The sequence below is a fragment of the Callionymus lyra genome, chromosome 15 (assembly GCF_982586985.1).
Source record: "Callionymus lyra chromosome 15, fCalLyr1.hap1.1, whole genome shotgun sequence".
NCBI classification, from domain to species: Eukaryota; Metazoa; Chordata; class Actinopteri; order Syngnathiformes; family Callionymidae; genus Callionymus; species Callionymus lyra.
In genome coordinates, this window is record NC_141832.1 from 10,286,274 (window position 1) to 10,417,185 (window position 130,912).

The following is a 130,912-nucleotide window of genomic DNA, read 5'->3' on the forward strand; positions in this document are numbered from 1 at the left end:
AAGTACTTTCTGTACTCTCGTACTTTCATTCAATTACTTTTGTATCCAAGTACTTTCTGTACTCTCGTACTTTTATTCAATTACTTTTGTTTCTGCACTTGGAAACAAAAGTAGTTGAATGAAGTACCAGGTTCTTTCTGTACTTGGTACTTTCATTCAATTACTTTTGTATCCAAGTACTTTCTGTGCTCTTGTACTTTCACTCAATTACTTTTGTATCCAAGTACTTTCTGTACTCTCGTACTTTCACTCAATTACTTTTGTATCCAAGTACTTTCTGTACTCTCGTACTTTTGTTGGATTATTCTTTTCTTTTTTTTTTTTTCACTTTTTTCTACTATTACAGTTATTTTTATGTTGGATCCCAGTGGGAAACTAAACTTATTTTAATCAGGATGCAAGATGGTGGTTCTTTCTGTACTCAGTACTTTCACTCAATTACTTTTGTATCCAAGTACTTTCTGTACTCTCGTACTTTCACTCAATAACTTTTGAATCCAAGTACTTTCTGTACTCTTGTACATTCATTCAATTACTTTTGTATCCAAGTCCTTTCTGTACTTGGATACAAAAGTAATTGAGTGAAAGTACTAAGTACAGAAAGAACTTGGATACAAAAGTAATTTAATGAAAGTACCAAGTTCTTTCCGTACTCTCGTACTTTCACTCAATTACTTTTGTATCCAAGTTCTTTCTGTACTTAGTACTTCCACTCAATTACTTTTTTATCTGAGTACTTTCTGTACTCTTGTACGTTCATTCAATTACGTTTGTATCCAAGTACTTTCTGTACTCTTGTACGTTCATTCAATTACTTTTGTATCCAAGTACTTTGTACTTGGAAACAAATGTAATTGAATGAAAGTACCAGGTTCATTCTGTACTTGGTACTTTCATTCAATTACTTTTGTATCCAAGTACTTTCTGTGCTCTTGTACTTTCACTCAATTACTTTTGTATCCAAGTACTTTCTGTACTCTCGCACATTCACTCAATTACTTTTGTATCCAAGTACTTTCTGTACTCTCGTACTTTCACTCAATTACTTTTGTATCCAAGTACTTTGTGTACTTGGAAACAAAAGTAGTAGAATGAAAGTACCAGGTTCATTCTGTACTTGGTACTTTCATTCAATTACTTTTGTATCCAAGTACTTTCTGTGCTCTTGTACTTTCATTCAATTACTTTTTTATCCAAGTACTTTCTGTACTCTTGTACGTTCATTCAATTACTTTTGTATCCAAGTACTTTCTGTACTTGGAAACAAATGTAATTGAATGAAAGTACCAGGTTCATTCTGTACTTGGTACTTTCATTCAATTACTTTTGTATCCAAGTACTTTCTGTGCTCTTGTACTTTCACTCAATTACTTTTGTATCCAAGTACTTTCTGTGCTCTCGCACATTCACTCAATTACTTTTGTATCCAAGTACTCTCTGTACTCTCGTACTTTCACTCAATTACTTTTGTATCCAAGTACTTTGTGTACTTGGAAACAAAAGTAGTTGAATGAAAGTACCAGGTTCATTCTGTACTTGGTACTTTCATTCAATTACTTTTGTATCCAAGTACTTTCTGTACTCTCGTACTTTCATTCAATTACTTTTGTATCCAAGTACTTTCTGTACTCTCGCACATTCACTCAATTACGTTTGTATCCAAGTACTTTCTGTACTCTCGTACTTTCACTCAATTACTTTTGTATCCAAGTACTTTCTGTACTTGGAAACAAAAGTAGTTGAATGAAGTACCAGGTTCTTTCTGTACTTGGTACTTTCATTCAATTACTTTTGTATCCAAGTACTTTCTGTGCTCTTGTACTTTCACTCAATTACTTTTGTATCCAAGTACTTTCTGTACTCTCGTACTTTCATTCAATTACTTTTGTGTCCAAGTCCTTTCCGTACTTGGATACAAAAGTAATTGAGTGAAAGTACTAAGTACAGAAAGAACTTGGATACAAAAGTAATTGAATGAAAGTACCAAGTTCTTTCCGTACTCTCGTACTTCCACTCAATTACTTTTTTATCTGAGTACTTTCTGTACTCTTGTACGTTCATTCAATTACGTTTGTATCCAAGTACTTTCTGTACTTGGAAACAAATGTAATTGAATGAAAGTACCAGGTTCTTTCTGTACTTGGTACTTTCATTCAATTACTTTTGTATCCAAGTACTTTCTGTGCTCTTGTACTTTCACTCAATTACTTTTGTATCCAAGTACTTTCTGTACTCTCGTACTTTCATTCAATTACTTTTGTATCCAAGTACTTTCTGTACTCTCGAACTTTCATTCAATTACTTTTGTATCCAAGTACTTTCTGTACTCTCGCACATTCACTCAATTACTTTTGTATCCAAGTACTTTCTGTACTCTCGTACTTTCACTCAATTACTTTTGTATCCAAGTTCTTTCTGTACTTGGAAACAAAAGTAGTTGAATGAAGTACCAGGTTCTTTCTGTACTTGGTACTTTCATTCAATTACTTTTGTATCCAAGTACTTCCTGTATTTGGTACTTTCAATCAAATAATACGGTATTTAGGGATCATTAGGCACAAAGATATCACACAAAAAGAACACGTTCATTTCTGGCTTAAGGTTTTAAAAATATAAAAATATCTGACCTTAAATTGAACTTAATACAATTTAATAGAAGTTATTGGTTCAACAACAACGTAAATTAAGTAGAGAAATGTCTAGAATGTGATTTATTGTTATTAGATGAGCGTTAGGAATGTATTTCTTGTTTAATCTACTTACAATTTTGTATATATAGTTGATACAACATACTTTAATATTACTTCGGTGGTAACTACGCAAACAGGGACATGAATAAAAGAAACATGCTTACATTCACGTAGAAATGTTTCCTTATTCTCGCTCTTTTGACTAAAAAAAAAGTTCTTAACTGTTCATCTTTGTGTTGTTTAGCTTCAGTTAGCATCTCTTTCAAACGTGCTCAGCTGTTGTCAATCACAGGTAGCGCCGCGAGCTATTTATAGCCACGTGACGTCATCGCCGCTGCGCCACTCACAGACGCGGGATATGTCACGTGATTCCGATGGCGTCACGTATAAAATAAAATAAAAAATAGAATTTTAGCAGCATATCAGCGAGAGGTTTTGAAGTTCGTCTAATAAACGCTTCAAAGCTACACATTCGTAATAAATTATTATTTTATGAATTAATAAATTAATTTTATTAATATATTATTATTGGTTCTTTATCTTTATCTTTAGACTTATTGTATCATCTTGTTCTTTCTCTTTGTTCTTGTTCTTATTTAATTTTGATTATTTTTTATGAATAATTGCTGTATTTGCTGTGGATAATTTGGAAAAAAAAACAATTTCCAGAAGGAGACCTCCTGAGGGATCTATAAAGTTCTACCTAATCTAACCTGATTAAATAATAAATACAAATGCGCGATTTTGTCTCAATCCATAAATTTCCAATACCAGGTCACTTTTTAATTCACCTAACAAAGAAGTTAAAAACCTTTTCAACACAAAATGTTTGACTTTTTCCATCAACAGAATTATTAATATTATTATAATTATTAATTTTATTTTCTTTTTAGGAATTAGCATCGACACCTAGCATCTTTTTACTTTGTTTTGTATTATTATTTGAGTCGTGTAGCATTTCAAATGTTTATTTATTTAATTTGAACTTTTATGGTTTATTCATTTGTTTGTAATGACCCTCTCGGGCTGCATAAGATCTGCTCAAAGGGGCCACAAATGGCCTCTTCCTCAAAACCCTCTCCGGGTTCTTCCGAGGTGTTCCCGGGTCAACCGCGAGATCTCAGATCTCCAGAAAAACTAATTTAGAAAGTGTCAAGAATTTTGAGACGACAAAAAAAAAAAAAGAAAAAGAAGCCAAATCATGATTTCTAGCTTAAAAAAATTCTTTAATATTTACATTCTAGAAAAAGAAAGGACCAGGAAAGAGAAGATGAACCGCGGGTCGAAACAGGAAAAGAACATCAAGAAATGCCTCGTTGACTCGTCTCTCCGACTCTCAGTCTTTCAAACTAGAAAAATGCTTTTTTTTTAAACACTATACACAAGTTGTTTTTTTACAGTCTGTCGAGAATTTCATGAAAACTGCAATAATGATGTCATGAAATACATTTTTTTTGCAACTAAAGGTCGACTTTAGTTCGTAGTTGTTTTTTCTACTGCAGCTGCTGCAACAGTAACGATTACAGTTTCGCCAATACTTTCTAGTATTATTTTAGGACCCAAAACTATAAAACATCATGAAGAACCGTCACTGTGTAAAATACTGCGTGATCAAAAGATTTACAGGTTATAAATACATTTTTAGGTATATACAAACAACACAACTTCTAGGAAAAATAACATCATAAAGCTATAATATTATCATTGAAATGAGCCTCACAGGCCTAGTGCAGATCAGGACCTGTGGTCGCTGGGGGGTCAGGGGGTCAAATTTAAAAAAAAAAATGAATAAAGCCCACCTCGCAACACAGTCTCGTCTTCTACGAAACTGACGAAGCAGCCAATCAGAACGCTCCGATCTCAGAAGCGCTCCCACATGAAGACAAGGTAGGCGGGACTTTTGTTTTTAAATCGACATCTTTCATGCTTCATGTGCTCCGCACGATGGCGCCACCTTGTGGCCGAACCAAGGCAGATCAATGCATGCGTTCTTGTAAATCCTGCACCTCCTCCTCCACAAGTGCCTGGTAAAGAGGGGGTGAGGGGTGAGAACGAGGGGGGGGGGGGGGTGGGTCCACAATAGTGTCGTGTATCGGTTTCATGGCGACTTCAACAGTCTCTGGTCTAGCTGTTGGTGACGGTGGTCCCGCTGCCCAGCTTGATGATCATCTGCTGGCAGTCGTGCAGGGTCCTCTTGTCGCCCAGCTTCTCCAGGGTGCGGGCGGCGTCCGCCAGCATGCCCACCCTCTGGCCGGGCGCCGACAGGAAGGAGGCGGGCAGGTAGCGACACGCCAGCATCACCGCCTCCGCCTGCTCCCGCTGGCCGGGCCGCATCTCGCACTCTTCTGCGGGAACGAAAAAAAGTAAAGTTAGCGCTTTTTCTGGATGTCTCACTCCCTCTCGGTGAACTCAGCCACATACCTGTTTTGGCGCCGGGCGTGGCTCTGCGTCGGAGCGACCGGTCCAGCAGCAGATGCGTCCGGGTGGGGCTGGCCCCGGCCATGAGCCGCGCCGTCGCTTCGTGAAGGAACAACTACGAAAGAAAATAAACGTTAAAAAAAAATGGCCGACACTTTAGGGACCAACTCGACTCACTCGTCTCATGGCGGGTCTGAAGCTGTGAGCTAGTTTGCGGAGCGAGCTCAGGTCCTGCTGGAAGCCCTGGAGCTCCGTCGGCGACGCCTGGTGGATGCCGGCGGGAGCGCTCGTCCCCGTCGACCCCGGGGTCCCCGTGGTCCCCGTGGTCCCCGGAGGAGGAGGAGGGGGGACCCCCTGCTGCTGCAGCCGCCACACGTTGGTGCGCATCACCAGCAGCAGGTCACACACTAGCAGCTGCACGACCTTGAGCAGGACACACTCGAGGTCAGATGAAGGTCAAGAGATTCTAGGCAAAGGTCAACAATATATTTAACGGTTGAATCGAAGATGTGAAAGTCGTTTTATTGAAATTTAGTTTTTTAAACATTATTGGAATTAGGATATTAATAATATAAAATGTATAAGATATATATATATACATATATATATATTATTATTCAATTATTCATCATACTAAAGTAATCAAGTTATAATACTTGTGTACTTGGATACAAGTAAAAAAAAGATCTGGTAATAAAAGTAATGGAGTTAAAATAAAAATAGTACACAGTGTATACATACATACAGTAAAAAAGTACCTGGTAACAAAATTAGATTCAAATTTGAATAGAAAAAAATGTGTGTACTAAAAATACTAAAGGATAAAAAGGGTACAAAGTAAAAATACAAGTACAAAAAGTACTCGGACACAAAAGTAGATTGAGTAAAAAGTATAAAAGGTGTTTGGAGAAAAGGAATCTAGCAAAATTACTTGAGTACAACAAGTACTCGGATACAAAAGTTACAAAGAATAAAAATATGTGTACAAAAAGTACATCAAATAATAAAAAATACAATTTCAATATGAAAATGATTGAATACAACTTTAAAAAATAATTTTTCAATGCTTAAAAAAACATTAGAGAGTTATTTAAATTACAATATCTATCTGTATGTGTAAAAATAAATTATTTAATTTTGAAAATACTTTTAACTGAATAATATGAGAGACGTTCAACCTTTAATATACAGAACTAAATGATTTGATAATAACACATTTGATCTTGTAATAAATAAGTTATTGAATACAATCATTCAAAAAGGTTCAATGTTTATAAAAAACATTGCAAAAATAAATATATCAAATTTTCAAATGTCACGATGACTGTTGTACGTCTGCAGGCTGGTAGAGGCTCAGCTCTGTATTGCACTGAAGATACATTGCACTCGGCTCAGACGCACATGCAATGCAACTACAATGCACAACAGTTCTGTCCATGAACGCACAAGTCAGCGAAGAAGAGAAACATATGGTGGAGGAACTGAAGTCCACAGAGGAGCTGCTGCTGCTGGTGACAGTAACATGTGGTTCGTCCTTCAGTGAAGCATGTGTGAGTTAACATGTGTGTGAACACATCGTACGAGTAAAACACATCTGCCACAGACTTAAATAAATATTTATATAGAGTAAGATTTGACTTCAATATCGCGATATTTTTGTTACCATTTCAATATTCAACAACAAGTGTATCAATTTTGTTATAATTTTTGTTTCATCATAATTCTTTCATGGTATATATATATATTAATAAAATGTATGTAAACTAAAATAATTATTTTTTCTTTCTTTTATATTTACAACCTAGATGCTTATTTTTACACGGTTTGTTCATTTTTGTGTTTTAGTTAAACTTCCGACAGCAGTCATAACGTCCTACGCAGCTACAGAAATAATTAATTTGTCAATGACTGAGGATGAGAGGATACAGTCGACTCTCCAGCATTTTTTAAAGCTGATGTTTGGACATATTTTGGTTTGAAAACAGATGAAAGCAGTTATGACTTCGTCATGTGGTCTGTAAATTCTGCAACACCAGAGTCAAGTACTCGACAATACTACAATTATATTCTTGTTCCTACAGTATCACGATATATCGTATCGTTGACCCTGTAGTGTGATACATATGGCCAGATTCTTTATGCTTATTTTTTTTGTGTTGCAATCAAACTTTCCTCCACTAGATGGCAGCAGTCGTTATGTGCTCCTCGGTTAAAGGATCAATGAAATCGAGCGAGATCCTGCCGATGACTGAGGACGAGAGGATACAGTCGACTAGAAGCAGCTTTTAAAGCTGATGTTTGGACATATTTTAATATAAAAATATAAAAATATATCCTTGTTATTACAGTATCAATATATATTGTAGAGTAGTAGGTGTACCTTGTCTAGACTGGACCCGTGGCTGTGCGGTCCGAGGTTGAGGCTGTCTCGCAGGAGGATGCTGGCCTTCTCACTGAAGCTCAGGCTCAGCTGACAGTTCTCTGGCTTGGACAGAAGAGCTCGAACGGCCCTGAAGGTGTTCAGACAGGCCTTGGGCAGAAGACTCCTGGCACCAGAGGAAGAAGAAGAGACGGTCAACCGACACGTTTTCCCTCACGGGTTTCTTTGACTCACTCTGCATTCTGAAGGGTTCTGGGAAGGTGTTCCACGGTCGGGTACAGACGCTCGGCGGCGGTGTCGTCTCCCTGGAGCCAGTTGATGATCACCACGGCAACCGAGGACCACCACTTGGAGTGGGGGTCGCAGCCTGCAAAGTCGGCGAGGGAAATATTTATAACTTCTACCGACCACTTTCCAGATCGCCACGCATGACCGAGCAGAACATCTGTCGCCTGCTCCCTGACCCCTGACCTCTGACGTCACGCCAGAGGGAAAGTAAAGCGTTTTGACGGTTGATTCATGATGAAGGGAGGGAAAAAAAAGGGGGGGGGGTTCTCTATTTAAAATTGGCCAACACACGCTGGAATATCTCCGACAATCTGAGCCGCCCGGTAACAAGAAAAGTCTGGTATTAGAATCCCCCGCACAGCGGAGCCGCTTCCTCTCAAGGTGATCACTGATTTGACAGCGCGGAAGATAGATGAGGCAATCTGGCCGACGCCTCACTTCCACGTAGCCTCCCTTATGCTTTGACGAGTGGTCGCACCAGTTCAGCACGGGGAGGATGAAGAAGAAAAAAAGACGGCAATGGAAAATTAAACTGCTCAATCATGGCAGCGCGGGGGTGAACTTTAACCTTCCCAGTATTGCTTAGTCGGTACATTAGGTTATTAAGAGTTAAAAATAATAGCTCAGTTTAAAGAGAAGCATTAACTCATTAACAAAGGCTTTATGGTAAATGTATGGAAGTATTTATGAATGTAAAATTGAGACTTTATTCGTTTTTATTTATTTTATTGAATATTTAATAATTTCTATATTGAAATGTTACATTTATTTGTTTTTTAAATCATTTAATTCAATTAGAAAAATTCTATTTTTTAAATGTATTTATTTATACATTTTTATTTATTTATTCATTGTTTCACATAGTTTGATGTTCTAATTTGTAAAAAAAAAAAAAATCTAAATTAAATATTTTTGAATGTTTAGCCTTTTAAATTCAATATTAAAATGTTGGTATAATAGTAAGTAAGTAATTTTTATTTGTATAGCGCTTTTCCAGACCAGGGTCACAAAGCGCTTAAACAATCAAAACAATATTCAATAGATACATGATCCTCCTTACATCGTGTTATTGATTAAAAAGTTCATCAAGTAGCTCGGTACACTGTTAGTACTGCCTGGTGACACTAATATAACGTTTTTTTTATTGAATTTAAAAGACCATGTATCAACAAAAAAAAATAGAATTTGGATAATTTATTTTTGGATTATTAGAATTAGAATAAAAACAATTTGAATAAAAACTCCATGTGTAAAGAAAAAGTATATTAATTTTGAAAATATTTAAATTTATAAAATTCAGTTATTAAACACAACTACTTTAACCCTTGAATTTACAAATTAATGAATTCAATTATTCAAATAAACTATTAAATGCTTAAAAAAAAAAATCTTGCACGCTCTTTGCACTTTATTCTTGGGTTTATGAAACTTCTAATTTCCAGAGGGATTAATAAATTAAATCTAAATCCAACATTTGAAATGTTAAATTCATCCATTCAAAAATTCTTATGATATACTTGTATATAACTGTGGAATAATAATATAATAATTTATTTATAAAGTCTTACCAGTGACAGTTGCCATGTTGGAGCCGATGGCGAAGGACTGTGACGTCGCACCAGCAGCATCTGAGGCGCTGATGAGCAGCTGGAGATATTCTAGAGCATCAGCATACTCTCTACGAAACAAAATAAATGTGTTTTATAGTGAATTAATCATGTGACAAATATTTTATTTATTCACCCGTCGCCTTTACTGGGACTCTTCTCTCCTCGCGGCTGTGCCACGCAGTACAGAGCCTTCTCCAGCAGGTGCTCTCTGAACGCCTGGGTCACCTGAGCCAGAGGATCCACTGAACCGGGGACAAAAAACGGGTTCAATATTTGAGGAAATAAAAATGTAAGTTTGATCAAACCCCACCTGTATTGCCAGCTTGGCTGTAAATGCTTTCTTTGGGGGTGCTGCGTATGGCCCAGTCTCCGTCCACGAAGAAGCGGTGACCCAGAGGGTGACAGAGCCACTGCATGGCCGGAGGAACGCTGCCGCTGGACGACAGGCAGGCTTGACGGGCGCTGCTCAGGAACACTCGCTGGAGAGGGCGAGAGCCTCCGTTAGCATGTTAGCTTCGTTAAGAGACTTCATCGGAAGACTTACGGAGGTGAAGTGGAGGATTCTGGGTAAACTGGCTTTGACCCGGAGCGCGGCGGAGACGTAGATCTCGGCCAGAGAGGCGACGGGCAGGCAGGAGCCGGAGCACTCGGCCAGGTTGACGGCGCTGAGAGACATGTGGATCGCAGACAAGTGGCTGCCATTCAGCTTCCCTGCACAACATCAAACAAATATTAGTGAGTATAACTAAGTAAGTCATTTTTATTTGTATAGCGCTTTTCCAGACAAGGGTCACAAAGCGCTTAAACAATCAAAACAATATTCAATAAAATATATGCTTTAAAGGTCAAGATAAAACTGATAACACAACAGTTCCAGAAAATCAAGGAAAAGCCATATAAAGCCATAGAAAAGTATCAGAAAGTTAAGTGGTTGAATTTAACTTTATTAATGTTGATTAATTATTTTATTGATTAAGAGAATTCAATATATTTCATAACGAAAGGTTGAATTATTTTATTGAATAATTGAATTAAATTATTTGTATATTGAAAGGTTGAATTTGTATTCAATAAACAAATTTGAATTTTTTTTAATTAGTATTATTATCATTTTAAAATCAAATAAAAAAAAATCTAAATTCAGTATTTTTTACATCGTAGTCTTTTAAATTCAAAATAAAAATATTATAGGTATAATAGTGTCACCAGACAATACTGAAAGAGTACTGCGCTACTTTAAATTTTTTTAATTGTTTGTATAATTACCTACCTAAAATAACTAAAGTTTACCAATTCAAAAATATTGAAGTAAGAAAGTATATTTTAATTTAAAAATGCTTTGAGTATTTGGGTATGAAATATTATTTTACACTATTTTATTTAATTCAATTATCTTAAAAAATATATACAAATTTAAACGTTTAATGTTGAATTAAATGTATTTAACCTCTCGAAATATATAAATTATTAAATTCCATTATTGAATAGAAAACAAACCTTTGATATAGAAATAAGTGAATTAAATGATTTAAAAAATATATATTTGAATGCTACAAAAATTAAATAAATCAATTAATAAAAGGTGAAACTCTAAATTCAACCATTTAATATTCTACTCCCATATCCGGGTCACTCCTCCTTCAACGCACCCGTCATGTGGAGCTGATGGAGCCGGTGGTAAACCAGGGCGGCGTCCCGGCTGCTTTTGCAGGCGTCCTCCTGCAGGGGGCGGTCGGAGCGCAGCCCTCCCGCCCTGGCGGCCAGCCAGCGGCCGATCCAGACCCGCTGGAGGCAGAACCTGAGCAGGGACCAGAGAGCGGCGCAGGCCAGGTCCATCTGGGAGGTGGGCAACGGTCGGCCCAGGGCTTTGAGACAGGTCCACAAGTTCTGACTGGCCTGTGCAAAATCACCCTGTGAAGAGAAGCAGCCATCTTGTTTATTTTGATGTCCTTTGATAGCATCTTCGGTTTTATACACGACTCAAATTACACTTTACTTAAAGGATTACTCTTTTTAAATGGTATGAATTTCAGCAGGTTTTAAAGAAGATCAAGTATTACAAATAAAATTCATGTACTCGCCGTTTACTTAGAGGCAAGATGTAGAAAGGCATCATGGGAGTTCACTATTAAGTGGAGGCTGATTGGTCACCAGTATAGTGTATTTAAATTCAACGTCTATGTTGCCATGTCAAAAGTGATCGACAGCTGGGCGGCAAAGCATTAGGGTAGCTTTTCAAGTCACAGTTACCGAAAGGGTTGTTCATTTTAACGTAAAAACTGTCACTTATTTTCTTTTTTTGTGGATGATTTTTTTAGAACATCACCCCCACAACCAACCAGGGAGCACTGTATACTAAAGTCATTTTAAAGTACTTTTCTTACCCGGGCCAGGTCAAGGTCCGCCTGCTTCCGATGCCTCCAGAACAAGACAGAGGTACCAGAGTGTGGTCTGGTCACCGGTTCTCCATACACCAGCAATCGGATCAGAACTCCAGACACCAGGATCCCGTTCAGGAGCCAAACCAGAAGCGTCGGTAGCATCCAGTCCATCCAGCCCCACGAGTCGGCTGTAACGACACCAGACATTCTTATAGTCGTCCATATTATTCCAAAGGGTGTTTGTGAGCAGCGTCTGCTTCATACCTGCGATGTCCAAGCCCAGGACACTCCTGCCGGCCGGGTGGGCCGACGTGGGTTGGCTCGCCGAAGCGCTGGCGGAGGAGGACGAGCAGAAGAGCGCGGCGAGGGGGTTGAGCGACAGGAAGAGGAAGGTGAAGGTGCAGAGAGCCATGCGGGAACGATCCAGCATCCCTGAGCCGCCGGTCAACATCGGGACACAAGGCTGAGAGGAAGAGAAACAACGAATCAAAATATATATTGCAATACTGTAGTAACAACAATATATTGCAATATATTGTGATAGTGTAGTAACAACGATATATTGCGATACAGTAGTGACAATGATATATTGCGATAGTGTAGTAACAAAAATATATCACGATACTGTAGTAAAAAGGATATATTGCGATACTGTAGTAACAACAATACATTGCAATATATTGTGAAAGTGTAGTAACAACAATATATCACGATACTGTAGTAAAAACGATATATTGCGATACTGTAGTAACAACAATACATTGCAATATATTGCGATAGTGTAGTAACGACGATATATCGCGATACTGTAGTAACTACGATATTTTTGCGATATATTGCGATACTGTAGTAACAATGATATATTACGATACTGTAGTAACAATGTTTCATTACAATAAATTGCGATAGTGTAGTAACAACGATATATTGCGATACTGTAGTAATAACGATATATTGCGATACTGTAGTAACAACGATATATTGCAATACTGTAGTAACAATGTTTCATTACAATAAATTGCGATAGTGTAGTAACAACAATATATTGTGACAGTGTAGCAACAATGATATATTGCGACAGTGTAGTAGCAACAATATATTGCCACAAATTACGATACTGTAGTAACAACGATATATTGCAATATATTGTGATAGTGTAGTAACTTTACTGGCACCGGCCTGTGACGTATAATATATATTTTTTTAAAAAATCGATTCATTGCTATTGAATATTGATACAGTTTCGTGTATAAAAATATTGCAAATATATTGTTATATTGATTACGTTCTTACACCCATAATGTTGACACACGTAGTAAAAACAGCTCAAATAGAAAGTGTTTGTAGTTCGTGTGGTAACGGGATATTAGTCAGTGGAAACAAACGAGTAAACATCCTCATTGTTCAGAGCAACGGTCACACCCATTACTTTCAACCATTGTTCAAGAGTTAATCTTCAGCCCAACCAGTTTGGACGACGATCTGTTTCTTAAACAAACAATCTTAAGCAGCAACGAGAAAAGGTACCTTAGTGTCCTCCACCATTGGACTGTCGGGCTCAGAGTCGCTCCCGCTGTGCGAGAAGGAGGTCGGCGAGCCCACGTCGGAGGCCGGCGGGGTCGGGAGCTCCGTCTTCACGTCCGCCTGCGTCTCCACTTCCATGCCCACCAGATCTTTCAGAGTTTCTAGAAGGAGGTGCAAGAGTTCAGGCCAAGAGAACTGGTGCTACATGTGGAGCTTGTAACTTATATCTAGGGGTGTGTTGAGAAAATCTGGCCATTCAATGCGTATCATGATATAGTGGCAACCATGCTATGTATTGCAATATATTGTGATAGTGAAGGAACTATCTAAACTAATTTTACGTTTTTTAATTGCAGGAAGCAAAATGAACTCAAGCAAAATCGATAGACTGTAGATATAGATAAAGTTCCCCGTTTAAAATTGCATCCAATTTTATTTTCTCCGCCTTTTAATCCTCTTTTTATTGACTCCAACTTTTAAGTTTTAATGTTTTTAAATGTATTTAAATATGTTTTTATTTCATCTTTACAGTGACGCCAAGTGTATAGAAAAGCTCCCTTTGAATACATTTTTATTAGTAGTAGTATTAAAATACAGTGTTATAGTAAACAAATGTTGCAATAAAGTGTATCGATGTTGTTATTACTTTTATATATATATATTTATATTGCAATATTATTTTTCCAGATACTTTATCAATATTCCACAGCACTGAATCGATTTCATGGATTTTAAATAACATAAAATCATTACTGTTTTTTTTATTTAGAATTAACTTCTAATTCTATTTTTTAATTAACAATAAACAAGCAAATATTCAAAGCATTTGTTCATTTTTGTGTTGCAATTAAACCTTTGGACACTAGATGGCAGCAGTCATTATGTCCTCCGCAGCTAAACGAACAATAAAATACCCCAATAGATCCCAGGCAATGACTGAGGACGAGAGGATACAGTCGACTCCAGCAGGTTTTAAAGCTGATGTTTGGACATATTTTGGTTTCAAAACAAATTAAAGTAGTTACGACTTCGTCAAGAGTCATGTGGTCTGTAAATTCTGCAACACCAGAGTCCAGTACTCGACAATACTACAAATATATCCTTGCTACTACAGTATCACGATATATTGTATTGTTGCCCCTGTATCGTGATATGTATCGTATCACCAGATTCTTGTTAATATGTTGTTATGAGTGTAACAAGCAATAACTTACTGTTTTTCTGTGCAGCCATTTTGAGAGCGATGTTTTCTTGCTTGAGTTTCTGGTTGGATTGCTGCAGGTAGCGGATGCAGTCGATGGCTTTTCTCAAAACGGCGGATTTGTTGAGCTGCCGTGAAGAGAAGGAGGTTTTAAATCATCACACATCCAACGTAATTGATCGAGACGACGAGAGTCGAGGCTCGATGACGACGACATCATCATCTCCACAGGCTTCTCACCTTGGCGTCCGATCCCGCCACCAGGTCTTTCAGTTCCAGGATCTTATCGTTGATGGAGGAGCGGTAGCGCTTCTCGATGGCGTTGTGCGCCGTTCGTTTCTCGCCCTTGGGCGGGCAGGTTGGCTTCCCGCTGATGGCGATGCGGTTGATCGGAAGCTTCTCCGTGTCCATCATCACGGGGACCGTCGTCAAGATGGCGCCGCCGCCCATGAAAGCCTGGAGAACAGATGAGGAAACGATCAAAACCGTGTGTGTGTACAAAGACAAACATTCAGTGCCATCAGAAGATTGCACGGTTCAATTAGAACTTAATTCACACGTGTTGAAACGTTGCATTTTCTTATTTAAATATTGTTCCCTTAAAACTTTTTTTTTTAATAGTTAAAAATATTAAATTAGTTTTTATTTAATCATTTCATTAGATCGTGTGCATTTTAAAAAGGTTGTTTTAATTAATTCATCTTTTTTTTTAAATAGACTTTGCTACTTTAATTAAATTAAATCAAAAACCAATTGCATTTTCCTTTATTCTCAGCCTTTAAAATTCAATAAAAAAAAATGTTGGTTTAATAGAGCTACTTGATCAAACGTTCAACCAATCATACGACGCGCAGACGATCACATGACAACGTAGAAGCACTGGTCACTCAAGTCCTCATCAAATCCCAAAGCAACGAGAAGATTTTAAGCGGTTTTCAACTAATGGGTGCGAATTAAAAAGTCGGAGCGATTGACTCGGTGCTCGATTGGATTAGTCTGGTAAGCACTACTACGCCAACAACTTAATATTGAATTTAAAAGGCTACAAATTTAAGATACATTTAATTGAGACACTTATTTTTTGTAACTATCGGACTATCAAACTCTTTATGTAAAAACAATCGTTTATTTTATTTATTTATTTACGAATAATACAAATTATTGAATTAAATAAATAAATAAAACATATTTAACCTTTCAGTAAAGAAGTTATGTAATTATTTATTCAAATAAATCTTGTGATACTCAAAAAAAACATATAAGAGTTTCAACATTTTAAATGATAAAATGAAAACGGTTACACTTCCATATTCAAGCCTATTTCTGATTCTCCGTCTAAAAAAAAAGGTGTCGTGGAGCTTCACGAACCTGCAGCGAGGCGCTCTGTACCGGGGAGGTGGTGGCCAGCGACGACCCCCCGGTGCTGACGATACAGGAGTCATGCTTGAGCGTGGTCAGCAACAGAGACTCCGCCTTGATGAACTGGGGCTGCAGCAGCACCTGGAGGAGAAAAACGGGGCGATTAGATCGGTCGCGATGAATGGTCTTTAAGTTCTTTTAAACTCACGGGAACTTGCTGTACGTGAGATGCGATGGTCTGCGACGTCGGGCTGCAGGTCGTGAGTATCGGGGAAGTCGTGGTTAATCCATGAAGTGTCGTCTGGATGGCGACCGGCTGAGGAGGCGACGATGTCAAGGTGGTGGACGGTTGGCTGACAGTCACTGGAAGACACACAAAAAACACGTGCATATGAAATACTAGACCAAAGAATGTGTTTTTCCAGAGACTATAAACTGTGGAGACACCCAAGCATAAAGCGACGCCCATTCAGCAATCATTTAAGAGGGAAATGGAGCACTAGGTTATCCCTTATCTCACAAGAACGAAAAAAAAAGTAAATAAAACTAATCTTATCAGTTCCGACAAGATCGTACTTATCACGTCTGGAGTTTTTTTTCCCGCCTTATCAGACCATAAAGCTGGTAACTTTAAGTAGAAGCATGAGTTTATATTTAACCGCAAAGCTGAAAAATACACAAATCTTGTGTTTAATTTGAAGACGTCGACAGATTCTCGGGCTCTATTGGATTAGTCGTCCAGACAATTGCTTTAGTCTCGACGCGAGAAGAATGCGAAGACACACACACACACACACACGCACACGCACACGCACACACACCACACGATCCTGACATAGATTTTTTATAAAAAGTGTAACCTCTCGAACTGTGCATCTGATTATTTCGCTCCGGATTATGGAAAAAAAAAATGAGATATAATGGCTAAATTGTGTCTTTTTACAATTATTTCCCAAATAAATATTTTAAGGGATTAATAAAGTTTTATCGATCCATCTATTTTAGTAAGAAAAAAACATTTTTTAATTCAAGAAATGACACCTTGTGCTGCATGTTAGTAGATTTCTACTCTTCCAATTATTAAAGCTGATCATTCTTCGATTATAGTTTGAGGTTCTATGACATTAAAATGAAAGTATACAAAACTTAAAGTTGTGCATGACTCGAAAATTCAATTACATTTTATAGATTTGCTTTTAAATTGATCTTAAGGATGAAACGGTTTGAAATAAACAATAAATAAATCACTGATAAAACTTTTATTTCTTCTGCCATTCCAAAACAATGTTTCAACCTTTACTTTGGTAGCTTCTTAAGAAGTATTTTGCTTAAAAAAAATACATACTAGATTTGTGGTTAATCGATTAACATAAAATGAAAAGACAATCGTAAATGAAATCTCAAGAACGCACCTGTGAACGTGTTTTTGGCATTGAATGCGTTCTGGACCAGCTGAGGCTGAGTCTGGTTTTGAAGAGTAATCTGCGGCTGAGGTTGGGGAGAAATCTGCGACGTGAAGAGGGCGTGGGGCGTCGAGGTGAACAACGGGGGGGATTTTGGGGAGCCGTTCGGCGACGCCGCCTGTAGAGGAGAGGATTTCCCCGGGATGGACTTTGGCTGCTCGGCAAGGGGCGTCTGGAGACCCTGCGCCGGCGGAGGAGGGGAGGCCGGCTGAGGTCTCAACGTGGGGGTGGACACCTGGGACAGGGGAGCCTGCTGGAACGTGGGGGGCAGGAAGACCTTTGAAGAGTTGCGAGTTATGGGGGGCCCCAGGAGTGCGTCCAGGTGAGGGCTGGTGCTCGACGAGGAAGGAGGCGCCGGCGGGGTCGCGGGGGTCGCGCTGGTGGTGGTGACCCCGGGAGAAGATGCAGGAGGAGGCGTCAACGGCTGGGACAGAAGCGACAGATCCTGGCTGGGGACGGGTGCGGCGTACGGAGGGTTGTCGAATATTCCTCCGAACTCCATGTCCTGGTTGTTGATGAGCTGAAGCATGTCTGGAGAAGAAGAAGAAGACATTGTTGTGTTATCAGTTTCTTTAAAGTATATACTTTATTGAATATTATTTTGATTGTTCAAGTGCTTTGTGACCCTGGTCTGGAAAAGCGCTATATAAATAAAAATGACTTACTTGCATTCTATGATCAGTATAAATGTTTGGAACTTGTAAAGCTACTTATAAATGATGCATTTCAATATTTTTAAATAATAAATACAAATATTTAAAATCAATATGTTGTGCTAAATAATGATATCAAGTAGGTTTTCTTTTCTCAAAAATATTAATGCATCATTAAGAGTAATGATAATAATCTTCATATCGCACTATATACTTGTTTTTTAAATGTCGTTTTATTGTTTCTGATGGAAACTATTTAAGAAATAATAAAATAGAATCTATTTATTGTCAAAGAACAAGATTTTATTGTATTTTATTCAGTTTAGTGTCTCTTCACCAGCTTTCTGGAACTCCTGTGTTGTTTCTCAATGTTATCTTGACCTTTTAAGTATATTTTTTATTGTGTATTGTTTTGATTGTTTAAGCGCTTTGTGACCCTGGTCTGGAAAAGATCTCTATAAATACAAATTACTTACTTACAATAAAAAAAATAATCAGAATAAAAACAGAGTAAACTAAATGTATACAAAGTCAATAAAATAAATCATGTGAATTTAAATAAATGCAAAAGATAATAACGTAAAAAATGATGAATAAATATAAATAAATAACCATTAATTCAAAGGGAAAATTTGTTTTTAAAGCATCTATAAATAGCAAATAATGTGCATTTCTACCAAATTGACCTATATTTGCAATAACCTCTTCAAAAAAAACCTTAATTTAAAAGTGTTTTTTTTTTTCAAAATGTTGTTTAAATCATTATAAAATACTATTAAAAAGCAAATAACGTGTTTACAACAGACGTCTGGGTTTATAGACGCGTATTTTGGATGAGGTGATCGCTCTCAGCCAATCAGAGCGCGTCTCTCAGACTTGTTGCCAGCCCAAGACAAGTAGCACCAAGCGGAGGTTACCACCGGTCATTCCCCGAATAATTCAACCAATGACACAGACCGAGACAAAAAAATGAAAGTATATTCTTAAAGAAAATAAAATCATTTTAAAAGTGAAACAATACATGAAAAATCCACTGACGGCGCAACAAATATTTTTAACGCATGTTTTGAGAAGAAATAAAACGTTCTACAGATAATTACTATACTATATTGTGTTTGTTTATTATTGATTGTTTAGTGAGAAATAAAATTTAAATAACAATTTAACTATAAACCCGGTCACGTGAGGTGGTGAACCCAGAGCAGTGGAATGAACGACAGTAACCCTCGGAGTGGAGTAGGCTGGGGGGGCGGGGCTTCCTGTAGCACACTAGCCTTTTAAACAAGCTAACCCGCTCTTTATTTTTGCCTCTTTCCATCACATATACCGATTAAAAAAACCTAAATCAAACACGTACAAGTAGAAACCATGCATACTATTAAAACTATTAACTCGTAAAGATTAAATTAAATTTGGTGGGATTTGACAGCTGCTTTTTTTTTTTTTTGACAGTTAGCCCCTAAAATGCTAACTCGTGATTCAATACAATAATAGCGGTAAATATTTAAATGGTTTAAAACCACTTAAGGTTATAATGATGAATAAATCATTACACGTTTATTTATTCGGATTTATTTAACTTACTCGACTCTCAAAATGGAGCCACTACTGTTATGACAATAGAACAACTAAACCCATTGTTTTAATAATCTCCACTTTTAACTATTATTATTATTAAAACCCTGTAGGCATCCATTTTGAGTCAGTATTTTTAAGTATTATTTAACAGTTTACTGCAGATACTTGTGTGTATTTAGAAGCACAGACACGAGTAAGATTAGAAGCTTTACTCTGGGGACGATATTAAGTATAAAAGTATAATTTTTTAAAAGGATAAAAAGAGTTTTTTACCATCGATATCGTTGAGCAGGGCTGTGTCTATGTCGCTGGGGTCGTTGAGAGACAGCGCCGCGTCCAGCGTGTCCAGCGACGGGTCGTCAAACGACATGTTCATGTTGCCTTGTTTTTAATGCACAAAAATATATATATTATCCGGGAAAAAATGGGGTTCTTGGGCGTGAGGCTACATCTGCCGGTAAAATCCTGCTCACAAAGTCCTCGCCACCGCCTCCATGTTCGCTGTGAAAACTTGTCTTGAACCAAACACACACTGAAGCCCCTGTCAGCGCGAACATGCTTGATCGTAGAGATGACCGACGGTCGCCTCGGCCAATCGGAGCTTCGCGTTCGACACAAAAACGCCCCCTTTTTTGGTTGTTTTGGTGCTGAAGTCAAAAAACACATGTGAGACAATGTTATCATTTTAACCTAAAATAAAAGTCTTAAAACTATTGTTGCGTTTAAAAAAACAAAAAAATATATATATACATATTTACTACTACTCTACTATCATTTATCACGTGTAAATCGACTTCAAGAATGCTTATTTAAATAAATAAAAAACAAAACGCATGAAATAAAACAAAAAATCGACCACAAATACAATAAAATACACTTAAAAATGTGTCTTAATATTAAATCATTCAAGGGATTATTTTTGGGGCGTGAACCGGCGTGGACGTGTTTACCGTGGGCTTGCCGGCGACAGCCAATCAGCGACGAGTGGGCGTATACCATTAGAAGGTAAAGTTTGTCAGACTCGCAGAAGCGGCTCCTCCTGTAGAACCAGTAGAACCGACCAATGGGAAGGCCGCAAAGCGAGTGGGGTGATGTGACGTCAGCGAGGCGACTACGTCAGTTTCTCGGTGACAGGAAGTTGCAGCAGACGATTTTTTTACGTTTTAATAATAAATATAAATTAGCCTATGTCTATTTGGAAACTATTTTATTATTTAATGAACAAAACCCTCGGCACTATTAATTTTCAAGCGTATTCTAAAAAATACAATATTGAAATATAAACTAATTTCTACCCCCTAATAAAAAAAAATATTTCTGTTTTTTTTTATTAAATTCATTTTATTATTAAAAACGCCTTTTCTTCTAAGAAAAAAAGTACCACATACTTATTATATTTCAGTTTTTTTTAGTTAAATTAATTGTATTATTAAAAACGCCTTTTCTTATAAGAAAAAAAGTACCACATACTTATCATATTTCCGTTTTTTTATTATTATTAAATTATTTTTATTATTAAAAAACGACTTTTCTTATAAGAAAGAAGTATGACATATTTATTATATTTCAGTTTTTTTTTTTTATTAAATTAATTTTATTATTTAAAAACGCCTTTTCTTCTAAGAAAAAAAGTACCACATACTTACTATATTTCAGTTTTTTTATTAAATTATTTTATTATTTAAAAACGCCCTTTCTTATAAGAAAAAAGTACCACATACTTATCATATTTCTGTTTTTTTTAATTATTATTAAATTAATTTTATTATTAAAAAACGCCTTTTCTTATAAGAAAAAAGTATGACATACTTATTATATTTCAGTTTGTTTTTTTATTAAATGAATTGTATTATTTAAAAACGCCTTTTCGTCTAAGAAAAAAAGTACCACATACTTATTATATTTCAGTTGTTTTTTTATTAAATTATTTATTATTAAAAAACGCCCTTTCTTATAAGAAAAAAGTATGACATACTTATTATATTTCAGTTTGTTTTTTTATTAAATTAATTGTATTATTTAAAAACGCCTTTTCGTCTAAGAAAAAAAGTACCACATACTTATTATATTTCAGTTTTTTTTTATTAAATTAATTTAACTATTAAAAAACGCCTTTTCTTATAAGAAAAAAGTACCACATATTTATCATATTTCAGTTATTTTTTCATTCAATTAATTTTATTATTAAAAAACGCATTTTCTTATAACAAAAAAGTACCACATACTTATCATATTTCAGTTTTTTTTATTAAATTAATTGTATTATTAAAAACGCCTTTTCATCTAAGAAAAAAAGTACCATATCCTTATCATATTTCTGTTTTTTTTTATTAAATTAATTTAACTATTAAAAAACGCCTTTTCTTATAAGAAAAAAGTACCACATATTTATCATATTTCAGTTATTTTTTCATTCAATTAATTTTATTATTAAAAACGCCTTTTCATCTAAGAAAAAAGTACCATATCCTTATTATATTTCTGTTTTTTTTATTAAATGAATTTAACTATTAAAAAACGCCTTTTCTTATAAGAAAAAAGTACCAAATACTTGTGAGCAAATGTGAGCTGTTGACCTTTAACCCCCGTTGATCAGGTATAGTCTCAGGTGTGCAAATATTAATATCAATTTCCTTCTACCCGCTTCTCACCCTCCAGGAGGAGCCAACAAAAATCAACTTCCCGCCGCCCCCTCACTCCCGAACAATATCCGAAGACGGTAAAAATTGCATTAGAGTAATAGGGAGATAGAAGTCACACATGTTTAATGCTTTTATTTTATTGGGCAGTTTAAACAGCTACACAGAGACGCTCCACCATAATAATAATAAACCGACGCAACAAACGTCAAACTCACTCCAGTTAGACTCGTCGCACCAGAATTAAATAAACATTCAGTTACATTTCCACGGAGCCAAACATCTCGGAAGAATACAATTCGCAGGTTTTATTATTATAAAAGCACAGAAGACTATTCCAGGTCCAAACAACAATAACAACAACGACGACAACAAAAAAACAACACCTGCCCCGTCGAGGGTTCTTCTGCCGCACAATACAATCGATTGTAAGTTTATCTCAGTTTATCTGGCAACGTGTTCAAACTAAAGCTTGTTAAAGAGCCTTTTTTGTTAAGCTGCTCAAGAAAAAAAACAACATAATTCAGTTAACTTGACGTCAAAGACGTCACATTTGTAAAAGTCAAGAATGCTAGACTGTGGCTTTTTATTCACGGTTTCTTTCAAAGTCAAATATTAGATTCAAAAGCTGCTAATACTTTTTTATTTATCCCGGTTAATGCCCTGTGGTTATAAATTCTCTTTTAAGCCCCTAATAAAATGAAGCAAAAGAGTAAAGTTGTTTAAGAAAAAATATCTAACGGTTAAGTAATACAATGGTAATTCACTTTAACTTTTTTCTCATTAAAGATTATGTTTGTTTGTATATATTTCTACCGTTTGTTTCCACTTTTTTCCCTTTTTTCTAAAAACACACACAAAACTTTCTCTCAAGAAATAAAGGGTTTGTGTAAATCACACAAGTAGGTCCTGGTTTTTGTTTATGGCAAAAAGGCACAATCCTAGCAAAGGCGGATTTATTTCCAATTTGTTTTGTTTTTTTTCCAATTACACGCAAGCGCACGAGAATATTCAACTTTAAATAATGATTTTCATCCGGATCAGCCTGGACGGTCGTCTTTAAAAATAAGATTAATTCTCTTTATTTGGATATGGTGACCTAGAAAGATGCCAGAGATTATGGATCAACAACTAAACTTCTAACAAGAGTGAGACTAAAATAAAAACATTCGGAATAAAAACCAATACTTTCTTTTTGAAGACACGCTGGCATACATTAAATAAGTTCGGCCCTCGACCCAAAAGATTTCGGCCCCTCCTGCCTCTCAAGGAAAGTTTAATTCTAGTAAACCAGGTTAATAATACGTGGACTGAGTACTGCTGGTACTTTTCAAGATCAAAGGAAAACATGGAGCAACTATATTCACTAGATTAAACGCATAGATTAGCAGTTAGCAACAGAAATATGTGCTTCTTTCTATACGTTCACGAACTTTTCCTTTGGTGGAAGCGATACAGACGAAAAAAAAAGCTTCAAAATTCCTAATACATCCATGAGATCAAACACTGCTGTGTGCTTCAACCTCTACTGTTGTGCAAGGATTATTAACCACATGTTCCCCAGAGAGAGGGATTGAGACTCTCTTGGTTTGGGGGGTTACAAGGCAAAAAGGGCGTCTTCGGTCCGTTCGGATTTTTTGTGTCCGCCGGGGCGGGGGGCCGGGGCCGGACTGGTTACCGGGGGCGACGACGACGACGAAGGAGGCGGCGGGTCGGTGGCCTTCGCTCGCTCCTCTAGGAACTTGTCGAACTCTATAAGGCAACAGGATGATCAAAAATTGATCAATACTTTATGAGTTTATTTACCTTCGCTGGTCACGCCTTCCTCTGCAGCGTCGCCCTTCTAGAAAGAAGACATTTTTTATCAATTTTAGGGGTTATTTAAGGGGTCACACCAACCCTGAAAGGGGGAAAAAGTTCATCAACAGTCCACAAGGGAATATTTGAGGTGCGAGTATAACGGTTTGTCGCCGAGAGCCGTCAAAGGAAAAAGGAAGAAAAGAGGGATGAAATAAATTAAAATAAAAGTATAAATCAAGCTCACCACGTCAGCACAGAGCCACTCCTCTATGTCGTCCATGACAGACGACTGCGATACAGGGATCTACGGAGCGAAGCCACACGGGAAGGGATGGTAACGATAACGACAACATGGAGGGAGGAGGGGGACGTATAAAAATGTGACACACAGCGAAAAAAAAAACATTCAGGACAAGAAAGTAAATTCACATGGAGGGCGATGCAGAAGTACAAAAAAAAGCAAAGTATGCGGATTCTTTTTTTGGCTAAAAGATAATGTTTTGTGACAATATTTGGATGAAAAATCTGCTGAAAATATATTCAAAAGTATGTGTGACATGACATTGTTCATGTCCGTGTTAAAAATGCTTCCCTAATTTGTCCCGTGGACAACTGTGGTACGATCTGTTTCCATGTAACGCTAACATGTTAGCATCCTCACGCCAGGATGAATTGGCAATGAAAAGGAAGATTCCAATGATGGACAGAATATATGCGACAGTGAAAAGAGGGGTGGAAAACATAGAGGGCGCTGTATGGAGTCTGTCCTTGAGTTCACTTCACAGCCATGGCAGCAACATAACACTTCCTCTAGTGACTGGTTAGTGTTTGGTTAGAACGAGGGTGTTACATTTACTAGCTACTGCTCGACTGAACTGTGTGGCAGCCATTTTGAGAAGGTCGGTGTTTGTGTCGCTCGTTTATCTCGAAGGTGAACGAGTGACATGAACGAAGCAAAGCGGGCGGAAAGTAAAAGTTGTCGTCGTTTTTTTTAATTTGAGAAGAAGAACATTTTTGGGACCGTAATTACAGATGTAACAGACTGGGGACGAGAGGATACAATTGACATCGATACATATCTCGATGTTTTTCTTCACAATACTGTATTGATTTTTCTTTTTTACATTTTTACATTGACATTTTTATATCATAGTTTATATTTTACTAATGTTTGTGTAAAGGAAAATTATTATTATTATTATTATTAATTTTAATTCACAATTAACATGCATATATTCACAGCTTATGTTGATTTTGTGTTGCAATACACTGTAGAACAATACATTCAAACAAGATCCTGGTGATGACTGAGGACGAGAGGATACAATTGACTCCAGCAGCTTTTAAAAGCTGATGTTTGGACATATTATGGTTTCAAAACAAATGAAAACAGTAACGACTTCGTCAAGAGTCATGTAGTCTGTAAATACTACAACACCAGAGTCAAGTACTGGACAATACTACACATATATCCTCGTTCCTATAGTTAGTACGTAAGTAAAGTTTTTTTGTAAAGGGCCTTTCTAGACCAGGGTATATCATATCGTTGCCCGTGTACCACCAGATTCACACAGATGTATTGCATCACATTTTCTTGTAAGTCAGTAATATTTATTTGTATATCACTTTTGCAGACCAGGGTCACAAAGCGCTTAAACAATCAAAACAATACTCACTAAAGTATATATTTTAAAGATCAAGATAAAAACTGATAACACAACAGGAGTTCCAGAAAATCAAGGAAAAGCCTGAACAAATAAAAACGTCTTAAGATGTTTCTTAAAGGAGTCTTGTAAACTTTCCCTATAAAATATGGCGTCAACAAATATTTAGCTGTTTACCAAGTAATACGTTACGATAATACAAAAAAAAAGAATAATATAGTACCAACACATCAGTCAGTCTAAGCTCATATAAGTACATTAATGTTAAGTGAATTAATACCATGTGACAACGTGTTGCTTTATCAATAAAAAAAATATACATTTAATTAGCATATTAATACGTCACATGTGTCAAACTCACTCAAGTTATTTGATGTAACCCGTCAGATGGTAAACGTTGATATTGACACATCATCAATGTCAACAATTATACAGCGACTTCCAAAAATATATACTGCCAAAGACAGTTTGGTACATCAAAAATGTATTTGGCCAGCAACCAACAGATGTTGGACCCTGATTGAGTTTGACACCCCTGATAAAAGTACTGATAAGACTCCAGTGTTCGGGGCACAGATGCCATGATTGAAATCCATAATTGCAACATTTATTTGCAACACAAATAAATCGTCAGGACAAAGCTCAAGCAAATATTGCTCCGACACTGAAGTCCACTACGTTTATTAGATGTTTTAGGAAGTGGTTTTTGGGTATTTTCTGGGGCAGTGGGATTATGAGTGACCCCGGAAGGGAAGGTGATGGAGGGAGAGGCGGGAGGACACATCGAGGATGGAGTCCTCACCATTCCTTGGGTAATAAGCCAGCTGTCTATGGGCAGCTCCTGATCTGCCGGGATAGCTTCCCCGTCTACCCTCGGCTGAATCGACAACAGAACAACAGCTTACACAAGACGCACACACACACACACACACACAGCAAGTCGGGAGGCAGATCATGGACCAAAGAAAGAGAATAAAAGGAAGAAACAAATGAAACGATATTGAGAAAGAATCGTAATGAAATGTGTCGACATGGCGGTCGCTCTAAAAATACCTGCGACTGAAGTTCAGCGCGACTGACGGTGTGTTTGTTTAGCTACGGAGTCACTCGCGGTCACAACACACACATGTTTCGCTGACTGGCATCGGTCACTATGACATAATCCGGACTCACCCCTCCTCCCGCGTTCTGTTGTCGCACGTCCAGAGCGGACGCCAGACCACCCACGGCCTGAGGGTCCTCGTACTTCACACTGGAGGCAGATGACACGTTGAGATAAGAATTTGATGCTACAATGTTGGAGCACGATATGATAGTCATAGTCAAGTGTTTATTTTATCTAGTGATGGTCGGATGAAGCTTCATGAAGCAGTGTCATTATACTAGAGTCCACTAGATGGCGGTCTCTGCACTATTTTCCTTTGTTTTGAACAAGTGTTCTAATGAAACATCACATCATTTTTAAACTGATGGCGCCACCTACTGATCTCTGAACAACATGACACTGTCATCCATCCATCCATCCATCCACCCATCCACCCATCCATCCACCCACCCATCCATCCATCCATCCACCCACCCATCCACCCATCCACCCGTCCATCCATCCATCCATCCATCCATCCACCCATCCATCCATCCACCCGTCCATTCGTCCATCCATCCACCCATCCACCCGTCCATCCACCCACCCATCCACCCATCCACCTGTCCATCCATCCATCCACCCATACATCCATCCACCCGTCCATTCGTCCATCCATCCATCCATCCACCCATCCACCAGTCCATCCACCCATCCACCCACCCATCCACCCATCCACCTGTCCATCCATCCATCCATCCACCCGTCCATTCGTCCATCCATCCATCCATCCATCCATCTATCCACCCGTCCACCCATCCACCTGTCCATCCATCCATCCATCCATCCATCCACCCATCCATCCATCCACCCGTCCATTCGTCCATCCATCCATCCATCCACCCATCCATCCATCCATCCACCCGTCCATTCGTCCATCCATCCATCCATCCATCTATCCACCCATCCACCCATCCACCCATCCACCCATCCACCTGTCCATCCACCCATCCACCCGTCCATTCGTCCATCCATCCATCTATCCACCCATCCACCCGTCCACCCACCCACCCGTCCATCCATCCATCCATCCATCCATCCACCCGTCCGTCCGTCCGTCGGTCCATCCATCCATCCATCCATCCATCCATCCATCCATCCATCCACCCGTCCGTCCATCCATCCATCCATCCATCCATCCATCCATCCATCCATGTATGTTTCAATAAAATGGTACAGAGTATTGAATATTTTCCTGAGTATTGTACCAAGTACCAAGTTGAAGACTCACTTCTTCCTCTGTTCGGCTAGAGAGCTGCTTCTCGTCTGAGCGAACATGTCGAAGTCGTCCTGGTTGCCGCCTGGTGAAGGTGACGCTCCCCTCACGCCGTCTGGACCAACTTCTGGAAAACAGGGGGAGAGTAATAAGAGCGGCAAATATGGCCCCATTAAAAAAAAAAAACTTGCAAAAAATGCACTACAACTTGTAAATGTTGCCTGTAACCACCTTAAGCCATGAAGTAAATTTTGGTTGGACAGACAGTTAGCGTTGAATTTACACTTTTGAGGTTTCCCAAAGAAAATATCTCTTTATAAAATTGCTTAATGAGCCGTATTGAAATGAGATACGAATTAAAAAAATAAATGTTAGCAGATATTGAGAGTTGAAAGGAACAAAAATCTTATTATTCAATCACTTTTTTATTTTGGGATTTGAATTCCAATTAAGATCTTATTTTTAGATTCATTACCTCAATGCTTTTCAAAACTTTATAAACGCTTCTGTCATCTCTGGGTCAAGGTGACCCGAAGGCCCGAAAACAAATGTGTTTGCGATATCCCTTGTGTTGTCTCTGGGTCAAGGTGAACGACCTCCCTGGCTTCTATACATACATATGCAGTGGTGGTTCATCTTAACCCAGACACAACACAAGGGATACCACAAACTCATTTGTTTTCAGGACCTCTGGGTCCCCTTGACCATGAGATAACACAAGGGATACCACAAACACATATGTGTGCGGCCCTCTTGGTCCCCTTGGCCCTGAGATAACACAAGGGATACCACAAACATTTTGTTTTCTCACCGAGGGCGGCTAGCGCCGAGGTCAGCGAGGCCGTCGGGGGGACGTGCAGCGGGGAGGCGTTGGCTCCCACCGGAGTGCAAGGAGGCGTGGAGGTGATCCTGGGCGTCACCACCGCTGGAGAACCAGGCCCCAGGTCGATCAGGTTGTCGTCGGTGACCTCGGACAGCATCTGCAGATAAAGCACCGGTTCAACACAAGCTCACGCTGAACGTGGCGACAACGAGCTGTTGAAGCACGACAGGATCAAGTCAGTGGCTCGTGTTTCCAGAGAAATTTTGTATCTCCTCATACTTGCCTCCATCAGCTGGCCACGTCACAAAAGAAAAGAGCAGATACACAATAGAGATTAAAAGTGTGGATGTAGCCCTTAAAACTAAAACCAAATTGATTTTAAAAGTTGCATTTAAATGTGTATTTAGTGGATAAAAAACCATTAAAACGCTAAAAGAGAGACCTATCGGCTGCTCAGCCTGACAAAGTATAATCAATATAATCTCACCTCGTTGTTTTGTGCCGACCTGCCCGACCTGTAGCGCTCGTACCTGAACACACAGCAGCGCGGTTATAGTCGCCTTCCGTAGTTGGATCGTTCAAGACTTAAAAAAACACCTCTCGTATCTGAGGAAGATGTTGTTGAGGTCGTCGTTGACGTGCAGCAGCTCCTCCGTCACCTCCTCGTTGGATACGCAGGAGATCAGCTCCACCACTCGCTGCTGCATCGCGCGGCACGTCCTGTGCAGCTCCTGGAAAAAAACGCTTTTTAATTCATAGCGAAGCTTATGTAGAGATTGGTTTAACAACGTTGTGTCGGCGGCAGGAGCTTCTTGAGCCTTCATCCATTAAGTTAAGATAATCTTCAGGACAAGAAAGTAAATTCACATGGAGGGCGATGCAGAAGTAAAAAAAGCAAAGTAATGCTGATTCTTTTTTTTTTTAGCTAATAAATAATCCAATATTTGGATCAACTACCTCTAAAATTATCTGCTGAAAATATATTCAAAAGTACGTGTGACATGACATTGTTCATGTGTTAGGAAGGAAACTCAATTTCAAAGAAAGAACTTCACATAATATTTTTGACGGTGTAACAAAGCGGTCATTTATTCCTTCATCCCAACTGGTGTCAGGATATTTAACTCTCTACTTTAAATATCCTGATGCTAATCCGTAGTGTGTTTTTCTTCTTGTGTGTTTTTATTTTTTTATTTTATTTTATTTTATTTTATTTTATTTTATTTTATTTTATTTTATTTTATTTTATTTTATTTTATTTTATTTTATTTTATTTTTATTTTATTTTTATTTTATTTTACTTTATTTTATTCTGTTAATAGTGCTAATTTTCTAATACTGTAAATAATTTGTATATTTTTAAGATCGTTTTATTTTATTTTATTTTATTATCTCTTTTACTATTTCTTTTTTTTCCATGCACTTTATTTTCATTGTCCTGCTGCTGCTGTTGTAAAAGTGTTTCCCCTCTAGGGATGAATAAACGTTTTCTATTCTATTCTATTCTATTTACCAGCAACTAAAAAAAACGAGGTATGGTAGAACTAGTACATGCCATAAAGAAGAAGTAAAATGTTTCATATCCTCGTGGGAATTTTTGTTTTCCAAGAGCACCTGATCCATCCCAGAAGATTACACGAAAACATGAAGGGCTTCATTGGAAGTGGATTAAATTCTTGTCGCTGCTAAGCTTTTCCGGGCAGGTTTCATCTATTAACTGGAGAGTGGCTCCCCCTAGTGGCTGCAGCCCAGTCCAGCAAGTAGAACAAGAGTTCCGATTGTAGCTTAAATGTTAAAGGTTGACATTAAAAAATGTAAAAATCGCACAAAATTCATGCAGGTTTTGGTGAATTTGAGTCTCTGGGAGTGAACTGCGAGGGCGTGAGCGCGGAAAAAAGCTTGAGTTTGGACTCTCGCCTGCTCGTAAATCTGCTCGACTTTCTTGGCTGCAAGATGAGTTCTGTCCAGTAAAAGCCCAGTTCTTGGACGTGAACAGTTAATGGAGGACAACACGTCCGTGCTGTAGGATCTTAACTGCCAGAGATGAACTCTCCTTCTTGTTCTTCAGAGTTTAAGTGTCACCTGCAGCAGCTCCAGGTCCGAGGCGCTCTCCTGCCCGGGGACCAGCTCGGTCAGCATCTCCGACATGACCTTGACGTTTCCTCGGACGACCTCCAGCTCGCCGCGGAGCCGAGCGATCTGAAGAAAAAGGTCGGAGGTTATCTTTAAACTTTCCTCGATGTTCTTGGACAAAAGACAAGTAGAAAAGCTCGGAGAAATCTTCTTATCTCCCTCAGTCACGACCTCAGATGCTGAAGGCAGGAGATCAACGTCTTCTGACCTCAACCTTGTATCGCATCTCCTACAAATTTGATCCCATTTGAACCTTTCAAACTTTTATCAATTCGACGGGTTCTATTTTTCTTTTATCTCTTCAACTCTTTCTTCTTTTCCCTTTATTATATCATTTCTATCCATTCACTTGAATGGGAAAACTTTTCAATTCATGTTTCAACTCCTTCCACTTTGACCTTCAGGTACTTTGATCTACTCACACATAGAAACTTCATTCAACTTTAAAAACACCTTTGTCTACTTACTACTACTACTTCTACTACTACTACTACTACTAATTCCACTCTTGTACTTTCACTACTAATTCTACTACTAATCCTACTAACTATTTTACTAATTATACTTCTACTACTTCTACTAAATCTACTTCTACCACTTATTCTACTCCCACTACTACTTCTTCAACAACTCCTTTTACTTTTACTACTAATTCTACTACTTTTACTTCTTTTACTTATACTTATACTTCCACTACGACTTCTTCTACTTCTACTACTAATTATTCTAATCCTACTTCTACTACTTATTTTACTTCTTCTACTACTTCTACTACTACTTCTACTACTTGTTCTACTACCACTACTACTAGTCTTCTTCTACTTCTATTTCTATTTCTACTTCTACTACTACTTTTACTCCTACTACTACTTCTACTACTACTACTTCTTCTACTTCTACGTCTTCTACTTCTACTACTTCTTCTGCTAACACTACTTCTACTTCTACTACTACGTCATCTACTTCTACTACTACGTCATCTACTTCTACTACTTCTACTACTAATTCTACTACTTCTTCTACTACCACTGCTACTAGTCTTCTTCTACTTCTACTACTTCTATTTCTACTTCTACTACTACTTTTACTTCTTCTACTACTTCTACTACTTCTTCTACTACCATTACCACTACTTCTACTTCTACTTCAACTACTTATTCTACTTGTACTACAAATTCTACTTTTTTCCTTTTTCTTCCCTTTCTTATTTTTCATCTTCTTCATCAGTCTTTCTTCTTCATGCCATCATTCCAACTGTTTCCACAGGTTTTTACTTTGAAAACTAATTCAAAACTTTCAATCATGTCAATTAACACATTCAACAGATTCAGCATTTTCTTCTGGAAATCCAAATGTTCTCGTTCACTTACTTGTTCTGAAGACGCCGAGAATGTGGAGGGACCCTGTGACCTCTGTGGTGCCGAGACAGCAGCCGGGGGAGGTCTAGGGGCTCGAGGAGAAGCGGGGGCCAGGTACTTCAACATAGCCGGGTCCACCTCCGGAGTCCCCTGAGAGTGAACGTGACGAGTATTACTCCGACGTTTCCTGCGTGAACAACATGTATATCTACCCTCTGTGGCGTGTGGATCGGCGACAACGCGTCCAGATCCGCCATCGGGAACTCGATCCCTTTCCTCTTCAGCTCCTCGTAGATGTGGACCACCCCGGTGAGGTCGGGGCTGCTCCTGAAGGCGTCAGCCCAGGACTGACACAACCAAAGAAATGAGTCAAAGAGAACTGAAAATAAACATGTTTTTTTTTAAATACCTGGATGAGCGACAGGACTTTGTCCTGCACGATGGTCGGAGGATTCGTCTTCGGCGAGATGATCTTCACCATGATACCGTCGATGAAGTCTCTGCTCGCCACTTGGACGTGGAACCTGTGGCCACAGTTCTTCACACACGTCTCTAGCACCTGCAGGGATGGAGAAAATTCAATAAAAAAAAACTGAAAAACGACAGAAGCGTCCGACTGGTTTTTCTCACCGTGAGCGCCAGCATCACTTCTCTGTAGTTCTTGTTGCCGCCGAGTCGTTTCTTCAGCGCCCGCATCGCGTCTTTAGGCCTGGAGGGGAAGAAAAAAAGCAGCAGATGCAGAGATTAAAAGAAAGGAATCCATGTCTTATTATTTAGTAAATATGTATATCTTTGTCTGTCACTGTCAGGTGTGACTGGCGAAGAATAAAAGGCGTTTCTTTTTTGTATCTGAGAGTCAGGATCAAAGACAGTTTGAGGGGTTCAGGTCGGCTCCGTCAGATGAATCGAGATACGATCCTATGATCTGTTTTCGTATTTTAAGACGCGCACATACGGAAATAGAAGCAGGTGATGACAAGGGTTTGACGTTTAAAATACCTCAACTTGTGTACTACTGGTTTATTCAACGCTCTCTAATGATCTCGACACGACTGCCTGGTTTGCTGTACATATTTACCAGCACTGTATATATTATTTTCATCACAGTTATTTTACGGTTTATTTATATTCAAGTGTGTGTAAAATCAAATATATTTATTAATTTTATTTACCACTAACATTTTAAATATTCATAGCATTTGTTGTGTTGCGATTAAACTTCGAGTCGCTAGATGGCATCAGTCCCAAAAGGATCAATGAAATCCTGCAAGATCCTGACAAATGACTGAGGACGAGAGGATACAGTGACTCCAGTAGCTTTTAAAGCTGATGTTTGGACAGATTTTGGTTTTAAAACAAATGAAAGCAGTTACGACTTCGTCAAGAGTCATGTGGTCTGTAAATACTGCAACACCAGAGTCAAGTACTCGACAATACTACACATATATCCTTGTTCCTCCGGTATCACAATATATCGTATTGTTGCCGCTGTACTGTGATACACATGGAAAGATTTTTTATTCTTATTATTTTTGTGTGGAAATCTAACTTTCCTCCACTAGTTAGCAGAAGTCATTATTTCCTAGGCCGTTAAATTATCAATGAAATCCTGCCGCTGACTGAGGACGAGAGGATACAGTGGATTTCAGCTTCTTTTAAAGCTGATGTTTGGACATAGATTGACTCTCAGTTCTATTATTTCTAACAAAGCAGAGTGGAACAATCCCTTGAATGTACTCTTAATATGGTTACGAAGATTTATGCAAGTGTATTTAAAAATATAACGTATCATATCGTGAGCTGAATATATCGTATTGTGAGATAAGTGTATCTGCTAAGACCCTAAATGTGTCAAACTCACAGTTTGAGGGGACAAACATATTGTTGGATGAAATCAAAGTACGTTCAAGTTCATGTTAATACTGTGATCTACAAAGATGATTATGTTTAAGATTTTAAAAAAACAGATATAAAATATTAAAAAAATTATATTAGGACTTCCACTAAGATTAAAACTCATGTCAAAAGAACATTTAATGGGAGCTTTTAATCAAGATAGTTTAGGATGGATTGAGCCTCAGAGAAATTCAAGAAAATATCACAATCCTACTTATACTCGACTTTAAATATAATAATATTTTGACACCCTTTGCCTCCCACGGTCCAAAACATACAGAGGTTTGATTGATGAGTTTGTAATATGTTCATACTTTGCTTTAAAATAAAATCTTCATTTTTAAATATTGCTACTGATTGTGTTGTCATGAGAATTTCCAAAGAAACGCTGCTGCGATCCAGCTCTGTCGGGTCTTTTGTGTGCATGAGTCATGTAGGCACCAACAATGTTTGTGTAGGCATGAGAAATGTGGAATGCAACACAGAGATTAACAATGAGCTGTGGGAATAGACAACAATTGTAGAATGTGTGTTTGGGAAAAAAAAAAAAAATGATGATTTTAAAAAAAATGTCAGAAATCTAATCCACTGAGTGGGTTTATTTCATAGTGTCATTACCGTGATGACACTCGGGATTAAGTCGAGAGAATCTCTCCACGACCGCTGGAGAGTCAGATTTCGACATCCGCAACACGAGCAGCAGAGATGACTCATGAGAATTTTCTGGGGCTCAGTGCTATCATCATTTATTCATACGACTGTTTGTGTGTTTCGCTGACTCACATGCTACACCTTTGATTTTAAAAAAAAGAAAAGAGTTTTAAGTTAATTTTGAGGTGGTTTTATTTGATCGGCTGCTCACAGTTTTCGGCGTAAATGTTGCCACATCATCACAATAGAGCATCACGAAAAGAAAGTAGGGGTCACTCACCCTTCGTCCGTCTCGTTTATGATGTCACATATCTCCATGTTCAGAGTCCAGTCTTCGCTCTGGAGCCCCCCATCTGTGGCCCTTTCTGAAACATGACAAAAGTGCACCGTTAAATGTGATATAAGGGAACTAGGGTGTTTATTTTTGCATGATATCTATTTGGAAGTTTTAATGAATATGACCTTGAGCATCACTACTGTTTGTTTTTCCACTTTATGTTTGGAAAAGGGAGTCGGTGTCTTACTAATGAAGTGACACAGACGGCGTTCATGCGTCAATGGCTACTGTCTCGGCCAATGAGACGGTCGATCACATGATGATACAGTGGAGGTCTGTGCCGCGCACCGGCGACGGTCGGTGTCATTTCACAATTGTTCCATTTTACAAGAAAATAAACACATGCTCCAGTTTTCATCACTTTCCAGCAATGACTCAAAGTATGTGACGTATAAAAACAATTTCAATGAGATGCTTATAATAACAAAAACAATATTTATTTATAAAGCACCTTTCAGACCTTCCTTTAGGACTTTTGCCATCTAGTGGCCGTAAGTTTAATTTTAAATAATTGCCACACAAAAATGAACAAACGCTTTGAATGTTTGCTTGTTTATTGTTAATTAAAAAATATAATTTGTTTAAATATAAACCATAAAAACAATTTTAAACATGATTTGAAAGCGGAAAAAAAAAGTTAAAAGAAAGATTGAAATAAATAGATACAGTTTTGTTTAATATTGATATAGTATCGTGAAAACAATATCTCAATAAGTATGGATACTTTTCTCACACCCCTAGTACAGGTAGTTATGTTATACTTGTGTCTGATAATATTTTTAATTAAGTTAACATTACTGTGTCATTATAAGCCACTTTGTAAAATATTTGAATTACTGGTAATATCTCGAATATCAGTTTGAGTAGCATGTATTTTCCTCATTTGTCAGTATTCTTTTTATTTTGTTATTTTAACCATTATTTATCCACTCGAGTAATGAAAGGTACTAATCTTGAACTATTGTAAAAATTCTAAATATCGATACAGCACAATATTCTTTTTTTACAATACTGTATCGATATTTAACAGCACTGTATCGATTTGAAATGGTTTTCAAGTCATATTACATGTTTTTTTTCCAAGTTTTAATAAGGATGACACGGCAATAAAGTGTGTTTAAAATAAAATAACTTTTTTTTTTACAATTAACTTGCAAAAATCCACAGCGTTTGTTCATTTTTGTGTTGCAATGAAATTAAGAGCCACTGAAGTCATTTCGTCCCCCGCAGGATTAAGGAAATCTCAGTGATCAGGGTCTCCCGGCAATGACTGAGGACGAGAGGATACAGTCCACTCCAACAGCTTTTAAAGCTGATGTTTGGGATATATTTTGGTTTATAAAACTAATTAAAGCAGTTACGACTGAGGACGAGAGGATACAGTTACTCCATCAGCTTTCAAAGCTGATGTTTGGACATATTTTGGTTTCAAAACTAATTAAAGCAGTTACAACTGAGGACGAGAGGATACAGTGACTCCAGCAGCTTTCAAAGCTAATGTTTGGACATATTTTGGTTTGAAAACAAATGAAAGCAGTTACAACTGAGGATGAGAGGATACAGTTGACTCCAGCAGCTTTTAAAACAGATGTTTGGACATATTTTGGTTTCAAAACTAATTAAAGCAGTTACGACTGAGGACGAGAGGATACAGTCGACTCCAGCAGCTTTTAAAGCTGGTGTTTGGACATATTTTGGTTTCAAAACTAATTAAAGCAGTTACGACTGAGGACGAGAGGATACAGTCGACTCCAGCAGCTTTTAAAGCTGGTGTTTGGACATATTTTGGTTTGAAAACAAATGAAAGCAGTTACAACTGAGGACGAGAGGATACAGTGACTCCAGCAGCTTTCAAAGCTGATGTTTGGACATATTTTGGTTTGAAAACAAATGAAAGCAGTTACAACTGAGGACGAGAGGATACAGTGACTCCAGCAGCTTTCAAAGCTAATGTTTGGACATATTTTGGTTTGAAAACAAATGAAAGCAGTTACAACTGAGGATGAGAGGATACAGTCGACTCCAGCAGCTTTTAAAACAGATGTTTGGACATATTTTGGTTTCAAAACTAATTAAAGCAGTTACGACTGAGGACGAGAGGATACAGTCGACTCCAGCAGCTTTTAAAGCCAATGTTTGGACATATTTTGGTTTGAAAACAAATGAAAGCATTTACAACTGAGGACGAGAGGATGCAGTCGAATCCGGCAGCTTTTAAAACCTGATGTTTGGACATATATTTCGGTTTCAAAACTAATTAAAGCAGTTACGACTGAGGACGAGAGGATACAGTCCACTCCGGCAGCTTTTAAACCTGATGTTTGGACATATATTTCGGTTTCAAAATGAATTAAAGCAACTACGACTTCATCAAGAGGCACGTCTGAGAGTCAAGTACTTGGACAATACTACACATATGTTACTACATAGTATCACGATATAACCTTATCGTTGCCCCTGTAACGAGACACGTATCTTATCGCCAGATTCTTGCTGATACACACCCCTAGAAGTGATGAGACATTTCTACTGAGACGTGAAAATAAAATAAATGTTAGTTATAATCGTGGATGATGGAGACTAGAAAGAAGTGAAAACTAAATCTTCTTTCAAGGGTCAGCCTGGAGCAACTTGTCTCCACCTCCAGGTACCACCAGAACCAAAAGGCTGCTCCTGTATCCTACATCAGGCTACAATCCTAGATCCAGTTTCCCATCCTTAAAGGTTAAACGTCTTAGACATTCGAGCTAACATTAGCAGCTCATTCCAAGTGGATGACGATTCCTGGGGATGATGCCTCGTCAGGAGCCGCTATCCACACACACACTCCCGGTCCTTGAAGGAGAAACTCCCTGAAAAAAATCCCTCCTCCCCTCCTTAAAAAAAATCACCGAGTATTTCCTGGGTGTTTTTTTTCATCCGTCGCTCACCTACCTACACACTGGCCCACAGGAGTGCTGTACGGGTTGCCAAGTAAGAACTCCATTTTGACAACAATCCGCTCAGGGATGACAGAGGATGTGGCCCGAAGGCCGGTCATAAACCACGCCCCCTCCCGCCACAAGCCCCGCCCCGTCCAGCCACGCTATTGGACGTGACGTCACCCGTGTTTGGATTTTTTTTTTTTTTTTCAATCTGAATATGTATTTTCTTTTGAAAAAGTTTGTAATAAAATAGCGCTAAATAAAAATGCAAAACAAACGTACTTAATTATATTTAATGCGTTTCGATAATTTAAACGTCACTGTGTCTATCAAACAATAGCGAAACTTTCTTTTTTTAAACGCCGGACGTCTTATAGTATCGAGTTATTCATTCATTTTTGACTGTTAGTTCTACTTTAATTCAACTATTTTAACAAAAATTACGAATAAAGCAAACAGGGGATGCGTTCAATGTATTCCGGAAAATTTGAATCGGTGATATTTTTCACATACGCATCAACTCGCTGCTTTTAAACTTTATTAATATGTATTAAAATATGTATCTTTTAAAAAATGATTTACAAATATTGCACTTTCGGAAAATTTGGGGTCGTATTTCGACAGTATGCGAGTTTACCGTATTGTCTTTGAACGCAGCCTTGAGTATGTTGGTTGCTATGGTAACCAGCTCGACGTAAACGTAAAACTTTTTGAAGGAACATTTATGTATAGAAGTTGTGTCCATTTTTACTTTTATAAATGATTTAATTTGTAACTTAACGTGCTTTTATTCGTGACGTCCAACAGTTGCGTAAGACAAAAACGTGACGAGATGTTTGGTCATGAAGAGTCTGTTCTGATGGATGACAAGATACTGAGGATGGCAATACTGGAGCAGAACACCAAAGATAAAACCCGTCGTGTTCGAAAGACAGAGGATCTCAATTTTGATGAAGTACTTCAACTACACGTGGAGTATAAAGGTAAGAATAACATGATTAAACCTTAAGGGTAGAATAACTATTTGTTTTTTTATTGACAGATCTACTCAATATTGACAACTTATGGGGCTTCACGTCGCTGACTAAGCTTGAGTTGAACAACAACTGCATCAGTAAGATCGAAGGCCTGGACTTTCTAATAAACTTGGAATGGCTAAGTAAGATAAAGTCAATCATCTACTATACGTTTCACAGATGTTTTGTTCCTCTAAAGCGACCGATTTCATCATCTAGATCTGTCCTTCAACAAAATCCAGAAGATCGAAGGCCTGGAGGGTCTTAAGAAGCTCCAGTTCCTGAATTTGACGTCGAACAGAATCTCAGTCGTTGAAAACATGAGCTCCCTCCAGGATCTGAAGCTTTTCTCCATCACGCACAACTGCATCGATGAACTGGAGAGTGTACGTTGTGATCCTGACAAGCTCTTCCCGAGTTCAACACTTTTTTCCCAATCCACAGATCCTTCATCTCAGGAAGTTGAAGAACCTGCGGACGCTGAACGTCTTCGGTAATCCATCGCTGATGGATTGCGATTACGAGTTATTCGTCGCCGCTCACTTCCCGCACCTGATGTACCTGGATTATAGAGTTCTGGCCCAGGAAACTGTAAGAATTCAGTTCAAAACAGACTTGAAATTCTTAGAATTAATAAGTAAGTAAATAAGTAATTTTTATTTGTATAGCGGATTTCCAGACCAGGGTCACAAAGCGCTTAAACAATCAAAACAGTATTCAATAAAGTATATACTTTAAAGATCAAGATAAAACTGATAACACAGCAGAAGTTCCAGAAAATAAAGGAAAAGCCTGAACAAATGAAAACGTCTTAAGATGTTTCTTGATGGAGTCAGTAGATCATCAAACACAGAGGAAGATCGTTCCAAAGCTTAGGATCAACAGTCTGGAAGGATTTCTCTCCTCTGGTCCTGAACCGTGTTCAGGAACCATCAGTAGATTCTGATCCACAGACCTCAGAGCCCGAGCTGGGGTGTAAGGCTGGATCAGATCAGTGATGTAAGGAGGAGCCTGACCATGAATAGATCTGAAAGTAAGAACCAGAATTTTAAAGTTTATCCTGAAAGAAACTGGAAGCGAGTGAAGAGTTTTAAGGATCGGAGAAATGTGAGTTCTTCTACCAAAGCGGGTCAGAATTCTCGCTGCAGAGTTTTCTATCAACTGCAGGCGAGACACATCCTTCTTGTTAAGACATGAAAATAAACTGTTACAATAGTCCAGGCGAGAAGAAACAAACGCATGGATTACAAGCTCCAGATCGTGTTCGACAACATTTTCCTAAGTTTAGAGATTTTTTCTCAGTTGAAGGAAACAAACCTCTTTTGTTCAGTTTTCTGCAGTGTTGAACAAGAGACATGTCTTTATCAAATACAACACCCAGGTTTCTCAGGCTCAGTTTGACAGACTGACCTAAGTCACCCAAGTAATGTATTATTTATGCGCAGAAAGATGAGGCAGCCGTAAAATACCTCATTTCCATTGAGAAGATGAAATCTAAAGACAAAATGGTGGAGAACGAGAGGAGACAAGCGGCTGAACTTCAACTGCACACGGTAGGATTTCCTCTCAAAGTCGTCCCTCATATCACATCTTTGAATCCGATCTCGTGCAGGAAGCTTTCGTGGAGTTCCTAAACGGCTCCCATCTCGTCGAGGAAATGTTCCGAGAGGATCCAGAGGTCGATAAAATACACAACATTCCTGGAGTGACGGCCGTGGTCGAGAAATATCCTTCGTTTTTTTTTTTGATCCAGGAATTCAAAGCATTTATTCATTAACCAACGTTATGGTCCTGACCCTGGGTTCACCTTTGGAAAAGAGACGGCGGAGCTGTGCGGACAGATATTTACGCTGGGCTTGACGGAGCATCGGAGGAGAGAAGAGGAGGTGAAGCTGTTCTTCAGAAGGCAAACTGAAACTGAAAACCAGTACCGACAGAACGCTGCAGAAATATTGAGAGAGTTTGAGCAGCAGCAAGAGAAGGTAAAGACAGAGAAAACAATCCAAATGTGTCCATAAATCATCATGAAGTATTTAAAAAAAAAATTAAATAACCATGTTTTCATATTGAGTAGAAGGAAATTGAGTCTAACTGATGAGAAATTACATAAAATCACACATTTATTTATTAAAATAAGTCATTTCTTAAACATTTTTATCATATTTAATCAAGTATTTTGTATTTTACTATATATTTTGATTTGATTAAATGATTTTAGTCGGCTTAATATTAACACAAATTAAAACACTACCAACAAAAATCATAAATAAATCAAACCATTAGCAATAAGTAACTTTTAACATGCTTAAAAAATAATAATTTAAAGCAGATTTTAGGTATTTCCTTAGATTCTTCTCATTTTAATTTACACTTTAGGGTAAATTAACCATTTCTATACATTTTTTACTTAATATAATATTATATAAGTGGCTTATAGATGAAGCAAGACACAAACTAATAGGTAATACAAACAAGGCGCTTTAACGTCCACATAAAAAATTTAAAAGTAAGCTCTAAAAATTACAACAAATAACAAATATCACGCAAGGGACTGTAAGTAGATACTCTTTCAGGTATTTTTGTAATATTGCATTAGTGGGAAACATAAATATCTTCCTTCTATTTCAGACGACGGCAGAGACGCAGCAGGTTAATGTCGGTGAAAATCAGAATCTCGATAACCGCGGCGATGGAATCAGCGTCCTCCAGAAGGAACTGACGGCGCTGGAGTTTGATTTGTTGAACCAGTTGGAGGTCATTGATATCTAGGATCGAACGTTTAGCAGAAGTTCGCCGACGGTTTCTCACACGTGCGTTCGTTTCAGAGTAACACCAAGACGTTTGACAGCATCATGACGGAGACGGTCTGCAATTTCGGCGAAACAGTTCAAGGGATATATCCTTTTTTATGTCTTAGTTGAACACTTAAAGAAACTGAAATTATTGTTGTTTCCGCTACTATTGCAGCAGAGTACCAGATGTTGATGGTAAAATTTAAAAAAAAATCAAGCTCAGAGATTTATCAAGCTGAAGTTCAACATATTTCCAGTTTAAAGTCTTTGACCAAAGTCTACATTTGATCAGTGCCGGGATCTGGAAAACAACTACTTCAAGCAGGTCCAGGACGTTGCTCTGGCTGCTGTTGAGGCTTCTGTCCAAGAAGGTTTGGAGGACATTGGCCTGGAAGATTATAGAGAGGTTTGTTGTTGTTTTTTAAATAGACAATCATCTAAGGGTTAGAATGGCTGCCTTGGTGCTTGGTTCTGTATTACTTATTTTGAGTAGTATCTTATTTCATTGTTTTTTTCTGAACTGCCACCACAAATAATACTATATTGTGTTTAATAAAATAAATGTTTCTGATTCAGATTCACAAAGGGCCACGTTATTCACCATAACTAGTTTGAGGGTTCTTTAACCCAGACATAGGTCAGGGGAAAAAAGGGCTTTAATTTAACAGGAAAACGTGAAAATATATATAGAAAAAAGGGTAAATGAATGGAAAATATTCAGTTTTGTGTTCATTAAATCGTAAGAAATCTATGGACTAAATATGTCAAAATATTATTTTCATTAATTTATATTTTAATGGACACAAAATATGCCAAAAAAACGACATTCCTACATTATTTAACTACAAACATAAATTCTTCAGCTGGCCCCCGAGCCACACTTGGCTCAGATCTAATGTAAAGAGATTGTTCTCATTTTTACCATTTTTTTATCGGCCACAATCTTTCATTTTCCAGCCTCTCCTCGACAAGGAGATATTGACGGACGCGCTGGCCACAAGCCACGACAACCATCTGACCAAGATCAACGACAGGGAGTCCGAACTGTTGACGCGCCTGAATACCTGGAAAGCGAATCTTATCAAAAAGGTCGGCTTTTAAAAAAGATTGAACAATCGTAAAAAAAACAACAACTCTTCTTATTCTGATGATCTGCTTTCCAGGTACACGAAGACACGCAGATGTGGAACTCTACACGCATCTCAGATATTGAGAGATATGTGGACTATTTGAGGAAACAAACAGATGTGCTGTAATAAGTGATGCCTAAACATTTAAAAGAGATGTTTTACTATCATTGTAGGGCAACGTTTCATTAATATTTCTCTCCAGGAAGGTTCTGAATAAACGTTTGGATGATCTGACAAGGAAGCGCAAATCATAGCATTATTAATTCAAAGTATAAACCCTGGATCTCTTTCATACTGCCTTTGAAGCTTTGTTTCCACTTGTCTTTATTCTGGATTAAATAAAAGTGCAACACAAAAACAACTAGTACTGACTTTGAAGTTGTTTTTTTTGGCAACTCGCACTGAACCAGAAAGGTGTTCAGTCCACCAACAGTTATTCATTTGAGTCTTAATTCAAAAAAGCAGCAGGATGGACAAGTTTTTCCACAAAGCGGAACCCATCTTAATGGACGAAGATCTTCTGCGGACAGCAGTTGCAGAGCAAAGTACCAAAGAACAGCTCGGTCGAATCTCAAAGACTGACGATATGACTTTCGTCGAGGTCCTTCAGCTGCGACTGTCGTACAAAAGTGAGGCCCCCGAACTGTCCCTGTCCGACTTGAAATTGAATTATGGATTCTGGATCGACTTTCTCGACAGACCTCTTGAACATCGACAACTTGTGGGAGTTCACGTCGCTGACGAAGATTGAACTGAACAACAACTGCATCAAGAAGATAGAAGGCCTGGACCACCTGGTTAATCTCACCTGGCTGAGTAAGATGAGTTAATGTCGTCACAACTTCCTGTTTTAAAAATGGCAAATATGTCTTTCAGATTTATCCTACAACTGCATCGAGAAAATCGAGGGCCTCAGTTCTCTCCGGAAGCTTGACTTTCTTAGCTTGACGTCGAACAAAATCAAAGTGATCGACAACATGGAGTCGCTGGAAAGGCTGTGTCTGCTCTCCATCACGGACAACTGCATCGATACATTTGAAACCGTAAAGTAGATCCAGTCGCCACAAATCCGTGTACTACAAATCATAATGTCCTCCTCCTTCCACCCGCAGGTGCTTTACCTAAGAAAGCTGAAGAACCTCAGGGCTTTGAATATCAAAGGAAATCCATTTCCTGCGACAGAGAATTACAAGCTTTACATCGCGGCCCACTTTCCCAACTTGATGTATCTGGACTACACGACGCTCCCTGATAAGATTGTGAGGCGATTCAAAGTTCAAACAGTTGGTCAACATGATCCTAATTGATGTAAAAAAAAATGTCGCTGCAGAAAAGTGAGGCTACTCTCAAATACCAAGTTGCCATCGAGAAAATTAAATCGAAGGAAAAACTTGAGGAGGCCGAGTATAGACAGGAAGCAGACCTACAGCTACACAAGGTACGTTTTTTATTCCATAACTTGTTGTCCACCAGCAGATCCATCGACCTCAGACCTTCATCAAACCTTAACACATGGATAAGACCTTCAAAGTCTTCAAGTACTGTTTTCAAGTACCTTGTTTTTGCAACCAAAAAGGCTATTTGAGGATCTCACTAAAAAAGACTTCCAGGACAAAGGCAAATTGTACCTCAAATCCTTTAGGGAATATCTTGAGGAACCTCATTCAGATCAAACAAAAAAGTGTGTTATTATGGAGAAGAAAAAAAAACAGACCCCAAAAATCAGTTTGGTACACATGTGTCCACATACTCTGGGGTTCAAGCTATTCCAGTAATGACTGAGGACGTGAGGATACAGTGACTCCAGCAGCTTTTAAAGCTGATGTTTGGACATATTTTGGTTTCACAACAAATGAAAGCAATTAGGACCATGATATAGACACATTACGCCATCTATCTTTTTTGTGAACCCCTAAATTAAAAGAAAAAACCCTAATGATGGTTCTTTATTGGCTCTTTGTTTGCAGGATGCATTTGTGGAATACATGAATGGATCGTACCTCTACAAAGACATGTTAAAAGATGATCCAGAGGCCGATAAAATCTACGCTCTTCCAGGAGTGGCTGCTCTTCTTGACACATATCCTTTACCAGATCACATCCACTGACTCCTTCAAGAAACATCTTGAGACATTTTTATTTGTCCAGGCTTTTCCTTGATTTACTGGAACTTCTGTGTTGTTTCTCAGTGTTATCTTTACCTTTTAATTACATATTTTATTGAGTATTGTTTTGATTGCTTAAGTGTTTTGTGACCCTGGTCTCAAAAAGCGCTCTATAAATACAAATTACTTACTTTACTTACTTACATGTTTATGAAATTTCTTAAAACTTTATTTAGTTCAGTATAGAAAATCTACATCAGAAATGTGTTGGACCAAACGTTGTTTAGGTATTGAGATTTGATTTCCTTGACGCCAAATTTACATTTGAGGGTAAGATAGTGGACTTCTGTAATCAGATGTTTCACTTGGGTTTGGCGGAGCATCGGAAGAGAGAGAGGGAGCTGAATCTGTTTCTGAGGGGTCAGAACGAGGCCGAAAAACACTACCAGCAAAGAGCTTCGGAGATGTTGGCGGAGTTTGAGCATCGACACCAAGAGGTGAGCGACACAAACTCGTATAATTCATCTATCGAACGGATTCAACTTTATGTTTAAACTGAGCCTGAGAAACCTGGGTGTTGTATTTGATAGACATGTCTCTTGTTCAACACTGAAGGAAACAGACCAGAAACTGTTTCCTTCAACTGAGAAAAATCTCTAAACTTAGGAAAATGTTGTCACAACATGATCTGGAGATTGTAATCCATGCGTTTGTTTCTTCTCGTCTGGACTATTGTAACAGTTTGTTTTCATGTCTTAACAAGAAGGATCTGTCTCGTCTGCAGTTGATTCAGAACTCTGCAGCGAGAATTCTGACCCGCACTAGTAGAAGAACTCACATTTCTCCGATCCTTAAAACTCTTCACTGGCTTCAATTCTTGTTCTTACTTTCAGAGCTATTCATGGTTTTTCCTTGATTTTCTGGAACTTCTGTTGTGTTCTCAGTTTTATCTTGCCCTTTAAAGTATATACTTCGTTGAGTACTGTTTTGATTGTTTAAGCGCTTTGTGACCCTGGTCTGGAAAAGCGCTATACAAATAAAAATTACTTACTTACTTACTTACTTTAATATGTGTTATTAGATGATTTTGGAGTTGCAGGAGATTGAAGATGCAGGACCGCTGAAGAAGAAATTAGCTGAGTTCCATGAGGAAATAGACACACTACAGAAGACTTTGATGGCGTTGGAGTTCCAGATGGTCACTCAGTTAGAGGTCGGTAATGTCAACAATGTCATACAAATCATCATGACTGACTCGTGTTTGGTCTCTGTAGGAAATCATCGAGAAGTTCGACATCAACGTGTCGGAAATGGTCTGCCACTTCAGAGATTTGATGCAATCTTTATATCCTTTTAACAGTGATTAGTACTTTATTATCGACTAAACTTTTGTTTTAATACGTGCAAAACATGTGTTTATATCTCCCTTGACCACAAAAACACATTTGCTCAGTGTCGCGACCTGGAAGACAACTATTACAAACAGGTGGTCGGAGTCGCCGTGGCTGCTCTGGAGGCGGCCAATAATGACGGACTGGAGGACGTTCTCGATGATATGCGAGAGGTATTTTAATGTCGATATCTTTTTTTTGACATGACTAAACCACTAAGTGAAAATGCTATCTTGAGAAATCTCATGAATTCTTTTCAGACATTCCTGGACAAAGAGGTGTTGACGGACTCACTGGCCAGCAGCCATGATAACCATCTATTTAAGATCAACGACAGAGAGACTGAATTCCTGACCCGCCTTAACGGCTGGAGGTCCAGCCTAATGAACAAGGTAAATATATTATACAAACATCTCTTGAGTCGATTAATTGTTGTTCGACCCTCTGGTATTTGTTCGTTGCAGATCCAAGACGACATACTTAAGTGGGATTCTATACGGATCTCAGACATCGAGAGATATGTGAACTATTTGAAGAAGCAGTTGGAAGCATCGTTATGATATAAAGATGCATTATTTTGTAACAAAATGTTTGTTTTTTTAAAATATGTATTTATTGTTATTTTCTCTTGTCAAACAAAACAATTTGAAACACATAAATAATCAGCAATACTAACAAAACTAGAGAAGGTAGTAACACAATATAGTGGCTTATTTCACTTACTGGATGGGTTAATTGAATATTTATTTATTATTATTTATTATTATGTGAGTTCGTTTCATCCAAACCAATTAAAAATAAACAATATATTGAGAAAAAACTCTTAAGAAAAATATATAATTGCATCATTTTAAATGAGGGTTATAAGTAAGTAAGTCATTTATATTTATAGAGCACTTTTCCAAACCAGGGTCACAAAGCGCTTAAACAATCAAAACAAAACTCAATAAAATATACACTTAAACGATCAAGATAATATCACTGAGAACAACACAGGAGTTCCAGAAAATCAACCACGATAAAAAAAACATCTATTACATCCCGTAAACAATATTTAATGAAACACATAAAAAATACTAATATTACTGACAGAACCAGACAAATAGTTAAATAATAATAACAAAATAAAGATCACACAGTAAACAAATATACGTGTAGATCAACTTATTCATACCTACACACCTGCTCTGTCTGTAAATACACATTAACATCCAAAAAGACACAACCCTAAACCACAGAAAACTAAATATACATAATTTCAGGTCATTATTTTTACGTCAATATTATGTATTCCTCTCTTCAATATAAAAATATACGTGTTGACCAACTTATTTATACCTACACAACTGCTCTGTCTGTAAATAAACATCAACATCCAAAAAGACACAACCCTAAACCACAGAAAACTAAATATACATAATTTCAAGTCATTATTTTTACGTCAATATTATGTATTCCTCTCTTCAATATAAAAATATACGTGTAGATCCACTTATTCATACCCACACAACTGCTCTGTCTGTAAATAAACATCAACATCCAAAAAGACACAACCCTGAACCACAGAAAACTAAATATACATAATTTCAAGTCATTATTTTACGTCAATATTATGTATTCCTCCTTTCAATATAAAATATATAGAAAAAAGATGGGAAAAAAGATAGAAAAATATATAATATAAAATAAATATTAAAAGTTAAGACTGAGGTAAATAGACACGAAGCGCATATTCATTAAAACCCACACAATATTTGAATAAATAGTAAGTACATTTACTGTAATTTGCAGGTAAACTCAACTTTAGAGTTAACGTTGCACAACTGGCTAAAAGTTACTCATGAAGTACTTTTTTTCCAGCGTGTAAAAGTCACCATCCAATCAGAACCGAGCTTCGACTTCCTCGCCCAATAGGATTGCAATACGTACATTTCCGTAGGCGAATCAACCAATCAGCGAGCCGCTTTTAAAATTTCGCAAAGTTTTTGGAACTCTCGCACACACACAATCTCGCACGGGAATCTCTTCTTCCATCCAGTCGTTTCTCTCTCTTCTTCTTCTTCTTCTTCTTCCTCACCCGGTTCTATCCATTCAAGTCCATGACGATTGCTGGCGTCCCGTCGCTAGCGCACAACAACAACAACATGCCCGTCCCGGTCGAGAGACCCAGCGGCACCGAGCCGGCCTGCAAGTCCTCGGCCTCGCTTAGTCCGCCCGCCCCGATACACGCGCAGCAGCCCGGCGTGGCGACGTCCTTCCTGTACAGCGGCGCCCGGTTCTTCGGATCGCAGAAAAGCAAAGGGAATTCCTATGACGTCGAAGTTGTTCTCCAGGTAAGATGACTTTTATTTTTAGTTTAGTTTTAAATAGTAGCTCTTGGTTGTCATTCATTACTAACCCACTGACCTATTTTTATGATCAAGTCTTTCCTAACTTTTCTACATAATTCCATTGACTTTATCAGGGAATAAACGTCATAAATATGTAATATTATGATCTATAATGTTCCACAAACATCAAATGGAACGTTAAGAAAGAATGTATGGACATTGAAGCAGCAATGTTTTGTTATTACAAACTGTTTTTGTGTTTCAAAAAAATCAAAACCATATGCATTAATGTCATTTTTCTTCTTCTTAAACAGCATGTTTCTATAGAGGATTCGTATCTATGTGGTTATTTGAAAATCAAAGGTCTTACAGAGGTAAGTGTCGTAAAGAAATCCGAGCAAAAAAAAACTTAAGAGTTAATGTCTGGCAAAAGGGTGGCATTTGGTGTTAAAGTTTAACGACAGCTGGTGACCTCACAGGGTCAAATGTATATGTGGGTTATGTAAGACGAGGCGCAGACGGGGGTCAACGTTTCCAAACAGACGAATGTAAACCAAATGTAAATAAGAACAAAGTAGCCTTGACCTCACGTTATCACCCATATTTTTTCGAATGTTCCCCAATAATATTCAGTTATTTTGATGCGTTACCATCAATTATTTCAACTTAAAATATTGTTCAACATATAGTAGACGTGAGCAAGAACGGGAGCTTCCGCAGACCCGTGGAGCCAGATGGTTTTTTTTTTTTTAAATCATCTCGTCCTTGTCATGAACATTCACCAAAAAACTCAATCGAACTCCAGATACACACGAATACAGACGATCGCTTGACCTCCATGACGGCGGTAATACAGGGAAAAACGCAGTCATTATTCATTAACATTTTCGTAATTAAAATATACATTTATTTTATTATACATAAATGTAAAATATGATAAAAAGGAATGTTTTTTATAACCAATATTTATTTCAATTTACTTACAAAAATTACATAAAAGGGAGAGAAGAAACATGCTATGGTGTTGCATGAATAATAGAAATAAATACAAAATAACATTTTTATTAAGCTATAAGACGCTTGTCTATGTAGATGATTATGCCTCCCGAGGGCCACGTAAATACAGTCAAAGGGGACTGATGTACTTATTCTAGGGTTCACACTATTTTAATGGGACCCGCTCTAGTAGAAGAACTCACATTTCTCCGATTCTTAAAACTCTTCACTGGCTGCCAATTTCTTTCAGGATTAACTTTTAAAGTTCTGGTTCTTACTTTCAGATCTATTCATGGTCAGGCTTCACAAATATAAATTACATATTAATAAATATTAATTACTATTCTTTTGAATCAGTGCCTACATTTTGAGTCACATCATCTCACTTTTCCCCCCGAATAAAAATCAGAATCCTTTATTGTCCCGCGAGGGGAAATTCGTTTTTTTTGGGGTTTTTTTCAGAAAAATGTGATTTGTCTTAAAATATCTGTCAGAAAGTTTGGTACTGAACTAATGGTAAATGTTCTTACATTATCCTGTGTGCCTCAGGAGTACCCGACCCTCACCACCTTCTTCGCAGGAGAGATTATCAGCCAAAAGAGGCCGTTTTTAACGAGAAAGTGGGAAGCGGATGAAGACGTGGACAGGAAACACTGGGTAATTATTACGTTTAATTAAAACGATGATGATACAGTTGGAAAAAAATGGCTTGAAATAATTTTCCCTAGTTCACGATGAGTGTGTGACTGTTTTTATCACCTCCAGGGCAAGTTCCAGTCGTTCTACAAACACGCCAAAAGTTTTAACTCGGACGGCTTTGACTACGAAGCGCTGAACAACAGTGATTATATCTTCATGAGGTGGAAGGTCGGTGCTCTCTCTCTCTGTGTGTCATTAGCTGTTGATATATTCTTTTATCTTAACTGTGCCACGTCCTCACAGGAGCAGTTCTTAGTCCCGGACCACACCATCAAAGACATCAGTGGAGCGTCCTTCGCCGGGTTTTACTACATCTGTTTCCAAAAATCGACGGCTACGATAGAGGGCTATTATTATCACAGGAGCTCGGAATGGTGAGCGTTGTTTTTGTTACCAGGGAGCTTAATTTTAAAAAAATAATAAATCACATGTTGTTTTGGCGTCGACAGGTACCAGTCTCTTAACCTCAGCTACGTCCAGGAGCACAGTGTTCCCATTTACGAGTTCCGCTGACAAGGGAGCGACACAAATTCATCGAACAGAAACCCCCCTTGTTGAAACCAGACGGGGAAACACAAAGAACTAATACAGTCAGAGATGGAAGCGGATCCGTTTTCCCTCAAGTCCCATCGGCTCAAAAAGAAGGGAAGATTCAAATCCGGGATGTGAGCCGAAGACACTGGTCTGAATTGACTTAATTTGCGTTTTATGCATTTAATTTGCTGCTTTACCCTCGTAAAAAAAAAAAAGCTGCTTTGCTGCAGTTTGCTATAATTAAAATAAAGGTTTTTAAGTTAATTTGTACCCTCAAGGATAAACAGGAGTATTTTATGATGTGTTTAAAATCGAAAAGTCAACTATATTTTAAAAAATACTTTTCATTAAATAATATATTTTTGCTAAATGAATTTATTTTTTAAATGTATTTAAAAATGATTGTGCCTCTGGACATTAGAGAGTATCGTCGGCGAACAAATGTAACAGTGACTTTTTTAGAAAATCCAAACGGCTCAGAACTTGTGTTATTGTCTTGTTTGTTCAATTATTTTGAAAGTGTTATAGAATATTGGAGCTTTTTTTGAGCTTTATGCCTTAAAATCATGTTGTTGTTTTTTTATTTGCAAAAATCATGAAATGTTCCCAAAAAAATGCTCCTCCGAATGAAATGCCAAAAAAAAAGTGGGGACTCAAATATATTTTGTGTGTGAAATATATGTTTTGCAATATGTGGCGACAAATGTGCAATGTCAATAAAACCAAATTAACTTTTCAATTCGCTCGTATTGTTTGAATTTGCAATCATTTTTAGCCTGATTCAGACTTCTACAACACTAACAAAACACCACTAGATGTCGCTGTTGTACCATAATAATTCCTTCAACTCTAGAGTAGATGCAGAAATAGTGACTTTTAGGATCACATATTCACTCCACTGCTGAATTTGGTGTCAGCAGTGGGATGGTTTTATGAGACCATTCTAAAAGATGCTAACACAAATGCTAAAATCTGAGTTTTAGTTATTTGTAGTTCATTTAAGGCGACTTTGGGAAACAAATTCACCCAACTATCTTCATCAATTGTGTCAAATGGTGTCAGCAGTGGGATGGTCTTATAAGACCATTCAAAAATATGCTAATACAAATGCTAACATCAGAGTTTTAGTTGTTTCGTAATTTATTTAAGGCAACTTTGTGACACATATTCACTCCACCATCGACACTGATTGTGTCACATGGTGTCAGCAGTGGGATGGTCTTATAAGACCGTTATAAAATATGCTAAAACAAATGCTAACATAAGAGTTTTAGTTGTTTTGTAGTTTATATAAGGCAACTTTGGGACACAGTCATCCCACTATTGACACCGATTGTGTCTCATGGTGTCAGCAATGGGATGGTCTTATAAGACCATTCGGAAATATGTTAACACAAATTGCAACATTGGAGTTTTAGTTGTTTTGTAGTTCATTTAAGGCAACTTCGGGAAACAAATTCACCCAACTATCGACATAAATTGTGTCGAATTCATCCCACTACTGACACCAATTGCGTCAGAGGGTGTCAGAAGTGGGATGGTTTTATAAGATTAAGTTTAGAAAAACAAGAAAATATTACTTTGAAATCAGATTTAATTATTTTTTCCATCTGGAAGATATGATTTACTATTTATTTTCACGGAAACAAGAATATACGTGTAGTCGATTTATAGATTAAAGGCTTCAAGAAGACTGAAATGACTGAAGATCTCCAAAATGCAGGAATAATGTGGCTTGAAATGTGGATTCATTTTTTAAAATCTCCACCCATTTCACCTACGTGCCACAATGCACAGCTGGAATTTGAAAATGAATCAGAATTTGACTGAATCACCAAAGGAAGTGGGAATAATTTTGTGTGTTAACCATTATCCATTGTTTATTGTTCATCAGAAGCATATATTGCAGATATGCTAGTTTATAAAACCCTTATCGATGAATTTGGATTACCTTGACCGAGCTACTTAGGAATTTTCTAATCTTTTATGCCTTTTTAAGTCTGGCAGAATACGTCTGACTGTGTCCGCCAGCAGTGAAGACCCATTTCTACAACGATAAATCAACGTAAGGAAGTAAAGTTACATTTTGACTGGCAGGTGTGAGAGGAATGTATTTAGGAAATACAGGAAATACCTCAGTGTTTCCACGGTTGACTTGTCAAGCCGGGTCTATCAGTTTAAGCCAATTATGAATTGATTCCAAGATACATTTTGGATGAACAATTCATTTATTTATGCCTTCTTTTTGAAAAAAAGGCGGTTTTCTGGAACGTCTTAATGGTGATCAATCATCTTAAAAACATGTAACTGATGTAGGTCAGTTGTAGCAAGAGTGCGGTGACTACTGCGTTAGTCACAAGGTCACTTAAGAACCACTGGACTATTATAAATGTGTTTTTTTTATCCGGAAGGAATTGAAAATACTTAAAAAAAACGGTTTGAAATACATTCCGCTACACATTACAGAATATATATTTAATCCACTCACTGTTACAACTATGAAGAAAAGTCTCCCTTGAATAGAAAATACACTTGAAGAAGAGGATACATAAAGTTTTAATTTATCAACTCAGTCTTTCTTTGATCATTTCTTTATTTAAAAAGCTGCAATGTGGATGGAAATTAGACCAATGTATTTACCGATGTGGTCACCATCACTTATTTAAAATACAGGTAAAGTAAGTAAAATACAATCTTGTAAACAGGCCCTGTCCAAGGAAAAAATACCATTCTACTGATTATGAAAAATATATAACTAAAGACTATTTTGCTTTACATGTACATTTGCATCCTTTGTTAAATAAAGAGACATAAAACAATTAATGTGAGATCAGTGAAAAACTTGCTTGAATACTGTTAATTACATAGAATTTAATTGGCTTCTGAATAAAATTACTGTATTATCAACTTTCTAAACATTTCATAGGAAATATAAGAAATATATATACTTAATTTAAGTACATTTTAACTTATAACAAGGTCACTTTTAATGAAAAAACTACACATTTCGGCCAAAATCTTCTAAAACCTACACAAAATATATGGCTTTCTAAGTTAGGATAGACACAAGGTTTTCAAGCAGTTTAGGTTTAAGTAATAATTTGCAGCTAATGATGATAATGTACGTATAAACCGACCTCATCTCAAACAACTGTTGGCAACGTTGGATCTATGACGACTAGTAATGTCAATAAATCACATTGCAAGTTAGATACTGGAGATTTTAGGTGGAACGATGCAGTTTAATCATGTTTATTTAAAAATGTATAATAACTTATCTTGATTTTGGTCCAAAAAGTGAAAAAGGCCTTTACAGGGCGTTTACATTAGAAGCTCCTGTTGCATGTTGTGTTGAAGAAAAGATCACATTACTTGATGAAAACATGCATATTACTGTGTAACCCATTTAACAAAGACAAGTGTATTCCAGTTACCTCAGACTGAAACCTTATCTTCGACAGTAACAATGTTACCTTTCACTTTTATAAACTACTGCTCAATGAGTCAGTTATTTATTTTTAGATCGACGCTTTGATTTGACATAGATTCCGAAAGGAAGAAATCTTTTTACGCGAGATGCTTCTGAAACATTGTATTTTCCCCGAACCGTGACGACTTTTGCATCAGAGATTCCTCCCATGACTCACCGGGTCACACCTATGCAGGTGCACCAGGTATAAATCCACCTGCGGACGTGCACACTCGCAGAAACCAAAGAGAGAATTCCAACCTGTGCACAGACAACAAAGTGTTGCTTCCAATCATGGACCGCTATCCCCTCAGCGCCCAGCTCATAGGAGTCATGCACAAGGAGAAGACAAAAGTACCAGTTATTTCACTTTTTTAAGAAAAACTATTTTTTTGTTTTACACTTTACTCACGATTTGTTTCCTCCAGATGTACATGACCTCGGTTTCGTGGACGGACCAGAATGAAATTGTAGTTTACAGAACGTTGAAGGATTTTTGGAAAATGCATGTGAGTATTGTTTTGGATATTTTGAATGATCTTGATTCTCCTCCTTTAAGAAACATCTTAAGACGTTTTTATTTGTTCAGGCTTTTCCTTGATTTTCTGGAACTCCTGTTGTGTTATCAGTTTTATCTTGATCTTTAAAGTATATACTTTATTGAATATTGTTTTGATTGTTTAAGCGCTTTGTGACCCTGGTCTGGAAAAGCGCTATACAAATAAAAATGACTTACTTACTTACTTACTTTCATTGTTTTCATAACAGAAACAGTTGAAGAAAGAGTTCCCACCCGCAAATAAACTGAAGAAATCTGACAGAATCCTCCCCAAATTCCACGGTGAGCACTTTCACGTTCATCTGAGTACGTTCAACCTCGGGCTGACCATCGATTGCCGTCTCTACAGCCGTCCGGATGAGAAGCGGCCCTAAAAAAGGACCCGCAAAATCCCTGTTTCGCCTCAAGCTGCTGCAGAAGTACTGCGACAAACTGCTGGCGTGCGAGCAGAGGGTCAACCAGTCTTCCAACCTCATCCAGTTCTTCCACCCCAAAGATCAGGACCTGCAGCCGGACTTCTCTAAAAACAGGTTCGTTTTTCAAATAGTTGAAGAACCTAAAACCTCCAACAACAATAATTTAAAAATAGATTTTGAGAAGATTTTAGTGTTTTTTCTTTTGCTAGAACTAGATAATAGCGGAATAAACATGTTTATATAACACAACATTAAATATATTTTGAAGTTTAAAACACTGTATTTATATGGCCAAAATGATGTGGAAACACATTTTATTTTGTTTTTATTTATATTAGTCATGACTAGTCTCTGAATTTGACTATAGGGTTGTTGTTTTAGGACTTTTGTCCTATGCTTTTGTCATTTTTGTGAGTATTTATTGCACCTGAAGAAGATTTAGGTGAATGTAAAAAACAAAACCTAATTCAATTCAATTCAATTCAATTCAATTCAATTCAATTCAATTCAATTCAATTCAATTCAATTCAATTCAATTCAATTCAATTCAACTCAATTCAATTCAATTCAATAGATTAATAATTTAAGCAGGTTTAACCAGACTTTGTGATTCTATTTTAACATTTTGGTCCTTTATTTTTGCTCGATGGCCCCTCACAACAGCCGCTGATTCAAATGCTGGAGTGGACTGTATCCTCTCGTCCTCAGTCATCGAATTTCATTGTTCCTTTAGCAGCGGAGTATATGACTGCTCCCATCTAGCGGCAGGAAGTTTTAATTGCAACACAAAAATGAACAGAATACTATGTTAACAACACAAATTAGCATTCTTGCTAACTTTTGAAACTAAAGCTTGCTAACAGCATACACTACAGTATATTTGTGTGTTTTACTCATACCTTGAGTAACAAGTCTTAACAAGAAGGATCTGTCTCGTCTGCAGTTGATTCAGAACTCTGCAGCGAGAATTCTGACCCGCTCAAGTAGGAGAACTCACATTTCTCCGATCCTTAAAACTCTTCACTGGCTTCCAGTTTCTTTCAGGATCAACTTTAAAATTCTGGTTCTTACTTTCAGAGCTATTCATGGTCAGGCTCCTCCTTACATCACTGATCTGATCCAGCCTTACACCCCAGCTCGGTCTCTGAGGTCTGTGGATCAGAATCTACTTATGGTTCCACGCACACGGCTCAGGACCAGAGGAGAAAAATCTTTTCAGGCTGTTGCTCCTTAGCTTTGGAACGATCTTCCTCTCTCTTTGCGCTTGATGGATCTACTGACTCCTTTAAGAAACATCTTAAGACGTTTCTATTTGTTCAGGCTTTTCCTTGAATTTCTCGAACTCCTGTGTTGTTCTCGGTGTTGTCTTGATCTTTAAAGTATGTACTTTTTTGAGTATTGTTTTGATTGTTAAAGCGCTTTGTGACCCTGGTCTCGAAAAGCGCTATATAAATAAATATTACTTACTTACTTACTTACCTTACAATGTTCTCAATACTTTAAAAATGTATATTAATTGACTTATATCGGCACGTTACAGCTTTTCCTCAGTGGCCCCTGAGGAAAATTCTTTAATACACGAAGATTTGAGTATTTTTTTTACCGTTTAATCTTCTTTTTTTTCTTGCAGCATCATCGTAATGCCCTCGGAAAGCGACAGCGCACAGAGCCGCGGCGTCGGCAACGTGACGCAGCCGTTCGTCACGGAGACGTACCGGTGCGTGGCCCTGTACGAGACCAAGGACACCAAGAACAAACCCTTCAAAGTGGAGATGGACGAGAAGGTGGACGTTCTGATCAAGGACAAAGCTGGTGAGTTTGGTGAAGAAGACGACGACATTGCTAAGTGTAGAGGAAAAAATAAAAAGGTGACGGTTGTGTGTTTGGCTCAGGCTGGTGGATGGTGGAAAAAGAGGACAAACGCATGGCGTGGTTTCCCGCGCCTTACCTGGAGAAGCTGGAGGAAGATGATGATGGCGACGACCTGGATGGGATGTCAGATACTGGTAAAGTCCTGCACAAACAAACAATAATCAAAAGATTTATTTTACATCAAGCAGTTTGTTTATTCTTAGAATAATTTACCTTAACGACTATTCCTCTTAACACAAATCTTAAGGCTGTATTATTATTATTATTATTATTAATATTATTATTATATTATTGTAAGTCTGTTAATAAAAACAAAAATAAAGTCCTTATTGTAAATATTTATAAGAATAGATAGCTTAATGCATGGATGGGTGGATAGAAGGTCAGTTAATAATTCAAATAATTGAACACAAATAACATTAAACTGGATTAATATAGTCAAAATAATATCAACTTAAAAGTTAACTGAGTGATAATAGCTAACAGTAGAGGATAGTTAGTCCTATAAGGTTCAAGATTCCACTGTAAAAATGAACTAATCTTTATAACTAGCAAACTTCAATTGAATAATAACAAAGGTTAAACGTTATAATACTCACAGTTGATGGTAAACAAAATGGAGACGATGCTAAGCGTGAAGCTAATTGTGTCAGTGAAAGCTAATGTTGGAAAATGATGAGCAAAACTGTAACATAAGTCAATTGTTATTCATTTTAAAAGTATTGAAAACGTTTAAGATATAGTAAAGCATGAAAATATAATGTAGTGTGTTCTATTAGCAAGCCTTAGCTTCAAATGTTAGCAAGAATGCTAATCGCTGGTGCTAACGGTTTAAGAATGCTAAGCTAATGATGTAGCATCTGAATGCTAATAGCTTACCTTCTGTTTTAGCATTTGTTTTATGCTTCCATATTGAAAAAAGATTACAGACCTTTTCAAGTCATTTTAAATTACACAACTTCATTATAATCAGCACTGAACTAAAAAAAATAGCGTTGTGTCAAATATACAACTTTATCTGTATCCACAAGTACATTTAATAAGATAAAAAATGAATGTTTCCTTGAAAATGGTTGACCATGTATTTTTACTGAGACAAATAAACGTTTTCTTTAATTGTTTATAAAAAAAAAAAATTAGGTGTTGGAAAAGATTTAAAAAATAGTGATATATCGCCTTTAATTTATTTTTGCCTTGCAAAAAATATTCTACGTGTTACCATAATTCTTTTATGGCTTAGAGATCAATAAAGTGTGTAAAAAAAACTAAATAATAATTGTTTTTAATGTGTTATTAACATTCAAATATTCTGTTCAATTTCGTGTTGCAATTAAAACTTCCGGCCACTATATGGTAGCAGTCTTTACATACTCCGCAGCTAAAAGGAACAATGAAATCCGATGACTGAGGACGAGAGGATACAGTTGACTCTCCAGCAGCTTTTAAAGCTGATGTTTGGACATATTTTGGTTTGAAAACAAATGAAAGCAGTTACGACTTCGTCAAGAGTCATGTGGTCTGTAAATTCTGCAACAACAGAGTCAAGTACTCGACAATACAACACATATATACTTGTTATTTAGTATTGCGATATATAGTATTGTTGCCCCTGTATCGTGATACGTATCGTATCGCCAGATTCTTGCAAATACACACCCCGACTAGTTAAGCTATAATAGTGATACTATAGCCGTGTGTGTCCAGGGATGCTGTTCACCGTCATAAGGAACTACAAAGCCACCAAAGACGACGAAGTCTCCGTCTCCATGGGATCCAACGTGGAGGTTCTGCAGAAGTCCGACAACGGCTGGTGGCTCATCAGGTAACTTTTAGTTTTTTCTGTCGCTCGTGGAGAAATGAGGAAGCTGTCCAAACTGGTTTTGGTCAAATAACTTGTACGAGCACCGAAACCTACATATCTGTGTCGCTGTGACTTCACTGAGCAGAGAAACATAAAGCGTCCATTGTTGTTCTTGTGAGTCTTTGAGGGTACAAACTCCACATCCTTGTGCAGCAGTGATGTTGCAACAAATAGACAGTTGATAAAATGAGATATATTTATAAGACAATGATTCATTCAGAATAAATTAACTTGAAAATAAATAAAACATGAATTAACAATAATAGGCAATAGGGGTGTTTTGGAAATATCAATATGGTTATTCAAAAGTGTTACCTTGTTCCTTTAATGGATTATAGTTCAATGAAGTGTGTTAAAATGAAAATAATTTAGTTTTTAAATGTACAATTAACATACAAATATTCACCGTGTTTGTTTGTTTTTGTGTCGCAACTAAACTTCCGGCCGCTACTGGTTACGTCCTCCGCAGCTAAAGGAAACGATGAAATCCCGCGAGAATTTAACGCTGACTGAGCACGAGAGGATACGGTCGACTTCAGCTGCTTTTAAAGCTGATGTTTGGACATATTTTGGTTTCAAAACATATGAAAGCAGTTACGACTTTTAAGACGATTGTAGATTCAGAATCAACTGAAATAAAAAATGATAAAAATAAAATAAATAAAGATATTTTTGCACGGAAAACAAATACATAATAATGAACTATTAAAGTTATAGTTAACAGGTGTTTGAAAATATCAATATAGTGATTTTCTTTTTTTTTTAGATGAAAATCATATCATATATGTGACCATAGTTATTTTATGGTTTATAGTTCAAATAAGTGCTTAAATAAAACAATTTCAATTTTTGTTTAACATCCAATTATTCACAGCGTTTGTTCATTTTTGTGTTGCAATTAGACTTCCGTTCGATAGATGTTAGCAGTGATTACATCCTCTGCAGCTATAGGAACAATGACATCCTGGTGGTGACTGAGGACGAGGGGATACTGTAAAATCCAGCTGCTTTTAAAGCTGATGTTTGGACATATTTTGGTTTCAAAACATATGAAAGCAGTTACGACTTTTAAGACGATTGTAGATTCAGAATCAACTGAAATTAAAAATGACTGTAAATAAAGATATTTTTGCAGAGAAAAAAACTTTACATAATAATGATCTATTATAGTTGTAGAATATATATATATATATATATATATATATAGGTGTTAGAAAATATCAATATAGTGATTTTCTTCTTTAGATTTCTGCCTTGAAAATTATATTTTATATGTTACCATAGTTATTTTATGGTTTATAGTTCAAATAAGTGCGTAAAATAAAACAATTTTGTATTTAAATTCACAATTAACATCCAATTATTCACAGCGTTTGTTCATTTTTGTGTTTCAATTAGACTTCCGTTCGCTAGGTGTTAGCAGTGATTACATCCTCTGCAGCCAAAGGAAATCCTGGTGATGACTGAGGACGAGGGGATACTGTCAAATCCAGCTGCTTTTTAAAGTTGATGTTTGGACAAATTTTGGTTTCAACAGATGAAAGCAGTTGTGACTTTTAAGACGATTGTAGATTCAGAATCAACTCAAATTAAAAATGACTGTAAATATAAATGTTTTTGCGCGGAAAAATAACTTTACATAATAATGATCTATTATAGTTAATAGAAAATATCAATATAGTGATTTTTTTCTTTATATTTTTGCCTTTAAAATCATATTTTATATGTTACCATAGTTATTTTATGGTTTATAGTTCAAATAGGTGCTTCAATAAAAACAATTTTGTATTTAAACTGACAATTAACATCCAATTATTTATTGCATTTGTTTATTTTTGTGTTGCAATTAGACTTTCGTTCGAGGACGAGGGGATACCATCAAATCCAGCTGCTTTTTAAAGCTGATGTTTGGACATATTTTGGTTTCAAAACAAATGAAAGCAGTTGCGACTTTTAAGTTAACTTGATATTGTCTGTAAATAAAGATATTTTTGCACAGAAAAAAAAAAGATATTAAACATGTCAATAAAGTTTCATTGAAGCCCAAACATTTTTGAAATACAAACTGAAGACTCCATCTTCTGCTCCTCACAGACACAACGGTCGAGCCGGCTACATCCCGACCATGTACCTGCAGCCCTACAGCCTCCCCCACGTCCGGATGGGACCCCAGAGAGACGGTCGCTCGCCCTCCCCCCTCCTCCTCACCCCGGCCCACCAGCAGCACTCCCAGCAGCTCAGCCGCTCCCAGGGGAACCTCCTGCAGATCCCACCTCTGAAGTCCTCCACCCCCTTCCAACAGCGCTCCCACTCCATGGAGATCCTCTCCGATCGTCCACCCCAACCCAGGACCCCCGCCGCAACCCCCGCCCTGACCCGAGCTCCCCCCCCGTCCATCCGGGTGGAGTCGGAGGACGACCCGGGCCGAGAGCTGACGAGCGACGACAGCTTCTCCAGCACCGACTTCAGCGTCAGCGACGACCTCAGCTGCTCGTCCGCCAGCTCCACCTTCAACCTGAGCCCCACCTCGGACGCCCTGCACCTCAGCAAGACCCCCCCGCCGCCCACCACGCATCTCACGCCCCCGAGCCAGGAGGGGAGGATGACCTCCAGCGCCTCCGACCCCAACATCTACAAGCCGCCCCAGGCTTCGCCCAAGATCCCGCCGAGGCCGCACGCCCAGGAGATCCTCACCCGCTGCACCACCATCACGCGCAAGAACGCCTCCAGGGGGAACCTGTCGCGCTCCAGCACCGACGTACAAGGTCGATAGGTCGATAGGTCGACTCCATTAGAGCCTGAATATTTATTCGTTCAGATCAATCTGGAACATTTTGTAAATGCTATGTAGCATCAGTAGTAAACATGTTGTAAAAGTGTTGCTGCCCCCGCGACCCTAACTTGTACAAATGGAAGGAAAAAAAAGATGTTATTGGGAAGCCGTGACCCAAGAACTTGATGTAATAGACAAGTGTTTTGTCAAATAATAAATTGTAAATAAATGTGAAAATATTCTACTTAAATAACGTTTAACATTTCGGTTTTTATTTATGCATTTATTTCTACTTTAAATCTTATTATTCAATTGAATTTTAATTTGCAAAGGTAAAAGTTTCAGTTTCACAAAAATGTACATATTTATCTTAGAAAACTATAAAAGGGTTGAAAATGTGTCAAAATCCATAAAACTATTTAATAATCTTCATATAAACTTTCTAAAAAATTTAAGGTGAAATAAAATATATCATTATTTGAGACTTTTATTTAATAAAAGAGTATTTGTGAAATAATAAATTGTAAATAAATGTGAAAATATTCAACTTAAATAACGTTTTATTTCAGTTTTTATTCATGCATTTATTTCTACTTTAACTTCGATTGAATGTTAATTTGCGAAGATAAAAGTTTCAGTTTCGCAAAAATGTATTTATTTATCTTGATGATAATCAATTTGAAAAACTATAAAAGGGTTGAAAATGTGTCAAAATCCATTAAACTATTTAATAATATTCATATAAAGGCTAAAAACTTTCAGGTGAAATAAAATATATCATTATTTGAGACTTTTATTTAATAAATGAGTATTTGTCGAATAATAAATTGTAAATAAATGTGAAAAAATTCTACTTAAAGTTTATTTGTTTTTATTCATGAATTTATTTCTACTTGAATTCTTATTATTTGATTGAATGTTAATTTGCGAAGATAAGCGTTTCATAGTTTCGCAAAATCTATACATTTATCTTGATGCTTATCAATTTGAAAAACTATAAAAGGGTTGAAAATGTGTCAAAATCCATTAAACTATTTAATAATCTTCACAAGTTTCTAAAAACTTTCAGATGAAAAATAACAAATCATTATTTGAGACTTTTATTTAATAAAAGAGTATTTGTCAAATAATAAATTGTAAATAAATGTTAAAAAATTCAACTTAAATAACGTTTTATTTCAGTTTTTATTCATGCATTTATTTCTACTTTAATTCTTATTATTCGATTGAATTTTAATTTGCGAAGGTAAATGTTTCAGTTTCAAAAAAATGTATACATTTATCTTGATGCTAATCAACTTGAAAAACTTTAAAATGGTTGAAAATGTGTCAAAATCAATTGTACAATTTAATAATCTTCATTTAAGTTTCTATAAACTTTCAGGTGAAATAAAATAAATCATTATTTGAGACTTTTATTTGATAAATGAGCATTTGTCGAATAATAAAAAAATATTCAACTTAAAATTGTATTTAATTTTTATTTATGCATTTATTTCTACTTTAATTTTTTATTCGATTGAATGTTAATTTGCGAAGGTAAAAGTTTCAGTTTCAAAAAAATGTATATATTTATCTTGATGCTGATAAATTTGAAAATTATAAATCAAAATCCATTAAACTATTTAATAATCTTCACATAAAGTTTCTAAAAACTTTCAGGTGAAATAAAATAAAAAAATATTTGAGACTTTTATTTGATAAACGAGCATTTGTCGAATAATAAATTGTAAATAAATGTGAAATTTTCAACTTAAATAAAGTTTTATTACAGTTTTTATTCATGCATTTATTTCTGCTTCAATTTTTTACTAATCGATTGAATGTTAATTTGCGAAGGTAAAAGTTTCCGTTTCGCAAAAATATATATATTTATCTTGATGATAATCAACTTGAAAAACTTTAAAATGGTTGAAAATGTGTCAAAATCAATTGTACAATTTAATAATATTCAGATAAAGTTTCTAAAAACTTTCAGGTGAAATAAAATAAATAATTATTTGAGACTTTTATTTGATAAATGAGTATTTGTCAAATAATAATTTGTAAATAAATGTGAAAAAAACTCAACTTAAAATTTTATTTAATTTTTTATTTATGCATTTACTTCTACTTTAATTTTTTATTCGATTGAATGTTAATTTGCGAAGGTAAAAGTTTCAGTTTCAAAAAAATGTATATATTTATCTTGATGCTGATCAATTTAAAAAACATTAAAAGGGTTGAAAATGTGTCAAAATCCATTAAACAATTTAATAATATTCATATAAAGTTTCTAAAAACTTTCATGCGAAATATAATTAATCATTATTCAAGACTTTTATTTAATAAACGGCTATTTGTCAAATAAAAAAATGGAAATACGAAATAAAATATCAACGAAAATAAACACATTAACTAACATGATTTAAACTGACGCTGATATGTTTTTGAACACGCTGCTCGTCGACCGCATGGTTTTAAATCACGAGAATATATTAGACGTAGAAAAAAAAGTGTTTATTATAATCTTGAACAAAATGCATTTGTTCATCTTGATGCTGATCAACTTGAAAATCTATAAATGAGTTGAAATTTGTGTCGAAGTCCATCTTAGAATTCAACAACGTTCATATTGTTTTCTTTAACGAACATCACATGATCTCATGGATCTGGTCGATCCGGTCGAATCGACTGTCGCTCTGTACGGATCCTGTGGCTCCGAACGGATCCTGTGGCTCCGAACGGATCCTGTGGCTCCAAAATGTCCAGAAGGTTTACATCTTGGGTTGGATCCGTCAGCTGGAGACGCTCAGACACGGAGCTTGGGAAGCGCCGACCACTTTGATGGTGTCGTCGATCCTCACGTCGTCCTCGTCGTCGTCTGAGCTCTGATCGGCGCCGTTCGTACTCGCTTCGGCTCTCGCTCTGCTGTCACTCGAGGGCGCCTTCGTCGTGACGCTGACATCATCATCTTCCTCCTCCTCTTCCTCACCGGGAGCGTCCTCCTCCTCTTCACTCTCACTCTCTTCTCCATCCTTCTTTTCCTCTCCTCCCTCCTTGTCGATCACGAAGACAGACGGGAAGGGATTCGTGTCCATTTCCTCCTCTGGCTCCAGGCTGCACAGGAAGTGACATCAATTATATTTAAACTTTTAAATCACAAAAATATATCTCAAGACACTTAACAGTTTAAACACAAACGATACAAGAGGAAAGAAAAACCCGGCAAATCCCAATGACCGACAGTGGTGAGAAAAAAAAACAGGCAGAAACCTCGAGCAGAACCAGACTACAACGTATTAACATCACATGCTAGTCGTTTGCTCTGGATTCGTCATCTTCAAGAGATCAAACTTTCTTAAAAGAAGTAATCTAAGTTCACGTAAGCTTTTTTTTTAAAGTTATTAATTGTGACCCTTTAATCATGCGCCCCCTGCTGACATAAAGAAGAATCATTATAGTGTTTCATAACAGGGGGGAAAACATTGAATTTCTTTCTTAAAAATAAATACAAGTTGAAAGGAGAATCTGGGTGAATATCATCAGTTTATTTTCACGATTTAAGCTTCAAACTTAAAGGTAAGGTAAGTTAGAACTTTATTGATCGATTGAATTGTTTTTTTCCAATCAATTTTCATAAAAAATAAATAAAAAATAAAAAAAGAACAAGAACAAAGAGAAAGAACAAGATGACACAATCTAAGTCTAAAGATAAAGAACATAGATCGAAGAAAAATAAAAAAAAGACAAAGGATACAAAGACTAACATAGAACAGAATATAGAACTTAAGGCCTGCGACGTAAATCAAACTATTTTAAATGACCCCAAAATCGATTTAATATTAATTGTATAAGTGATTTCATGTCGCCCAAAAATAGAAATTATACATCTGATTTTTATTTTTTAATTAAAATGAAATCGGATGATTTTTTTAGCACTTTGGTTTGATCAGGTTTGACACCTCGACACATTACATTAAAGCTAAAAGTTCAGGGTCCACTCGCCTGGTTTCTGCTCCAGCCACCCTCATCTTCTGCCACATGTAGTTGAGGAACATGGAGGTCTGCAGCAGTCGTCCGATCCTCTGCATGTGTCTCTCTGTGAGGAAACAACGACGGTCACATTTAAGACTGATTTTAAGAGTAAAAACTGGTGAATTCTCTGACCCGTGTAAGGAATGAGTCCTTCGAAGTGGGTCCGAGCCCCCTGGTACTTCAGCATCTCCTCGGGCGGCAGGTGAGTCAGGAGCACCTGGAGGACCACCTGAGCGTCCAGGCAGTTCCTGGCGTTGGTGTTCCAGATGGCGCAATAGCGCAGCATCGACTCTGGGGGGGGGGGGGGGGGGGGAAAAAGTATTCGTTGAAAACTTGTGCTTTCGAGGGCGAGGAGAAGGACGCTACCTTTCTGATCGGGTCGTAGTTTCAGCACCGTCTTCTCCAGGAGCGCCTGGCCATCCTCGCTCTGACGGATCGCTGGCGGCGACACACGCGTGATAGACATGAGTACAAACTTGATAGACATTTTATCTGGAAAGACTTTCTTTTCAATGTGACTCGAACCAACAAAAATGTAACTTCCATCGTCTGGAGTTTATAACGGCTACACAGGGATAGATTTTGGGGATACCCTGGAAAGCTAGCCAGCCATTAGAAGACACATATAGACACACAATCGAAGTGTCTTAGTCGTGTCGACGACGCTGGTTGGACAGAACATCAGACTGTGGTTGACAATAAGAGTAATGGTGAAACAAGTGTACTTTAAAATAGTAACTAAGTTACATTACTAGTTACTTCTTTGAGAGTAACTTTTTAAAGTCACACGTTACGAAAGGAATGTACGTTTTCTTGCTGAATTTTTCCTATTGATCACGCGAAACTATTAGATAAAAACAATTACATTAATTAAAAAACACAAACAACTTTTAAAGGAAAATAACAAACACGTGTTGAAAAAAATAAACAACAAATAAAACAAGACAACAGTGAAGTCTATGTGTTTTTTCCAGCGTGTTACGTGATATACTTTATAGTGCGTTTCTAGAAAAACATGTCAAATATGATGAATTGATGTCAAGTCATCGCCAGCATGACTTGACAACATCAACTGTTACAAAACAAGAGCAGGTTTTTGTTTTTTTTTTCACAGGGAGAAGTTTCCATTGACCTGGTATTGAAGTCTGGGTGTGATGATGGTGATGATGATCCCGAGCTTTAAATAGCAAACGTGACTCACTCATGTTACATGTTAAGTCCTGTGTATAGTATCGTATGAGAATATTACACTGTAAGGTGAAAAACAAGCTAGCAACTGTTAGCAACACACTAAAGGTTAGCCAACTGTTTTAGCACGTATTTCGGTCCCAAATGTTTTTTTTTTATATTTAGGAGCAAATACTGCCATTAGATCTTTGCTAAGGGGAAAATAAAAAGTTAAAAAGATAGATAGTTGATGGTTTAAAGCAGAATTTTTTTATCAAAATAGTTTTGATTGTTGTATAATATATTGCTGTTAACATCACAAGGAACCAACTTTTTTGAATGTTGTGTTTACATGAAAAAACAATTCAACGTACAGTTGTTTTTCTCTTTCTAATGATGCATTTGTTTTCACATAGTTTAGGAAACTACTTTCGCCTTTACTGGGTTTATAAACACATTTCTAAAAAGTATTTTCTTTGAAAAAAGCAGCACATATTTTAGTTTTTCTGCATTTAATACGAGTAAAAAGTGCTAAAACTTTTAACATACAGGTGAAAAACCAGCTAGCAACTGTTAGCAACATACTAAAGGTTAGCCAACTGCCAGCATTAAGCTAACCGTTAGCACGTATTTCCGTCCCAAATGTTGTTTTTTAAATATATAGGAGCAAATGCTGAACTAAAAAAAATAAATTCTACAGCTGTTGAATTTATTTTAGAATCAAAGGAAGTTCCTTAAAGGGCAACATATAATTTGTCTCTTAAATAGAGGTTGGACTCTACTGTATCATCAGTGTGTGTTTGTACAAAACTCTCTTTTCATTGAAACATTTACATTAGAAAATGATCTTAAGCTCCGTCCACTGAATAAGCTTTTGATTTTCTGGAGATGAAATCTCTTTAATCGCTGAAGTCCCCTTCCCCAAGGGGCTTGTCGTATAAACAAAGCGTTGCGCGATGACAGCCGGCTGGAGGAGGAGCGAAGCCATCGTTACGTCATAATGGACTCTCGTAACCTCTCGTTCGCCGAGATTTTACACAAACTTTATAAAGTAATACGTTCAAAGGACAGACGGAGTTTGACATTAGTGGCCCTTTAAAACAACATGTGCATGTAAGTAAGTAAGTAAGCAATATTTATTTATATAGCGCTTTTCCAGACCAGGGTCACAAAGCGCTTTAACAATCAAAACAATACTCAAAAAAGTATATACTTTAAAGATCAAGATAATACTGAGAACAACACAGGAGTTCCAGAAAATCAAGGAAAAGCCTGAACAAATAGAAATGTCTTAAGATGTTTCTTAAAGGAGTCAGTAGATCATCAAAAACAGTGATTGTTCCAAAGCTTAGGAGCAACAGCCTGGAAGGATTTCTCTCCTCTGGTCCTGAACCGTGTTCAGGAACCATCAGTAGATTCTGATCCACAGACCTCAGAGCCCGAGCTGGGGTGTAAGGCTGGATCAGTGAAGTGAAGTAAAGTCTGACCATGAATAGATCTGAAAGTAAGAACCAGAATTTTAAAGTTGATCCTGAAAGAAACTGGCAGCCAGTGAAGAGTTTTAAGGATCGGAGAAATGTGAGTTCTTCTACTAGAGCGGGTCAGAATTCTCGCTGCAGAGTTTTGTATCAACTGCAGGCGAGACAAATCCTTCTTGTTAAGACATGAAAACAAACTGTTACAATAGTCCAGAAAAAAAAAAATGTGTGTGTGTGTGTGTGAAACCCTGACCTTTATTGCAATCGGATATATCAGTAAACGCATGTGGATATGCACAACATGTAACATCCAAACTTGGATGGATTCATGTTTTTTTGATTTGCCTCTCAAATTAAAATTTAAATAAACCAAATTTTGCAGCTCAAGCAAAACAGCAAGTCAGGTAAAAAAAAAAACCTGCCACCATTTATTTTTTGTGCATTTGAAATAACTTCCACATAATTCTCTCCAGTTGTTACGCAACAACAGCGGCGCGAGGAGGAAACCAGAGTCTTGACAACAGAGAGCTCTTGTTTAAGAAACATTCCTGGCGAGTGTCGTTCACCTTTGATCACAGAGAGGACGGTGTGCGGCTGATCCAGTGAGATGGCGAGTCCCAGCGCCTTCAGGTATTGCTTCTCATGCAGCAGGTTCGACAACTCCTGCTGTCTGTACACACACAGACACACACACACAATGGGTTAAAAACATAAAAAGGAATGATGGAATGCAGTTGATGATGTAACTTGTTACATTTTCATCTGAAAGTTTTATCTTTCTAATCAAACACTAACATCTTGGATTTTTTTAAAAACATTTTTTCCCGTTTCTAGGTTTCTAAACGAGCATTCTATTGTATATATCATAAACAAATAGGTCATCTTTTGGTTTGATCCATTAAACTGTTAACTGTTCAAATTACGCCTTTGGATCGTTGCTGAATTGGATAAAAAGGTGAAAAAGATACGATAGTTGATGGTTAAAGCAGAATAATTTTGATTGTTGTATAATATATAAACGATCACTATTGTGCGTAACGTACAGTTGTGTTGCTCTTTCTAATGATTAATTTGTTTTCACATAGTTTGGAAAACTACTGTGCCTTTACTAGGTTTATAAACACATTTCTAAACAGTATTTTCTTTGAAAAACGCAGCACATATTTTAGTTTGCTGCATTTAATATGATTAAAAAGTGCCTTAACTTTTAATATACAGGTAAAAAACAAGCTAGCAACTGTTAGCAACATACTAAAGGTTAGCCAACTGTCAGCACGTATTTCGGTCCCAAATGTTGTTTTTTTAATATATAGGAGCAAATACTGCTATTTGATCGTTGCTGAGGGGAAAATAAAAAGTTAAAAAGATAGATAGTTGATGGTAAAAGCAGAATTTTTTTATCAAAATAGTTTTGATTGTTCTATAATATATTGCTGTTAACATCACAAGGAACCAACTTTTTTGAATGTTGTGTTTACATGAAAAAATAATTCAACGTTCAGTTGTTTTTCTCTTTCTAATGATACATTTGTTTTCAAATAGTTTAGAAAACTACTGTGCCTTTACTAGGGTTTATAAACACATTTCTAAAAAGTATTTTCTTTGAAAAAAGCAGCACATATTTTAGTTTTTCTGCATTTAATATGAGTAAAAAGTGCCTTAACTTTTAACATACAGGTGAAAAACAAGCTAGCAACTGTTAGCAACACACTAAAGGTTAGCCAACTGTTAGCATTAAGCTAACCGTTAGCACGTATTTCGATTCCCAAATGTTTTTTTTAAATATTCAGGAGCAAATGCTGCTATTTGATCGTTGCTGAGAGGAAAATAAAAAGATAAAAAGATTTGTAGTTGAAGCTTAATTTATTGATAGAATAACAGGATTTTGATTGTTAATCCTACATTAGCATGTATATTAGCTAACATATCAAACCATTAACATTAACTGCACCAGTGCTCACTCTTTGAATATTTAGAAATTGACAAATCAAGTTAAAAATATGTATTTTTATGTTCAAATATTATAAATCAGGACGTCTCGTCAGTTCCATAAAACCATTGAAACCAAGAGGAAGTATTTTCTCTTTTTTTTTTAATGTTTGTCAATAAAGTTTTTACGAGAAGATTGTGGGGGGGGGGGGGGGGGAGAGCAGGAATGCGATGGCAAGAATTCAAAGTGGCGTCAATTCTTGTTTGCTTTGACCCTTGACCCAGACTGACCCAGACTGACCCACCTTAGTCCAACAACTAGTGCGATATAAAGTGTTTGCTCGTTTTAAAAAACCGTCTCAGAGACTCACTTGAGGATCTGCTCCTCCTGCTTGGCCTGCTCCTCTGCCAGCTCCACCTCCGTCACGTCCTGGTGGCGACAAAAACAGGTTTATGGACATTAGTAAAAGACGTCCCCTGAGGGTCCAGAACCTGCTTGGACCAATTAAAATAGTTTGTAAAAAAAATTCATGCTCCACCCACCGTCCACACGGTGATGTTGGAGTCGGCCGACCCCGTCACCATCTTGTCGTCTCTGCGGCTGTTGTGGAGACCCCACACCTTGTCCTGGTGGGCGTCCAGCGTCTTCACGCACTCGTTGGTCTTGATGGTCCACAGCTTGACCAGGCCGTCTGAGCCGCTGCGGAGCAGAAGGACGTCGTTGCAAAAAACTGCCTGATCAGGGTCAAAGGTCGGATTCAAGAATATACATTTGTGAATCTTCCAACTGAATAGGCCGAGGATGACTTTTTTTAGAACTTGGAAAAAATGAGGGTTTACATTTGTTTAATAGAGCATTTTTTGAATTTTATTTCATAATAATTAGCGCAAATTATACGTATAGATGTCCCTCGTTTATGTTCTGAAATCCCCGCGTTAAAGGAAATCCATAAAAAGTAGTAAAATTTCACTTAAAAAAATTAACATTTAGTTACAACTATTATTTGAACTTGCAAACATAGCATATAGCACGCCACTCCTCAACAACGTTGACCCGAGTGGCGCCCGATAGTGCTTTGCCGCCCAGCCAACCAATCACGGCCGTCCATCACTTTTGACATATGTGGTGTCACAAAAAAAACTTCTTTTAAGTGCACTGCTTTACAGTACACCGTAATACAGTTGCACAGTGCGCCAATTAAGACAGGGTAGTACCGTCTCAAATCACACACTGGAAATACAGGAAATGACACAACAGCTTCTTCTTCTTCTACTACTTTTTAACGCTGATTGTAACCAGCTGTTGGAACGCTATTGTCGACACTTGACAGCGATTTTCGCCGATCGAAACAACTTAGTAAGTTGTGTTTCATTCTGTTCTTACTGTTGTTGTGTTGTTTTGGTGTGAAAATGTGTGTTTTCTCGAGACAATTTTTAGCGGTATCTACTCCGAAGACACATCGTCAGCGAGATGGCGGTCGTTACGGACGGTAAGTGTCCATCGATCCACACTCAATCGCCATTTCGCACTAAATGATCCCACACAAGTGCACAATGTAGATGCACGTGTGTAATCAAAAAAATGTTAAGTGTAAGTGCAGAAGTGTGCGATTTGGGACACACGCATGGCAACTCAGCCTAAGAATTTAAACGACCGACCACGCCCATCACTAAAAAGCAGGGTGTAGAAAGGCATCATGGGAATTCATGTTTTTGCGGGCACCATAATTAAAGTGTGTTCCACGTAGCACTGTGTCTTATTGAAGTGTACTGGTTCCTCAAGTAAAACACTGATTTGTGACAGTTCGACTAAGGACTTGTGTTCATGTTGTAGATGTTATTCACCTGCTGAGCAGTTGCGTCCCACGACTGACGAAGACGACCTTCAACACGGACGCGTCGTGCCCTTCGAACGTCTGGCGAACGACAGCAGAAATTAATGGTCATGAGTCACCGTCACGATCATCTCGACTTCATCTCGTGGCTCACCTTGAGGCAGCCGAAGTCCTGCAGGCTCCACAGCTTCAGGGTCCCGTCGGCGGAGGAGCTGGCCAGCACCTGGTCGACGGGCGAGAAGGCGACGCACCAGACGCCGCGCCGGTGACCCCGGAACACCCCCAGCAGGACGATGTCCAGGCTCGCCGCCGCCAGCGACCACAGCTTGGCGGTGCGGTCCTGAGAGCCCGACGCCATCAGCTTGTCGTTGGGCGACACGGCGATGCTGTTCACGTCCTGGAGGAAACAAAAACACGAAACTGCATCATTTCGGGACATATTTGTGACGCGACGAGAGGAATTTCCGAGAACGGACGGATAAGAACGGTTCAGAACTTTGTGTCTAGAATGAGTCAGGTGGAGGAACAGAGTGTTATGACATTCCCGACATCTTGCCAACACTTCCTCCTTCAAATGACCAAACAAGTTTGTTGGTTAATGTTGGTTAATTTCTATACGCTTAATGTTAAAGTGTGAGATGATATTTATTTGGTTAAAGTTATAATTGTGTTACTTTGTTAAAAAAAATAGGTAAAAAACTTTATATAATTATAAATGAATTAATGAATGGGTGATTTTAAAGTATAAAATATTTAATTATTTAAACATACACAAGAAATATCCATCATGGATGATGTCATCATCCTCTGAATACTGTCATCAATGAGCAGAAAAGCAGATGAAGCACGAATCTTCCTCCCATGATGCAACACTAATAGACTCAAGGACTCATTAATTCCTCGGGCTATTAAATTGTACAATTCTGAGTTCGGGGGCAGGAGTGGAGCGAAAGTATCTGGATGTTCTGTTCTATGTTAGTCTTTGTATCCTTTGTCTTTGTTATTTTTCTTTGATCTACGTTCTTTATCTTTAGACTTAGATTGTATCATCTTGTTCTTTCTCTTTATTTCTCTTTGTTCTTGTTCTTATTTTTATGAATAATTGCTGTATTGCTGTGTCTAATTGGAAAAAAACAATTTCAATAAAGTTCTATCTAACCTAAATAAATAGAAAAAAAGTAAAGCAATATAAAAACTGAGTTAGAAAGGAAAAAAATATATATATATTGTAAATAATGCCAAAAAAACGAAAATACAGTATAATACAGAACAATAACGAAAAAAACATGTTATTAAATGTATTTTATCATTATTGTTAAAGTCATTTTAATATAATACACAAAATAAAGAATTAAAATATACCATTAGTAACATGTTTGTTTGTTTTTTAAACCCGTCTTTATCATTCACTGTTTAAATTCCTCGACGAGATATTTTCGGGTCATTTACGAGAAACATCTAAGCAACAAGATGTAACGAGAAGTTGTTGGTTCTGTGGCACAAAAAGAGATTATCGCAGCTCAGCATCTGCTGGTGAATCAGATACCAAGAATGGAAATGAAAACATGACACCGGGAAGCAGAGAAACCAAATCTACTGCCAAGAACTTGGAGTACAAGTTGTGACTTCTTCCCTTTTTTTAACAAGACAAACAAAAAGAAACCAGCATCATTTGTGACATAACTATTTGACAGGTGGTTGTAAAAACCACTTCATGCAGAAGAAGATGGTAGACGTCAAGATAGTGACTGACATTATTATTACGCAAGTAATATTTGTAGAACGCTTTTCTAGACCAGGGTCACAAAGCACTTAAACAATTAAAACAATACCCAATAAAATATATACTTTAAAAGTTCAAGACAACACCGAGACAAACACAGGAGTTCCAGAAAATCAAGGAAAAGCCTGAACGAATAAAAGTGTCTTCAGATGTTTCTTGAAGGAGTCAGTAGATCATCAAACACAGAGGAAGATCGTTCCAAAGCTTAGGAGCGAAAGCCTGGAAGGATTTCTCTCCTCTGGTCCTGAAACGTGTTCAGGAACCATCAGTAGATTCTGATCCACAGACCTCAGAGCCCGAGCTGGGGTGTAAGTTTGGATCAGATCACTGATGGAAGGAGGAGCCTGACTACAAATATACTGTATCTTAAAGTAAGAACCAGAATTTTAAAATGGATCCTGAAAGAAACTGGCAGCCAGTGAAGAGTTTTAAGTATCTGAGAAATGTGAGTTCTTCTACTAGAGCGGGTCAGAATTCTCGCTGCACAGTTTTGGAATGACTGCAGGCGAGACAGATCCTTCTTGTTAAGACATGAAAATAAAATGTTGCAATAATGCGGACGAGAAGACAGAAACGCATGGATTATAAGCTCTTCTATAGTTTAAAGATATTATCAATTTAAATCCTGTAAACAATCACCTGATCGTGCGCCTTCTCCGTGGCACGTGGGACGAGCTTGTGCAACTCATCGGACGTCAAGTCTGCAGGAAGATCCCAGACTTTCACGGTGAAATCCTGACTGCCCGACACGATGAAAGAAGCCTTCAGCCTGGAACCACAGATTCAGTCAGTTGTTTGCTTGACATGTGTGTGTGTTTCTGCTTCAGGCGTGACCCCACCTGGAGCAGGTCACGGAGCCCACGGCGTTGGTGTGGCTGGAGCCCAGAGCCACGCAGTCCACCTGACCGCTCTCGGCGTCCATGCGCCACACGCGGACTGACCGGTCCTGCGAACGACAGACGAAAACTTTACGCGTCCGCACGACAACACACGGTTATGTTGAGCTCACCTTCGCACAGCTGGCGAACATGAGTCCCTTTTTGAACACGTCCAGAGACAGAACCGTGTCTGAGGATCAACACAGTAAATGTTAGGTTAACGCTTTAAACAAAATGTAGTTACTTTTAATGGTCTGGAAAAGATTTTTCGTTCACTTCGGCATAAATATGGATTTGTTTCTTTATTATTCTATTCAAACATGTAAATAATTTCAAACAGTTTTCTATGATTAAAGTAAGTGGCTTTAATTGATTTATATTGTTCTTTTTGATTAAGTATGAAAAAGTATGAAGGTTCTTTTATGATTAAAGTAAAACAAAATGTAAGTCTTTCTTTCCATTCATGTAAAACGATTTTGAGATGTTTTTTTTAATTAAGTAAAAAAAACTTTTTTTCCATTAAAATAACAGTTTTGACTTATTTTTTTCACTCAAGTGAAAAATGTTTTTAAAGTATTTTTTTTCCATTGAAGTAAAATAGATTTTAATTTTTTTATTGAAGAAAAAAAAAAGTTTAGAAGTATTTGTTTTCCATTAAAATAAAACATTTTTAAATTATTTTTTCACTCTAGTAAAGTGAAAGTCTAGTCTCTAGGAAAGTATTTTTTGTTTCATTGAAGTAAAATAGATTTTATTTTTTTTTATTTAAGAAAAAACGAGGTGAAAGTCTTTTTTTTCCCATTAAATTAAAACAGTTTTTAATAATTTTTTTCACTCTAGTAAAGTGAAAAAGGTTTTTGAAGTATTTTTTTTTCATTGAAGTAAAATAGATTTTTATGTTTTATTGAAGAAAAAAAAGGTTAGAAGTATTTTTTTTTCATTAAAATAAAACAGTTTAAAAAATGTTTTTATTCAAATAAAACCGTTTATTAAAAAATGTTTCACTCCTCTAAAGTGAAAAAGGTTTTGAGTTATTTTATTTTCATTAGAGTGAAAAAGGTTTTCAAGTGTTTTTTTTATTGATTTTGTTTTGTTTTAATCACAAAAAAAACGTTATCCACATGAACACTTGCAGGTCTGTGCTGCCACCTGCCGGTCACTCACCAGTATGTCCATAGAGAATCTGGCAGCTGTTGGTGAGCAACTCGAACACTTTGATCTGGCTACTGTTGGTCGCCACGGCGATGTGGCTGTCGTCGTTGCCCAAAAACTTGACGTCCAGCACCTCGTCGCTGTAACCTACGAACTGCAGGATGGATCGGAAGATATTTAGACTTAATATTCAACGATTTGTCGATTTTCAGAGCATCTTAGTATCGGATCCACCTGCTGCTGCGAGCTGAGGTCCGACAGCTGGTAGAAGAGAATGTTGTGCTCGGCGGTGACCGTGGCCAGTCTGGAGGACGCCGGCAGGTGCAGCAGGTACGTCAACCCTCGAGGGTTGTCCTTGTTGTCCTCCTCCTCCCCGGAGGTCGGGGTCAGGTTGGAGGACAGGGTCTGGGTGTAGACGCAGCACCCGGAACTGGCGTCCCACGCCCTCAGCGCACCTGTGGACACGACAGGGAATGGTTTCACTCCTCCGCGCTGAGATCTACACCGATGATTATTAGGATGGTCGGGGTTGACCTCTGACCTTTGCTGCCTGCCGTGATGAAATGCAGGTTTTTGTTCTTCACCCCGATCTGAGAGAAATCGTTCTCGCTGGCTGGCAGCGTCACAACGCCCTCTACTGTCTGGAGACGATACAACAGTTCAGAAAACATTTATGCGACTTGATATTGTTAGGTTTTTATGAGAGCAGCCTGAGCAACGAGACCCCATTTTTGTTCAGCGTCAGACGGAGTTCATCCCATCAGATGTTATCATTAACATAACTTTGATTATAAAGTTAATAAAGAAGAAAATAGTTTGAGGCCGCAGCTCAAAGAGGTCTCAACAAGTCGATGTATAACTTTTTAGGATGATTTAAGGCCCATTTTACTGAGAGTTTGGATTATTTATTTTTATTTTTTATCTGGAGATTTTCGAATATCACGACATTAACGTCTTGCATTATTTAGATAATTGAGCTACAAAAAGGACCAGTGATATTCTAGAGTAGTGACAGCAAAACAGTGGTTTTTAGTGACTTTTTCACCAAATCAACAAAACTTTTCTTTTAAAACGCGTAGTAAAAACGTTCATAACTGTAGTTCTTTAGTTTAGCCCACATATGGCGTCGTACATCGTTTTTAAGTGTGTTCATTGGCATGGAGACACAGGACCGGCTTTGGGATCCAGTGAGCTTTTGTTTTGGAATCTGTACGATATTCCTAAATTGTAAGTAAATAATCAAGTTGAAAAATTTATATTTTTCAAACATCCTCCTGTAACCAAGGCCTGTTAACTGCTCATCGATTAAGATAAACTATACTGACACCATCTAGTGGTTTAACTAAGAACTACAGTTATGAACATTTTACAAAATTTTTCGAAAAAAGACTTGTTCATTTGGTGAAAAAAAAAACTGAATCCGAACTGCTTTGCCAATTATCCTAAATGAGTGCGTCAAAAATAGAGCTGAGCTTCTTGTATCTCGAGTTTTTTTTTTTTTACATCCATGTAATTATCTGGGCTCTGTACATTTTACATCTATACTGGCTTAAATGGTTTAACTTGGAAACACAAAATTAATATGGGAATACAAAAATGTTTTACCACAGTAAAAACACAAACCATAAGCTCTTCCCTTGTGTAGTAATATTTGAATTAAGTTTTTTATTTTGCCCTCACATTTTTCCCCAGACTGAGCTAAACAAGTACTTTAGCTCCATTTTGCATTTATGTTTTAATTTTAACCAAGAAGAATATAGTTCACACATTTTCTTTAGTAAATATTTAAGCATTTTTTATACATTTTAAGATTCTTTAAACACGTTAAATGACTGGATTTCAGACGTTAAAACCCTGTCGATATCAGGTCTTACCTCATAAATGGGGATAGTTCTCTTTGCTTTCTTCTCCTTCAGGTCCCAAACAGTGCAGATCTTATCTCTCCCAGAACTTCACATAAGAAGGATTGATTTAGAAATAGTCTGGTGTGGTAGATGCATTATCCAGGACAAGTGGAAAACCAAAAATAACCTGATCATCGTGAGGCCGTCGGGGCTGAAGGCGAGCGCGGTGACGGCGCTGAAGTGGCTCGCCAGGACGCAGACGCATGTGCTGGAGCGGAGGTCCCACACTCGGATGCCGCATTCCAGAGACGAGGAGAAGAGCTGCAGCAGGTCGATGTCTGGGTGGAACTGGACCAGGCTGCACAAGAGGAAAAAACATTAACAAAAATCATTGTGCGAGAGTGTTTGATATTTGAAGTACTCACTGTACGACACCAGAGGAGCCTTTGAGGTTGTGAGTGCAATACTGTTTCACCACATCCCAAAGCTTGATGGTTCCATCGCATCCGCCTGCACATCAGTACAAACAACACAAAACTGAATTAAAGTTTAGGGGTGTTAGAAAATATATATATATACACACCAATATATCGCGATACACTTTTCCGGAATACTTTATAGACAGCACTGTAGCTGATAAAATTATGTGTTACCATGTTTATTTTATGGTTTATAGTTCAAAAATGTGTAAAATAAAATAATTCGATTTTTCTTTTTCAATGTACAATATTCACATATAATATTTGTGTTGCAATTAAAATTGCAAGATGGCCGCAATCATTAGTAGCTAAAGGAACAATAAAATCCAGCGAGATCCTGGCGATGACTGAGGACGAGAGGATACAGTGACTCCAGCAGCTTTTAAAGCGGATGTTTGGACATATTTTGGTTTGAAAACAAATGAAAGCAGTTATGACTGAGTACGAGAGGATACAGTGACTCCAGCAGCTTTTAAAGCTGATGTTTGGACATATTTTGGTTTTAAAACTAATTAAAGCAGTTACGACTGAGGACGAGAGGATACAGTGACTCTAGCAGCTTTTAAAGCGGATGTTTGGACAAATTTTGATTTGAAAACAAATGAAAGCAGTTATGACTTCATCAAGATTCATGTGGTCTGTAAATTCTGCAACACCAGATATATCACGAGGTATTAGATAAAATTATTGTTTTTAATCTCCGCTGACCTGTAGCCAGAAGGGTTGAGGTGGGGTCAAAGGTCATGCTGGCAACGGGAACCGTGTGGATGGCCCTCCACGAGCGGACACACTGAGCCTTCCTCCAGTCCCACTGCTTCAGCAGGAGCGCTCTGCTGGCCGTCACCAGGAACTGTTAACCCAGAGAAACAGAGATGGAATCAATCATAAAAATGTAGATGGGAAAAGAAAAGCAGCTCTGGCTTCAAGATATATCGAAATAATACGTAAAGATGTGCATTAACTTTTTTATTATTTTACATATTAATCATGCATTTCTTCAATTCACACTTTGGAAACATAGAAAGCAAGAAGTTAGTTTTTGCACTTTAAGTTTAAAGGTTGTTTTTTTTGCCAGTAAAAAATGAATGTTTAACATTTTAACGTGTATAATGAAAATAAAAGCAATATTTGACATGCTAGAGTATGTTTGGTTTTAAATTAAGTTGTGATTTAATTACATTTATATTAAAAAATAATCATGCAGATTGCATTTTTAAAGAAAGAAAAAAATGTCACAATAGTAAGTAAGTAAGTAAGTAAGTCATTTTTATTTATATAGCGCTTTTCCAGCCCAGGGTCACAAAGCGCTTAAACAATCAAAACAATATTCAATAAAGTATATATTTTGAAGATCAAGATAAAACCATATTGCATATTATTTCCAATAAAGAGCCATGAACTTAAATAATATCAAGAAAAAACTGTGCACACTCACTTCATCATCGCAGTCAAGAGCAAACGATGTGATATCCTCCTGATCATCCTGCAATCATCATTTTTTTCACAGTGGTTAATCAAATATAACACCTTTTTCCCCCAGAACTTAATTCCCTACTCACGTGTTCGATGCTGTGAACAACTTTGCCCGTGCTGACCTCCAACACGTTCACTCTGGAGCCACAGGTGCAGAAGACAAACTGCTCATCTTTGCTGATCTGAGAACAACATTTTACAATTAAAAGCAGTAGGTTTGTGTGTACGTTGTTTTCGTCACTGCTTCACAACAAAACTGTTGACGTGGAACAAATGTTCTAGTTTATGCCTCTGACAACATTTTTCAAGTTTTCATTAGACAAAACTACTTCGCAAAACATCAAAGGTGAGAAAATACTAATTGTAATCCCTACTATATTGATAGTTAAACATTTATCTGTGAGTCAGCTTTTAAATTTACCGATTCACACACTGATTCTTTTGGACATGCCGATTCCGAGTCCGACCAGCGGCGTTTACTGAAATTTTCCTTAACTTCCAAAGCTAATTGAGTCAATTTAATCAATTAAAAATATAGTGTTACTGTGCTTAAAGTTTTTAATACTGTATATTTACATAATTTACGGCATGTTAGTTTAATCTGAGCCATTAATTTAGTTTTTCTATGCATATTTGCTAATGTAGCGTTAAGTAGTTGCTTTAAAATTGATCATTATTACAAACTGAATACTGCAGAATTGTTACATGCATTTTTTTCCTGTTTCTTTGTTTGGCAAGCTTTCTAATGATACCAACCTTTAAAAATAAAAGAGGGGCAAGTTATGACATTTTGAAAGTAATAAATACAGTTGGTCACAATTTATATATCGATCCCCATTGACTTAGTATTGAGGAAATTAACCAGACAGGTTTGAATAATCCATTACTTTCTTAATATTCATTACAGATGGAAATTAAACTTATATTACTTGTATCGTCTTTACATGATCTTTCATAGAAATAAATTCATCTTTAAATTTACATTTAAAGCCATATATCGAACATGAGTTAAGCGTTGTTGTACTCGGTTATTGAAAGCTAAATCGCCATGTAAATAATAATAATACAAATTAAATCTATTTATCATTATGAGACAATGAAACGACACCAGACGCAGTCATATTGTGAAACACGACCTCACCTGCACTTTCCCTCCTTTGTAAAAAGGCTCTATTTTGCTGGAAACAGCGTAACTGAAAGAGAAATAACAGATTAAATAAACATTTAACCAACATGTGTTCGCTTCTCTTTTCAAAGCACACTCGACGTCACGGGAACTTACTTCGTTTTAAACTGAAGGTTAACGTTCTCCATAATGTCGTCTGTATAGAAGTCACGGCGTTAAGTGACAACTTTATGTAATTCTATCTTTATTTTGTTATTTTTTTTCCTCCCACAAGTTAGCGAAAGACAACACGCATGCTGGTGGTGTCGCTGGAAACTGACGTCATCAGCGCCGGGTCTCTCGTGATTGGTCGGTTTTCCAGATGTGTCGGGAACGCGCAGGAGACCAGCGCGTGTGACCCGCAACATCAGGAACGTTCATGTGTGTGTTTGTCATCGATAACACGGGCGTGTGTGTCGGGTGTGTAACATGAACTGATACACAGCGAGCGGGGATGATACACGCAGAAGGACATGGTGAGTAAAATATATCTTATCATTTGTTAAACTAGATTTTATTAACAATTTATCTATATTTTTCATGTCCCTAAACTTGCCAAAAGTACAACTAATACTTTCAATACGTTTCCAATTACGTTTCTGTTTTTTTATTTTATTTTTTTTAATTCGATTAAATCAATCTTTTTGCATTTATATCCAAAACTATATACGTTTAACAAGGTTACCTTTATTAAGCATTTTCGATTTTGTTTCCCCTCTACTTTGTTTATTCATGTGATCAGTCACGTGACCTTCCAGAACGCATCTCCATTGTCATCTACTGGCTTTTTGTTCACCGCAGCGTGGAGGTCTGGAAGCTGTTGCAAAAGACTAAAACATTTAAATACGTTTTTTAAAGTAACTTTTATGGTCATTTTACTATCTAAATGGTGAATAAGTGAAACATTTCTTGAATTATTATAACCACCACTTCTAGTTATGGATTATGATTGTTATTATTATTATTATTATTCCACCGCTCTTTTCTGCCCAAAGTCAGAATATTTATTTTAAAAAAGAATTAACAAATGACTGTTATAACTCCTTCCCTCCACTTGCACTTAGACGTTTCTATTTGTTCAGGCTTTTTCTTGATTTTCTGGAACTCCTGTTGTTTTATCAGTTTTATCTTGATCTCTAAAGTATATACTTTATTGAATATTGTTTTGATGGTTTAAGCGCTTTGTGACCCTGGTCTGGAAAAGCGCTATACAAATAAAAATTACTTATACTTACTTTACTACTGCTTATAGTTTTTTTTATTTTTGTACTACTACTTATAGTGCCATATTGTGTTATTATTGATATTATGGTATGTTATTATATATAATTTTTCCCATGTATGTATAAACTTGTAGTTATGTTAAAAAAAAAAAAAAATCTTGTTTCTTCTGATTACCTCTATCCTCTTCTTTTTATTATTTGTATTATTATTATTATTGCAATTATTATTATTATTGTTATTACAGTATGTTATTTTATATACTTTCCCCCCTGTATGTATAAACTTATATGTATTTATGTTAAACATTTTTTTTATTTCATTTTTTCCCAGTTAACTTCTATCCTCTTCTTGTTCTTGTTCTTGTTCTTCTTCTTATTATTGTTATAATCAGACTCTGAAACTTTTATATTATAAGTTATACATTTATCAGAGATTTTTTTACTTTGTTTTCACCAAGTGAACAAGTCTTTAATTTAAATATACCTTAAATTCCAACGTAAATATAATGAATTTAATCAATTAAAAATATAGTGTAACTGTGCTTTAAGTTTAATTATTGCATATTTATATTATATTTGGATTACCCTAAAAAATACAACAGTTAATATGTATTTATGGTTTTTAACTCCAAATAATTGTTTATTTACATGTGGTCCGTATTGGTTCACCTCTCATTTTCTCACCCAGACTGAACCAGATATGTCGTCTCAAAGCGGAGGACACGACGTGGATCAGTTCGTGGACCCGCCGGACTACGACGTCATCTGCACCATATGCAGGGGGGTCCTCAGGTGTCCGGTGAGGGCCACTTGCCACCACATATTTTGCAAAAAATGCATTTTACAATGGCTCAAGAGGTGAGTGACCCAAACAATCATCACGTAAAGAAAGGTAAACACCGTGTTACGAACCATGTTGTTCCTCCTCGTCAGACGTGAGACCTGCCCCTGCTGCAGGACGCAACTCAACCCCAGCTTCATCTTCGTCATGTTCAAACTCAGCAAAGCCATCGGCCGTATGAAGATAAAGGTGATAAAATTCATAGTTCAGTTCCAGGATAGGAATCATTGTGATTGTGGTCCACAGTGTAAGAACGAGATCCGTGGTTGTGCCGAGACCTTCCCCCTCTCCGAGCAGTACTGCCACAGCCTGAGTTGCCTCTACGAGCTCATCCCCTGTCCTCACCAGGGCTGCCGTGCACAGCTCCTGCGCAGGGATCTGGACACGCACTCGCGCCACTGCGAGCACTGGCGCCAGCCCTGTCCGATGGGCTGCGGCGCCGTCCTGACCCATAAGAACAAGGCCCAACACAACTGCTACAAGCAGCTGAGACAGGAGTACGAGGCGAGGCAGAGGAACCAGAGAGCCATAGCCTGCACGCTGCAGAAGAAGATGAAGAAGATGCAGAGCACCATGACCAACATGAGGAGGCAGATCTTGCTCATCTGCGAGAGTCTGGAGGTGATGGATGACCCCCAAGAGGAAGAGGAAGAGGAGGAGGATTTAGGGGAGAACAGCGGGACCTCCTCTTCCAGGACCCTATTGCGCAACAACAACAGCACTTCTTAATGGAAGAACAACTGGTTGCAAATGTGTATAATATCTGTATATTCTCATTTATTTAAGTATTTGTTTACAAAATGTGTAGGTTTGACAATGGAGTGGACTTTAAACAATATATTGACGTTAAATATAACTTTGTAATAATAAAACATGTTTTGACCATGATGAAACAGCATTATATTGTTTTTATTTACTAGGTATGTGTCCAAACTTGAAACAATTAGCTATATATGATTATATTTTAAAGATGTTATTCTCATATTTACATATTATTTAGCTGTAGTGTAGTCTCATATTCAAGATATAAGCTTATAAATAGATATATTCTACACATCCTGAGGACTTATTTAAACGGTTTATTTTTTTAATTATTTAACTTAATTTTCATTCATTTTATTATATTTTGTTTTAATCATCCAATTTAATTTATTTTCACTCCATTATTTTTACTGTGAATTCTTATCACGATAAGAAAAAATACTTTTGTTTCCTCAATTTCCTGCACTGCAGAGCGGAAGCAGACCTTCCTGGAAATATCGCGATACTTCAAATACATAAATGTCAGCGGAACCAGATCTCGGTCTTCTTCCTGTTTAAACGATCGCGTAAGTCTCAATGGCGTCTTGTTGTCTTGTGTTAAATCCATTCACATCTCATCCATCCATGTCTTAAACGCCCCATATTTCGGCCAAATATAATCGGACAACGTCCTCGTAAAGACGGTTGATAAATTTCGTACATCGATGTTAGACTTTTATAGTTAAAGCATGAATGTGTAAGATGTGTTTCGCCACCAAACATGGCGGCCATTCTCCCGTTTGTTGCTGACGGATGAACATGTTTTATTAGTAGTTAACGAGTTGTGTTTTGTTTTTTGCAGCAAATGGCGGACAACGCCGGTGATAGAGGAGGTTTCCGTGGAGGTTTTGGTGCCGGTGGTCGCGGCAGGGGTCGTGGACGCGGCAGAGGCCGTGGTAGAGGCCGCGGTGCTCGTGGAGGAAAGTCCGAGGACAAGGAAGTGAGTTCCCTCGTATTATCACCGGGTGGAAATGAATGAAAACTGTCAAGAGTTCCGTGTCGCGTCTAACCTCGTGGTCTTGTTGTCTCAGTGGGTTCCTGTCACCAAGCTGGGTCGCCTGGTCAAGGACATGAAGATCAAGTCTCTGGAGGAGATCTACCTGTACTCTCTGCCCATCAAGGTGACTATAGATTCAAAAATACTCTTTAAATTAAACATTCAGTGTAGTTTAAAATATCTTGGAGATGCTTTGTATCGTTTAAAGGTCTTAATATCGCCAATTTTAAAAGGATAAAAGGCATTATATACTTGAATCTAATGCGGCCTGAATTGGAAATAAAGATGTTTAAAACATGTTTTCAAATCTCTTGACAAAACAATTTGTTGGTTTTAAAGCTTTGACTATTTGGTTAAGTTTATTTGAACATTTCAAATAAAGAGTTCAAGACATTTCATGTGTTCACATGGCTTTACCGCTCAGTGTTAGAACCATACTTGTTACTTCGTAGTCTTCTGTTCCATTTGCCGGTTTTAAACTTATTGGTGTAATCTTTACGTCAAATCTTCAGTGCGGCAAATATTTTCTTGAATTATACTTTAAAGATGCTCGTGTAGGTATGAATAGTGAGCCATTTTCCCCACTATTACAAGGTTCCAGTGTATCCTTAAAAGGTATGTATTTAATCCAATAAAAAAGGCTTTAATTGGCATTAAAACTTTAAATATCAGTTTAAAATGTTAACATAAAATTGGTTCGATTTTTAAGTTTATTTCAAATCTTATTACTTATTTTTAAAATGAATATAGATGTATATTATACCAGGAAAAGCAGAACTAACATAAGTGAATTGGTTGACACTTAGAAAATGTAAATTTTAATAACTATTGTCTGTATCATAGTTTTCCTCATGGCTAAAAGTACTTTGTGCAGGATTTTTTTTCCCAACCTACCCAAACTTTTTTTTAAATGTGTTTGTTGTAGAGTCTGTATTAAATTGAATTTCAAATGGTATCAAATTGTTGAATTCAACTTTAATTGACTAATGTTGATGCTAACAGTTTCTACTGTGAGAACTTGCTCTGAAATTGTTTTGTTTTTTGCACATGTAGGAGTCTGAGATCATCGACTTCTTCCTGGGCTCTGCTCTGAAGGATGAGGTTCTGAAGATCATGCCCGTCCAGAAGCAGACCAGAGCTGGTCAGCGCACCAGGTTCAAGGTAAGACTTGCTCACTTGAATTTGTTTTAGTTCTGGTTAAAGCTAGGAGTCTAATGGTGGTTCTCTCCTCAGGCCTTTGTTGCCATCGGCGACTACAACGGTCACGTGGGTCTGGGCGTGAAGTGCTCCAAGGAGGTGGCCACCGCCATCCGTGGCGCCATCATCCTGGCCAAGCTGTCCATCGTGCCCGTCAGACGAGGCTACTGGGGTAACAAAATCGGCAAACCCCACACCGTGCCCTGCAAGGTGACCGGCCGCTGCGGCTCCGTCCTGGTGAGGCTGATCCCCGCTCCCCGCGGTACCGGCATCGTGTCGGCGCCGGTTCCCAAGAAGCTGCTCATGATGGCCGGAATCGACGATTGCTACACGTCGGCCCGAGGCTGCACGGCCACGCTTGGCAACTTTGGTAAGATTCTGATTTAGAACATGTTCTCCTGGGTCATTAAAGAGTTCCTAGAGTCTAACATCCCTCCCTCACTCTTCAGCCAAGGCCACCTTTGACGCCATCTGCAAGACCTACAGCTACTTGACCCCTGACCTCTGGAAGGAGACGGTCTTCACCAAGTCTCCATACCAGGTCGGTGTCTTGTCGTACATTCGTTAACATGCGTTTTGAAAATGTCTTTGTATTAATTCTGAATTCTTCTCAGGAATTCACCGACCATCTGGCCAAGACTCAGACCAAGGTGTCCGTGCAGAGAGGAGTTCCAGCTGTGCCCGCGGCTTCCTCCTAAACATTTTGTAATGTTGAACCAGTGAAATAAAAGGCTGTGGAAACAATTTGAACTTTTTTTTTTTAATATTTACTCAGCAGATGACACTTGACACGGGTTATTGTGAAATTAAGAGGTGTAGAATCATTTAAAAATGGGGCCTTGATTGGCACTAATGTTTTGACTCAAATTTCCTAGTTAGTTTAAAATCTTAATGTTTTATTGCTGATCTAAGAAACATGAAGGCTGCAGTAAAGACTTAAAGATTATCTTTGTGGTTCTAATGTTCATATTGGAAAAGGTGTAACTTGCGCAAATTTGCTGTCAACCATTTCTTGGATGAAATTGGCTCCAGATTTTAATGCCAATTTCGGTTTCAAATGGTTTGTCTTGAGCTGTAGGAACCTTGTGACTTTGAAGACTTACTAAAACTGATTAAACCTTCAGTAGCCAAACAAATTGAGGGTTTATTGAAAAGCAGTTTCATTTCAGTTTTCATAACTATTGCATCAAATGCTCCAGTCAATTGAAGGAAGATCTTGTAATGTTTCTTTAGACTTGGATTGTATCATGTTTTACAATGAAAAATTGCTGTGGCTAATTGGAAAACAATTTCCTGAGGGATCAATGAAGTTCTACCTAAAGTACAAGTAAAGCAAAAACTACCAAATTAAGCACAAAGCTATAATAAACCCCTGCATGTGTGGAAAATGATTCAACAAATGTAGTTTAGTTAACACTTTAATATACAATTATTACTTAGGACAGATTTGTTTTAAACAGTCTGCGCCTGCTCCTCCATCATCCTTTGTTTCTGCTTCATGAGACATCTGCGAGCAGTGGGTTGAGCACCAAGGTCTCCGTCTACAAGAGACGTCATAAGTACATTTGAAACCTCTTCAATCGACCATAATGCACAATGCAAAGTTCTGGTACTTACAGCAAATCTGGTAGTTCCTTGACACGTCTTCGAATTGCTTCAGCTCTTTAGTACAGTTCTGGTCGGCGCTCTCTCCCTCTCGGAAACGACAGGCCTGGAGTCGCGACTGGACGATCGACAGGATCTCCCGGTTCACGCGTCTACGGAAAATATAGATTCAGAATTTCACTTCTACGTAGAACCTATGAAACCTTCGACAAGTTACTTCTGGAAATACTAAAAAAAATGAGAAAGACCTTATTCTGGTAATAAATCATTGTGATACTAAATGTTATGGCGTTTGATTCAACGCTAAAAACTGTGGCTTTTTCTTTCATTTAAAAAGCAGCACTTAAATAAAGCAGTAAACCAAAAATATAAATCATCATTATTTTTAATACTTAACATTTGTCCCAACCTTAAATTTTATTCTTTATAAACACATTACTTGTTAGTTGTTGTGCCCAAATTAAGTGTTATATTTGGACATAAAACATTTTTTTAAATAAGACTTTCTACCTCATTTCCAGTAGGTGGTTTATATTTTATATTACTCTACAAAAAGTAGGGGTGTGTAATGACAAAATACAAGGACGACGATACTATAAATTGCAATACCGTAGTAACAAGTATAGATGTGTAGTATTGTCGAGTACTTGACTCTGGTGTTGCAGAGTTTACAGACCACATGACTCTTGACGAAGTCGCAACTGCTTTCATTTCTTTTAACAACAAACTGTATCCTCTCATCCTCAGTCATCACCGGAATCACAGGATTTCATTGTTCCTCAAGCCGCGGAGGAAGCAATTACTTCTGCCGTCTAGTGGCAAGAAGTTTCATTTAAACACGAACAAGAACAAAAATCGTCAAATTGGGGGTTTCTACTTGTTGCAGACCAGATAACTCTTGAGAATGTAGAAACTGCTTGAATTTGTTTTTTTTAAACCAAAATATATCAAAATACTCAGTCTGAAAGCTGCTGAAGTCGCCTGTATCCTCTCGTCCTCAGTCATTACTGGGATCTTGTGGGATTTCAATGTTTATTTATTTGCCTGCTGCCATCTAGCAGTTAAATTGACCCACACTCGTTTTTTCAATCCAATAGTTTTATTATAAACCATAAACTAACTATAATAATACAATATGATCTGAAAGCAAAATATATATATATATATTTAAAAAATGATAAAGTACTGCTTAATATCGATATCGACGATGCTTATTTGGTTAAAATGCATATTTCTGTACAAATAACAGGTGAGGAAATGCATGTTTTAAATAAAATAGGTGGTACTACTGTATATTCAAGTGAATTCCCATCTCTGGATCTGAACTTACTGGTCTCTCCTCCACTGCATCTCTGCCTCGTAGTAGCAGACATAGTCGCCCTCCACGCACTCGGTCAGGTAGGGAACACGTCGGAACTTCTGGTGGTAGTAGACCAGCCCGTTGTTGCCTTTGACGCTTTCGATGGCACCTGAAGAAGAGCAGGACAGGTTCCTTCAGCTGCACAAGGACATCATGTTGCAATGCTAACACCGGCCTTAAACACACGCATTCACTTATTTATCAAACACAATCTTACAATAAAACATCCCCTCATTTAAAAATAATAATAATAATCCTGAAATGACATTTATACATTAACTAGAAATACATCAAGCTAGCATTTGTTATGCTAGCTCCGTTAGCTTGTGCTACCTCGCAGTGTGGAGATCGGCAGGTCAATGGAGTAATAGAAGAGCTTAGAAAGAATAATAGCAGGATTCGGCAGAACGGTCTTCGTCTCTAAGACCGGGGTCTTCGTGGGGGGTATGGGGTACGCGTCCTTCTCGAAGTCTTTGGACATGTTTGCCCTCTTTTCGTGCTCGACCTCGACAGATCTCCTTTACGGGACACGCATGCGCAGTAGGCATGGCGGAAACGGAGATCGTTATAATACCTTAAAATAAATAATGTATACTTTTTACTTATATTGTGTGTGTGTGATATTTTTATTATAATTAAGAATTTCCCCCAAATAATAAAAATATATGATTTTTAAAACGAAGCAAAGTCAGACGACTAAAGGTCATAATGCAATTCAATGTTTATTCAGCAGGGGGCGGTATAATCAAAACTGAAACTTGCAAACCAAAGAAGTGTTAGGTGAATATTTTAGTGTCTGATACACAAATAATACACTTAATACACTTAATTTCACTGATAAGATCAAGGATGGGCAATTGAATTTCCTCAGGGGGGCACGTTATCTACTATGACTCGTGTGAGGGTCCATGAAAAAAAAAGAGAGAACCGAAGAACCAATAAAGTTTTACCTTACCTTACCTTATATTATTGAAAAAGTTTTTTTTTTTTTAAATACATGCTCAATATTCAAAGGTAATAATGTGAGGAGCGAGAAATATTCAACAAAAAGGACAAATAAAATAGGAGAAAAAGTTCTATACAAAATACTTAAGCAAGTGTTATTTATAGTTAATACAATAAAACAATGTGTATTGTCTGGTAAAGATTGTTTTGTTTGTTCACTTTGTGTTTATTTTTCTTTGACTCACATTGACAGATGTTAAACCTCAATAAAACTCAAATAAAAACCCAACTCTACTGACTCGCATGTCTCAAATGTTAAAGTCGTCTGAAATCTGGGCGAACGAGAGGCTACGAGAGTCCAGATTATGACGTAATAATGGCTTCACTCCTTTCTCCAGCCAGCTGTAATCCCGGCTTGCTTTGTTCATACAACGAGTCCCTTGGAGGTGGAGACTTCCGGGATTGACGACGCGCGGTGACAAACCTCCACGTTTGACCAATCACAGCAGCGTGGTTTGTGGTTACGGTCAACAAGATTTAATCTCTAGAAAAGTGTTTTCAGTTAATAATAGTAATAAATAAAAAAATGTATACCGTATTTTCCGGACTATAAGTCGCAGTTTTTTTCATAGTTTGGCCGGGGGTGCGACTTATACTCTGGAGCGATTTATGTGTGAAATTATGAACACATTATTACCGGTATATCATTTCACATGTTATTTCCACACTAAACCGCAAGAGGGCGCTCTAGGCCTGTGTTAATTTATACTATATACATCTATAATTTCGACGTAGAAGAGGAAGCGCCGCATCTTCTACCTCCGGAGTTAGCGGAGTTGTTTAAAAGTGACACAGAGGATGAAGATTTCATTGGATTTTTAGTTATTTGGAGTTAAACGGATGGTTTGGTAAACTTCTTAGCATGTTATTTAAGCTATAGTTATCTGAATAACTCTTAATATGTTATGTTAACATACCAGGTTCTCAGTTGTGTCGTGTAACGTAAGCATATAACGTACAATTATTCAGCCTGTTGTTGCCTCTATTCTATTTTTATTTTAAATTGCCTTTCAAGATGACATGTCCGTTCTTGGTGTTGGATTTTATCAAATAAATTTCCCCCTAAAAATGCGACTTATACTCCAGTGCGACTTATATATGTTTTTTCCTTCTTTATTATGCATTTTAAGGCTGGTGCGACTTGTACTCCGGAGCGACTTATAGTCCGGAAAATACGGTAATATTTCAATGAAAACAGAGTTTTGTACAGACACTGACCGTACAATAGAGTCACACGTCTATTCAAGACTTAAATCAAGACATGAACTTTAACTCTCTCTCGTCTGCCCCCCCCTCCCTTCAAACTACTCCCCCTGGCAGACGTTAGTAAGTAAATCCTGCCCCTCGCTCAGGGCCAAAAACTAAATTAGAGCCTCGAACCTGAATCATGTCACGACTGTGACTCGAGCGCTGGTGTCGTCTCTCCTTCTGTCTTTCTGATTTTTCCTCCTCGTGGCGAGACACAGACATGGTCAGTACCTCCGTTTATATGTCGATTTTAAGGTTTTATAACATGTTTTTCTTCGACTCAGGGAATCCTATTGATGAAAATGGCTGAGTTTACATAAATAAAAACCTATTTATATTAATCTAATTAACTATTTATTCAACGTTCACGTCATATTTTATTGTATTGAATGATGTTTTCAAAAGTCAGTGGTTGTATTATATGTTGGTGTTTTTCAGTCTCATCGTAAATTCCACGCCCCCCGTCACGGGCACATGGGGTTCCTGCCCCACAAGCGCAGCAAGAAGCATCGCGGTAAAGTTCGCACGTGGCCCAAGGACGACCCGAGCAAACCCGTCCACCTGGCCGCCTTCCTGGGCTACAAGGCCGGGATGACCCACACCCTCAGGGAGATCCATCGCACCGGCCTCAGTAGGTCTTAGTCGATAATATTTAAACTTCAAGTTGCTTAAAGCCTGATTTAGTTAAGGTGGGACATTTCTTTAGGGACCACATTTATCACAGGGCTATTTTTAGGGGCCGTCAAGCAAAAAATAAAGGAGTGAAAAGTGTGAAATCATGTGTTAAAATCAAGTTAAATATGCTTCAATTATTATATTCTATGACTTTTTAAAAGAAAATCACATCTAAAAACACTTTTTGTCTAAATATTCGTTTTATATTTACTTAAGTCTATTTAAATACTCGCAAAAACATTCTTATGTTTGAATGTGTATGAATGTTAAATTGGTACGAATTAAAAAATATACTGCATGTATTTTGGCATTACTGGAATTTAAATATCAAACTCTATACGAAAGAGAATTATATGTATACTAAAAAATATTAAAAAAAAAACATCCTGTTTAATGTACAAGTTATTGAATTAAATTATTTAATAAGAACTAATTGAACCTTTCAAATAGACATTATTGAATTAAATTACCCGATAACTTTTACTTTAAATCTTTTTAAAAAATGAATGAATGAATGGTTTGTTTTTAACAATTAAAAAACAAAAATGTAATATTTCCATAATAAATGGATTGAACCGTGATGAAAGTTTGATCAAGAAGCTCGGTGCTCTTTTGCTTTTGTCTGGTGTGACACAATCATACCAACATCTTAAGGTTGAATTTAAAAGGCCAAAAAATATTAGCAAAAATAAAGGAGCGAAACGTGTAAAATCAAGTATTAAAATCAAATTAAATATCCTTCAATTATTATATTTTTATGACTTTTTAAAAGAAAATCTCACATAAAAACACCTTTTGGCCAAATGTTCGTTTAATATTTACTTAAAACCATTTAAATACTCACAAAATTGACAAAAGAGGATAAAAGTCCAAAAACAGAAACCCTACTGTCACTTTTAGAGACTACGAATGAATAATATAAATAAATACTAAATAACCTTGTTAGTTTCTGCATGATCTTTGACCTCAATAATATTTATAAATATAGAGTGAGAAAGACCTTAAACCCTTGTGTTAAGGCCTGAAAACAAATGTATTTGTGGTATCCCTTGTGTTATCCTTGACCCAGAAGTCTCAGACAGAACTTGAGTTAGCTTCGGAGTAAATAGTTTCAATAGCTCCAAAAAGTATCATTATTAAACTTTAAAAAATAGATTTTAAGTGACGTTTGTCCCGAACAGAGCAGTCCAAGCGAGAGGACGTGGAGGCGGTGACCATCATCGAGACCCCGCCCATCGTCGTGGTCGGGGTCGTGGGCTACATCGAAACCGTCCGAGGGCTGCGATCCCTGAAGACCATCTTCGCCGAGCACATCAGCGACGAGTGCAAGCGCAGATTCTACAGGAACTGGTGACTTTTCCGTCGACTCTCTCTCTTCATACAGTCATTACGGTGAATCTCGTCTCTTCCAGGCACAAGAGCAAGAAGAAGGCCTTCACCAAGTTCTGCAAGAAGTGGCAGGATGAGACGGGGAAGAAGCAGCTGGACAAAGACTTCCATCACATGAAGAAATACTGCACCGTCATCAGGGTCATCATTCACTCGCAGGTACGTGAAGTATATCAGCGGCAGCAGCGTAATTAATAAGTTCAATCTAAATCTTGTTTTTTTTAAACATTTAATTCTTTTTTTTTTTAAATAATTTCATTCAATAATTTTTATATTTAAAGGTTGACCTGTTTTTTAATAATTTAATAAATATCTATTTAAATTAATATATTTTTTTATTTTTACACATAGAGTTTAATTATTCCAATAATTAAAAAAAAACATGTCAATGTTCAATATTTTTTTTAATTCGCAGCCATTTTAAATTCAACATAAAAATGTTGGTCTAAAAGAGCCACCAGACAAAACCAACAGAGCACCGAGCTACTGGATTCAATTTATAGCCAATCATGTGAGGAGGAGACGATCACATGACTGATCAATGCATTCATTTAGAATTTTTTTTATTTTTTTTTATCATTATACAAAATATCAATATCAATTATTTAATTAAAACGAATTCAACCATTCAATAAGAAATTCGTTTATTCAACTATTACAAAATAATTCAATTTTAATCGATTAAAAAACAACATTTCAACCAAATAGTTCAAATTTTCGACATTTTAAATGTTAAATTCAAGTTCAATATCCTGATGCCACTGATCCACTTCCATCGAGAGCTCAACAGATTATCTTCACCTAAAGACACGAACAGGAAAATAATGACTTCAGCATATCTGAGGACTCAGCTCAGGGAGGGTGAGGCTGGAGGGCAGTTTTAAAATAGCAGGTTAAAAATAAAGAAGCTGAACCTGATGCCTGTTCCAAGAAGAAACCTGTACGCCGACCACCATGTTGACACTTGTTGCTCAAGAGTTGGTCTCGAAGAACATTATCCAGGAAATTAAAAAAGAGATTGTGAAGTTAAGAAAGATATCAAGAACTATTAAAAGACATAAATAAGTTTAAAAAAAATAATAATTCAAAAGTTGAAAAGATCTTGAGAAGTTCAAAAAGGTTTCTCAAAGTTTAACAAAATATTGAGAAGTTAAAAGAAGATTTTGAGGATTTAAAAAAGATGTTGAAAAGTTAAAAAGTTATTGAGAAGTTAAACAAGATGTTTAGAAATTAAACAAGATATTGAGAAGTTAAAGAAGCTCTTGAGAAGTTAAAAAATATCTTGAGAGGTTCAATAAAATATTGAAAATCAAAAGTGATTGAGAAGTTAAAGAAGATTTTGAGAATATACAGATGATCTTGAGAAGTTAAAAAATATATTGAGAAGTCAAAATAAGATATTGAGAAGTTAAAAGAAGATATTGAGAAGTCAAAAGAAGATATTGAGAAGCTAAAAAAGATATATAGAAGTTAAAAAAGATATTGAGAAGTTAAAGAAGATCATTAGAGGTTAAATAAGATCTTGGGAAGTTAAAAGAAGATCTTGAGAAGTTAAAAGAAGATGTTGAGAAGTTAAATAATATATTAAGAAGTTAAAGAAGATCTTGAGAAGTTGAACAAGATATTGAGAAGTTAAAAAAGATCTTGAGAAGTTAATTAAGATATTGAGAAGTTAAAGAAGATCTTGAGAAGTTAAATAAGATATTAAGAAGTTAAAGACGATATAGAGAAGTTGAACAAGACATTGAGAAGTTAAAAAAGATCTTGAGAAGTTAATTAAGATATTGAGAAGTTAAAGAAGATCTTGAGAAGTTAAATAAGATATTAAGAAGTTAAAGAAGATCTTGAGAAGATAAAAGAAGATCTTGAAAAGTTAAATAAGATGTTGAAAAGTTAACTAAGATGTTGAGAGGTTAAATAATATTGTGAGAAATTAAAGATCTTAAGAAGTTTTAAAAGATATCGAGAAGTTAAATAAGATATTGTGGAGTTAAAAGAAGATCTTGAGAAGTTAAAAGAAGATCTTGAGAAGTTAAACAAGGTATTGAGAAGTTTAAGAAGATCTTGAGAATTTAAAGAACATATAGATTTAAGTTAAATAAAATATTTAGAAGTTAAACAAGACATTGAGAAGTTAAAGAAGATCTTGAAAAATTAAAGAAGATCTTGAGAAGTTAAATAAGATATTGAGAAGTTAAAGAAGATCATGAGAGGTTAAATAAGATCTTGAGTAGTTAAAAGAAGATATTGAGAAGTTAAAGAAGATCTTGAGAAGTTAATTAAGGTATTGAGAAGTTAAAGAAGATATTGAAAAGTTAAATAAGATATTGAGAAGTTAAAGAAGATCATGAGAGGTTAAATAAGATCTTGAGTAGTTAAAAGAAGATATTGAGAAGTTAAAGAAGATCTTGAGAAGTTAATTAAGGTATTGAGAAGTTAAAGAAGATCTTGAAATGTTAAATAAGATGTTGAAAAGTTAAATAAGATGTTGAGAAGTTAAATAATATTGTGAGAAGTTAAAAGAGTTTAAAATGTTATTGAGAAGTTAAATAAGATATTGACAATTAAAAACCTCTTAAGCAGTTTTTTTTAAAGATCTCAAAAAGATTTAGAGATTTTTTTCCCATTTCTTTCATTTCCCCTCAGTGTCTCTTCAGATCTGCTACAGCCTCAGCATCTCACCTACTTACTAACTTCCTGTCTACCTTCTGGACTTTGATGCGTAGATGCGACTGCTGCCTTTTAGACAGAAGAAGGCTCACGTCATGGAGGTCCAGCTGAACGGAGGGACCATCGCCGACAAAGTGGACTGGGCGAAGGAGCACCTGGAGCAGGAGGTGCCCATCGCCAGCGTCTTCTCCCAGGACGAGATGATCGACGTCATCGGCGTCACCAAGGGTCACGGGTTCAAAGGTCGGTGAACGAACAGACAGATAGATAGAAGAAGAAGAAGAAGAAGAAGTCCTTCATGGTCTCCGTGTCGTGGCAGGCGTGACCAGTCGGTGGCACTGCAAGAAGCTCCCTCGCAAGACCCACAAGGGTCTGAGGAAGGTGGCGTGCATCGGGGCGTGGCACCCCGCCAGGGTGAGCTACACCATCGCCCGGGCGGGTCAGAAGGGTTACCACCATCGCACGGAGATGAACAAGAAGGTCGGCGACCCCTCGAAGAAATGTTCGGGATGATATTGTTCCTCACGTTCTTGTCCACAGATCTACAGGATCGGGAAAGGTTTCCACCTTAAGGACGGAAAAGTGGTTCAAAATAACGCCACCACCGAATATGACACCACCCAGAAATCCATCAACCCCATGGTACTTCTACTCTGTACTGTAATACTCGGGTAGTACAGCAGTGTCAGGATATTGAATAGTGGGATTTCAACATTTCAAAAGTGTTAAAAACCATTAAATATCTGTTGAATTATTTAATATTTCCTCTATTGAACGCTAGACTTATGGAATAAAACAATAAATACATTTAAATTCAAAATAAAATTATTTGCAAATATTAAACTAACATATTGAATTGTGGAGAATACCAACAAAAAAGTATAGAATTTAGAAAAAGTATTCTTGAATTATTTGAATTAAAATATAAAACTAATGTAAAAAAAACAACATGTATAATTTAAAATTGAGAATAAATAAATATTTTGGAATTATTGGAATTTAAATATGTAACTTTATGTGTAAAGAGGATTAATTCATTAAAAGAAAACTTATACTTATATTAACTTAAAACTAAATTATTTAAAACAACTAATTTAACCTTTAGAATAGACATTATCAAATTAAATGAACTACTTTTAAACTACTTTTAATTAAAATCTTTTTTTTTGTAAAGCATTGAATTATGTTTCAAAATAATTTAAAGTATTCATTTTTATATTGAAAGGTTGTATTTGTTTGTTTTTAACAATTGAAAACAAAAACATTTATTTTCCTAATGAGTGGATTGAACTGTCATGTGATCATGTTTGTTTCAAATGATTGGCTGAAAGTTTGATCGAGCAGCTCGGTGCTCTATTGGTACTGTCTATAACCAACATTTTTAGACTAAAATTTCAAAATATTAAAATTTTCAACATGTATTTGTGTATTATTGGATTATAATATTTATATCTATATGTAAAAACCTTTTTATACAATTATTAAATGAAATAAATAATGTGAAAAAAGCATGTCTGATGTCTGAAAGGTGCTATCTAAGTAAAACGATTATTATTATTATAACATTTAAAATGTTAAATTAAACCTAAAAGATAATAATTAAAAATGTCTGTGTCTTCAGGGAGGTTTCGTACACTACGGTAACGTGAAGAACGACTTCCTCATGGTGAAGGGTTGCGTGGTCGGCACCAAGAAACGCGTCCTCACGCTCAGGAAGGTAAAACTTAAAAAAAAAAAACCCAAACCTTTGGATTTTTGGCTGAAAGATAAAAATGACGACGTGTTCTTGTCACCAGTCTCTGGTCGTGCACACGTCACGCAAGTCTCAGGAGGCCATCGAGCTGAAGTTCATCGACACGACTTCCAAGTTCGGTCACGGTCGCTTCCAGACGGCCCAGGAGAAGAGAGCCTTCATGGTGAGTGTTTGAGGAACTTCTTATTAAAATACTAGCCTCGTATTTTAAACATTTATGTCCAATAACAATTGGTTTATTTCTCTCTCTTTAGGGCCCGTTGAAGAAGGACCTGCTGAAGAAGCCAACAGAACCTTTGACGGTGGAATAAAGAAATAAACTCTTTCTACTCATATTATACATTTTCACACTTATTTTGCTCAAAATCCATTTTGTCAATAACTTTCTACAGCGATCCAAATATCATTGATAGCAAATAGATCTATAATAATAAAACAGAATTATATGCAATATTTAAAACGTTATTTATTGATTCTGTTTATACTATATTGCACTATTTTTCACTTATTCATATTTATATTTATACTTTTTATATATACAATCACTGTACTGTGTTTTTTAACGGTTGCCAAGCAACGAAATTCCGTTACCAGTTTCACTGCTGTGTTTTCTGTGCAATGACAATAAAAGAAAGTCTGAAGTCTACAGTCTAAAATAATAAAATAATAAAATAATAAAGAAATAAAGTAATAAAGTAATAACATAATAAAACAATACAATAATACAATAATAAAATAATACAGTAATAAAACAATAAATTAATAAAATAACAAAGTTATACAATAATAAAGTAATAAAATAAAAAAAGTCATAAAGTTTATACATTATACATACATTTGTATTTTCTTATTTTAGTTTTTTGCTTAACTGAATGGAAAAGAATAAAGATATCAAAACGTAAAAAATATAAACATGTCAAAAATAAATGTATTAAAGAACGAGGATATTTCTGTTAATGAATACATTTAATATTTATAAATTCATTTAGTTATTTATAATCATGTAATTTTTTGTACTTAAAATATAAAACTTAATCGAACAAGAACTTCTGCTCTTCAGATTGTGAAGAATCCATAAATGATGTCCAGTAATTCAAAAAACAACCAAAATTCTATAGATTTTTCTAATAATTTAATTAAAAATAGTTAAATACTTACATACTTTATTTTAAGGTTTTCAAGCAGCATTGGACATTCTCGAAGCTTTAATGGAAATAAAATGTTTGTTTTTTTAAATCACTCCGACAAATAGTCCTGGGACTCAACGGACGACTGGTGCGAGGCGGAGCGGGGAGAAGTCGGAGACGATCCCGTGGTCGGGTGATCCAGGCCGGACGTCATGAGCGGCAGATAAATGTCGTCCATGTTGGGCATGACGAAGACCTTCTGTTGAAGAAGAACATGTATCTTTTTTTAACAAATCAAGATCTTGAATCAGTCAAGAACGTGTTAAATTACCTGAAACTCGCACTTGAGTTTCCTCTCGATCCACTCGGTCACGTGGGTGAACGTCACCTCCCTCTCGCCCAACATGGGGCGCACGTGAAGGTCTAACCTGGGCGCCGTCTGGAAACTGTACCTGAAGCACAAGCGTTCAGTGGCGAAAACTTTCACTACAAACAAGTTGATGAGTGCAGTACCAAATCCTGTCAGTAGGGGGCGGAGGGATGTTGATGGCCAGAGTCCCAGACAGCTCCAGGACCTCCACGCTGAGCATGAGGGGCATGTTGGACACCTCCACGATCTTCTTCCTGATGTACTCGTTCTCCGTGGCCTTCTGGAAGTACTTGGACTTTGTGATCTTGTCCACGAACCTCAGGATCTTTCGACCCGTGCTGCCGCCGGCGTGGCTGGAGGAGACCAACGGAAACGTTGAAGATATTTTTTACGAGACTCAGAGTGAACTTGAGGACTCACTTTTCTGGGGTCACTCCTGGACTCTTGTCGGCTCCAGATCCTTGAGTTTCCAGAGGCAGGACTTCTTCGTCATCGGACGAGCCGGCGCTGGAAGATTCTTCGTCGCTGTCGGCCAGAACGCTGAGTCGGGGCTTTGAGCTGCAGGTCACAACAATCACGAAGAGGTCAGAGTATGTGTTACGGGGAGGTAAATTCCCCATCAGTATACAAAAATATGTATTACGGGGTGATGAATTCCCCATCAGTATACAAATATATGTGTTACGTGGTGGTAAATTCCCCATCAGTATACAAATATATGTGTTATGGGGTGGTAAATTCCCCATCAGTATACAAATATATATGTTACGGGGTGGAAAATTCAGCATCAATATACAGATATATAATGTGTTATGGGGTGGTAAATTCCCCATCAGTATACAAATATACAACATGTTAGCACTTTTATCATGACCGGTTAAGCTACCAAGTTAAATATTTAGGAAAAATCTTGTAATTTGAACAGCTTTCCTGCTTAAGACCTTGGCTCCTGTAAGCGTACAAGGACGGTGAAGAGCAGAACATGAAACCATTCAAATTTTAGGATATCATATTAAAATTTAAGAAAAACACAGTATAGCAACCAAATATTTAATTTTGGAATTAATGCAAAGTGCAATTATTTAGTAAAAACTACCCAAAATTGACTGATTAAATGTTTAATTTACTTGAGTTTTAAAGTTTTTAAAAACATTCTAAAGCGATTTAACGTTTTATTAAAGTGAAACAAAAAGGCATCACTTCATGACCTTCACGTTCCTCAGGCTCCTCACCCGACTAGCTGCTTCTCTGGACTGCCGGGGGTCTCGTCCCCTGCTCTACTGCCCAGTCTGCACAGATTCATCTTGGTCTCCAGCGTCATGTGGAGGCAGCCGGTGTAGACCAGCTCCACCTCCAGCCACAGACCTGGAAACAAACACAGATCAATGTGCTTTTGTTACTCCTTGATCTTCTTTTAAAGGCTGAGCTCAGGTGACGCTAAGAGGATTGTTTGGAAGACAAGAGGAAGACGTCAGATGTTTGGAGCAGATCTTTCTGACCCGACGGTACCTCTGTGGTCCAGCGTGGGCCTGGAGGTGCTGAGGACTTGAGGGAGGCAGGATCCCATGTCCAGGTCGGCCAGTCTCAGCTCGTTCATGAAGTACGGCAGCTGCAAAGAGACAAAATATGTTACAATAAACAAACACGATTATAAAATATCCGGGGAAAACTATCAATAAATTGAGTAATATGTGTGAAAAAATACATTTTAATAACTCGCATTTATATTTATATTTTACAAACATGGGTTTTTTTTTGATTAATGAAGTACAAAGTAAAAAACAAATATATAGTCACACTTCAGTCTGCTATATTTGCTAACTTTGCTAATGTTGCTTATGCTAATGGTGCAAACTACTAATATAGTTTTAAAATCCACTAACATCTATATTTTAAAACCTTCTAAAAATCAGGCATTTGTGAATAAAATGGTTATTTGTTTATAAATAAACAAGTAATTATAATATATTGATGATGAGATAACACGTGTACAATGTACTTTTGAAAAATCAACTAGACTTCTTTATGTTTAAACGTTAGTTTAAATAACAAGACAAATGTTGGACTTGCTCTTACTTATCCAGAATACCTCATTACTTTTTTAAATAACATGTATATATTTGAACAGTAAACAATTAATCCAAGTCTTATTTAAAGTAAAACACAAGTGAAATGTGTTATGTGTTAAATTTCCAGGCTGACAATAAATAACTGTGCACGCAAAAAAGTACTCTTAAGATACTTTCATGTACAGATAGATGCTAGAAACAATTATGAATCTTTTTTATTGATTTATGAAGTACAATGTATAAAATATGTATAGTTTAAACTTCTTCATTGCTTCGTTGACGCTAATGTTGCTAACTTTGCTAATGTTACAAATGCTAATTGCAGAACTACTAATATTGTTTTAAAATCAACTAACATCTATATTTTAAAACGTTTAAGGATCAGGTATTTGTGGATTCAATGGTTTTTTATTCATGAAAAAACAAGTAAGTATAATACTTTGAAGATAAAGGAACATGTATACAATATACATTTTAAAAAATCAACTATTTTTATGTTTAAACATTAGTTTAAATAACAAGAAATATGTTGGATTTTGTTCTTACTTATCCAAAATACCTGATTTTGTAATGATGCATTTTTAATATTTTAACAGTAATAAATACATCCAAGATTTTAGAAGAAACACACAAAAGAAATATCCAGTCAGTCAATAAACAACAAAAGATACTTTTAAGAAACTTGCATGTACAGATAGATGCGAGAAACAATGATTTAACATGTATTTTTGGTTGATTTATGAAGTAAAATATTGAAAAATATGTATAGTTTACACTACTTCACTGACGCTAATGTTGCTAACTCTGCTAATGTGGCTAACTCTGCTAATGTTGCTAATGCTAATCACTGAATTACTGATATTGTTTTTAAATCCCCTGTATACATATTATTGTTTATCGTTTAATATTATATATGTATTGCTATGAGTGCTAAAATATTATGTATTTTATGAATATACACTAATTTGCTACAACGTGAAGAATAGTTAAAGTGGTAGGACATTTGAAAAAAGTACTTTTGCTTTTTTCTAAAATATTTTCTTTATATTTGGCTTCGTTTTTTTGTTTTATTTCTTTCTCTTATAAGTGCAAATAATTACACATTTTATACATACTTGAAAAATAAATGATTTGATTTGTAGTTAATCACTTATTAATCTGTTTTCGCACAGGTTTAATCAAAATAACAAAATAAAATCCTCTATGTTAACATGATTTATTTAGAGATTTTATTGAGACCAAATAACACCGACGTTCATTAAGATAACGTTGTAAATTAAGTATTAGGAATGTTAACGTCATTTTTTAGTTCGACTCTCACCTTAATTTTGCCCAGCTTTTTCTGGATCTTATGCGCCACCTGATCCGTCCAGTATTTATCTCGCAGGAAGTCCCAGAAGATCCGACCCACCAGGGCATTGATCCACGCTGAGTCGGCAGAAGGAGTCGCTTCCTCTGAGCTTGTATTGGACTCGGTTTGACCCCCAGAGTCCTGCTCTTTTCTCTGAATCATTACCAGAGAAAAAATATATATCATATAAATATATATTTACTTACATGATATTTGATAAATATAATCCATCACAAACCTTTATCGTGCCGCTGGGGCTTCCATCGTCACTGTGACTCCGGCTGAGGGTCCGATCGCCGTTCTCCGAACTGATCAGTTGACTCATGTAGCTGCTGTAGTCCGAGAGCGTTCGCGTTTTACCGTCGCCTTGTTGATCGTATTCCGCGGCGTCTTGAACGGAGTTTTCGCAGAAAAACACGTCTGGGTGAAGAGAAATGAAACGAAAAGAATATCAGTAACATCGGAATATTCAACGTTTAATTCAACATTTTAAATGTCGAAACAGTGAAATCCCGATATTAAGGCAACGGCTGGGGACGAGAGGATACAGTTTGTTTTCAAAACAAACAAAATGCATTCAATTATTTTTGGGATAATTGAATCAAGAAATGTAAATATTAAAATATAAATTTGTTTTGGGAATAATATAATTGTAAAAAATAAGAAATGTATGAATGAGTATTTTTTTTACACATATCATTTTATATTCTACTTCCAATCATTCATGTAAGTAAGTAAAATTTCCAAATTAAATATTTTTTAATAAATATAATTTTGAATTCAATATTAAAATGTTGGCACTATCATATTATTAAATATATTGTATTCAATATATACATATATATATGTTTATATAATATAATATAATAATAGTAATAATATAGCATAACATAAACATTCAAGAAAACAATATTTCATTAAACAAATTTAATGTTGCAACATTTTAAATATTTAATTAAACTATAACAGTATTATGATGATTTACTTCTATACAGAAAAAAAAAATGTAATACTGACAGAACAATAAATCTTCTCACCGTTGTTCTCCTCACTGTTGAACCCACTGCTGGTTCTGGACAGGAAGTACTGGAACCACTCCTCCTTCTCTCGCCCTGTTCGCCCAAACAGGTACAAGGAGATCGGGTTTTGGGCGTCTTGGGGATCCTCGAAGCTCTCCTGCGCCTCGGCCAGAGCGAGGCAGATGGGGTACTTCTTGTTCCAGAGCCTCTTGCAGGCCAAACCGGACGGTACCAGAGAAACCTGGGTGTACGAGGTCGGTGTTAGTGGTGGATTGAAAGCTCAAATCTCTTTCCAAAGAAGACATTAAACCTATTTTTATTACCTTGAAGCTGCTATAGATTATGTGGAATGGTGAAAAAGTAGAAGCCAAAGATGGTGCCTTGAGGGACACCATTACCAAAGAAGAACTTAAAAGCTCTATATATTACTCCGTTTTTAGTGGATATATTGCCATATTTGCTTTCAAATCATATTCTATATATTTAATAGTTCTTTTATGGTTTAAATTTTCAATTAAATGTGTATAACAAAAATATATTTTTTTACATTTTAAAATTAACATGCATACATTCACTGTGTTTGTTCATTTTTGTGTTTCGATTGAATACAAAAAAAAATGTGTATAAAAAAACAACGTTTGTTTAAATGAAATAAAAATTAACATAACGATGATGGCAGAAGTTCTCCCCAGCTTAAGGAACAATGAAATCCCAAGATTCCAACGATGACTGAGGACAAGAGGATACAGTTTGCTTTCCAAACAAATGAAAGCATGTATCGTATCACCAGATTCATGCCATTACACAACCCTAATATCTAGCATGTTTGACATCAGAGGTACTCCCAAGACCAGTTTATTTATGGGAGAATGCTAATGCTAATGCTAATGCCTCACTGGATAACTTGACATTCTTCTTCTACTACTTCTATTTTGTCTCTTCTTCTTTGGTCAAGTCGGTTTATTGGGTACAGTTCTATCTACTCGTCACATCAAGTACAATTCATTTTTTTAATATATTTTTTTTGTAATGTAGCCATTAGTGTGATGATGCTACATGGCTAAACGCTATATGGTCTTTCCTGTAGATATACAGCCACACGATAATATGCCGACCTTGCAGTTTGCCAGCGGATACTGTTGGACGGACGAAAACGTGGACTCGTCGGGCGTCTCCTCGGACGCGCCGGGGTACGCCAGCCTCAAGGTGGCGCCCTCCAGGGTCACGTAGACCGAGTGCGCGGCGGACGGATGGAAGGTTTCCGGGTCGTAGCTGTGCGTGACGTTCATCCAGCCCTGGAGGGACACCATCCATCATGTGGGAGATAAAAAAAAAAACGTTGAAGGTCAAGTCCAAGTCACATAGATTTCCTCAGTGACTCGGGGGTGAAACAATACTCAGCAGGAGGGAAACATGAGACTCGGACGACAAAATCTGTTTGCACTCGGGCTGCGAGTGACTCCATGACCCGCTGGTGTATATATAACAGTGCGTCAGAAACCTTTTAACATTCTTTATTGTATTATTAAATTCAAAAAGAAATTTAGGGAATAAATGTTTTTTTCACAGTTTGATGATCTAGTTACAATTATTCAAAAATGTAATGTCTAAATTCTATATTTTTGTATTCATAACCTTATGAATTCAATTTAAAAAATATTAAACTTTCAGCCAATCACGAGACAAGCAGACGATCACGTGACGACATAGAAGAGCTGGTACGTCAATGCATCACGGTGAGCTAACGGTGGCTAATGCTAGTTTTACATCTTGGTGTAAAAGTTGGAGCGAGTCGCTCGGTGCTCGATTGGATTAGTCTGGTGAGAAGGCAACATTTTAATATTGAATTTAAAAGACTATGAATTAAAAAATATTTAATTTAGAACATTAATTTTTTAATTATTGCAACAAGAATATGAAACTATATATGTAAAAAAAATAGTTTGGAAAATGTTTGAAAATTGAATTAAATTATTCAATAAAAATCATTTCAATAAAGTATGCAATTCAACTATCAAAAAATATATTAAAGGCTAAAAAAAAACTTTCAACATCATCAATATTATGGTTTACACTGATATACTTTCAAAGTTACGGGACACTTTGCAAGTCTTACCTCCAGGACTTCCGGATCAGTGACTCCAACGCTCCATAGTCTATGAGGTACTTTTCGACGCTGGGGAAGTCTTTTCGCGGTCGGGCGACCCGGGCCGAACACGTACACCACGGCCAACCCCAAAATGAAGCCGAACGCCATCCCCATGGAAAGTCCTTTGACGTAGGGCGACAGCGGGAGAACGAAGAACCCGTACGCCAAGAGTCCCACAAGAGAAAGCCAGTACACGTGCAGGGACGAAGGTCTGGAGTAGGGTTTGCGAGGTGGACTTCTGCTTCTTTTGAAATCTTTACCAGGAGGAATCTCCAAGTCTTGGTTCTGCGAGGTACTCTTGAGAAGCTGAGCTTCTTCGTGAGGTCCGTCCGCTTTTCTTCGCCTCCTTAGATCTTCATCCGGAGTGGGCTCGTCCTTTCCAACTTGTGGTAGGTCTCCTCCACTCCTCCCTGGTCTAGAGTCGTCCTTCATCATCTTACTCAGCATGCTCAGAGGTTCTTGCATGGCTTCCGAGAACCTCCTCCGCGTGTCCTCCAGGTCCGCGATCAGGGATCCGCCGCGGGGCTCCGTGGGCGAGAACCTGCCCGACGGGAAGGTATCCGCCTCATCCGCGCTCTCCTGGATCTTCCGCCTCCTGGGGTGGACGTTGAGTTTGGAGTCCGACTTGGAGAGGTTGTCCTCGGGCTCGAAGCGGCAGGAGATCTCGGTGCTGAGGGACTTGACCAGGCTGAGCAGGGGCTTCCCCCTCACCGAGCCGCCCTGCCTCGGCTTCAGCTCCTGCGACGACGACTTGACCAGGGCGCCGCCCACCGGCAGGTCCGCGGACGACAGGTCGGCCAGCGAGCCCGGCGAGGACGGGGAGTGCGGCAGGAACGAAGTCTTGGAGTGACGGAGGTCCAGGGAGAGGTCCGACTCGAGGCTCAGAGAACTGTCTTTGGAAAAGACCACCGTCTCCTTAGGGAGATCCATGTTGAAGATGAGCTTACTGTCTTCCATCGCTACCTATCCTGGGATGTGAATCGAGCTAAGCTAAAGGACACCAGGTCTGGTTGAACGTCTCCATCTGGTAACGTCAAAGGAACAACATGATTAATGATCAAAGCTAACGTCCAGTTTGTTCGTTAGATATTTTGTTCATATTTGTGTTACAGTTGAACTCCCAGCCGCTAGATGGCAGCAGTCATTACGCCCACCGCGGCTAAAGGAACAAGGAAATCCCTCGAGATCCTGGCGGTGACTGAGGACAAGAGGATACAGTGGCTCCAGCAGCTTTTAAAGCTGATGTTTGGACATATTTTGGTTTGAAAACAAATAAAATCAGGCACAACTTCGTGAAGAGTCATGTGGTCTGTAAATTCTGACACACCAGAGTTAAGTACTCGACAATACTATGAATATATACTTGTTTTCCTACAGTATATATCGCAATAAATGCCTAACTCAACCAAGGAGCTAATGTGAATTTGTTTCCAATCTTCTACAAAGCAACATTTTAAATTGATCTTGTTAATAAAATTGCTTTAAATAATTTATTTTTATTCTCAAAGGCTCATGACTGCTCATTACTAACATGATTTTTAACCTTTTTTTCAAGTATTTTTTTTTTATCCCTTCCACCTTGTTTTAACTATTTACCTTTGTAGCACTTTAAAAACTGTATTTTGTTATTTTATTATATTAAATATGTTTATTTTTATTGTTTTGTTTTACTTTATATTCTCTTTGTTTTCATTTTTTTTTTGAAAATTGTATTTGTATTTGTTTTCTTTATAATGTAAAAAAGGAAATACAATCAAAGAATGTCATGTACACCACATCGTGATATAATTTTTAATAGAAATATTGTAACAAAATAAAAAATACTGTGTATTTGGTTGGAATCTTCCACAGAGTTCTCCAACAAACACCATGGAAATACTGTATGTATAATAAAACCGAGATTATTCAGAGATAAACACTGTAACATGACCAGGTTTTTTGTCAACTAACCACAACATAAACGATGGATCAGTTCTTGTATTATTGTCGAGCATTAAAAAATAAAGATGCGAAGTCATGTGTACAGAACAGTTGCGGGTGTTTCTCACCTGAGGGCTGAGGCTGCAGACATCAGTCTGGATGCTGCAGAGTTGCTGCAGAACACGCGGACCTCACAGAGACCACCAGCAAGAAGTCGCGTTCAAGCGTCGCGGTATCAGCAGCGACTTCTCTGTCGCCCCACTTTCAGGTCCTTCCCTCCGCGTCATCCCCGCTCAGAATAACGCGATTATGGTTCCGCAGACTGGAGCAACAGTAATCCAGATTACTGAGCAAACATCGTCTCGGTGCGACCGACACCGCGGGTCGGAACCGACTTGTGGGGACGAGGATTTTCAAGATACTGGTTAATAAAATAAAATAAAAAATAAAAAATGTGTTACATGCTAGTTTCAATCATAATAATTAAATAAAAAATAAACTAAAACAGAGTTTTAGAAATTCTATAAATACAAATATTATTGCTCAAAGTGTGTTCAATTATTATTACTACCCTGGTCTTTACAGTATCAATAACTAGTTTGATATAATAATAATATCGTAATCAGTATGATAATAATAATGTTTTGAAGGATTTTGGAAGAAATTGCAACACGGGAACAAAAGTAAACAAGAAGTATCAAATATAACACATTTTTTACATTTTATAGAATAAATGTTATGTCTTTTTTTTTTATCAATGGACAAGATTTAGTTGTGTGTGTTGCAGAAAAATGATCGATTTAAGATTAAAAAAGTTGAACTTTTATTAGATTTTGCATTTTTATGTGTACTACTTTTACTTATGTTTATTGTAGTTGATATATGTTTATATATTTAATTTAATTTTCATTATTCTATTATTTTTTTATTTGTTTTTATTATTTTATTTATTTTATCATTAATTTATTGTTGTTTTTATTTTTAACATATTGACTGTATTAATATAACATAGTTGTTGTTTTTTTTAAACTGCGGTGACATGAGAATAAGCCTCTATCAATAATTAAATTAAAATAACCAATTCTTTTCCTTTTTTTATATTGTAAAAATAGCTCTCTGAGTCACTTTTAAACATCTAAGAGACATATACAATTTAAATACATATTTTTCATTCTATTTTATACAAATACTGTTTATAATTATTGTATTATTTCTCAATTGAATCACGCCCACTTTTTGGGGGTAAATCCTCGCCTCCACCTGTAGAGGGCAGCAGGGCAAGACTCTATATGACACAGTTTGTAGAACCAAAGGCGAAGAAGACCGAGCTGGAGCCAAACAACACAGTTATTCAAGAGCTTAAGTAACTTTACTGGAAAAATGTCTTTCTGTTCCTTTTTCGGTGGAGAAAAGTACAAAGACCACTTTAAACCAGGTACGTTTGATTCCGCACGTCATATTGCGACTTTTAAAGCGATTTATTTAATATTTATAAAACGGTTAAAGTCCATTTTCGACGTCTATATCCGAGGAATCGCACAACAAGTTACGAAACACTATCATATCACGTGGTTTCTCCAAATCCAACGCATTTTTCTTTAATGGATTTTAACTAAAATTTGAAAAGCAAGTGTTTATAACCAATGTTTTATTTGTTTTTCCATCAGGGATCTACGTGTGTTCCCAGTGTGACCACCAGCTCTTCTCCAGCCGCTCCAAGTACGACCACTCGTCCCCCTGGCCCGCCTTCACTGAGACGGTCCTGGACGACAGTGTCTCTAAACACCAGGAGAGACCTGGAACATTCAAGGTATTCCTGTTTGTTGAACAGAGGAACTGGATCAATGATTCCTGGCAGCACTTTAATCAGGAAGTAGTAGTTGAAAAATAACCATTTTATCTAAGTAGTCAAACTGTGATCACATAATGATATAAAGATTAAATCTATAGCTCTTGTTAATTGTGTGTGAAACTTGGTGATGAATTCGCTTTTTCCACCACTAAAAAAGAAAATCCCATTTTGTTTTTACAATACTGGCAATAAAGTCCAAGTTTTGGTAGCATATTTTAAAAGCTAACTTGGTACATTTTAATTATATTATTCAAAAATATTTACTACTCCAATTTCTGTTTTTCAATGTGATATTGAAACTATATTTTAAGTTCAATTTAACTTTTATTTTTTATTAAATATCATAAGTATAATAGTGGATCAGGGTCTTCTTATTATTAACACACACTGCATGAAGGGGATATTCCGACACTCCTTTCTGCCCTCTGTCTATTTAACAAATAAAAATAATGTTAAAATGAGTGTTTTAAAGTTTTATGTTCTTGTTCTTTATCTTTAGACTTAGATTGTATCATCTTGTTCTTTCTCTTTGTTCTTGTTCATATTTTTTATTTTTATGATTAATTGCTGTGTCTAATTGGAAAAGAAAAACAATTTATTAATTGAACTGGCAATTAAAATCAATAAAGTTCTACCTTACCTTAGTATCTTCTTCTCCCCTATTGTGAACTTTTGTAGCGTGTGCTTGTGTACTATTATTTACTTTATTATCATTGTTGTTTTAAATAGTTATAGTATATATATTGAATTGTTTTTAATGTATGTATTATTGTATTTTTTATTATATTGAATGCATAATTGGTATTTTAAATCTCTTTAAAACCACTTTGATAACTTAAATGTCCTCCATGTGGAAAGAATAGAAGTGCATCTTAATATTAATCATATCTAAAAAAAAAAACAATGCTCTGTTTAAGTAGCAAAGGATCATTGACATTACTTGTATATTTTGTATAAGCTATTAAATAATTCAGTTTTAAATTCCCCTTGAGTTTAGTTAACTAGTTTAACCTAAACATTACACATCCAAAATAAGTAAGTAAGGTGTTATTAAATGAAATAAAAACTTTATTTTTATTGGTTCAGGTGCTTTGTGGGAAATGTGGAAACGGACTCGGACACGAGTTCGTAAACGACGGACCATCGAAAGGCTCGTCGCGCTTTTGAATCTTCAGCAACTCACTGAAGTTCGTCCCAAAAGGTAGAGGCGATACTAAAACATTCCCCGTCGTCAATACTCGTGTTATTACTGTGGTTTGAGCGCCGCGTCGTCATCTCTCCACAGATAAGGTTGATGGACAGTAGGTGAGCCGGCGAAGGAGGAAGTGCTGCTATGAAATATGACGTTTCTCTGCTGCTTGAACAGTGGCGTCCATGAATGAAGGGTCCTGGACAAAACCCCAAATCAGGGAGTCCTGGAGCTCTGATGGAAAGTGACTCCGCCGGACAGCAAAACAGAGAATTATATCATCAAGTCTATGGAAAATATCTCATCACTATGCAAAAGTTTCATGATTTTAAGTTGATTTTATTTGTCCACACTTCTTAGTTAGGAAAATGAACTGAACGCACAAAACAAATGCTATTTTTAACGTATGATATGTTTATATGAAATGGAACGTAATAACAGGAATAAAATATATTTACAAATACAATTCAGTGTTTGACTTTTTTCGTCAAGTATTTGACTTGATTGTCACACTGAGTACTACTTTCTAAGTTGTCGTTGAAGAGAAGGAATTAAGCAACTTGGAAGTTGTAGAAAGGTTTGTTACCAGTCCAGCAACATATTTTTGACACGTACATCTGCAAAACCATAAGAAAAAAACAAACAAGATACAACTGTCTGAATTAAATGTATGAGTATTTTATTTTTTTCCCCCAATGATTACATTTAATTAAATGTATTCAAAGTAATAAATATTATCTTGATTTTTAAAATACCTGATCAAAGGTAAAAAATAATAATGAAATAAAATGGAACCAAATTTGAAGACAAAAGACGCATTTAAGTCAAATAAAAAGTAAATTATACATTAAAAAGTGCGACTGTATCATGCGATTTACTTTTAGTTCATGAAATACTAGCTTTACAGTTTTAAATTCGCAATTAAGATTTTTTAAGCTATAGCTGGAATTCATAAAACGTCATTGCGTCGGCATATATTGGTGCAACACTTCGGCGAGTCAACTGAGACAAAGGTAAGATTGTATTTTATAGTAATTCATGTAATTTTACTCAATCAATCTAATCTATTTCCAGAATACATATGTTTGACTCGGTGTAGGTAAATGCTGCCACCGTGTGGTAGAGAAGAGAATCAAGTTTGTTGTGTTACTTAAGTTGTTGACTCCGCGTGAACTTGTTTGAAGGTAGTTCTGCTACTCGTTCAATATTCCTCATGGAGGACATGTCTTACTGCTCCTTCTCTGGTGGTGAAGAGTACAAGGATCACTTCCAACCCGGTGAGATACACCAGCATGAAGGACTCTCCCAAAAATATCTTGTTTTTTCTGTGATTTAAAAGTCATTTTTTGGATTATAATCCAGGCATATACGTGTGTTCGGAGTGTGGTCACGAGCTGTTCCGCAGCTCCTCCAAGTTCCAGCACTCGTCTCCATGGCCGGCCTTCTCCGAGACCATCCGCGAGGACAGTGTCTCCAAACAGCCTGAAGCCTGGGGCCCCCTGAAGGTGCGTGGAACCTGAGAAGGATCTCATACAAACCACCTTCACTCGTGGTCGATCTTCTCTGTCTCAGGTCTGCTGTGGAAAATGTGGAAGTGGATTAGGTCACGAGTTTCTTCACGATGGACCAGGTGAGGGAAGATCTCGCTTCTGAATATTCAGCAGCTCACTGACCTTCATCCCTAAAGGTTCGTCAAGTTATCATTTTAAATTAATTTTAAATTGTTAAATTCAACATTTATAAGTGACAGGAATCTCGCGTGTTTTTATTCCATCTACAGAAAAGTGCGATGAACCAAAAATAAGTGAGACTTGACGCTCGTGACGTCACTGCCGGAGTGGACAGTTGATGACGTGTTTGGGATAAAGTTGATTCAACATCCTGGACGCTGATGGAAAATTGTCCCTCGTTTTGTCTGTGGATCAAACCTGGGCAACGTGTCATGTCCTCTAACAAAGCTGTATCCATTTTATTTTGTATTATTTATTCATTTAAAAACACCTTAACACGTTTTTACTCTCCTTCTTTTACTTGTGATTATCTTTACTCAAACTTAATTTAAATTGAATAAATATAATAATAAAAAAACCCAATAAAGCCTTTGATATATTTAACGTTTTATTAATTAAAACGGCACTTTTATCTTATGTACCTTTGTTATAAAATGTCATGGCCTTATGACACCTTTCTTCTCTTTCTATCGGCTAAACGGCCCCTTAAAATATTCACAAGATTACTTACGTTATTTATTGTTGTCCCTGAATAAGATGAATTGAACATTCCTGCTTTAAATGATAAAAAAAGGAAAAGGAATACGAGGCTTCACGATACCTTCAGATGCAGTTACATAATTTAACCGCATGATGGTAGTGTTTCTCTCTTTCTTTTCAAGACAGAGTACGGTGGCTGATAAGTTTAAAACGAATTTACAAACTCGGAAACAACTTCACTGCAACGTATTTTTAAAAAGGTTTGTTACTGTTAGTGATATTTGAATTGTTGTCAGAAACACCTATTATATAGAAAATACATATTGAAAACAGCAATTTATAATACATTTACATTATTTAAAACACTAGACCCTCAAGCATTTGATACACAGAGCAAATTAATATTCTAATTTCTGTTTTGTTAAATTATAACTGTCGAAAATGTGTTTTATTTTGACCATATGAACATATTTTCTTCCCTAAGTCACATAAGTATGTGACTCCTGACGTATCAAGACGTTATTTCGGTCAAGTTCACTCAAGAAAATGAGATATGGAACCATCTTGACGCAGAGATATATGATATATAACTGTTACGTGGGACAGAGGAGTAAGGTGTGTATAGTTGGACCAATCAGGAGACAGTATTTCCAGGGTTTTTTTTTTCCGGCGGTTCCTTAACTTCAGCTGGTTTCTATGTAAGAAGAAAATGGCGAAGCACCGAATAGAAGGAGTCCTAATGAGAAGAGGACGAGGTTTTTTTTTGTTTAGACCCGGCTGATGAGGAGCGGCACTGGTCGGGTTAATGTCTTCCCGGTGACTGATTAGAGGTCTTTGTGGAGCCCCCTTTAATGTCGCCACACACAGATGGCACACAGGCCTGTCCTCGGGCTGAAGACGGAGGACGAGCAACAAACCCTGACGACGGAGACAAAGATGAACCAGATGTGCGAGCGAGAGTCTAATTAGCTCCTGCAGCACATCTGTATGGCCTGAGAGGAAGCCAGCAGGAAGGAGGAAGTGGTCATCCTCCGATAGGGATCGCGCTCCTCTTCCTCCGGGTCGGTAATTACGTTAGAACTCCTTCCTCGAGTCCCCCCGCGGGTTCGGCCCCCCCGGGGGGTCCGTCCGAACATTTGTTGGTGAGTCAGTCTTGGACACATCTTGATTTCATCTACAACCTCGGATGTCCGTGTGTTAAGGGGGTCAAGGGGGGGGCACCTGCTTCTGTCTACATGCCACGACCCTACATCCATCAGTGAGCAGAAGCTCCTCCCATGATGCAACACTAATAGACTCAGGGACTCATTGATTCCTCGTGCTATTAGATTGTTTAACTCTGAGTTCGGGGGCAGGAGTGAAAAGATGATTCTATTCTATGTTAGTCTTTGTATCCTTTTCTTTGACCTATGTTCTTTATATTTATTATTGTCATCCCTTGCACTTTGTTCTTTTTATTGCCCTTTGTTCTTGTTCCACATGTTTCAAACTTATGGTTCAATCTAAGCTACTAAATCATGTTATATGTGGCCCGAGGGAAAGTTGTTGTGACATCAAAGTCAATCAACTAGTTTAGTTTTCTCAATCATCAACAATGTGTTTTGTCATCCGGTAATATTTATGTATTCATTCTGTTTTTACTTGACCTTGAACCAATTTAATGTGGTACACGACAGTCAAAAAAACTCTCAGAATGTTGCTAAGCTACGAAATTGCAACTTGAGGCTCATAGTATTACTCTGAAAGATTAGGTAGTATTAATCAGTGAGGCTCCGTAGTATTATTCCACAAAACTCTGTATTTTTAATCCACAAGGCTTTGTAGTATTACTCTGCAGTACTCTGTAGTATTACTCTGCAAAGCTAGGTAGTATTCATCTGCAAGGCTCCATATTATTAGTCTGCAAATTTTCATTGTATTGCTCAGCAATTCTCAGTGGTAATACTCTGCGAGGCTCTGTAATATTTCTTCTTGAGGGGCTGTACTATTACTCCACCAAGCTCCGTTAGTATTTGTCCCCAAGACTGTTTTTTATTGCCGCCTGATTCTCAGTGGTATTTGTCCAGAAGGCTCCATAGTATTCATCTGCGAGGCTCCGATGTATTGATCCATGATTCTCAGTGGTATTACTCCACGAAGCTACATAGTATTCGTCTGCAAGGCTCCATAGTGTTACTTGTTTTATCTTGATCTTTAAAGTATATACTTTATTGAATATTGTTTTGATTGTTTAAGCGCTTTGTGACCCTGGTCTGGAAAAGCGCTATACAAATAAAAATTACTTACTTACTTACTTGCTTGACAAGGCTCCATTGTATTACTCAGCGATACTCCGTATTATTACTCCGCATTCCGCAAGGCTCTTTAGTATTACTCGCAAAGGCTCCATAGTATTACTCCCCGATTCTATGTAGTATTATTCCGCAATGCCTCAAAGTTTTACTCCACAAGGCTCCATGGTATTTGTCCGCAAGGCTCCCTTGTACTGATTAGCAATTCTTAGGGGTTTTACTCCGCAAAGCTCCGTGATATTACTCTGTTAAACTCTGCCTCTGTATTACTACACGATGCATCGTAGTATTTCTTCATGAGATTCCATAGTATTACTCCATGAGGCTCTATAGTATTCATTTGTGAGGCTCCATGGTAATAGTCCAAGAGGCTTCGTTGCATATCTCAGCGAGGCTTTGCAGTATTCATTTGTGAGGTAATACTCACCTAATCCGACAAATACCTGTCGAGTGATGTTGAACCTTATAGTCTGAAGAATATGTTCATATCGCTATGGTGACCTATAAAGATGTTTAAATTAAGATAAGTGAAGGAGATGATGAGTGTTAACAATAAGACTAAAACTGAATATTGGAGGAAAAACCACAACTCGATTGACCTTTGTGTGACCTTGAAGGGAGGAAACCGGAGTGACCAAGAGAGCAGAAGAAATCAATAGATAGAAAAATCAAAAGTAGTAAACCTGATGAAACAAAATAACAATTAAATTAAAAACCAGCTTCAAACCCCAGCGTGTCTTCACCAGGGACGTGCAGAAAACTAGATTTTCAAGCCCGATCGTATCAAAGGGGACCAAAGAAAACCGGAGGTAAAAAAGTAATCCTTGAAAATTCCAGGTATGAGGGCAGCAGGGAAAAAAAAACAAGTTTCAAAGGCGGCCGCATAAGCTCGAGCGTCTGCTTCATTGTCATTGTTATCACATCATCACATTCTTGGTCCTGACCTTTTTTTTCCAGGACAGCGTTTTTTTTTGACGATGTTTTGCAAAAACTTCAGGTGATATCTGCGGGTTTATCTGGAGGCTTCAAAGCTGCACCTGGGGTGCGGCGGCCCAGGTATCTGGGTGTGGGGTTCATAACAAGGGGAGGAGGTTCCATCATCAAAGCTCTTGGACGTTTAAAAGACAAACGTCTCCTTCTGGGTTGAAAATACTTCATAAGTTGGTGGAAAAAAAAAAGAAAAATGTTCCGCAAGCCTTTGATGCTTCTAACCCCGAAAAGATGGGCTGCATTTTCTTTCCCCAAGACTGGTATGCGAAGTGGGGCGACCGGTCCCGTCATCCGTGCCAGTAATCCCAGACCAGAACCACCGTCTATCTCCGCTCAAAGAAACCATCCTAAAAATATGTCTCCCCTCGTCTGTCGTCCTTCCTGGCACGTCCTCACCACCTCCCTGAATTCCTGCTCAACCCATCCTGCCCTTTCTTTGCCCCTGTTTTTTTTAATTCACACTCGTTTATTTGGTGTAAAGAACAAAAAAAACCCCCTCAATCCAGGGCTGTGGTCGGATCTAAACCGTGCGGCCTGTGGGTTTCAATGTGACCTCGCATAAGACGGGTCGATTAGACCCGCGTGAGAAACTTTTGACTTGAGTGTAATTGAGTCGTGGATTTTTTTCTTCTTCTCTCTTTCATTTTGACACTTTGTTCTTTCGAGTTTTACTTCGCCCGGTTCTGAAAATAAGATTCACTTCGTCTTGAAAATGTGCCACTCAAACCCTTGCAGGAGCCGAGGTCATAAGCAGACAACTTTAAGAAAGATTTGAGTAAGAAAAAGAAAACTTTTTCAGAAACAAAAAAAATGTAGACGATTAAATGTTAATTATTATATTATTATATATGATATCATGAAACTAAAGTCTGAAATGACTTAAGACTTAAATGTTTATTATTTCAATTCAAATATACTGTTTATATTTTTAAATATAAATCATAGAAATAATAATAGACAAGGTATAGAAATATGGAAAACATTCATTTTATTTTCACCCTACATTGTCTTTAAATTTGTGTAAGTGAAGATTAAAAAAAAAAGAAGAAGGGATTAAATGAAAAAGGAAAAGTAATTAAATGTTTATTATTTCCATTAAGAATAAACTGGTTATATGTTTTAAATATTAATCATAAAAGAACAGAAAATAGGAAAAAAAACATTTAATTTTTAAAGTCGATTTCCCTCTTAAATTGTATTTAAGTGAAGATTAAAAATGAACAGATTACATTTCTGAGAAAAATAAAGAAAGGAAGGAATTAGTTATTCATAACAAAAACAAAAAAAATGTACGCCACTTAAATGTTTATTATTTCAATTCTGTTCTGAACTGTTCAGAAACGTGAACATTTTTGTAATTTTGAAGTCGATTTCCTGCTAAATTTAATGAAGTGATTCAATAAAAAACGAAAAAGTTATATTTAGAACTTGACTATGTCTAACAAAAAAAAATGAGGGAAGAAAACCCAGATCAAATGTTGAAATTAAAGTTGAATTATACCACGATATAATAAAAAATAAACTAAAATTAAAATTAAAATTAAAAACAACCAGTCACTAGGTAACTTAATTTTTAATTTTATTCAGAATGAAAAGGTAAACATGAATAGCTTTAAGGTTCAGTTATATATATACAGTATATATATATATATATATATATATATATATATATAAATGTCTCACTCTTAAGTCCGACAACACAAGAATACACAATAATTCCATTGGAAAATATGTATATTAATAAGAAAAATGTTCAAATGTGGAACCAGCACCTGCACATGTGGCCTCACTAGTTTCTCCTGTGATTACTAAAAACCTCCTGGTTCTCCTCCGTGATTATTATTTATCCAGAAACCCATCATTTCCATCATCACAACAGTTGCCGAGGTGTTCTCTCTGCAGCGCAGCAGGAAGCCATTATCCACCTCAAAGTGAGTGGCGTCTGCGTGCGTGACTTCGAGTCCCTTTGACTTCATGATAGTAATTAAATGACGTTTAAATCTGCTGCACGTTTGTGATCATCCGAAAACACCTCCTTTTGCAGGAAAGTGGGAATTTCCAGTCGTTTTTCCTTTTTTTACAGCCGAACGCCTCGCAGCACAAACGCACAACTTTCAACCTCGCGTAACAACAACTAAACTGTGTTTCTAACATCCTCGGGATCTGCCAAGTTCTCACTTTTACTCTTGTATATCTGCCAAAGATATTCCCAACTGAGCCCATCAATCATTATGTTACTCATCAGATCAACCTGGATGAGACCTAATGTCTTATTAATGTCATATTATTATATATTTGTCTTCACATACACTTGATCTGTTAAAGTGAATCAGACAAGGGGCTGACATTTTGGTATTTATAAGTATGTAAGTAAGTAATTAGTATGTATAGACGTGTATATAAGTCATAAAAATATTGATATAATCTTAAATTAATACTAATATTATAATATAAGTATTTATGATGATTATTATTAAATTCCTCAAGAAGAAATCATCTATTTTATCAGTTTAAATAATATTCATATTTTTTCCTTTGTATCATTTTTCCTTTGTATCTGTTTCTTTGCGTTATTTCCTTTGATCTATGTGTTATTTCCTTTGATCTACTGTAAGTTCTTTATACTTGCACTTTGTTCTTTCGTTTGCACTTTGTTATCATTGGGTAGAAATATATCAAAAGTCATATAAATATTTATCTGAGATTATTAAAACTTTAATTTACTTTATGTTTATCTTAAATATTTAATCTACAGTATTTTTTACCTTTTTTAAAATGATATTTCATATACGTGCCGTATCATTATCTCTGGCAAGATTGTCTTTTACCGATGAGACTTTTGCAAATAATGGCTACTTCCTGTTAGGTAATTATACATCTAGCCTTGGCCCCCAACTTGTACCGCTCAAATATTTTGGCCCCTTTTTTGTATCTAACAAACATTTTCCTCCGACTCTGACGGATTAGATTAACTCAAATATACGCCTGGATGTCTGGATTAAATACATCCAGCCCACAACAATCATCCATCATTTTATTTCTCCGATCTCACTTCCTGGTGTTTTTGAAGAGTCGTCGATAACCCTTAAAACAAAAAAACCTCAAAGTGGGACCAGATGAGCACTAGGATTTGTTTGTGTGTGTGTGTGTGTGTGTGTGTGTGTGTGTGTGTGTGTGTGTGTGTCTGGGTGTGTGTTGGTAAACTCGAGCAAAGAATCCCTGAAGACTGGGAATCGAACCCACAGGAATGAAGTGCACGGAGAACTCCCTATCATTATCAACACTACAGTTTCCAGTGACGGTGTTTTTTGTTTACCTCATGAGTTCCTGAAAACAAACAAAACAAAAAACATGTATATTTCAAAGTAAGAAGCTGGATTACACAAAAATGTATATCCTACCACTTATTCCACAAGTCTCATAACGTACTACAGCACAAGTTCTCCTAACACGAACCATTAGTACCGTTAGAGATTTGGATTTGGAACTACTTGTTCGCCATCCCCGTCAAAGCATTAAATCATGAGATTCAAAGGCTGTAAAACGTCAAATAAATGATGGATTAATTGGTGAAAATGTTACCTGGAGCGCTTTTATTAAAACACGCGTTAACTAACCTGTCAATCTGGGACCCGAACCGCAGTTTTGATTTATGTCACATCAGGCCTGTTTTGGCTCCCGGTGGGTCAAATATTTGGTCCAACCTTGTCCCCCGAGGTCACAACAATCACTGTCAGCGCCGGGGACGATAGTTTCGCTTGTCGGAGTCAAACATCATTTTCACATTCCTTTTTTTTTTTAAATTGCACCGACGGGTCCCACAGGGTAGGAGTTCGTCTCTGGTTTCCCCCCCGAAAAAACACACGGTCGCTGCCGCCGAGCTGCAGGACAGCTGATACCGTTTTCATGTTCCTGACTCTTCACTGACTGATAGAAAGGGTTCAGTTTAAAGGCTGACGGTTCAACGTCCTCATGCGTAAGAAACAAGAAATTAGAATTTTAAAACTGGTCTTAGAATGTACGGTATTTTCACTGAAAAAGACCAAAGCTCCTCTAGATCGGAATCAATATTTTTTGCAACAAATGGTGTCAGAAGTAGGATAGCCTACACCCGCAGGACCGAGGACCAAGGTACTACCGAGACCAGAGATTGGTAAGAACAATATCAAGATGAAGGCTGTCCAAGAAAACACTAAAACATTTTAGAGATTGAGATACAAATACTGGTGCAAACGTTAAATACAACAAAACTTTCTGGAGTTGAAGAAGGTTAACATTCTGGAGTTGACGTTCTTCGCCCTGAATTTATCTGTGGGCTGCATGTTGTCGTTTGAGTCATGGGTATCAAAGTAGCCGGAAAATTATCGAAGGCCATTATATTCGATCCAATACACGACTATAGACCGGTGCTGTGTCTCAAATCGCATACTAGCGTACTAAAAGTTAGTATTTTTAGTGCGTTAGTGCGTCTCAATTCTAAATTGGCGTACTAACACGCCCACAAAACTGAGCATGGTACGATGGACACTAACCACCCTAAACAGCTCCATCTTAGTGACGTTTTAAACGGAAGTTACGTCATATATAAATGTGTATATATATTTATATACTTACAGGTGCATTTTCAGCAGCAGTAGAAGGATAAACACGTCTTCGCTGCTGATACCAGCTTAAATATCTCGCGAATATTTCGATTCTCATATTTTTTCTTTATTTCTTTTTCCAAAGTTGCAATACGTGCTGCCAGCAGGTGGCAATAGCGTTCAAACAGCTGGTTGAAACATCATTAAATAGTAGTAGAAGAATAATCTGTCATGTGATTTCCGGTTAGTGTGTAGCAGCAGAGTTTGATTTGAGACATACTATCTGTGGAGAATTTGCGTACTAGTTAGTACGTACACTAAGCTGATGCATACTAACTTCTAGCATACTAAGAGTAGTATGTGATTTGAGACACAGCACAGGGTTGGGCAAACTTGGTCCTAAAGGGTCGCAGTGGGTGCAGGTTTTTGTTCCAACCCATCAAGAGGACACCTTTTGACCAATCAGGTGTCTTAGGAGTGTAATCAGTTGATTGTCAGTCTGGTGTTGCTTTTTTTAAGCTGAAAACTCATTGGTTAAAATGTGCGTACTTGATCGGTTGGAACAAAAACCTGCACCCACTGCGGCCCTTGAGGACCGAATTTGCCCACCCCTGCTATAGACCATTGAGAACAATTTAAGCCTAAGACCAAGAACGTCCACCATCCAGAGAAAACCAAGACCACATACTGTTGAGGTCAAAATACTGTCAAAACCAGGACAAAACAGAGACCATATACAGTCAAGACTAAGACAAGACGAAGACCATAGACCGTCAAGATTAAGACCAAAACTAAAACAAAGACCGACAAGACAAAGACAAGACAAAGACCATATACCGTCAAGAGAGATAAACCAAAACCGACAAGATAAAGAACAAATTAAGTCGAAACCAAAACAAGACCAAGACCACATACTATTGATAACAAGACAAGACTATAGACCATTGAGAACAATTTGAGCCTTAGACCTAGGACATCTACCATCAAGACAAAACCAAGACCACATACCGTTGAGGTCAAAACCATATACTGTCAAGACCAGGACCAGACAGGGACCATATACCATTGAGACAAGGACAAGATCTAGACCATAAACTGTCAAGACTAAGACCAAAACTAAAACCAAGACCGACAAGACAAAGAGCAAATTAAGTCCAGACTAAAACAAGACCAAGACCACATACTATTAATAGCAAGACTATAGACCATTGAGTACAATTCAAGTCTAAGAACATCTAACATCCAGACGATACCCAGACCACATACCCTCAAGACCAACATATGAAAGACACAACAATTAAGTGGCCTAAAGATCTATCCTGGTCCGGGAAACTACTACTATATCGTGGAGCGATAAAGAAGTTGACATTGGATTCTGTCACAAGAAATATGTTACTGACGATACCCAGAAGTTCGTCAGGCATAAACAACAAATTAGGTGACGTATGGCGTCAGAAGTAGGATGACTATCCTGAGGAATCCAGGAAATACAAAAATGTAGGACAGAAAGTAATGTGTGCCTCACAAAGAGTTAGTGACGCTTAATCAAGTGTCATTTAAAAAAAAGTTGGATATTTTTGGACTCGGAGGTGAAACTTCTCGACACCATCCATCCATCCACCAGATCATTAATCACACGTTCACACCAGCGTTCACCAACTGTTTTGTATCTCCCGGGCGGGGTGTGAAAATTAACAAGCTGCTCCGCGAGGTGCGTCTGGCCCAGCAACAGTGGCTCAGTGTTCACGTCAGGGCTTCCGTGTCAGCAGAGATGGAAACAAAGTTGTTTTTCAAAGAAAAAACGGGGTCGGAAATAGATGGTGACAGTGACACATAAAAGGGCGGCCCTGCGGTTTTTCGAAAACTGACGTCACGGCAATCAGCGTTTTTTAAGACGAGCGGGGCCCTGAATGAAAGACGGCCACTCACTGCGGCCCACAATTATTTCCCGGCGAGAAGTCTGGCACTGGTACCACAATTGGTACATGTGCCTACAGTCTGGAACAATGGGTTTCATGCACGCACATGCGGAAGAGCCCGGAAGGCATCAAAAGTATGTAGCGTGCATAGTTCCCCTCACAACACATTCTGAAAAAAAAAAAATGCTTCACGATTTGCAGCCACACGTCCTCGTGAAATCCCCCTCTCGGAGCTAGAAGGCATGAAACTGTATCCTCGTCTCTCAAAACCTTCTTTTTTTTTCCCACTCGTCGAGCACACGGTTCCCTTCACGACCCGTCCACGCCCTGGACACGCCCCCCTCAGGAGCCGACACTTCTCACCGCAAAAGCTTCCGGATTAGGGATGGAAGCCGCTTCACCAAACTATCGGTGTTTAGCGTGACGGCGACGATTGTGTGTAGCTTTCAGCTGATGCTTTCCTTCAGCCGTCACACAAGACGAGGTAAATAGTACCTGCACCGACTTGTTCTCCGAGGAGTTGAGAATTCATTCAGGAACATGGAATCGTGTCGCGCTAGATTTATCTTGTCTGTATCATTTGATGGCTTTTTTCAGCATTTGAAAAATCCCTGATAACTGACACTACACTATTTTGCCCTTTGAATGTATTTCAATGGCCCCTAATGAGGTCAGAGTAAAACTAAAACTGAGATGGAAATGTACTATAAAATGTGTTTCAGGATTTTGTCAGTTTTCCTTAAAATTGACAAAAGTATTTTGAAATAAATAGCGCTTTGTATAATATTAAATAAATTATTATTGAGGATAAATAAACTATTATTGTTGCAGTAGATGATGACACAACCCAGGTGTCGCACACCACCTGTATTTTTTGAGGAAAACTAAAACTGATATAGAAAAGTACATGAAGTTATTCCTTTTTTAAGATTTTAAAAGTTTTTTCAATTGTTTTTATACCTCAAATTAAATTAAAACTGAATCAAGGAAAGTAATTTTAAATACATTGCCTTATATTTAAGTTTTTTCGAAACTTTCTTTTAATGAGGATATATATATATATATTTTTCGTAACGTTCATTGCAAAAAATGACACAACCCGGGTGTCGCACACCACTTGTATTTTTTGAGGAAAACTAAAACTGATATAGAAAAGTACATGAAGTTATTCCTTTTTTAAGATTTTAAAAGTTTTTTTCAATTGTTTTTATACCTCAAATTAAATTAAAACTGAATTAAGGAAAGTCATTTCAAATAAATTGCCTTTATTTAATTGTTTTTTCGAAGTTTCGTTTAATGAGGATATATTTATAAATACATTTAATTAATTTCATTGCAAAAGACGATGACACAACCCGGGTGTCGCACACCAACTGAAGTGATAAACTGACAACTGCCTCGCGCTCGACACAATCCTCGCCTCACAGCAAGAATGGATTAAGCAAGAAAATGAATGAATGATCACTGTTTTAATAAATGAAATCAAAACATTTGCTTACTAAAATACTAAATACTAAAAACATCTCCGTAACATGAGGTCTCGAAATCACTGATCTACATCTTAAGAAAACGCCCATTTTCAAGTCGTTCATTCATTCATTTTCTTTACCCATTAATCCCTTAGATACCCCAGATTCTATATGCAAGAGGTAGGGGACACCCTGGACAGGATGCCAGTCTGTGACAGGACCCACAAAGACAGACAACCGTTCACACACACACTCAGACCTACGGACAATTTCCACGAGTTTCCAATCTGTGGGAGGAAATCGGAGTGTCCGGAGTAAACCCACGCAACACGGGGGGAACATACAAACTCCACACAGAAAGGTCACACTGTTCAAGTCGTTCAAGTTGAAAGACATGTAAATATAAATAAATAATAAATAAATAAATAGCATATTATCCAACTACTAGCAATGCTTATGGCTACAGTAAGAATTGTGTTTTATTCTTATTAGTAATGCTAATAGTTACAGTATAAATAGCGTATCATTGTTATTAGTGACACTAATGAATACAGTATGAATTACGTATTATTCTTATTAGCAATGCTAATGGCTACAATATAAATTAATAGAATATTATTCTTATTAGCAACGCTAATGGTTACAGTATAAAGAGCATATTATCTAACTTCTAGCAATGCTAATGGATACAATATGAATAGCATATTATTCTTATTAGCAAAGCTAATGGTTACAGTATAAAGAGCATATTATCTAACTTCTAGCAATGCTAATGGATACAATATGAATAGCATATTATTCTTATTAGCAACGCTAATGGCTACAGTACAAAGAGAATATTATTCAACTACTAGCAATGCTTATGGCTACAGTAAGAATTGTGTATTATTCCTATTAGCAATGCTAATAGTAACAGTATAAATAGTGTTATCATTCGTATTAGCGAAACTAGTGATTACAGTATAAATATCTTATTTGACTTATTATCAATGCTAATGGCTACATAAAAGGAAATGGTCTTAATGCTAAGGCTAAATGTAGCATCTCTAGCTAGGTTTCTATTGCTATCAGAACAATGAGCAATAAAACATATTTAATGGAAACACCTGGATTATTGAATATATTTTCTTTTATTGTTATAAAGTCTATCTATCTTAAACTAAAATCGAAATGACACAACGGTGCAAATATTTTTCGGGCCACATCAAAGGCGATATAACTGTTGCGATACAAGATGACATTTGCCAAGTTCTCAACCTGTTCCCTCCTTTTTTTTGTTTGAAGGATCCATTGTGTGGCTGTCAATGTAAGACTTTTCCTTTTATCTGGAGATGATGCAAAAACATTCCTAGGTCTTATAAAAAAAACCTGCAGGCTGAGTCGGAAGTTTAAAAAAAAGAAAAAAAGAAAGAAAGGTCGATGCACCTGTGAGACGCTGGGAAGAGCAGCAGCGGAAATAGACAAAGAACAATGTGGAGATCAGAGCGATCGGCGCCGTCCGTCACTCCGGGTTTTGAACGAGATGAAAGTTGGGGCGACTGCAGCACACACACAAAAAAAGGAGGCGCTTCAGCTGAGCTTTTGTTTCCCTGTGATCCTCCTCACCTGAGGGCTCGCCCATCCCTCGGCCTCGCCCGTCAGGAAACCCGCGACCTCAAAGGAGCCGCGCTTCAAACACATCCATAGAAAAACCCAAACAGTTTAAGAGTTAAAACCAATAAAATATCAAACTTGTTTTAAGTCTCTAGTCGAGTCTAATAGGGTGGACTTGAATCCAAGATGGACGCCGGTGCGTTGCTGTGATTATTTGGCTGATGTTTTGGTTCTTATCAGAACTTTTTCCAAGGATTTCCTCCTCGGTTCTTGACTCGGTCTTGATTGGAAGCTGCTGTGTCTAATCACCTCGACAGTTCCTACGTTCGGAGTCGAAGGCGCTTCGCTCGGTTTTCCGTTCGTCCAGCTTTCCGTCATAATTCCTTCACGCTTCTCGGCGCGTCCAACCCTGGATCCACCTGATCCCAGCGCAGCTCTTTTCATAAACAAGGAAAATATGAGATTGATTCTTGAGTCATGGACGACCAGCACACGTGTGCATTCGACAACTTCTCAAACAAAAAGTTCCCAATTCAACCAAAATATTAATAGGGATTATTCCTATTTCCAATACTAATGGCTACAGTATTCATGTTTTAATTCCCAGTGGCAATGCTAATGGTTTCTGTATGAATCACATATTATTTTTTATATTTCCCATAATAATGGCTACAGTATTAATGTCTTATAATTCTCATTGGCAATGCTAATGGTTTCAGTATAAATGACGTATTGTTTTTTATATTAGCAATACTAATGGCTACAGTATATATAGCTTATTATTCCTATTGGCAATGCTAATGCCTACAATATAAATAACAAATTCATAGAAAAGGTAATGGATACAGTATAAATTGTGTATTATCCAACTACTAGCAAAGCTACATTAAGAATTGTTGTATTATTATTATTAGCAATGCTAATGCCTACAATATAAATAACATATTGCTCTTATTAGCAAAGCTAATGGATACAGTATATATAGTGTATTATGGTTATAAGTAATGCTTATTTATACAGTTAGTAGCACATTATTCTACTAACAATGCTAATGGCTACACAATGAAAAGCATATTATTCTTATTAGCAACGCTAATGGCTACAGTATAGATTGTGTATTATTCCTATTTCCAATACAAATGGATACAGTATTAATGTCTTATAATTCTCATTGGCAATGCTAATGGCTTCAGTATAAATGACGTATTGTTTTTTTTATATTAGCAATACTAATGGCTACAGTATATATAGCTTATTATTCCTATTAGCAATGCTAATGCCTACAATATAAATAACAAATTCATAGAAAAGATAATGGATACAGTATAAATTGTGTATTATCCAACTACTAGCAAAGCTACATTAAGAATTGTTGTATTATTATTATTAGCAATGCTAATGCATACAATATAAATAACATATTGCTCTTATTAGCAAAGCTAATGGATACAGTATATATAGTGTATTATGGTTATAAGTAATGCTTATTTATACAGTAAGTAGCACATTATTCTACTAACAATGCTAATGGCTACAAAATTAAAAGCATATTATTGTTATTAGCAACGCTAATGGCTACAGTATAGATTGTGTATTATTCCTATTTCCAATACAAATGGATACAGTATTAATGTCTTATAATTTTCATTGGCAATGCTAATGGCTTCAGTATAAATGACGTATTGTTTTTTTTTATATTAGCAATACTAATGGCTACAGTATATATAGCTTATTATTCGTATTAGCAATGCTAATGCCCACAATATAAATAACAAATTCATAGAAAAGTTAATGGATACAGTATAAATTGTGTATTATCCAACTACTAGCAAAGCTACATTAAGAATTGTTGTATTATTATTATAAGCAATGCTAATGCCTACAATATAAACAACACTTTGCTCTTACTAGCAAAGCTAATGGATACAGTATAAATAGTGTATTATCGTTATAAGTAATGCTTATGTATACAGTAAGTAGCACATTATTCTACTAATGGCTAATGGCTACAAAATGAATAGCATATTATTCTTATTAGCAACGCTAATGGCTACAGTATAAAGAGCATATTATTAGCGTATTATGCCTATTAGCAATGCTAATTGTTACATTATAAATAGTGTATCATTCTTATTAGCGAAACTAGTGATTACAGTATAAATATCTCATTTGACTTATTATCAATGCTAATGGCTACAGTATGAACTGCGTATTATTCTTAAAAGCAATTCTAATGGCTACAGTATAAAAACAGTATTATGCTTAGTAGCAATGCTAGTGGTCACAGTTTAAAAACAATATCAGGCTTATTAGCAAAAACAACGGCGACAGTATTAATTCTGTATTATTCTTATTATCAATGCTAATGGCTACACTTTAAAATAGAGTATTATTCTTATTATCAATGCTAATGGCTACAGTATTAATAGTTTTATGCCTACTAAATTAATTCCAAAGGTCGATAAACGCTACACTGGTTACTTTCTTCACATTAAGCCGACAAAATTCATCAGAAATTAAAATCTGGATTCAACTTTATTCACATCTTGTACGAAGACAGAATGATCTGTTTAAATAAAGTTTGATAATTAGATTGACCTTTACAAGGAAAGTCAAAGAGAGAAACAAGGATCATGAACATCTGTGATCTCATGTAATCCAGCACAAATATGTCATTTGGATTATAAACTCCAGCTGGTGTTTATACTTCGTCTTCCAAAATCTGTCAAAAAAAGAGGTTGTGACAGGCAGATAAATATCGGATGGACTCGCATCAACTCCGGATTCTGACCTTTTTGTCACTGCCAGACATCGAACTCACGTCTGCGAAAATTCCTCGGCCCTTTTTTCTCTCCCTCGGGATGGATTTACGACGTCTGTTTGTGCGTCAAAACATGTCATTATTCTATATTTGCCCCGGTCACGGCTCCGTCCCATGGCGACCGTGGTGTGAACACAAACAACTTCTCGATGGCCGCCAAATGGAGTTTTCTCTCAAAAGTGTTTACGAAGCCTCGCCGTGAAGGTAAAAGGTTTAGAGGCTCCGCACCTGCGGGAGGAGGCCCCGGGGCAGACCCAGGACACGCCATTTTACTCCTAACGAAAACACACGTCATAGCCATAACCGAATCCCCCCCCCGACCAGAGGTAAATCCTCCACGCTCCTTTGAACCCGCTTGATAGATGTCCTGGTGAATAGCAGCCGCCCCGGGATGTCTATCCAAAACCTCCCGCACTCCACCTGCACCCTGAGAGTCCACCTCTGAAAGGGGGGAGGGGTCTTCGTAAGTACAGTATCTGAGGGTGTGTGTCATGTTTGAGGGGGATCTGGGGATGTTCTGAGGGTTAAGTTTCCTTTGGCTGAAGCGCTGAAGTGGAGACTTTGAACTTTTGAGGATGTCGATGAAGGGGGGAGTAGAAAAGAATGAAGTGGAAAAGACAAGTCGGAGAATCTTCTTGAGGAGAAGAGAACGTACACATATATTATGATTTTATTTATGCTATAAATCCCATTATTGAATATTATACTAAATTAATAATGAATCATTACTGTAAAAAAGACGAAAATAGATATTGAACTTTAACATTATTTTTGGTAACAAGATAAAAATAAAAGTGTTATTTGAGGGTTTTTTACTAATATTATAAAACAATGCATTTCATTTCTTATATAAAAAAAATTACAATTTTTGTCTGTTTTCATTTAAATGTACTACCCAGTAACGCTAACACATCTGGATATTACAAAGAAAATGTTTTGTTGTTGTTGTGGTTGTTGTTTTCAAAAACACCCATACAGACCAATTTAAATATATTCTGACATTATTATTATTATTATTTTAATATGCTCAATTATGTTTAACATTACCAGCCGGACATTACAACAACAAAAACTAAAAATATGCTAAACCTGCTAGCTTAGGTAGTCGATAACAAATGCTAGCTGCAGTTATTCTATGTTTATATTCATCAACCAGTTGCACAAATTATAGAAGGAAAATGTAGAGAAAATATTTATTTTTTTCCCCCAAGTATAAAAAGTAGGACATTTTAAACTGATTGCTATACTTGCTAGCTTAGCTAGTTGATAACAAATGCTTGCTGCAGTTATTCCAAGGTTATATTGATCAACCCAAAACACAAAATAAAGAAGGAACATGTAGAGAAAAGGGAAGAGAAACATACATTTTTATTTTATTTTTATTAGCTAAAAATAGTTGGGCATTATAAACTGAATGCTATACTTGCTAGCTTAGCTAGTCAATAACAGCGCTAGCTACAGTTATTCTATATTTATATTCATCAACCAGTAGCATAGATTATAGAAGGAAAATGTAGAGAAAAGAGTAAAGAAGTATAAGTTTTTAATTTTTTTATTAGCTATAAAAAGTAGGACATTTTAAACTGAATGCTATACTTGCTAGCTTAGCAAGTTGATAACAAATGCTAGCTGAAGTTATTCCAAGGTTATATTCATCAACCTGTTAAACAAATTATAAAAGGAAAATGTAGAGAAAATCTTATTTTTATTTTTATTAGCTATAAAAAGTAGGACATTTTAAACTGAATGCTATACTTGCTAGCTTAGCAAGTTGATAACAAATGCTAGCTGAAGTTATTCCAAGGTTATATTCATCAACCTGTTAAACAAATTATAGAAGGAAAATTAAGAGAAAAAAGTAAAGTTTATTTTTATTTTTATTATCCATAAAAGTAGGACATTTTAAACTGAATGCTTCACTTGCTAGCTTAGCTAGTCAATAACAGTGCTAGT

At 36.9% G+C, this 130,912-nt stretch overlaps 12 protein-coding genes and 2 pseudogenes across 21 annotated transcripts; 9 read left to right on the top strand and 5 right to left on the bottom strand.

The window, feature by feature from the left end:
* Nucleotides 1-3,895: 3,895 nt before the first annotated feature.
* On the bottom strand, nucleotides 3,896-20,069 carry srebf1 (sterol regulatory element binding transcription factor 1). Its single transcript, XM_087808732.1, has 19 exons — nucleotides 19,819-20,069; nucleotides 17,264-17,845; nucleotides 16,060-16,214; nucleotides 15,861-15,992; nucleotides 14,733-14,948; nucleotides 14,506-14,620; nucleotides 13,295-13,452; nucleotides 12,032-12,230; nucleotides 11,771-11,955; nucleotides 11,036-11,297; nucleotides 9,931-10,097; nucleotides 9,697-9,865; nucleotides 9,520-9,628; nucleotides 9,345-9,454; nucleotides 7,723-7,855; nucleotides 7,489-7,654; nucleotides 5,286-5,531; nucleotides 5,112-5,223; nucleotides 3,896-5,035 (listed from the first exon to the last, which is right to left on the bottom strand). The coding sequence occupies exons 1-19, from the start codon at nucleotides 19,919-19,921 to the stop codon at nucleotides 4,815-4,817; spliced, it is 3,540 nt and encodes a 1,179-aa protein (XP_087664858.1). The 5' UTR covers nucleotides 19,922-20,069; the 3' UTR covers nucleotides 3,896-4,814.
* Nucleotides 20,070-22,304: 2,235 nt separating this feature from the next.
* On the bottom strand, nucleotides 22,305-38,233 carry tom1l2a (target of myb1 like 2 membrane trafficking protein a). 8 transcript variants are annotated; one of them, XM_087810155.1, is made up of 16 exons: nucleotides 38,141-38,233; nucleotides 35,150-35,234; nucleotides 32,953-33,031; nucleotides 32,732-32,881; nucleotides 32,535-32,669; nucleotides 32,335-32,472; nucleotides 30,914-31,030; nucleotides 29,429-29,562; nucleotides 29,319-29,361; nucleotides 28,820-28,988; nucleotides 28,024-28,132; nucleotides 26,822-26,900; nucleotides 26,451-26,525; nucleotides 24,229-24,288; nucleotides 23,991-24,027; nucleotides 22,305-23,936 (listed from the first exon to the last, which is right to left on the bottom strand). In XM_087810155.1, exons 1-16 carry the CDS (start codon nucleotides 38,190-38,192, stop codon nucleotides 23,782-23,784), a joined length of 1,617 nt encoding a protein of 538 aa, XP_087666281.1. In that variant the 5' UTR covers nucleotides 38,193-38,233; the 3' UTR covers nucleotides 22,305-23,781. The 8 variants fall into 8 exon arrangements, with proteins under 8 accessions (XP_087666281.1, XP_087666282.1, XP_087666280.1 ...); XM_087810156.1 differs by having other exon boundaries at nucleotides 23,991-24,024; nucleotides 28,024-28,135; XM_087810154.1 differs by having other exon boundaries at nucleotides 28,024-28,135.
* A 646-nt stretch (nucleotides 38,234-38,879) lies between these two features.
* LOC148064869 (dynein regulatory complex subunit 3-like) lies at nucleotides 38,880-43,429 on the top strand (annotated as a pseudogene). Its single transcript, XR_015713417.1, has 11 exons — nucleotides 38,880-39,113; nucleotides 39,173-39,289; nucleotides 39,366-39,532; nucleotides 39,591-39,737; nucleotides 40,592-40,699; nucleotides 40,759-41,128; nucleotides 41,775-41,900; nucleotides 41,972-42,042; nucleotides 42,221-42,344; nucleotides 42,896-43,027; nucleotides 43,102-43,429. The product of XR_015713417.1 is annotated as a dynein regulatory complex subunit 3-like (transcript).
* Nucleotides 43,430-43,537: 108 nt separating this feature from the next.
* Nucleotides 43,538-47,152, top strand: LOC148064870 (dynein regulatory complex subunit 3-like). The gene is made up of 12 exons (XM_087808358.1): nucleotides 43,538-43,697; nucleotides 43,768-43,884; nucleotides 43,945-44,111; nucleotides 44,181-44,327; nucleotides 44,399-44,506; nucleotides 45,036-45,143; nucleotides 45,461-45,670; nucleotides 46,255-46,386; nucleotides 46,448-46,518; nucleotides 46,617-46,737; nucleotides 46,825-46,956; nucleotides 47,029-47,152. Exons 1-12 carry the CDS (start codon nucleotides 43,538-43,540, stop codon nucleotides 47,122-47,124), a joined length of 1,569 nt encoding a protein of 522 aa, XP_087664484.1. The 3' UTR covers nucleotides 47,125-47,152.
* Nucleotides 47,153-48,546: 1,394 nt separating this feature from the next.
* On the top strand, nucleotides 48,547-51,862 carry gid4 (GID complex subunit 4 homolog). Its single transcript, XM_087810164.1, has 6 exons — nucleotides 48,547-48,897; nucleotides 49,209-49,268; nucleotides 50,440-50,547; nucleotides 50,656-50,757; nucleotides 50,833-50,963; nucleotides 51,039-51,862. The coding sequence occupies exons 1-6, from the start codon at nucleotides 48,664-48,666 to the stop codon at nucleotides 51,100-51,102; spliced, it is 699 nt and encodes a 232-aa protein (XP_087666290.1). The 5' UTR covers nucleotides 48,547-48,663; the 3' UTR covers nucleotides 51,103-51,862.
* Nucleotides 51,863-54,842: 2,980 nt separating this feature from the next.
* noxo1a (NADPH oxidase organizer 1a) lies at nucleotides 54,843-62,333 on the top strand. The gene is made up of 8 exons (XM_087810162.1): nucleotides 54,843-54,946; nucleotides 55,021-55,101; nucleotides 55,361-55,433; nucleotides 55,501-55,681; nucleotides 57,198-57,379; nucleotides 57,460-57,573; nucleotides 59,144-59,261; nucleotides 61,395-62,333. The coding sequence occupies exons 1-8, from the start codon at nucleotides 54,887-54,889 to the stop codon at nucleotides 62,071-62,073; spliced, it is 1,488 nt and encodes a 495-aa protein (XP_087666288.1). The 5' UTR covers nucleotides 54,843-54,886; the 3' UTR covers nucleotides 62,074-62,333.
* A 2,438-nt stretch (nucleotides 62,334-64,771) lies between these two features.
* Nucleotides 64,772-81,528, bottom strand: tbl3 (transducin beta like 3). The gene is made up of 23 exons (XM_087810165.1): nucleotides 81,391-81,528; nucleotides 81,250-81,301; nucleotides 80,195-80,290; nucleotides 80,071-80,118; nucleotides 79,344-79,485; nucleotides 78,582-78,666; nucleotides 78,344-78,514; nucleotides 78,187-78,262; nucleotides 76,854-76,953; nucleotides 76,547-76,767; nucleotides 76,325-76,466; nucleotides 75,292-75,350; nucleotides 75,122-75,228; nucleotides 74,922-75,051; nucleotides 72,654-72,896; nucleotides 72,510-72,580; nucleotides 71,208-71,364; nucleotides 71,036-71,094; nucleotides 69,302-69,405; nucleotides 66,457-66,528; nucleotides 66,223-66,381; nucleotides 66,061-66,154; nucleotides 64,772-65,172 (listed from the first exon to the last, which is right to left on the bottom strand). The coding sequence occupies exons 1-23, from the start codon at nucleotides 81,420-81,422 to the stop codon at nucleotides 64,851-64,853; spliced, it is 2,742 nt and encodes a 913-aa protein (XP_087666291.1). The 5' UTR covers nucleotides 81,423-81,528; the 3' UTR covers nucleotides 64,772-64,850.
* A 167-nt stretch (nucleotides 81,529-81,695) lies between these two features.
* On the top strand, nucleotides 81,696-84,140 carry rnf151 (ring finger protein 151). The gene is made up of 4 exons (XM_087809449.1): nucleotides 81,696-81,749; nucleotides 83,185-83,354; nucleotides 83,430-83,526; nucleotides 83,584-84,140. The coding sequence occupies exons 1-4, from the start codon at nucleotides 81,747-81,749 to the stop codon at nucleotides 84,064-84,066; spliced, it is 753 nt and encodes a 250-aa protein (XP_087665575.1). The 5' UTR covers nucleotides 81,696-81,746; the 3' UTR covers nucleotides 84,067-84,140.
* A 762-nt stretch (nucleotides 84,141-84,902) lies between these two features.
* Nucleotides 84,903-87,076, top strand: rps2 (ribosomal protein S2). Its single transcript, XM_087809512.1, has 6 exons — nucleotides 84,903-85,078; nucleotides 85,170-85,259; nucleotides 86,189-86,296; nucleotides 86,369-86,702; nucleotides 86,782-86,873; nucleotides 86,947-87,076. The coding sequence occupies exons 1-6, from the start codon at nucleotides 84,944-84,946 to the stop codon at nucleotides 87,028-87,030; spliced, it is 843 nt and encodes a 280-aa protein (XP_087665638.1). The 5' UTR covers nucleotides 84,903-84,943; the 3' UTR covers nucleotides 87,031-87,076.
* Nucleotides 87,077-87,737: 661 nt separating this feature from the next.
* Nucleotides 87,738-89,825, bottom strand: ndufb10 (NADH:ubiquinone oxidoreductase subunit B10). The gene is made up of 4 exons (XM_087809058.1): nucleotides 89,631-89,825; nucleotides 89,268-89,406; nucleotides 87,950-88,089; nucleotides 87,738-87,873 (listed from the first exon to the last, which is right to left on the bottom strand). Exons 1-4 carry the CDS (start codon nucleotides 89,776-89,778, stop codon nucleotides 87,785-87,787), a joined length of 516 nt encoding a protein of 171 aa, XP_087665184.1. The 5' UTR covers nucleotides 89,779-89,825; the 3' UTR covers nucleotides 87,738-87,784.
* Nucleotides 89,826-91,710: 1,885 nt separating this feature from the next.
* LOC148064877 (large ribosomal subunit protein uL3-like) lies at nucleotides 91,711-98,364 on the top strand. Its single transcript, XM_087808731.1, has 10 exons — nucleotides 91,711-91,773; nucleotides 91,989-92,181; nucleotides 93,407-93,575; nucleotides 93,638-93,773; nucleotides 96,341-96,527; nucleotides 96,604-96,764; nucleotides 96,825-96,926; nucleotides 97,906-98,001; nucleotides 98,081-98,200; nucleotides 98,292-98,364. Exons 1-10 carry the CDS (start codon nucleotides 91,771-91,773, stop codon nucleotides 98,346-98,348), a joined length of 1,224 nt encoding a protein of 407 aa, XP_087664857.1. The 5' UTR covers nucleotides 91,711-91,770; the 3' UTR covers nucleotides 98,349-98,364.
* Nucleotides 98,365-99,273: 909 nt separating this feature from the next.
* Nucleotides 99,274-107,079, bottom strand: LOC148064878 (testis-expressed protein 2-like). Its single transcript, XM_087809095.1, has 11 exons — nucleotides 106,090-107,079; nucleotides 105,089-105,268; nucleotides 103,992-104,214; nucleotides 103,193-103,374; nucleotides 102,925-103,107; nucleotides 101,044-101,143; nucleotides 100,767-100,899; nucleotides 99,955-100,092; nucleotides 99,678-99,887; nucleotides 99,496-99,616; nucleotides 99,274-99,423 (listed from the first exon to the last, which is right to left on the bottom strand). The coding sequence occupies exons 1-11, from the start codon at nucleotides 107,077-107,079 to the stop codon at nucleotides 99,274-99,276; spliced, it is 2,610 nt and encodes an 869-aa protein (XP_087665221.1).
* A 2,276-nt stretch (nucleotides 107,080-109,355) lies between these two features.
* On the top strand, nucleotides 109,356-111,549 carry LOC148064879 (methionine-R-sulfoxide reductase B1-A-like). Its single transcript, XM_087809139.1, has 4 exons — nucleotides 109,356-109,477; nucleotides 109,710-109,852; nucleotides 110,981-111,095; nucleotides 111,180-111,549. The coding sequence occupies exons 1-4, from the start codon at nucleotides 109,423-109,425 to the stop codon at nucleotides 111,197-111,199; spliced, it is 333 nt and encodes a 110-aa protein (XP_087665265.1). The 5' UTR covers nucleotides 109,356-109,422; the 3' UTR covers nucleotides 111,200-111,549.
* Nucleotides 111,550-112,246: 697 nt separating this feature from the next.
* Nucleotides 112,247-113,094, top strand: LOC148064880 (methionine-R-sulfoxide reductase B1-A-like; annotated as a pseudogene). Its single transcript, XR_015713410.1, has 4 exons — nucleotides 112,247-112,360; nucleotides 112,446-112,588; nucleotides 112,656-112,770; nucleotides 112,864-113,094. The product of XR_015713410.1 is annotated as a methionine-R-sulfoxide reductase B1-A-like (transcript).
* Nucleotides 113,095-130,912: the final 17,818 nt, after the last annotated feature.

Coding starts and splice junctions, on each gene's coding strand:
- srebf1 (XM_087808732.1), bottom strand. CDS start 19,921: ATGAACATGTCGTTTGACGACCCGTCGCTGGACACGCTGGACGCGGCG. Junction 12,231..13,294: donor CAATGGTGGAGGACACTAAG/GTACCTTTTCTC, acceptor TCTTCCTCTCAG/CCTTGTGTCCCGATGTTGAC. Junction 5,532..7,488: donor ACGGGTCCAGTCTAGACAAG/GTACACCTACTA, acceptor GTCCTGCTCAAG/GTCGTGCAGCTGCTAGTGTG.
- tom1l2a (XM_087810154.1), bottom strand. CDS start 38,192: ATGGAGTTCTTACTTGGCAACCCGTACAGCACTCCTGTGGGCCAGTGT. Junction 28,136..28,819: donor CTCGGCGCTAGCCGCCCTCG/GTGAGAAAACAA, acceptor CCTGTTTTCCAG/AAGTTGGTCCAGACGGCGTG. Junction 24,289..26,450: donor GGCTTATTACCCAAGGAATG/GTGAGGACTCCA, acceptor TTCGCTCCGTAG/ATCCCTGTATCGCAGTCGTC.
- LOC148064870 (XM_087808358.1), top strand. CDS start 43,538: ATGGACAAGTTTTTCCACAAAGCGGAACCCATCTTAATGGACGAAGAT. Junction 43,885..43,944: donor GGTTAATCTCACCTGGCTGA/GTAAGATGAGTT, acceptor TATGTCTTTCAG/ATTTATCCTACAACTGCATC. Junction 44,112..44,180: donor GCATCGATACATTTGAAACC/GTAAAGTAGATC, acceptor TTCCACCCGCAG/GTGCTTTACCTAAGAAAGCT.
- gid4 (XM_087810164.1), top strand. CDS start 48,664: ATGACGATTGCTGGCGTCCCGTCGCTAGCGCACAACAACAACAACATG. Junction 49,269..50,439: donor AAATCAAAGGTCTTACAGAG/GTAAGTGTCGTA, acceptor TGTGTGCCTCAG/GAGTACCCGACCCTCACCAC. Junction 50,758..50,832: donor ATATCTTCATGAGGTGGAAG/GTCGGTGCTCTC, acceptor ACGTCCTCACAG/GAGCAGTTCTTAGTCCCGGA.
- noxo1a (XM_087810162.1), top strand. CDS start 54,887: ATGGACCGCTATCCCCTCAGCGCCCAGCTCATAGGAGTCATGCACAAG. Junction 54,947..55,020: donor TGCACAAGGAGAAGACAAAA/GTACCAGTTATT, acceptor TGTTTCCTCCAG/ATGTACATGACCTCGGTTTC. Junction 55,682..57,197: donor CCGGACTTCTCTAAAAACAG/GTTCGTTTTTCA, acceptor TTTTTCTTGCAG/CATCATCGTAATGCCCTCGG.
- tbl3 (XM_087810165.1), bottom strand. CDS start 81,422: ATGGAGAACGTTAACCTTCAGTTTAAAACGAA. Junction 72,581..72,653: donor AGGACTTCGGCTGCCTCAAG/GTGAGCCACGAG, acceptor GTCGTTCGCCAG/ACGTTCGAAGGGCACGACGC. Junction 65,173..66,060: donor GTGGCTGGAGCAGAAACCAG/GCGAGTGGACCC, acceptor CTTCCTGTGCAG/CCTGGAGCCAGAGGAGGAAA.
- rnf151 (XM_087809449.1), top strand. Junction 83,355..83,429: donor ATTTTACAATGGCTCAAGAG/GTGAGTGACCCA, acceptor CCTCCTCGTCAG/ACGTGAGACCTGCCCCTGCT. Junction 83,527..83,583: donor TCGGCCGTATGAAGATAAAG/GTGATAAAATTC, acceptor TGTGGTCCACAG/TGTAAGAACGAGATCCGTGG.
- rps2 (XM_087809512.1), top strand. CDS start 84,944: ATGGCGGACAACGCCGGTGATAGAGGAGGTTTCCGTGGAGGTTTTGGT. Junction 85,260..86,188: donor TGTACTCTCTGCCCATCAAG/GTGACTATAGAT, acceptor TTGCACATGTAG/GAGTCTGAGATCATCGACTT. Junction 86,297..86,368: donor GTCAGCGCACCAGGTTCAAG/GTAAGACTTGCT, acceptor TTCTCTCCTCAG/GCCTTTGTTGCCATCGGCGA.
- ndufb10 (XM_087809058.1), bottom strand. CDS start 89,778: ATGTCCAAAGACTTCGAGAAGGACGCGTACCCCATACCCCCCACGAAG. Junction 88,090..89,267: donor ATGCAGTGGAGGAGAGACCA/GTAAGTTCAGAT, acceptor TATTTTCCGTAG/ACGCGTGAACCGGGAGATCC. Junction 87,874..87,949: donor AAGGAACTACCAGATTTGCT/GTAAGTACCAGA, acceptor CGTCTCTTGTAG/ACGGAGACCTTGGTGCTCAA.
- LOC148064877 (XM_087808731.1), top strand. Junction 92,182..93,406: donor GATCCATCGCACCGGCCTCA/GTAGGTCTTAGT, acceptor TGTCCCGAACAG/AGCAGTCCAAGCGAGAGGAC. Junction 98,201..98,291: donor AGGAGAAGAGAGCCTTCATG/GTGAGTGTTTGA, acceptor CTCTCTCTTTAG/GGCCCGTTGAAGAAGGACCT.
- LOC148064878 (XM_087809095.1), bottom strand. CDS start 107,079: ATGGAAGACAGTAAGCTCATCTTCAACATGGATCTCCCTAAGGAGACG. Junction 100,093..100,766: donor CCAGAGAAGCAGCTAGTCGG/GTGAGGAGCCTG, acceptor TGTGACCTGCAG/CTCAAAGCCCCGACTCAGCG. Junction 99,424..99,495: donor AACTCAAGTGCGAGTTTCAG/GTAATTTAACAC, acceptor CTTCTTCAACAG/AAGGTCTTCGTCATGCCCAA.